This window comes from Hemitrygon akajei, chromosome 29 (genome assembly GCF_048418815.1).
Source record: "Hemitrygon akajei chromosome 29, sHemAka1.3, whole genome shotgun sequence".
In the NCBI taxonomy this organism is placed as follows: Eukaryota; Metazoa; Chordata; class Chondrichthyes; order Myliobatiformes; family Dasyatidae; genus Hemitrygon; species Hemitrygon akajei.
In genome coordinates this window covers 443,573-587,751 of record NC_133152.1, presented here as the reverse complement: position 1 = coordinate 587,751, position 144,179 = coordinate 443,573, and the positions used below count along the sequence as shown (strand labels likewise).

At 44.3% G+C, this 144,179-nt stretch overlaps 2 protein-coding genes across 3 annotated transcripts in view; both read right to left on the bottom strand.

Moving 5' to 3' along the window:
- LOC140718587 (uncharacterized) overlaps nt 1–1,272 on the bottom strand; it is a 6,225-nt gene extending 4,953 nt beyond the window's left edge. The window contains exon 1 of the mRNA XM_073032547.1: nt 1,255–1,272. Coding sequence (XP_072888648.1) covers nt 1,255–1,272 — 18 coding nt within the window. The remainder of the gene's footprint in view (nt 1–1,254) is intronic.
- A 74,232-nt stretch (nt 1,273–75,504) lies between these two features.
- LOC140718550 (centrosomal protein of 72 kDa-like) lies at nt 75,505–117,887 on the bottom strand. 2 transcript variants are annotated; one of them, XM_073032507.1, is made up of 7 exons: nt 117,753–117,887; nt 105,783–105,910; nt 103,410–103,602; nt 99,433–99,532; nt 98,980–99,080; nt 86,438–86,655; nt 75,505–76,279 (listed from the first exon to the last, which is right to left on the bottom strand). In XM_073032507.1, the coding sequence occupies exons 1-7, from the start codon at nt 117,823–117,825 to the stop codon at nt 76,223–76,225; spliced, it is 870 nt and encodes a 289-aa protein (XP_072888608.1). In that variant the 5' UTR covers nt 117,826–117,887; the 3' UTR covers nt 75,505–76,222. The 2 variants fall into 2 exon arrangements, with proteins under 2 accessions (XP_072888608.1, XP_072888609.1); XM_073032508.1 differs by lacking the exons at nt 75,505–76,279; nt 86,438–86,655 and adding an exon at nt 87,801–87,849.
- Between the last annotated feature and the right edge of the window lie 26,292 nt (nt 117,888–144,179).

The window sequence follows — 144,179 nt, the reverse complement described above, 5'->3', positions numbered from 1 at the left end:
ATACCCTCTAAGACCAGAAGCAGAAAAGGGAATAGCATCAACAGTGCAGGGGTTGCTTGAAATAGGAGTGCAAATAGTCCATGCAATACCCCGTTGCTGCCGGTCTTAAAAGCAGATAAATCTAAGTGGAGATTGGTGCATGATTTGCAAGCGGTAAATGATGTGGTAGAGGACTGGCCAGCGGTAGTCCCCAACCCACACACGCTTTTGACTAATGTTCCACCAGAAGCAAGTTACTTCTCAGTGATTGATTTGTGTTCGGCTTTCTTCAGCATTCCTCTAGCTGACCAGTGTCAGTATCTGTTTGCATTTACTTACAGAGGTGCTCAGTATACCTATACCAGAATGCCGCAAGGTTTTAAACATTCACCACACGTTTTTAATCAGGTGTTGAAGGCAGACCTAGAGTGCATGCCATTGGAAAGTACATTGTTACAGTATGTGGATGACCTGTTGATTTGCTCCCACAGTGAGGAACAGTGTGAGCAGGACACTATAACTCTGTTAGAGAAGCTGGCGCACGGAGGACATAAAGTATCCAAAAAGAAACTGCAATTTTGCACGCAACAAGTGGAATACTTAGGCAGGGTAATATCCAAGGGAGTGATGGCGATAGCACCAGATCAGATTGAGGCAATAACTAAGGCCCCAAAACCCCAGACTGTAGGGCAGATGGTGACGTTTTTGGGAATGGCAGGGTACAGCTCAGATTGGATAGGAGAATATGCTGAGATTGTGGCACCTTTGAGAAAGATAATGAAAGAAGCAGGACATACAAATTTGAAGAACGGCTTACAGTGGAATGGAGAGGCGGAGATAGCTTTCAATACTATTAAGCAGGAATTGCAGTCAGCACCAGCATTAGCTTTGCCTGACTACGAGAAGGTTTTTCATTTGTATGTATCCAACCGACAGGAGGGTTATGTCACAGCGGTTCTAACACAGGAGACAGGCACAGGAAAAGCAAAGCAGCCGATAGCATACAGTACGAGACTAGATGAGGTGGCTCAGGGGTATCCACCTTGTTATCAGGGATTGGCGGCGCTGTACTATGCATATGAAAAGGCATCATCTGTAACCCTGGGCTATCCTGTGACTCTGTACACACACCACAAAGTAGCAGAATTGCTGGAAAGAGGGAAATTTGTGCTGACGCCAGCCAGGATAGCAGCGTATCAGATGCTAGTGACATTTCCTGACATAACTATACAGAGATGCACTACCAGAAATATAGCCGATTTTGTCCCTTTGGACTATGAAGGAGAACCCCATGAATGTGTAGGGAAGACTATGGCATTTGCCAAATTGAGAGCAGATTTACGGTCAGAACCACTAGAGGATGCAGATAAAAAGGTTCTGTTCGTAGATGGCTCTTGTTATAGGGATTATGATGGAAATCATGCAGGGTTCTCAGTAGTGCAGCAGGATCAGTCGAGCTATAAGATTATTAGGATGGAGTCCTGTCCCCAACTGTGTTCCGCCCAACTAGCAGAAATCAAAGCCCTGACAGCTGCGTGTGAAATGATGGAAGGTGAGAAAGTAGACATCTATACTGATCCGGCATATGCTCATGGAGTACGCCATTTGTTCGGGGCAGTGTGGAAGCAGAGAGGTTTTAAAACAAGTAGTGGAGATCCCATACAACATTGTCAGCAAATTCTAGACTTAATAAAAGCCATAATGAAACCTAAAGCATTGGCTATAGTAAAATGCCAGGCACATAAAAAGGGAAATGATGTAATAACAAAGGGAAATCAAGCTGTGGACGAGGCAGCCAGAAAAGCATCTGGGTGTACATCAGCTGTCATTGCGCCCCAGGTAAGCCTAACTCCAGAACCTGAGGTAGAGGACCTAATTGAAATACAAGGTAAGGCAACTTTGGCAGAACAGACAATGTGGAGAAAAAGGGGGGCCAAGCAGAACCCGGAAGGCTTGTGGAGCATGGAAGACAATTTGTTGGTAGCACCCACCCCTCTACTGACGATTCTGATTTCAGAAGCGCATGGGATTGACCATTGTGCAAGGGGGGAAGTGATAAAGAAAATAAAGAAGGATGGTTTTTGGTCACCTTATTTACAGGCTTCAGTGGACTTTGTCTTGTCACAGTGCGAGGTATGCGCACAGAATAATGTTTGGAAGGGAATTACAACCCCAATAGGTCATATTCCTGTACCTGAAGGACCATTTAAACATCTAGTGATCGATTACGTAGACATGATAAAGACAGTGAGAGGGAAAAGATACATGCTGGTAGTAATTGATCGATTTAGCAGATGGGTGGAGGCGGTACCTTCAAGAGATCAAGGGGCAAAGACAGTGGTAAAATTTCTGACAAATGAAGTGATCCCAAGGTTTGGAATACCTACAGAAGTTAGCTCAGACAATGGTTCAGCTTTTATCCAGAAAGTGGTCAAACTAGTACTACAGGCGCTGAGGATAAAGCAAAGATTTGGATGTGTATACCACCCTCAGTCGCAGAGCATGGTAGAGAGAATTAATGGAACCCTGAAAGCCAAACTAAACAAAATTTGTGCAGACACTAAACTTAATTGGGTCGATGCTTTACCGTTGGCATTGATGAGTTACCGCATGCAAACTAATCGAATGACATGCCTGACACCGCATGAGATGCTCACTGGGAAGCTATCATACCTGTGATAGGGGTAAGCAAAAATGTTGAATGGATAAACTATATATACTACAATCAACAGAGATTCATCAACTACACCGAAGATACACTGGAGGCCTTAGGGCAACAGCTGGATGCAACTAGCAGGATGACGTGGCAAAACAGACAGGTACTGGATTGGCTTCTGGCAGTAAAAGGGGGTGTGTGTGTAATGTTTGGAGAACAATGCTGCACTTTCATACCGAACAATACTAGCCTAGAAGGGTCTTTCACCAGAGCAATGAATAAATTAAAGAATCTGCGGACAGGGGTCAAACAGAACGCAGGATTTGAACATCAGTTCTTTGATTGGTTGGAAAGTAGACTCGGAGGATGGGGAGCATGGCTGACTAAAATGGCAATAACTGTCAGTATTATATTGTTGAGCTGTGCGCTTGTGCTGTGCTGTTTTCCTTGTCTCAAATCTCTTGTAGTGCGTGCTGCAACCAAACAATTTCCAATGCTCGTGGCAATTACTGAAGCAAGCTTAGTGGAGAAACACCGAAAATGTATCGTTACAGCCTACAACACCTGCAGGATGAACAAGAGCAAAACGACAGTGTGGGAGTAGATTGTAAGGGCTTCTGAGTCTTTTTCCCTGTCTCAGGTACAGAGGGACAGGTTTTTGGCTCAGTGCCAATACTTTGAGGTCTTGGCGCAGAAAATTATAGTTTAACCCGAGATTTGGGAATAAGTGCTTGAGTTCATTGGGGCTTTTGTGTGCAGACTCTTAGTCTTTTCTCTGTGTGAGACCCTCTGGGTCTCAAAGGGGGGATATATTGGAGTATAAATTTTGCTATGTAACCAAAACTTTGTAGTCAGTTTTGAAACTTGCTATTTGCTATGCATGTATCCAATTCAGTGGAGAATGAAATCTTAAGAATGTAGAAGACAATGGTGTGTTAATGAGAGGTAGCTAAGAGATGTAGATTAGAATATGATTAAGTCACGAAATCTTAAGAATGTAGAAGACAATGGTGTGTTAATGAGAGGTAGCTAAAGAGATGTAGATTAGAACATGATTAAGTCAATGGGTAGAAACAATAGTGGTGGATGTATGTGTGATACGCAACTATAGACCGATTGCATATGCTAATGCAACTAAACCAGGAGATTGCTATAAAAAATACTGTGTCCAAGGATCGGTGGGCAATCAGCGACTAGCTCAATGACTGTCTCAGCTTTGATTTGCAAATTAAAGTTTAATACTTCTTGAAGAATCTTCTGCGTCTCCTGGTCATTTGTGGGGCACGAGAAACCACGACACCAGTAAGTTAGATAACTGAATGAATCTCCACAATTTGAGCAGGTAAATGGCCTCTCCCCAGTATGAATTCGCTGATGCACATTCAATTGGGATGAACGAGTGAATCCCTTCCCACAGTCTAAGCAGGTGAACAACATCTCCCCAGTGTGATCTGACTCATGTGCCAATCAGTCAGACGAGCAAGTGAATCCCATCCCACAGTCTGAGCAGGTGTATGGCCTCTCCCCAGTCTGACTGACTAGCGTATATGTCAGTGGGTTGACACAGTGAACCTTTTTCCCTACAGACTGAACACATGAACAGTGTCTCTGCCGTGAGAACTCGCAGATGTGTCAGATCAGATTACTCAGTTAATCCCCTCCCACTTGTGAAACAATTAAACAGTCTCTCTTCCTTGTCAATTCACTGGTATGTCTGCTGGTCAGTTCAGTGTGTTACTTTTTTCCCACCAACACAGGACAGTCTTTCACTGCTGTGAAATTTCTGTTGAATGATCAGCTTGGATGACAGAATGAATCGCTTCCCACAGACAGAACAGATCAGCAAATGCTGGTGTGTTCTTGGCACCCCGATTCCAGTGGACTCACTGAGATATGTCTTCCTCTCCTAGGATCAACAACAGATATATTAGTGTTATAAAGGAAATATCTGGTCACTCCTTAAATACCTGACAGACTTTAGAACTGATGTTGTGTTTGAGACTCCTGCACACAAATTCTTCATTTCTAACCTATAAAAAGATTTACAATAGACATCAATGGGTGAAGGACGGTATTTCACATGAGATAATGTCTGATATCACACAATTACAGCGAGGTTCAACCCAAGTAGGAGGAACAACTCCTGATCTTCTAACTCAGCATGGATCAGGCACCTGGACTGACCATCCAGTTGTCTATCACCAAGGTCCATTCCTGCCTGTTTTCAGTGACGTGGCTCAGTTTCTCTCTCTCCATTAGTAATATTTCAAGTTCTGGTTACAAAAAGCACATGTTACATGGCTAATGCTGCAGACTTTCAGATTACTCTAACCACTCCCCACCAGGTGACTGTTGGTGTTGAACTGATCTATTGCAATGCCAATATGAATGGAAGGGCAGTTGTCTTTCCCATTGGATTGCGGCACTTTTGTGATGTGAAAGCTACAGGTGACTTGTTACCCAAGACAGGCGTGTTTGATATCAGAGAGAATGGTACAAAACATGTTCTCATGGGTCTAGAGAAAGAAGTAAAACATGAGTTTTTTTTTTGCCACAGTAAGTCTACAATGGATGCAAGCTCATTGGATCACCATGACAATATGTCAGGATGCTGCTTATTGACTACAGCTCAGTGATTAACTCAATCACTCCTAAAGTTCTGATTGAAAAGCTCAAGACCTAGGCTTTTGTACCTCCCTATGCAACTGGCTGCTCAGCTTCCTCACTGGAATATCACAATCTGTGCGAATCAGAAATAACTTCTCCACCTCGCTGACATTTAATGCTGATGCATCTCAAGGTTGTATGCTTAGCCTCTGCTCTACTCCCTCTACACCCATGCCACAACTCAAATGCAATGTATGAATTTGTTGATGACAACTATTGTTGGCAGAAGTTTGGATGGTGAGATATATGATAGTTGAATATTGTCACAGCAACAACCTTGAACTCAATGTCAGTAAGTCACAATCCACTGATTGTGGACTTCAGAAAGGGTAAGACAAGGGAACACACACCATTTCTCAAAAAGGGATCAGATCAGATCAGAAAGAGCGAGCAATTTTAAGTTCTTGAGTGTCATCTTCTTTGAGGATCAAAACTGGGCCCCACAAAATAATGCAGCTACAAAGAAGGCATGAGAGGCTATATTTCATTAGGAATTTGAGGTACGTTGATATGTCACCAAAGACACTTGCAAATTTCTACAGATGTACTTTGTAGAGCATCCTAACTGGCTACATTAGGGGGGGTTGCTACTACACAGGATGGAAAGAAGCTGCAGAGTTGTAAACTCTATCCATCATGGGCACTAGCTTCCAAAGTATCCAGAAAGTGCTCAGGAGCAATAACTCAAAAAGGTGGTATCCATCATTAAGGACTCCCATCACTCAGGACATGCCCTCTTCTCATTGCTACCTTTCAGGTAGACAGTACAGAAAGCGCACTCAAAGATTCAGGAACACCTTCTTCCCCTCTGGCATATTTCTGAACAGACAATGAACATGGCCTATTTTTGTATGTCTGTTTTAAAATAATTTAAAATACATAAAAACACAAAATGCTGGCAAAACTCAGCATTTTGTGTTTTTATTTATTTCCAGCATCTGCAGATTCACTCGTGTTGCCGTTGTATTTAAAATACATACTTACATAATTTCATAATACATACATAATTGTTTCTATATTTATCATGTACTGCATTGTACTTGTTGCCGCAAAAACAAATTTCACGACGTATGCCAGTGATATTAAACCTGATTCTGAGCGAAACCGTCTAACCACCAAGGTCACAACGATGCGCATGCGCTACAGAAATAGCGCCACGTTCTTCCCTCACGCGCCGAAAGCTCCCCAGAACCCGGGAACGGATCGTGAGAGAGAAAGAAAGTACTGGGAATGTCCCAGTCGGCGGGACCACGGTGTGTCCAGAGCTCGCAAGAATTGTCCCTCTGTCGCGGTATGGACGCCGGTGATGTTCTAGGTCCGCCCACAACCCCGCTCCTTCCTGCTGCGGATCCTCCAGCCAGTTGTCCATTGAGCGCATGCGCGTTTATCGGATACTAGCTCTGACCCTTACGCATGCGCATCTATCGCTGGCTCGCCGACTCTGAAGCGCGGAGAGTTCTGGGTAAGCAATGTTCCTGTGTCCGGTTCTATGCCAGTTGTCTCAATTCTGCAGCTACTTTGATGCAGCAAGCTCTCACACACAATCCACTCATTGACAACAGGCAATCCGTGTGACAGCTGTCCAACTCATTTACAAATGCAGATATAAAACACAGATTCTGCAGATGCTGGTAATAAACGGTAGAGCGACACACACAAAGTGCTGCAGGAACTCAGCAGGTCAGGCACCCTTTGTCCTCTCCCGGGTCTGTAACGCCCAGTTACCCACAACCTTCACCACCCTGACTCTGGGGCATCCATCCCCTTCCGTCATCCTTTCCACATCCATCTCTGCAACAAAGCCCCTCTCCTGTGTTTGAAACACCAACCTTCCTCCTACTCAGATGGTGGCAAGTAGTGTGATAGATCAGATGGTTGAATGATGTCGCAAAAACAACCTTATACTCAGCATCAGTAACACCAAGGAGGTTATACCACAACACAGCAAGGGATCAGTAATGGAAAGAGAGAACAATTTCACATTCCTGGGTGTCAACATCTCTCAGATCAACAAAATGCAATTACAAAGAAGGCGCAACAGCGGCTATATTTCATTAAGAGTTTGAGAAGATTTGGTATGTCACCAAAGACTTGCAAATTTCTACAGATGTACCGTGGAGAGCATTCTAACAGGTTGCCACACTATCTGGCCATTGCAGAGGATCGGAAAAAGCTGCAGAAAATCGTAAACTCAGAAAGCTCCATCATTGACACTAGCCTTCCAAGTATCAAGGTCACCATTAAAATGTAATGCCTCAAGAAGGTGTCATCCATCATTGAGGACCCCCAGAACCCAGGACATGCCCTCATTGCTGCCATCAAGGAGGAGGTACACACTCAACATTTCAGGAACAGCTTCCTCCCCACTGACGTTAGATTTATAAATGGACAATTAAACTATGAACACATCTATAGTTTTATCACTGTGTATTGCAATGAGCTGCTACAAAACAAGATATTTCATGACATATGCCAGTGATATTAAACCTGATTCTGATTCAGATAGTTGATTGTTTCTGACAGTTTCAATGCTCATCCACTTCTCAAATGTTGTAAAAGGACCAGCTCCCACCACCAATCCAGGCAGTATGAGGGAAAAATCTCTTCCTTAGATCCCTCTAAACTACTGACTCCTCTGCTTAAACCTATGCCCCCGGTCGTAGAAACTTCTACCTCAGGTGCATGGCCAACATGCGCCTCAGTGAGGCCTTTGATAATGTGCAGCATGGTGGGAAATCAAATCACATGGGATCCAGGCTAGTTGGATACATAGTTGGCTTGATAGTATGAATTCAGAAGGTGATTCATTTCTCAGCCCCATGATCCGTAACCAGACCTCGGAGAGCTGTCAGCCATTTCTGAGGCACACGCATATCGCTGGGACTGTTAGGTGTGATGAGAAAACCAGATGGAGATGGGGTCCAGAGTTAACCCCCCCTGTGAACTATGCTGCTAATGAGAGAGAGAGATAAAGGGGGGGGGGGAGGCAGCCTGCTGCAGATGGGAGAGAGAGAGAGACAAGGAGTAAAGTTATGGCCATGGATGATTTAGTATTATGGCTTCTTCGCTGATTGTTGACTTTAGTGCCAAGGACATTTTGTGTTTGTGTGGATCCCTGTTGACACAGCAAGGAGGAGCCAGGTGATGGACATGGACAGTTGATGGATGGCTGGTACCCCGGCAGGGGAGATAAAAGACGAGTCTGCTGAGACACCGGCAGACACACCACTGGACACTGAAAGAGTGTTGTGCACCCACAGGAAGGTGGGGACTTGGAGGATCGATTCGGGGGAATCGGTCAGAGGCTCACAGTGTGTGAAGGCAGACCGGTGGGGGCTTGTGTGTGTGTCCACCCTCACCTGGGTGACAAGCTCATCACTGAAGAACGGTCTGGCCTGGAACGGACGGGTCATAGTCGTTCACAGCACAACAGAACAAGAAGACAACGAAAGGTTTGCCTGCTGCAGCTGCTCATCTCACACTCGCTCTCTCTTTCTCTCTCTCTCCAACGGTACCACAGCAACTACCTCGACTTAAACTAAACTGAACTCTGCATCATCTTAAGACTATTCATTTACCCCTAGACTTTGATAGAGCTTGGTTTTGATTTATATTTCCACACTTCTGTATATATCATTGCTATATATCATAACCTGTTGTATATGTATATTTGCATTTTTAATACTGTATTACTTAGTTTACTAATAAACACTTTTAGTTACAGTACCACCAGACTCCAACGTATCATTCCATTTCTGCTGATATGGTAACCCAGTCATGGGGTACGTGACAGGGACCATGACAGATAGATGGGTCTCTCATCATGGGGATTTCTGAGTAGAGAGGCAGCCATGGGTGACAATACTAGCACTTTCCCTGGCAGTTGATAGTGTGTATTTGAATGTGCAGGTATTCATCAGTACTGGAAAAAAGACCAGTGACCGTGAGGGACAGACTGGACTCGTTCAGAATCAGGTTTAATATAACACCATACAACACAAGCAGAATTAGGCAATTTGGTTAATTGAGTCTGCTCTGCCATTCAATCATGGCTGATCCTTTTTTCCCCTCCTCAGCCCCACTCACTAGTCTTCTCCCTGCCTTTTCAAATCAAGAACCTTTCAAGTTCTGCCTTGAATCAAAACTATCAAGTTTTCCCCACACACAGAGCATGTGAGTGGCCTTTCCTTACAGATGTGTAGGTTTGGCTGAGTGACAGAAGGACAATAATATCGCCCTGTTTGGCAATTCATCAAGTCATATGTCAGAGTGAATCCCTTGCCCAGTCGATGCAGTTGAGGAACTGATCTCTAGTGAACAAATGCTGGTGTGTTCTCTCCAACTGAATTCCAGTGTATTTCACTAATTAAAGAGAGAAACCCTAATTTCGGCTGGGATGAGATATTTCTTCATCCCTGAGGGTTAACAACAGATATATTGGTATTACAAAGGAAATATCTAATCACTCCTTAAATATCAGGACAGAGAAAGCAGAGAAATTGTCATTTCTAACCTGTAAAAAGGAATACTAAAGACATCAATAGGTGAAGGACAGCATTTCAGATGAGATAATTTTAGTAATATGATATCTATCATCATGCTGTTACAGCAAGGTTCAACACTTTGTAGGAACAACTCTTAACCTTATAAATGGGGACGGATCAGGCATCCAGACTGACCTTTCTGTTTCTGACTGTTTTTCCGTCTGTACCAGAATGGGCCATTTCAGCCCATCTTCAATTTGTGACGTGGCTCATTTTGTCGCTCTCTATTAGTGTTATTTCAAGGACTAAACTGAAATCAATGAAACTTGCTCAACAGCTGTGTCAGGGCTTGAATGCAATTCCTTCTTACTAAGTGATATCAATAGAGGTTGGTAACAACTGGGCATCACTTCCAGATGAGCTCAATGTCTTCTATGTTCACTCTGACTGTCAAAACATGAAGGAAATTTCACGAATTCGCCCAGCCCTTGATAATCTCTGTGGTCGATGGGAGAGCATCCTTCAGGAGAGTGAGCCCATGGAAAGCAACATGAATAGATGCCGCAATTGGCCGAGTCATGAAGACCTGTGCTAATCAACTGAATGGAGTGCTCACCAATACCTTCAGCCTTTCGCCTCGGTAGTCTGAGGTAGCCACTTGCTTCAAACAGGCCTCAATTATACTGTGGTAACCTGCCTCAATGACTATCATCCAGTAGCACTTACATCCACTGTGATGAGAGGTTGATGATGAAGCACACTAACTCCTGCCTGAGAAGCTACTTGGATCCACTCCAATTTGTCTACCAGCACAGATGACAGCATATGACATTTCATTGGCTCTTCTTTAATGCTGAGAATATCTGGAGAGCAAAGATGCATACATCAGAATGCTCTTTATCAACTACAGGTTGGCATTCAATACTATCATCCCCTCAAAACTAATCAAGGAACTTTAAGACCTTGGTCTCAATAACTCTTCATGCATTTGGATCCTCGATTTTCTCACTTTCAGACCCTAGTTAGTTTGGATTGGTCACTCCACAATCTCCATCAGTCCAGTTGCACCACACAGCTGTATGCTTAGCTCCCTGCTCTACCTACTTTACAGTAATGAGAGTGTGGCTAAGCAAGACTCCAATATCTTATTTAGGTTTGTTGATGACAACACTGTTGTTGGCTGAATCAGCATGTAGAAGACTGGATTGAAAATCTGCCTGAGTGGTGCCACAACTTACTTAATGCCAACAAGACCAATTATTGACCTCAGAATGCCAACAGGACCAATTATTGACCTCAGAATGAGAAAATGGAGGTCCATGAACCATTCCTCACTGGAGGATCAAAGGTGGAGAGTGTCAGCAACTTCAAATTCCTTGGTGTTATCATTTCAGAGAATCTGTCCTAGGACCAGCACCCAAGTACAATTACCCAGAAAACTCTGCATTGCCTCTACTTCATTAGACATCTGTGAAAATATGCCATGACATCTAATACATGTGCAAACTTATGCAGATATGTGGTGTGGTATATATACCGGCTGGCTGCATCACAGCTGTGTGGAAATACCTATCCTCTTGAACAGAAATTTCTACAACAAGTAGTGGATACAGCCCAGTACATCACTTCTAAAGCCTTCCCCTCCATTGACACATCTATACGGAGCACTAGTGCAGGAAAACAGCATCCATCATCAAGGACTTGGCAGCTTTAGGACCAACACAACCAGATTCAGGAACAGTTATTACCCCTGAACCACTGGCCCTCAAACCAGAGGTGATAACTTCATTCAGTGGTTCCATTTAACAACAGAGAATATGTACAATGTGCAACCTGAAATTTCTACTCTCTGCAGACATTCACGAAACAGATGAAAATACCAAAGAATGAATGACAGAAAAAACATTAGAACCCCAAAAACCCCACCCTCCCACACACAAGCAGTAGCAAAGGCATCAACTCTCCCCTCCCCACTTAGTTCACCAAAGACCATTAGCTAACCAGCACCCACCATGCTAGTGTAACCCTCAGGTTCTGTCTGCTGCACAAGTCTAGGTAAGACAATTTCTGGCCCCACCAAACGTATAAGATTGAGATACAAAACCTCCTGTTTGTGTGGATGCTACGTGATGTGTTACCCTGTTAGAAATCAGTACCAGGAAATAACAGACAGTACACCATATGCAATTAAACGATTTAGCTTTATAATTCTTTATTTGACTAAAGGGTTAGTAAAGTAAAACAAAGAGAAATGGGCCCATTTTAATGAAACAGTCTAATGTGCACATTGTTGGTGCTCACCGTTTCCCTTCTGTTGGTCCTCCATCTATTTCCCCGGGCTTCACTGATTCCCACCCCACTCCAAGTCCACTCCATCCTGGTGTCTATGACCTCTCCTTTCTGGCATCTTCTGCCAGACAAAAGACCCAGATCACCTTGGTCTCAGGCACACAAGAAAAAAAAACACTCTTCATTGGATGCTGCACATTCCAAAGCCCGTTATCTCTAGCCATAATCCAAACACTGCTGCTCCAGAAAAACATTACATTAGCAGTGCTTCTACAGACACACCATTACATTAGCAGTGAAACCTTTCCCAGGGTGTTATACCAAATTTCTCCACCAAATTTAGTCATGTCCTCATGACATTGAGATAGTTTGCCAACCCTTCATGCAAAGCACAAAATCCATCCCAGGTGTAAAAGGCAGTGACATAGCTCCCCAAAGCAGTAGGGGCCACACTCTGTTCCCCCAGTGCTATATAGGCCAGCCTATTTGGTGTTCTTCTGATTCTTTGTGACCTCCATACCCCCTCATCTACTTCTTCATGTTCCAACACTACTGGGAATACTTCTAGTCTCCCTGGCGAGGCCTGCCCTGGTCTATCACTCATGCCCTCTTGCAACTTGGACTCCTCTGTCCCTCAGCTGTGCCTGCTTCATCCCTTAAGACAATGTGCCCAACCTAGCTGACAGACGTCTTGCAGAACTGGAACTTGTCCAGGGTAAGTTTTAGCCCTTCAGCTTTCAGGTGGTAAAGCACCTTCAGTAGCCTCACTTCATGTTCCTCCAAGGTGGACCCAAATGCTATGAGGTCATCCAGATACACTAATACCTCAAGCAAGTTCATATCCCCCACCGTTTTCTACATGACCCGCTGGAAAGTTGCAGGGACTCCCAATATGCCCTGGGCATGCTTTTGAACTGGAAGAATCCCAGTGGACATATAAATGGTGTCTTCTCATTGTCATCCTCACTCATGTGGATCTGGTAATATCCACTCCTCAAGTCCAGCACATTGAACCACTTTGCACCACTCAGATAGGCCAGCATGTCTTCGATCCTTGGAACTGTATACTGGTTGGGGATGGTACGCCTGTTCAGAGTCCTATTGTCCATAGACTTCCTTACCTTCTCATTCCTCTTCCTGGCCACTACTATTGGGGCATAGGGGCTTCTGGACTCAGTAAGGATCCCAGCTTCCTTCAACTTACACAAGTCTTCCAACTCTACAGAAAAGAGTAACCACAACCTCTCTCTGAATGGGGTGTCCTTGGTCACCCGAATGGTGTGACGAGTGCTGTTGGAACAACCCACATCAAACTTATCAGTGGAAAAGACACCTTCCAATTTCAACATCTTCTCCATCAACTTCCTCTTCCAACCCCCAGGTACTGCGGAGTCCCTGAAGTTGAATGACTCAGTGGTCAACTTTCCCCCGTTTGCAGAGGGTCTCTACCTGGCTTGTTTCACTGGGATGCTAGACATTACCATTACTAGGAAAAGATGCACCAGGGGCATCGCCCACTTGAAGGTAACCTCCCTCTTCACAGTGTTCCTAACAATCACTGCCATCCTGTTTGCCTGTAGAACTGAGGGCTTCTGCAGTTCGGGCCTCACCAGTACCCCAGAAGGTAATCCCCACTCCTCCTTGTGGCCAACCACTAAGAGGGCCTCACCCTCAGGAATTCTGGGAAATTTGGGGGTCCCCATCACTCTCGCTTCTTCCCCGGGCTGTAACACAATTGGCTTTGACTGGGTGAATCACATAGTCCCTTGTCTAAACTCGGTATCCGGCTCACTGCAGCCATGCACTTCCTCGAAAGCAGCTCGAAACACCAGGTGCACGGACAATATTCTCAGAAAGCTCTCCCCAGCCTTCTCCTTGCAGACCCCCATGAGCCTCCTCACCAGAGGAGTGTTGGTCCCCACCAGAATTGAAACGCTGCCCCTAGCAATGGGGTCTGGACAAACCAGCATTAATGTATCAAGGACCTCAGCTTGATCAAGAGCACATCGACCTCTGAAAATTCCAGCTTCACTGACAAATAACCGTTGTTTGGATAATCACCACACTAAGACCCCAGATCTATAGTGCACTGAGTGGTGTCAATTGTAAATGTGCCAGATACTGGTTGAAAAACAAATGGTACAGCAACAGGACCTGTGACCCTGTGCCAAGTATGGCTCTAGCATTAAATACCTTCTGTCTGTAGTGATACACTGGAGCTAGGCCCCACTAAACCTTCAGGAATAGGGTCTTTCACTTTTTAGTTCCTTGGTATATTGCTGGGAATGTGTATGCCCCGAAACACCAGGCCGTTCCCTTACTGGGTCTCCTCTAAGTTTCCAGAAGTCTCTCTCTGCTTAGGTACCCGGAGGCTCACTCTGAGGGGTTTCCTGTCATTCACACTCCTGCCTGAAGTGCCCCTCTTCACCACAGTTATAACAGACAATAGCGGCCACTCCCCTTTTCGCAGAACCCTGGCCACTAGCAGCCCTCTGTGTAGTCTGTCCCCCAGCTACGGGAGACTTGACTTGTGATTCAGCCCACTCCACCACACTCTCCTCCTCCCAGAAAGTATGGACAGCCCATGCCCCCCCTCACCAGGGGCCCCAATAGTACTTGGCAGTTCCATTGCCATTAATCAGCGCTAGTCTGAACTAACACAATGTCTATGCCCAGCATTTTATCAAACCTCCGCCCCACAATCATAACTTTGATGAAAGCTTTAACAGTATTTTAACAGTGAATTTGGAGAAGGAAGTCTGAATCAGAACGGGAGTGCTGCGGGAGCCATTTTGATTTTTTCTTCTCATCGGGGTTAAGAGAGGCGGGACTGCGCAGGTGTGTGACATCAGGCAGTGAAACGTGGAAGATTTAAAAGGAACACAGCCTCATACAGCGGGCAGTGGAGTGAACCAGGAGCAGAGTGAAGGCTTAAGGGCTTTGGCTGAACGGGCTTAGGAGGAAATGGGCGAGGCAAGGTAGGTTTAGTTTTCAATTTTTCCTGTTATTTGAGGAAAGGGGGAATGTGGGAGGTCCTGGAGTCCCCTAGCCTCCCAGACATCCATATCTGTGCCAGGTGTGCCGAGCTGCAGCTCCTAAGGGACAGTGTTAAGGAACTGGAGCTGCAGCTCGATGACCTTTGTCTGGTCAGGAAGAGTGAGGAGTTGATAGAGGAGTTACAGGCAGGTGGTCACACGAGGGCCATGGGAAGCAGATAAGTAGGTCACAATTAGGAGAGGGAAGGGGAAGAGTCAGGTATTAGAGAGTACCCCAGTGGCTGTACCCCTTGACAATAAGTACTCCTGTTTGAGTACTGTTGGGGGGAACAGTCTACCTGGGGGAAGAAACAGTGGCCGTGCCTCCGGCACAGAGTCCGGCCCTGTAGCTCAGAAGGGTAGGGAAAGGAAGAGGAAGGCAGTAGTGATAGGGGACTCGATAGTTAGGGGGTCAGACAGGCAATATCTGCAGACGCAGTGAAGAGACCCGGATGGTAGTTTGCCTCCCTGGTGCCAGGGTCTGGGATGTTTCTGATCGCATCCAAGATATCCTGAAGTGGGAGGGTGATGAGCCAGAGGCCGTGGTACATATAGGTACCAATGACATAGGTAGGAAAAGGGAAGAGGTCCTGAAAGGAGAATATAGGGAGTTAAGAAGGAAGTTGAGAAGAAGGACTGCAAAGGTAGTAATCTTGGGATTACTGTCTGTGCCACACAACAGTGAGAGTAGGAATGGAATGAGGGGAAGGATAAATGTGTGGCTGAAGGATTGGAGCAAGAGGCAGGGATTCAAGTTTCTGGATCATTGGGGCCTCTTTTGGGGCAGGTGTGAGCTGTACAAAAAGGACGGGTTGCACTTGAATCCTAGGGGGACCAATATCCTGGCGGGGAGATTTGCTAAGGCTACTGGGGAGACTTTAAACTAGAATGGTTAGACAGTGGGAATCAAATGGAGGAGACTAGGAGAGAGGAGGTTAGTTCACAAATAGAGAAAGCTTGTAAACAGTGTGTGAGGGAGGATAGGCAGGTGATAGAGAAGGAGAGCGCTCAGACCAAAGATGTAGGGGAGAAGGAAGAGAAAGAAGATAGTAAAGTTGTTTGCACCGTTAGGCATAAACAGAGAGTAGGTGGAGAATTTCTTAAGTGCATTTATTTTAATGCTAGGAGCATTGTAAGAAAGGTGGATGAACTTAGAGCATGGATTGATACCTGGAAATATGATGTTGCAGCTATTAGTGAAACATGGTTGCAGGAGGGGTGTGATTGGCAACTAAATATTCCTGGATTTCGTTGCTTCAAGTGTGATAGAATCAGAGGGGCAAGGGGGGGAGGTGTTGCATTGCTTGTCAGAGAAAATATTACAGCAGTGCTTTGGCAGGATACATTAGAGGGCTCGTCTAGGGAGACTATTTGGGTGGAATTGAGGAATGGGAAATGTCCAGTAACACTTATAGGGGTGTATTATAGACCCCTATATTATATTAGGTGATGGGGAGCGAGAATTGGAGGAGCAAATTTGTAAGGAAATAGCAGATATTTGTAGTAAGCACAAGGTTGTGATTGTGGGAGATTTTAATTTTCCACACATAGACTGGGAAGCCCATACTGTAAAAGGGCTGGATGGTTTGGAGTTTGTAAAATGTGTGCAGGATAGTTTTTTTTGCAGCAATACATAGAGGTACCAACTAGAGAAGGGGCAGTGTTGGACCTCCTGTTAGGAAATGAGATAGGTCAGGTGACGGAGGTAGGTGTTGGAGAGCACTTTGGGTCCAGTGATCACAATGCCATTAGTTTCAATATAATTATGGAGAAGGATAGGCCTGGACCCAGGGTTGAGATTTTTGATTGGAGAAAGGCTAACTTTGAGGAGATGTGAAAGGATTTAGAAGGAGTGGATTGGGACAATTTGTTTTATGGGAAGGATGTAATAGAGAAATGGAGGACATGTAAAGGTGAAATTTTGAGGGTACAGAATATTTATGTTCCTGTTAGGTTGAAAGGTGAGGTTAAAAGTTTGAGAGCCATGGTTTTCAAGGGATATTGGAAATTTGGTTCAGAAAAAGAGAGAGATCTACAATAAATATAGGCAGCATGGAGTAAATGAGGTACTTGAGGAATATAAAGAATGTGAAAAGAATCTTAAGAAATTAGAGAAGCTAAAAGATATGAGGTTGCTTTGGCAAGTAAGGTGAAAATAAATCCAAAGGGTTTCTACAGTTATATTAATAGCAAAAGGATAGTGAGGAGTAAAATTGGTCCCTTAGAGAATCAGAGTGAACAGCTATGTGTGGAGCCAAAAGAGATGGGGGAAATTTTGAACAATTTCTTTTCTTCAGTATTCACTAAAGAGAATATTGAATTGTGTAAGGTAAGGGGAACAAGTAGGGTAGTTATGGAAACTATAATGATTAAAGAAGAGGAAGTACTGGCGCTTTTCAAGAATATAAAAGTGGATAAGTCTCCGGATCCTGGCAGGATATTCCTAGGACCTTGAGGGAAGTTAGTGTAGAAATAGCAGGGGCTCTGACAGAAATATTTCAAATGTCATTAGAAACGGGGATGGTGCCAGAGGATTGGTGTATTGCTCATGTGGTTCCATTGTTTAAAAAGGGTTCTAAGAGTAAACCTAGCAATTATCGGCCTGTAAGTTTGACGTCAGTGGTGGGTAAATTAATGGAAAGTATTCTTAGAGATGGTTTATATAATTATCTGGATAGACAGGATCAGATTAGGAATAGTCAATATGGATTTGTGCGTGGAAGGTCATGTTTGACAAATCTTATTTAATTTTTTGAAGAGGTTACTAGGAAAGTTGACAAGGGTAAAGTAGTGGATGTTGTCTATATGGACTTCAGTAAGGCCTTTGACAAAGTTCCACACGGAAGGTTAGTTAGGAAGGTTCAATTGTTAGGTATTAATATTGAAGTAGTAAAATGGATTCAACAGTGGCTGGATGGGAGATGCCAGAGAGTAGTGGTGGATAACTGTTTGTCAGGTTGGAGGCCGGTGACTAGTGGTGCGCCTCAGGGATCTGTACTGGGTTCAATGTTGTTTGTCATATACATTAATGATCTGGATGATGGGGTGGTAAATTGGATTAGTAAATATGCAGATGATAGGTGACGTTGTGGATAATGAAGTAGGTTTTCAAAGCTTGCAGAGATATTCAGGCCAGTTAGAAGAGTGGGCTGAAAGATAGCAGATGGAGTTTAATGCTGGTAAGTGTGAGGTGCTACATTTTGGTAGGACTAATCCAAATAGGACATACATGGTAAATGGTAGGGCATTGAGGAATGCAGTAGAAGGGAGTGATCTAGGAATAATGGTGCATAGTTCCTTGAAGGTGGAATCTCTTGTGGATAGGGTGGTGAAGAAAGCTTTTGGTATGCTGGCCTTTATAAATCAGAGCATTGAGCATAGGAGTTTGGATGTAATGTTAAAATTGTACAAGGCATTGGTGAGGCCAAATTTGGAGTATTGTGTACAGTTCTGGTCACCGAATTATAGGAAAGATGTCAACAAAATAGAGAGAGTACAGAGGAGATTTACTAGAATGTTACCTGGGTTTCAGCACCTAAGTTATAGAGAAATGTTGAACAAGTTAGGTCTTCATTACATCAAATTAGTTCGGCATGGTTTAAACTAATTTGCAAGGGGGATGGGACCCGAAGCGACATTGACAGTATTTCGTCCTTTAGATGTTGCCTGGCCTGCTGCGTTCCACCAGCATTTTGTGTGTGTTGCTTGAATTTCCAGCATCTGCAGATTTCCTGATGTTTACTTAGTCAACAATGTTCTAATTTGCAATGGGGATGGGACCTGGAGCGATAGAACAGTGAAAGAAGTGCGTGGAGTAAAGCCAGATCTAATATATAGAGAGGCTTTGAGGAAAGAGAAGCAGAATAAAGGGTGTAAAGGTAGTAAGGTAGAAGGGCTAAAGTGTGTGTACTTCAATGCAAGAAGCATCAGGAACAAAGGTGATGAACTGGGAGCTTGGATACATACATGGAATTATGATGTAGCGGCCATTACAGAGACTTGGCTGTCACCAGGGCAGGAATGGATTCTCAATATTCCTGGATTTCAGTGCTTTAAAAGGGTTAGAGAGGGGGGAAAAGGTGAGGAGGGGTGGCATTACTGGTCAGGGATACTATTACAGCTACAGAAAGGTTGGGTAATGCAGCAGGATCCTCTTTTGAGTCAGTATGGGTGGAAGTCAGGAACAGGCAGGGAGCAGTTACTCTACTGGGGGTATTTTATAGGTCCCCTGATAGCAGCAGAGATACCGAGGATCAGATTGGGAGGCAGATTTTGGAAAGGTGCGAAAATAACAGGGTTGTTATCATGGGTGACTTTAACTTCCCTAATATTGATTGGCACCTGATTAGGTCCAAGGGTTTAGATGGAGCAGAGTTTGTTAAGTGTGTCCAGGATGGATTCCTGTCACAGTAAGTTGACAGGCCGACCAGGGGGAATGCCATACTAGATCTAGTATTAGGTAACGAACTGGGTCAGGTCACAGATCTGTCAGTGGGTGAGCATCTGGGGGACAGTGATCACCGCTCCCTGGCCTTTAGCATTATCATGGGAAAGGATAGAATCAGAGAGGACAGGGACATTTTTAATTGGGGAATGGAAAATTATGAGGCTATAAAGCTAGAACTTGCAGGTGTGAATTGGGATGATGTTTTTGCAGGAAAATGTACTATGGACATGTGGTCGATGTTTAAGGATCTCTTGCAGGATGTTAGGGATAAATTTGTCCCGGTGAGGAAGAAAAAGAATGGTAGGGAGAAGGAACCATGGGTGACAAGTGAGGTGGAAAATTTAGTCAGGTGGAAGAAAGCAGCATACATGAGGTTTAGGAAGCAAGGATCAGATGGGTCTATTGAGGAATATAGGGTAGCAAGAAAGGAGCTTAAGAAGGGGCTGAGAAGAGCAAGAAGGGGGCATGAGAAGGCCTTGGCGAGTAGGGTAAAGGAAAACCCCAAGGCATTCTTCAATTATGTGAAGAACAAAAGGGTGTCAGGAGTGAAGGTAGCACCGATTAGAGATAAAGGTGGGAAGATGTGCCTGGAGGATGTGGAAGTGAGCGAGGTCCTCAATAAATACTTCTCTTCGGTATTCAGCAATGAGAGGGAACTTGATGACGGTGAGGACAATATGAGTGAGGTTGAAGTTCTGGAGCATGTTGATATTAAGGGAGAGGAGGTGTTGGAGTTGTTAAAATACATTAGGATGGATAAGTCCCCAGGGCCTGAAGGAATATTCCCCAGGCTGCTCCACGATGCGAGGGAAGTGATTGCTGAGCCTCTGGCTAGGATCTTTATGTCCTCATCCATGGGAATGGTACCAGAGGATTGGAGGGAGGTGAATGTTGTCCCCATGTTCAAAAAAAGGTAGCAGGGATAGTCCGGGTAATTATAGACCAGTGAGCCTTACGTCTGTGGTGGGAAAGCTGTTGGAAAAGATCCTTAGAGATAGGATCTATGGGCATTTATGGGCATGGTCTGATCAGGGACAGTCAGCATGGCTTTGTGAAGGGCAGATCATGTCTAACAAGCCTGATAGAGTTCTTTGAGGAGGTGACCAGGCATATAGATGAGGATAGTGCAGTGGATGTGATCTACATGGATTTTAGTAAGGCATTTGACAAGGTTCCACATGGTAGGCTTATTCAGAAAGGCAGAAGGCATGGGATCCAGGGAAGTTTGGCCAGGTAGATTCAGAATTGCCTTGTCTGCAGAAGGCAGAGGGTTGTGGTGGAGGGAGTACATTCAGATTGGAGGGTTGTGACTAGTAGTGTCCCACAAGGATCTGTTTTGGTACCTCTACTTTTTGTGATTTTTATTAACAACCTGGATGTGGGGGTAGAAGGGTGGGTTGGCAAGTTTGCAGATGACACAAAGGTTGGTGGTGCTGTAGATAGTGTAGAGGATTGTCAAAGATTGCAGAGAGACATTGATAGGATGCAGAAGTGAGCTGAGAAATGGCAGATGGAGTTCAACCCGGAGAAGTGTGAGGTGGTGCAATTTGGAAGGTCAAACTCCAAGGCAGAGTTCAAAATAAATGGCAGGATACTTGGTCGTGTGGAGGAGCAGAGGGATCTGGGGGTACATGTCCACAGATCCCTGGAAGTTGCTTCACAGGTAGATAGGGTAGTTAAGAAAGGTTATGCGGTGTTACCTTTCACAAGTCGAGGGATAGAGTTTAAGAGATGCGATGTAATGATGCAGCTCTCTCAAACTCTGGTTAGGCCACACTTGGAGTACTGTGTCCAGTTCTGTTTGCCTCAGTATAGGAAGGATGTGGAAGCATTGGAAAGGATACAGAGGAGATTTACCAGGATGCTGCCTGGTTTAGAGAGTATGGATTATGATCAGAGATTAAGGGAGCTAAGGCTTTACTCTCTGGAGAGGAGGAGAATGAGAGGAGACATGATAGAGGTGTACAAGATATTAAGAGGAATAGATAGAGTGGATAGCCAGCGCCTCTTCCCCAGGGCACTAGTGCTCAGAACAAGAGGACATGGGTTTAAGGTAAGGGGAGGGAAGTTCAAGGGGGATATTAGAGGAAGGTTTTTCACTCAGAGAGTGGTTGGTGCGTGGAATGCACTGCCTGAGTCAGTGGTGGAGGCAGATACACTAGTCAAGTTTAAGAGACTTCTAGACAGGTATATGGAGGAATTTAAGGTGGGGGTTTATATAGGAGGCAGGGTTTGAGGGTCAGCACAACATTGTGGGCTGAAGGGTCTGTAATGTGCTGTACTATTCTATGTTGTATATTCTATGTTTTTATTCTTTGGAGAGTAGAAGGTTATATAGTACTTAAAAGTTGAATTAACAAGTCATGCAGAGTATCTCCCCCACTCAACATGCACGCATTCGTTTCCGGTAACCCCCTGGATGCACACCACCACTCAACCCTGGCAGCATCCATACCAGCACAGACTTAAACACACAACCCACTGGTTCAATGCTCAGGGCCATCACACAGCATCCAACAAAATCAATCCGAAAGAAAAGAGAAGCAGGTACCGGGTTCACCTGACTACTTTTCTGGAGGAGGCAGATGGGGCTCTTGGATAGGAGGAGTGAGCATGAGCACAGAGGGCAGGACAGAAGATGTAGTCGCAGAATGTTGATGGGTGCTCTGGGAGAGCTGGAGTGACAGTCTGGGCCACAAGATCAGCTACATTGGCAGAAAGTGAATCCACTGCCCTGGACATAGAGTTCAGCTGGTTCTGGTGTCTCCCTGGCATCACTCCCTGTTGTTCCATAGAAACATAGAACATTACAGCACAGTGTTACGTATTCAGGCAACAATAAATATATGTGAGTTAGGCAAGGGTTTTAATAACAAATAACACGTTTATTAAACACTGAAAACAAACCCCCCCAAAAGTAAACAAACACTAACGTAACCGGAAGACAGCTGCTGTGCGGCAGCTTAACAGCTCTTAAAGTGATGCAGCTCTAACAGTTCTTAAAGCGATGTTGCAAAAACAGTTTTTTAAAGCGATATTGCCAAAAGTTCAAAATGCTCAGTCCATTTAAAAGGAGAGACTTTTTAAGGCGATTTAAATTCTCTTTCATGTCGTTTTCCTTCGATCCCCGGCGTCGAACTCTTCCCACGAAGAATTTTATGAAACGTAACGGTTTAAAGGCACTGACCTTTCCTTCCACACTATTCTCAAATCCTTTCTGGTCATCCCAGGGATTAACACAAGAATAGTCAACGAAATCCTTCCGAATGAGGATCACACAAGGTCGAAACCATTCCACCATCGAAATTCGATTCTCCTCGATCTTTAACTCCCGAACGTTTATCTTCACTCTCCACAGTAAAGAAACTGCTGGCAATGACCTTTTAAACTTTAGGCATTAGATAAAACTTCATTTTTCAACTAAACTGCGTCATCACATTAAATCACGCAGTGGCATGAAGTCAGCTTGGCAAATCCAGCCACGAACTGCCCCTCCCCACAGGGTGGGGTCCTCCTCTTATACCCTGTAAAAAAAACCCATCACATGACCTCTACTGGCGGGAAAATGACGTCACTCCACCACCACCTGGGCCATATCCCTCCAAACCCCTCCCATCCATATACCTGTCCAAGTTTTTCTTAAAAGTCAAAAATGAGCCCGCATTCACCACTTCATCTGGCAGCTCATTACACACTCCCACCACTCTCTGCGTGAAGAAGCACCCCCCTAATGTTCCCTTTAAACTTTTCACCCTTAACCCATGACCCATGACCACTGTTTTTTTTCTCCCCTGGCCCCAGTGGAAAAAGCCTGCTTGCATTCACTCTGCTTGCATCTGTACCCATCATAATTTTATACACCTCTATCAAATCACCTCTCATTCTCCTACGCTCCAGGGAATAAAGTCCTAACCTATTCAACCTTTCTCTGTAACTCAGTTTCTCAAGTCCTGGCAACATCCTTGTAAACCTTCTCTGCACTCTTTCAACCTTATTCTATCCTTCCTGTAATTAGGTGACCAAAACTGTTCACAATACTCCAAATTCGGTCTCAACAATGTCTTATACAACCTCACCATAACATTCCAACTTCTATACTCAATACTTTGATTTATAAAGGCCAATGTACCAAAAGCTTTCTTTACAACCCTATCTACTGGTGAAGCCACTTTTAGGGAATTATGTACCTGTATTCCCAGATCCCTCTGTTCTACTGCACTCCTCAGTGTCCTACCATTTACCTTGTATGTTCTACCTTGGTTTGTCCTTCCGAAGTGCAATACCTCACACTTGTCCGCATTAAACTCCATCTGCCCATTCCTCTAACTGGTCCAAATCCCTCTGCAAGCTTTGAAAATCTTCCTCACTGTCCACTACACCTCCACTCTTTGTATCATCAGCAAATTTGCTGATCCAATTTGCCATACTATCATCCAGATCATTGATATAAATGGCAAATAACAATGAACCCAACACTGATCACTGTGGCACACCACTAGTCACAGGCCCCACTCAGAGTAGCAATCCTCCACTACCGCTCTCTGGCTTCTTCCATTGAGCCAATGTCTAATCCAATTTACAACCTCTCCATGTATACCTAGTGACTGAATCTTCCTAACTAACCTCCCATGCGGGACCTTGTCAAAGGCCTTACTGAAGTCCATGTATACAACATCCACTGCCTTCCCTTCATCCACTTTCTTGGTAACTTTCTCGAAAAACTCTAATAGATTGGTTAAACGGGATCTGCCACGCACAAAGCCATGCTGACTTTTTCTAATAAGTCCCTGTCTATCCAAATACTTGTAGATCCTATCTCTTAGTATTCCTTCCAATAATTTACCTACTACCAATGTCAAACTTACCAGCCTATAATTTCCCAGCTTACTTTTTGAGCCTTTTTTAAACAACAGAACTACATGAGCTATCCTTCAATCCTCCGGCACCTGACCCATGGATATTGACATTAAGTATTTCTGCCAGAGCCCCTACAATTTCAACACTGGTCTCCTTCAAGGTCCGAGGGAATACCCTGTCAGGTTCCAGAGCAGCTCTCAGGCAACCGGGGTCTGCTGGATCCATTCTGGCCAGATTGTACTGTCAGGACGCTAGAGCAGGGATCCAATCATAGATCCAGTACTGTGCACACAGTGATATTAATTGAGTAACAAATCCTGAGGTGCAAACAAAGTCAGCTTCAAAATTCAGGCAGAGATCAAAACATCCAGAGCAATCCAAAAACCAGAATCGGAAACAGGCAGAGCCAATATTCAGACAGACATAGCACAGATAGGAATGCTTAAAAAGGCTCAGGAAAATACACTAGCACCATCTGGTAACAAGCAGGTGAAAATACAGGACTGAAATAACACTGAGCAATAAACAGAGAGGCAGATGATAGGTGGAGCACAATGAGAAACAGGTGGCAGTAATACAGGTAAAATGTAATACAGGGGCTGGAGTCGAGCAGGAGCAGGGACAGGAGCACATGGCAATACAAATCTACAGACTGATAGCTAAGGGGAACACTCAAAAAGACAAAGTTTAACTGGAGGTACTGTAGCGATGGGCTACACACAGCGCTGAAATAACGACATGCAGTCAGTAAGTCGTTTCGAGACTAGTTTATTCAAACTTCGCAGCACTGGCATTTAATCCCTAGCGCCCACCCTCTCCGGGCGGAAATGACATTTTAGAGGTGCATTACCAAAGTCTCCCCCCGCACGCTGGCTATTTGTGAGCCGGTTCACCTGCGCAGAAAGTGGGTCGCCACATAACCCCCCCCCCCCCAGAAACAGCGATACACCCCCGAATGTCCACAATCTGGATCAGCCTCTGTTTGGGAGGTCTGCCTCTGCGCCGCGGTGCCTGAACCTCGACCGGCTGCACCAAGTCCACATGGGCTGGTTTGAGTCGGTCCACCGTGAAAACCTCCTCTTTCCCCCCAATGTCCAGTACGTACGTGGACCCGTTGTTGTTGATCACCTTGAACGGCCCCTCGTACGGCCGCTGTAGCTGTGCCCGGTGTCCGCCCCTTCGTACAAACACAAACTTACAGTTCTGCAGGTCTTTGGGTACATGGGTCGGGGTCCGTCTGTGCTGTGAAGTTGGTACGGGGGCCAGGTTGCCGAGCCTTTCGCGTAGCCTGTCCAGGACTGCTGCGGGTTCTTCCTCTTGCCCCCTTGGGACTGGTATGAACTCTCCTGGGATGGCCAGGGGTGTGCCGTACACCAACTTCGCCGACAAGGCATGCAGATCCTCTTTGGGCGCTGTGCGAATTCCAAGCAGGACCCAAGGAAGCTCGTCCACCCAGTTAGGTCCTCTCAGGCGGGCCATGAGAACCGACTTCAAGTGACGGTGGAAGTGTTCCACTAGTCCGTTCGACTGTGGGTGGTAGGCAGTAGTGTGGTGTAGCTGCGTTCCCAACAGGCTGGCCACAGCCGACCACAGGCTGGAGGTGAACTGGGTGCCTCTGGCGGAGGTAATGTGGGCCGGTACCCCAAAGCGTGCTACCCAGGTTGCGATCAGTGCTCGGGCGCAGGAATCGGCAGTTGTGTCGGTGAGCGGGACCGCCTCTGGCCACCTCTTGAACCGGTCTACCATAGTTAGGAGGTACCGCGCTCCTCAGGACACTGGTAGGGGGCCCACGATATCCACATGAATGTAGCCGAACCTCCGGTGGGTGGGTTCGAACTGCTGCGGCGGGGCTTTACTGTGCCGCTGCACCTTGGCTGTTTGGCACTGCGCGCACGTTCTGGCCCATTCACTGACCTGCTTGCGAAGTCCGTGCCACGCGAACTTGCTGGAGACCAGCTGGACGGTTGTCCTGATAGATGGGTGCGCCAAACCGTGTATGGAGTGCAAAACTCGCCGCCTCCAGGCTGCCGGGACAATGGGGCGAGGTTGGCCGGTAGCCACGTCGCACAGGAGGTCCTATCACCTGGGCCTACGAGAAAGTCTTGCAGCTGCAAACCCGAGACTGCGGTCCTGTAGCTGGGCATCTCGTCGTCTGCCTGCTGCGCCTCCGCCAGTGCTGCATAGTCCAGCCCCCAGGGACAGGGCTGGTCTGGAGAGTGCGTCCGCCACGACATTGTCCTTCCCTGAGACATGCTGGATGTCCGTCGTGTACTCGGAAATGTAGGACAGATGTCGCTGCTAGTGAGCCGACCAGGGATCGGACACCTTTGTGAAGGTGAAGGTCAATGGTTTGTGGTCCGTGAACGCGGTGAACTTCTAAGAAGTACCTGAAATGCCGGATTGCCAGATACAGTGCCAACAGCCCCCGGTCAAAAGCACTGTACTTGAGTTCAGGTGGCCGTAGGTGCTTGCTGAAGAATGCCAGAGGTTGCCAGCACCCCTCGATGAGCTGCTCCAGCACCCCACCGACTGCTGTGTCGGATGCGTCCACCGTGAGGGCGGTCGGAACATCCGTTCTGGGGTGCACCAGCATTGCGGCATCTGCCAAGGCTTCCTTGGCTTTAACGAAAGCGGCCACGGCCTCCTCGTCCCAAGTAATGTCCTTGCCTTTACCCGACATCAGGGTGTACAAAGGGCGCATGATACGGGCTGCTGAGGGGAGGAAACGGTGGTAGAAGTTCACCATACCAACGAACTCCTGCAGGCCTTTGACCGTGTTGGGCCGGGCAAAGTGGCGGATCGCGTCTACCTTGGTGGGCAGAGGTGTTGCCCCGTCTTTGGTAATCCTGTGGCCCAGGAAGTCGATGGTATCGAGTCCGAACTGGCATTTGGCTGGGTTGATCGTGAGGCCGAAATCACTCAGGCAGGAGTAGAGCTGGCGGAGGTGGGACAGATGCTCCTGACGACAACTGCTGGCTATAAGGATGTTGTCCAAATAGATGAACGCAAAGTCCAGGTCGCGTCCCACCGCATCCATTAGCTGCTGGAACCTGTGTGGCATTCTTCAGGCCGAACGGCATTCGGAGGAACGGGATGATGAGTGCTGTTTTGGGGATGTCTTCAGGGTGCACTGGGATTTGATGGTATCCCCGGACGAGGTCTACTTTGGAAAATATTCTTGCCCCGTGCAGGTTTGCTGCAAAGTCCTGTATGTGCGGCATGGGGTAGTGGTCTGGAGTTGTAGCCTCGTTCAGTCTGCGGTAGTCGCCGCATGGTCTCCAGCCCCCGGCTGCTTTGGGCACCATGTGCGGGGAGAGGCCCATGGCCTGTCGGACCTCCGTACGATCCCCAATTCCTCCATCCTCTTGAACTCCTCCTTCGCCAGGCGGAGCTTTTCTGGGGGGAGCCTTTGTGTGCGGTCGTGGAGGGGTGGTCCCTGGGTCGGGATGTGGTGCTGTACCCCGTGTCTGGGCATGGCTGCTGCGAACTGCGGTGCCAGAATCGATGGAAAGTCCACCAGGATTCTGGTGCATTCGTTGTCCGACAGCGTGGTGGAGTCCAGGTGTGGGGCCGGCAACTTGGCTTCACCCAGGGAGAACGTCTGGAGAGTCTTGGCATGTACCAGTCTTTTCCCTTGCAAGTCGACCAGCAGGCTGTGAGCTTGCAAGAAGTCCGCCCCCAGGAGTGGTTGGGCCACGGCGGCCAGTGTGAAGTCCCATGTGAACCGGCTGGCGCCGAACTGCAGCTGCACTGTGCGGGTACCGTAGGTCCATATCGTGCTGCCATTTGCGGCCCTCAGGGTGAATCCTGACTGCCTGTTGCAGGTGTCATACCCTGTCGGGGGCAAGACGCTGATCTTTAACACCATCCAGCCCAAGATCTTAAGGCACAAACTAACGGAGATGGGAGTAGACTCTCACATGGTGGATTGGATAGTGGACTACTTGACAGATAGACCTCAGTATGTGCGGTTGGGAGACTGTAGGTCTGACACGGTGGTCAGCAGCACAGGGGCGCCGCAGGGAACCGTACTCTCTCCGAACCTGTTCACCCTGTACACATCAGACTTCCAATATAACTCGGAGTCCTGCCATGTGCAGAAGTTCGCTGATGACACGGCCATAGTGGGGTGTGTCAGAAATGGACAGGAGGAGGAGTATAGGAAACCGATACAGGACTTTGTGATATGGTGCAACTCAAACTACCTGCGTCTCAATATCACCAAGACCAAGGAGATGGTGGTGGACTTTAGGAGATCTAGGCCTCATATGGAGCCAGTGATCATTAATGGAGAATGTGTGGAGCAGGTTAAGACCTACAAGTATCTGGGAGTACAGTTAGACGAGAAGCTAGACTGGACTGCCAACACAGATGCCTTGTGCAGGAAGGCACAGAGTCGACTGTACTTCCTAAGAAGGTTGGCGTCATTCAATGTCTGTAGTGAGATGCTGAAGATGTTCTATAGGTCGGTTGTGGAGAGCGCCCTCTTCTTTGTGGTGGCGTGTTGGGGAGGAAGCATTAAGAAGAGGGACGCCTCACGTCTTAATAAGCTGGTAAGGAAGGCGGGCTCTGTCGTGGGCAAAGTACTGGAGAGTTTAACATCGGTAGCTGAGAGAAGGGCGCTGAGTAGGCTACGGTCAATTATGGATAACTCTGAACATCCTCTACATAGCACCATTCAGAGACAGAGAAGCAGTTTCAGCGACAGGTTACTATCGATGCAATGCTCCTCAGACAGGATGAAGAGGTCAATACTCCCCAATGCCATTAGGCTTTACAATTCTACCACCAGGACTTAAGAACTTTTTAAAAGCTATTATTAATGCTTTTTGAGATAGTGATTTAGATGCATATCATATTTTTTTTTACTGAGTTAAGTATTGTATGTAATTAGTTTTGCTACAACAAGTGTATGGGACATTGGAAAAAAGTTGAATTTCCCCATGGGGATGAATAAAGTATCTATCTATCTATCTATCTATCTCTGCTCCGGTGTCGACCAAAAAGCAGCGTCTCGTCTGTTTGTTCCAGACGTAGAAGAGGCTGTCCTGGTGGCCAGCCACCATAGTCATTAGCGGCAGCTGGCCCTTGCAGGGCAGGCGACAACGGCGGGCTTTTGTGTCCCACCGCTGGTGGTAGAAACACCACTGTTCGCTGGCCTCCTCACTCCTGCCTCTGTGTTGTGTGCGCACCCCTGCCGGGCCTGGTCTGGTCCGCTGTTGGGCGCACGGCCTGGTAACCTGACGTGGCTCTCCCTCTTGGCTTTCCACAGCACGTCTGCCCGAACCGCCACCTTCCGGGGGTCGCTGAAATCTGCGTCGGCCAGCAGCAGATGTATGTCCTCAGACAGTTGCTCTAGGAACGCTTGCTCGAACATGAGGCAGGGCATTGTGTCCGTCAGCCAGGGACAGCATCTGGTTCATCAATGCTGATGGCAGTCTGTCTCCCAAACCGTCCAGGTGAAGCAGGTGGGCACCTCGCTCACGCCGTGAGAGGGCAAAGGTCCCAATGAGCAGCGCTTTGAATGCTTCATATTTGCCTTCTTCCGGGGGCAACTGTATGAAATCCGCAACCTGGGCGGCCGTCTGCTGGTCAAGGGCGCTCACCATGTGATAGTAACGCATGGAATCAGAAGATATCTGCCGAATATGGAACTGGGCTTCTGCTTGGCTAAACCACACGCGCGGTCGCAGCATCCAGAAAGTCGGCAGTTTTAGTGAAACTGCGTGAACAGATGAAGAGTCGGTCATCTTTGGTCCAAATCCCGTTTGGACCGTCGGGGTCACCAATGTAGCGATGTGCTACACACAGCGCTGAAATAACGACACACAGTCGGTAAGTCGTTTCGAGACTAGTTTATTCAAACTTCACGGCACTGGCATTTAATCCCTAGCGCCCGCCCTCTCCGGGCTGAAATGACGTCAGAGGTGCATTACCAAAGTCTCTCCCCGCGCGCTGGCTATTTGTGAGCCGGTTCGCCTGCGCAGAAAGTGGGTCACCACAGTACTTATATTTCGACAGGTTTCAATGAGAACTCCCTCCCCCTCCATTGTTCTGAATTTAGGTGAGTACAGGCCCAGAGCCTTTAAACCCTCCTCATATGATAATGCTTTCAATTCCAGAATCATTTTCGTGAATCACCTTTGAACTCTCTCCAATGCCAGCACATCCTTTCATAGATAAAGGACCCATAACTGCTCACAATCCAAGAGAGGCCTTGCTAGTGCCTCGTCCCTGTGCCGAAGACGCCGCGCCCCAGTGGCTCCAATGACTACAGACCGGTGGCATTGACCTCCCACATCATGAAGACCCTGGAGAGACTTGTTCTGGAGCAGCTCCGGCCTATGGTTAGGCCACACTTAGACCCCCTCCAGTTGGCCTACCAGCCCTGACTGGGAGTTGAGGATGCCATCGTCTACCTGCTGAACCGTGTCTACGCCCACCTGGACAAGCCGGGTCACTGTGAGGGTCATGTTTTTTGACTTCTCCTGTGCGTTCAACACAATCCGCCCTGCTCTGCTGGGTGAGAAGCTGACAGTGATGCAGGTGGATGCTTCCCTGGTGTCATGGATTATTGATTACCTGACTGGCAGAACACAGTACGTGCGCTTGCAACACTGTGTGTCAGACAGAGTGGTCGGCAGCACTGGGGCTCCACAGGGGACTGTCCTGTCTCCCTTTCTCTTCACCATCTACACCTCGGACTTCAACTATTGCACAGAGTCTTGCCATCTTCAGAAGTTTTCTGATGACTCTGCCATAGTTGGATGCATCAGCAAGGGAGATGAGGCTGAGTACAGGGCTACGGTGGGAAACTTTGTCACATGGTGTGAGCAGAATCATCTGCAGCTTGATGTGAAAAAGACTAAGGAGCTGGTGGTGGACCTGAGGAGGGCTAAGGCACCGGTCACCCCTGTTTCCATCCAAGGGGTCAGTGTGGACATGGTGGAGGATTACAAATACCTGGGGATACGAATTGACAATAAACTGGACTGGTCAAAGAACACTGAGGCTGTCTACAAGAAGGGTCAGAGCCGTCTGTATTTCCTGAGGAGACTGAGGTCCTTTAACATCTGCCGGACGATGCTGAGGATGTTCTATGAGGCTGTGTGACCAGTGCTATCATGTTTGCTGTTATGTACTGAGGCAGCAGGCTGAGGGTAGCAGACACCAACAGAATCAACAAACTCATTCGTGAGGCCAGTGATGTTGTGGGGAGAAACTGGACTCTCTGACGGTGGTGTCTGAAAAGAGGATGCTGTCCAAGTTGCATGCCATCTTGGACAATGACTCCCATCCACTCCATTATGTACTGGTTAGGCACAGGAGAACATTTAGCCAGAGACTCATTCCACTGAGATGCAACACTGAGCGTCATTCCTACCTGTAGCCATCAAACTTTATAACTCCTCCCTTGGAGTGTCAGACACTCTGTGCCAATAGGCTGGTCTTGGACTTATTTCCACTTGGCATAATTTACTTATTATCATTTAATTAATTCTGGTTTTATTTTGTTATATTTCTACTCTATTCGTGGTTGGTACAACTGTAACAAAACCCAATTTCCCGCGGGATCAATGAAGTATGTCTGTCTGTCTGTCTGTATTGCCTTATAAAGACTCAACATTACACCCTTGCTGTTATGTTGTATTCCTCTCGAACTGAATGCTAACATTGTATTTGCCTTCTTTGCTACTGCCTTAACCTACAAATTAACCTTTAGGGAATTCTGCATGTTTTCTCCAAAGTAGTTTTGCATCTCAAAGTTTTGTATTTTCTCTGCATTTAAAAAGAAGTCTATGCTTTTAATCCTTATATGAAAGTGCAAGATTGTAGATCTCTCAACACTAAATTCTGCCTGCCATTCTTTGCCCATTCTCCTAATCTGTCTGAGCCATTCTGTAACTTCTCTGCTTTTGTCGTGGTTTCTCGTGCCCCACAAATGACCAGGAGACGCAGAAGATTCTTCAAGAAGGGTTAAACTTTAATTTGCAAATCAAAGCTGAGACAGTCATTGAGCTAGTCGCTGATTGCCCATCGATCCTTGTACATAGCATTTTTTATAGCAATCTCCTGGTTTAGTTGTATTAGCATATCCAATCGGTCTACAGTTGCGTATCACAAGTACATCCGCCACTATTGTTTCTACCCATTGACTTAATCATGTTCTAATCTACATCTCTTAGCTACCTCTCATTAACACACCATTGTCTTCTACATTCTTAAGATTTCATTTTCCTACTAAATTGGATACATGCATAACAAATAGCAAGTTTCAAAGCTGACTACATAGTTTTGGTTACACAGCAAACAATGCAACTTTTATACTCCAATACTTTCTCAAATCTACCTGCCCCTCCAACTATTGTATATACTCCACAAACCTGGCTATAAAGCCATCAATTCTGTCATCCAAATAATTGATTTGTAACGTAAAGAGAAGCATTCCCAAACAGACCCTATAGAACACCGCTAGTCACCATTAGCCACTGGAAAAGGCTTGCTTTATTTCACTCTTTGCATCATTTCAATCAGCCAATGCTCCATCTATGTTAGTATCTTTCCGCTAATACCGTAGACGCTTAACTTGTTTAGCAGCTTGATGTGTGGCACCTTGTCAAAAACTTCTGAAAAACCAAGTACACAACTTTCAATGATTTTTCTTTGTCTATCCTGCTCGTTCTTATTTCAAAAAATTATAACAGATTTCTCAAGCAAGATTTTCCCTTAAAGAAACCATAGTGACTATAGCCTATTTTATCATGTGCCTTCACATCCTTAGCAATTGACTGCAACATCTTCCCAACTACTGAGGTCAGACAAATTGACAATTAATTTCCTTTCTTCTGCCACTCTCCTTTCTTGAAGACTGAGGTGACATTTGCAATTTTCCAGTCCTTGGTAAGCATGTCAGGAACCATTTTTTTCTTGAAAGATCATTACCAATGCCTCGAGAAGCTCTTCAGCCACCTCTTGCAGAACCATTGCGTGTAGCTCATCTGGTCCAGGTGATTGTATGTGGCCTATCAGTGGCATCAACAGAGTTCTACAAACTAAATAAAAGTACAGAAGGGATAAGCAGATCAGCCATTGTTGGGACTAGGCGAGTGACAAGAGTAGAAGCGATAGGCTTCGCCTCTAATGAGGCTTTGGCTCAGGAGAGGCACCAGCTCTGTGTAAAGCGTCTGTGAAGGTTTCCTTTCTCGCTTTTTCTTTTCTCCTCTTGTACCATTTAAATAGCTGTGTTGTGTTCCTCGTGCCAGGTGTTGGAGTCTTGGGAGACCCAGAGTCTCTTGAGGAACTACATCTGTGTGTAGTGCGCCAGTTGCAGCTCCTTGAAGACCATGATAGAGATTTGGAGCAGCAACTGGATGACCTTTGGCTCACATGGGAGAGCGAGGATATAATTGATCAAAGTTACAGGGAAGTAGACACCCCAAAGTTGCAGGAAGTGAGTAGCTGGGTGACTGTCAGGAACAATGGAAATAGGCAGTTAGAGTAGAGCACCCCTGTGGCTATTCCCCTCAAAAACAAGTATACTGTTTTGGATACTTTTGCGGGGGATGACCTTCTGGGAGAATGCCATGGTGACCGGTTTACAGGCACTGAGCATGGGGCCGTGGTGCAGAAGGGAAAGAGAGAGAAGAAGGGAGTGGTAGTGATAGAGGATTTGATAGTGAGTGTAACAGACAGGAGATTCTTTGGATGTGAATGGGACGCCCGGATGGTATGTTGCCTTCCAGGTGCCAGCGTCAGAGATGTCTCAGATCATGTCCACAACATTTGAGAGGGAGGTGGAGTAGCCAGATGTCTTGGTACATATTGACGTAGGAAGGAAAAGCAATGAGGTCCTGAAAAGAGAATTCAAAGAGCTAGGTAAAAAGTTGAGAAACAGAACCTACTGGGTAGTAATTTCTGGATTGCTGCCTGTGCCATGCACCAGTGAGAGTAGAAACAGGATGATTTGGCAGATGTGGCTGAGAAGCTGTTGCAGGGGGAAGAGCTTCAGGTTCTTGGATAATTGGGATCTTTTCTGGAGGAGGTATCACCTGTTCAAAAGTGACGGGTTGCACCTGAACCCGAGGGGGACGAATATAGGGGAGGGTTTAAACTAACTTGGCGGGGGGGGGGGGGCAGTGGAAACCGGAGTGAAGGGACTCAGGATAGGGTGGATGGTTAAAAATGTAAAGATAATGTGCAGTCAGCTTGTCAGGAAAGGCAGGCAGGTGATGGGACTTAGTTGTAGGCTACAGGCTGAGTATTAAAACATTAGGGATGCAGAATCAGAAAGGACAGCAAATACGGTACTCAAGGTGTTGTATCTAAATGTGCATAGTATAAGAAATAAGGTGGATGATCTTGTTGCAATATTACAGATTGCCAGGTATGATGTTGTGGCCATCACTGAATCATGGCTGAAGGATGGTTGTAGCTGGGAGCTGAATGTCCAAGGGTACACATTATATCAGAGGGATAGGAAGGTAGGCAGAGGGGATGGTGTATCTCTACTGGTAAAGAATGGCATCAAATCAGTAGAAAGATGTGACATAGGATTGAAGATGTTGAATCCTTGTGGGTTGAGTTAAGAAACTGCAAGGGTAAAAGGATGTTGATGGCAGTTACATACAGGCCTCCCAACAGTGGCTGGGAGGTGGACCACAGGGTACAACAGGAAATAGAAAAGGCGACTCAAAAGGGCAACGTTATGGTAGTCATGGGAGATTTTAACATGCAGATCGATTGGGAAAATTAGGTTAGTAATGCATTTCAAGAGAATGAGTATGTTGAATGTCTAAGAGATAGCTTTTTAGAGCAGTTTGTTGTTGAGCCTATAGGGGATCAGCTATACTGGATTGGGTGTTATGTAATGAACCAGAGGTGATAGGGAACTTAAGGTAAAAGAACCCTTAGGAACCAGTGATGAAAATATGATTGAGTTCTACTTGAATTTTGATAGGGAGAAAGTAAAGTCTGGTGTAGCAGTATTTCAGTGGAGTAAGGGAAATTATAGTGGTATGAACGAGCAGATGGCCAAAGTAAATTGGAAGGTGCTGCTGGCAGGGATGACAGCAGAGCAGCAATGGTGTGCATTTCTGGGGAAAATTAGGAAGGTTCAGGACGTGTGTATTCCAAAAATGAAGAAATAGTATAACCATGGCTGACAACAAAAGTCAAATCTACTGTAAAAGCAAAGCAAAAATTAGTAGAAGATAGAGGATTGGGAAGTTTTTAAAAACCTACAGAGGGCAACTAAGAAAATCATTAGAAAGCAAAAGATAAAATATCAAAGTGGACAGTAAAAGTTTTTTCAAGTATGTTAAAAATAAAAGAGAGATGAGAGTGGATATAGGACCGCAAGACAATGAGGCAGGAGAAATAATAACAGGGGACAATAAGATGGCTGATGAAATAAATGAGTATTTTGTGTCAGTCTTCACTGTGGAGGACAGTAGTCTGATGTTGTAGTGTGTGAAGGAAGAGAACTGGATGCAGTTCCTGTTACAAGATAGAAGGTGCTCAAAAACTGAAAGACCTAAAGGTACATAAGTTATCCAGACCAGATGAACTGCACCCTAGGGTTCTGAAAGAGATGGTGTTAGAGATTGTGGTGGCATTGGAAATGATTTTTCAAGAAAGCATTGGATTCCTGGCATGGTGCCAGAGGATTGGAAAATTGCAAATGTTCTTTCACTCTTTAAGAAAGGAGGAAGGCAGCAAAAAGGAAATTATAGTTAGCCTGACCAGAGTGGTTGGGAAGATGTTAGAGTCAATTGTTAAGGATGAGGTAACAGAGTACCTGGTGACACAGGACAAGATAGTACAAAGTCAGGGAAAATCATGCCTGATCAACCTGTTGAAATTCTTTGAGGAGGTTACAAGTAGGATAGATAAAGGGAATGCAATGAATGTTGTATATTTGGACTTTCAGAAGGCCTTTGACAAGGTGCCACACATGAGGCTGCTTACCAAGTTAAGAGCCCATGGTATTACAGAAAGTTACTAACATGGTTAGAGCATTGGCTAATTGGTAGGAGGCAGCAAGTGGGAATAAAAGGATCCTTTTCTGGTTGGCTGCTAGTGACTAGTGGTGTTCCACAGGGGTCAGTGTTAGGATCACTTTTTATGCTGTATATAAATGGTTTAGATGATGGAATAGGTGGTTTTGTTGCCAAGTTTGCAGAAGATACAAAGATTGGTGAAGAGGTAGGTAGTGTTTAAACAGGTAAGATGCAGAAGGATTTAGACAGATTAGGAGAATAGGCAAGAAAGTGGCAAATGAAATACCATGTTGGAAAATGCATGGTCATGTACTTTGATATTAGGAGTAAATGCTCAGACTATTTTCTAAATGAGGAGAAAATACAGGATTTTGAGATGCATAGAGACTTGGGAGTCCATGTGCAGAACAGCCTGAAGGTTAACTTGCAGGTGGAGTTGGTGGTGAGGAAGGCAAATGCTATGTTAGCATTTATTTCAACAAGTCCAGAATACAAGAGCAGGGATGTGATGCTGAGGCTTTATAAGGCACTGGTGAAGCTTCACCTCGAGTATCGTGAACAGTCTTGGGCCCCACATCTTATAAAAGATGTGCTGGCATTGGAGGGGGTCCAGAGAAGGTTCGCAAGAATGATTCCAGGAATGGAAGTGTTAACATTTGAGGAACGTTTGTTGGCTCTGGGTCTGTACTCACTGGAATTCAGAAGGATGAGGGGTGATCTCATTGAAACCTTTCGAATGTTGAAAGGCCTACACAGAGTAGATGTGGAAAGGATGATTCCCATGGTGGAAGAGTCTAGGACAAGAGGGCACATCCTCAAGATAGAGAGGGTGCCCTTTCAAAACAGAGATGCAGAGAAATTTCTTTAGCCAAAGGGTAGTGAATATGTGGAATTTGTTGCCACATACAGCTGTGGAGGCCAGGTCGATGGGTACATTTAAAGTAGAGATTGATAGGATTTTGATTGCACATGGCATCAAAGGTTAAAGGGAAATGGCAGGAACTAGGGTTGAGGAGGAGATAAGAACAGAGAGATAGAAAGATATAGAGATAGAGTGAGTGATAGAGAAATAGAGATATAGAGAGATAGAGAGATAAACAGATAGAGGTTTAGAGATCTGAGAGATAGAGGGCTAGAGAGAAACAGAGAGAGGAAGTGAGAGTTTGAGAGAGGGATAGAGAGAGAAAGATAGAAAGAGCAATAGAGAGACAGATAGAGTAGAGAGATAAAGAGATAGAGATACAGAGAGAGAGAGATTGGGAGACAGATAGAGATAGATAGGGAGATAGCGAGATTGATTGATAGATAGAAAGATAGGTTGAGAGATAGAGACAGATAGGGATAGAGGGACTCAGAGAGCATGATTCAGAGAGATAGAGATAGTGAGAGAGATAGAGACAGATAGAGAGAGTAGAGAGAGAGAGAGATAGAGATATAAAGAGATCGAAAGGGAGCTAGAGAAAAATAGAGAGAGGGTTAGAGAAATATAGAGAGGTAGAGAGAAAGAGAGAGATAGACTGAGAGATAGTGAGAGAGATAGAAATAGAGAGAGGGATAGATAGCGAGACAGAGATAGAGAGAAAGAGAGTGATAGTGAGAGATAGAGGGAGATAGAGAGATGGAGCGAGAGATTGAGAGAGGGATAGAGAGAGAATTACAGAGGGATAGAGAGAGATAAAGAGACAAATTCAGAGAGATAGAGAGAGATAGAGAAAGTGATAGCGATAGAGAGATTGAGAGATATTGAGAGATTTATAGAGAGATAGTGAGATCACAAGGCATAGAGAGATAGAGGGATAGAGAGACAGAGAGTACAGAGATACAGAGAAAGATTGAGAGAGATAGAGAGAGACATAGATAGGGAGAGAGAGATAGCTAGAGAGATAGAGGGAGTGAGAGACAGAGAGATATCGAGGAGAGAGATAGTGAGAGAGATCAAGAGAGGGATAGAAAGAGAGATAGCTAGATGGATAGAGAGAGATGGGTTTAGGGAGATATAGAGAGAAATAGAGAGAGAGAGCGATACAGAGAGATAAGAGTGAAATGGAGTGTGATAGAGAGAGGGAGAGATTGAGAGCGATATCGAGAGTTAGAGAGAGAGAGATAGAGATATAGAGGGAGATAGAGACAGAAAGAGAGATAGAGAGAAAGATATATAGAGATAGAGAGATAGAGAAGTAGATAGAGAGATAGATGGAGAGAATGATAGATAGAGATAGAGAAATAGGGATAGAGAGATTGAGAGAGCTATTGAGAGAGAGTAGAGAAATATATATATAGAGAGAGAGAGGTAGAGACATAGGGAGATACAGAGAGAAAGAGAGGTGGATAGAAAGAGAGATACAGAGATAGAGGGATAGAGTGAGAGATAGAGAATTAGAGATATAGAGAGAGATAGGTAGATAGAGAAATAGTGATAGATTGAGGGATATCAAGAGATATAGGGAGACATAGATATAGAGATAGGGAGAGAGAGCTTGAGAGAGTTAGAGATAGAAAGAGTTAGAGAGATGTATAGAGAGGTAGAGAGATAGATAGAACAATAGAGATAGAGAGGTAGAGGGAGAAAGGGATAGAGAGACAGAAAGAGATAGAGAGATGGAGCGTGAGATTGAGTGAGGTAGAGAGAGAGACAGAGGGATAGAAAAGATAGAGAGATAGGGAGACACAGATAGAGAGATAGATAGAGAGTTAGAAAGGAAGCTAGCGAGAGGGAGATAAAGAAAAATAGGGTGGTAGAGAGAGAGGTAAACGAGAGGGAGAGAGTAATAGAATGGTAGAGATATAGGGAGACAGAGGGAAATAGAAAGATGGAAAGATTGAGAGATAGATAGATAGAGAGAGACAGGATAGGGTTATAGACACTGAAGAAGTTTGTCTAAGTATAGGGTATAGACAGTGAACACGGTTATCCAAGGCTAAGGTTATGGACACTGAACACGGTTGTCTAAGGATAGGGTTAGACACACATAACACGATTCTCCAAGGACAGGGTTATAGAAACTGAACAAGGTTGACTAAGGATAGGGTTATAGATGCTGAACAAGGTTGTTAAAGGATAGGGTTATCGACACTGAACTCGGTTGTCTAAGCATAGGATTAAAGATGCTGAACATGGTTGTTTAAGGATATGGTTATAGACACTGAACACATTTGTCTAACAGTAGGGTTATAGACGCTGAACATGGTTCTCAAAGGATATGGTTATAGATGCTGAACATGGTTGTCTAAGGATAGGGTTATAGGCACTGAGAACAGTTGTCTAATGATAGGGTTTTGGACACTGAACATGGCTGTCAACAATAGGGTTATTGACTCTGAAGACGTATGTCCCCGGATAGGGTTAGGGGCACTGCACACGATTATCTGTAGATAGGGTTATAGATGCTGAACATAGAACATAGAACAGTACAGCACATTACAGGCCCTTCGGCCCACAATGTTGTGCCGACCCTCAAGCCCTGCCTCCCATATAACCCCCCACCTTAAATTCCTCCCTATACCTGTCTAGTAGTCTCTTAAACTTCACTAGTGTATCTGCCTCCACCACTGACTCAGGCAGTGCATTCCACACACCAACCACTCTCTGAGTAAAAAACCTTCCTCTAATATCCTCCTTGAACTTCCCTCCCCTTACCTTAAACCCATGTCCTCTTGTTCTGAGCACTAGTGCCCTGGGGAAGAGGCGCTGGCTATCCACTCTATCTATTCCTCTTAATATCTTGTATACCTCTATCATGTCTCCTCTCATCCCCCTTCTCTCCAAAGAGTAAAGCCCTAGCTCCCTTAATCTCTGATCATAATCCATACTCTCTAAACCAGGCAGCATCCTGGTAAATCTCCTCTGTACCCTTTCTAATGCTTCCATATCCTTCCTATAGTGAGGTGACCAGAACTGGACACAGTACTCCAAGTGTGGCCTAACCAGAGTTTTATTGAGCTGCATCATTACCTTGCGACTCTTAAAACTCTATCCCTTGAATTATGAAAGCTAACACCCCATAAGCTTTCTTAATTACCCTATCTACCTGTGAGGCAACTATCAGGGATCTGTGGACATGTACCCCAAGATCCCTCTGCTCCTCCACACTACGAAGTATTATGCCATTTACTTTGCACTCTACCTTGGAGTTTGACCTTCCAAAGTGCACCACGTCACACTTCTCCGGGTTGAACTCCATCTACCACTTCTCAGCCCGCTTCTGCATCCTATCAACGTCTCTCTGCAATCATTGACAATCCTCTACACTATCTGCAACACCACCAACCTTTGTGTCGTCTGCAAACTTGCCAACCTACCCTTCTACCCCCACATCCAGGTCGTTAATAAAAATCACAAAAAGTAGAGGTCCCAGAACAGATCCTTGTGGGACACCACTAGTCACAATCCTCCAATCTGAATGTACTCCCTCCACCACGACCCTCTGCATTCTGCAGGCAAGCCAATTCTGAATCCACTTGGCCAAACTTCCCTGGATCCCATGCCTTCTGACTTTCTGAATAAGCCTACCATGTGGAACCATGTCAATTGCCTTACTAAAATCCATGTAGATCACATCCACTGCACTACCCTCATCTATATGCCCAGTCACCTCCTCAAAGAACTCTATCAGGCTTGTTAGACACGATCTGCCCTTCACAAAGCCATGCTGACTGTCCCTGATCAGACTATGATGCTCTAAATGCCCATAGATCCTATCTCTAAGAATCTTTTCCAACAGCTTTCCCACCACAGACGTAAGGCTTACTGGCCTATAATTACCTGGACTAACCCTACTACCTTCTTTGAACAAGGGGACAACATTCACCTCCCTCCAATCCTCCGGTACCATTCGCATGGACAACGAGGACATAAAGATCCTAGCCAGAGGCTCAGCAATCTCTTCCCTCGCCTCATGGAGTAGCCTGGGGAATATTCCGTCAGGCCCCGGGGACTTAACCGTCCTAATGTATTTTAACAACTCCAACACCTCCTCTCCCTTAATATGCTCCAGAACATTAACCTCACTCACATTGTCCTCCCCCGTCATCAAGTTCCCTCTCATTGATGAATACCAAAGAGAAGTATTCATTGAGGACCTTGCTCACTTCCACAGCCTCCCATGATGTTAAAGTCACCCATGATAACAACCCTGTTATCTTTGCACCTTTCCAAAATCTGCCTCCCAATCTGATCCTCGGTATCTCTGCTGCTACCAGGGGGCCAATAGAATACCCCCAATAGAGTAACTGCCCCCTTCCTGTTCTTGACTTCCACCCATACTGACTCAAAAGAAGATCCTGTTACATAACCCACCCTTTCTGTAGCTGTAATAGTATCCCTGACCAGTAATGCCACCCCTCCTCCCCTTTTCCCCCCTCTCTATCTCTTTTAAAGCACTGAAATCCAGGAATATTGAAAATCCATTCCTGCCCTGGTGCCAGCCAAGTCTCTGTAATGGCCACTACATCATAGTTCCATGTATATATACAAGCTCTAAGTTCATCACCTTTGTTCCTGATGCTTCTTGCATTGAAGTACACACACTTTAGCCCTTCTACCTTATTACCTTTACACCCTTTATTCTGCTTCTCTTTCCTCAAAGCCTCTCTATATGTTAGATCTGGGTTTACTCCATGCACTTCTTTCACTGTTCTATCGCTCCAGGTCCCATCCCCCTTGCAAATTAGAACACTGTTGACTAAGTAAACACGTGGAAATCTGCAGATGCTGGAAATTCAAGCAATACACACAAAATGCTGGTGGAACGCAACATGGTTCTCTAAGGATAGGGTTATAGACACTGAACATTTTTGTTCAAGGATGGGATTATAGACTTGGAACAGGGTTGTCTAAGGATATGGTTATAGACACTGAACATGGATGTCTAGTGGTAAGGTTAAAGATGCTGAAGATGGTTGTCCAAGGATTGGGTTGTACACACTGTTTTCCCAGGATATGGTTATAGATGCCCAACACGGTTGTCCAAGGATAGTGTTATAGAAACAGAACACAGTTGTCCAAGGGTAGGGTTATAGATGCTGAAAATGGTTGTCAAAGTATGGATTTATAAAGACTGAATATGGATGTCCCAGGAGAGGGTAAAAGGAGCTCAACACTGTTGCCAAGGATAGGTTTCTAGACTCTAAACATGGTTGTCTAAGTATAGCGTTCTAGATTCTAAACATGGTTGTCTAAGGATAGGGTTATAGACTCTGAACACGGTTGTCTAAGGATAGGATTATAGACACTGAACATTTTTGTCTAAAGATAGGGTTAAGACGCTGAACACTGTTGTTTAAAGATAGGGTTACGCAGTCTAAACAAGGTTGTCTAAGGATAGGGGTATAGGCACTGAGAACAGTTGTCTAACGATAGGGTTATGAACACTGAACATGCTGGCAACGATAGGGTTGACTCTGAACATGAATGTCCCCGGATAAGGTTAGGGACACTGCACACGGTTGTCTATGGATAGGGTAATAGACACTGAACACAGTTGATCAGTATAGGGTTATGGACTCTGAACATGCTAATCTAAGTATAGCGATAATGACACTGAACACTTTTGTCTAAGGATGGGGTTATAGACTTGGAATAGGATTGTCTAAGGATATAGTTCTAGACGCTGAGCACGGACGTGTAAGGATAGGATTATAGACATTGAACATGTTTGTCTAAGGATAGGGTTAAGACACTGAACACTATTGTTTAAAGATAGGGTTATGGAGACTGAACATGGTTGTTTAAGGATTGGGTTCAGACGCTAAACACTGTTGTTTAAAGATAGCGTTATGGAGACTAAACATTGTTGTCTAACGATAGGGTTATGGACACTGAATACGGTTGTTCAAGTATAGGGTTATGGACTCTGAACACGGTTATCTAAGTATGGGGTTAATGACGCTGAACACGGTTGTCCAAGGATAGGGTTATAGACACTGAACAGGGTCTTCTAAGGATAGGGTTATGGACGCTTAACACGGTTGCCCAAGGGTAGGGTTGTAAACAAGTGGTTGTCTAACAGTGTTAGACAGTGTTAGATGCTGAACATGGTTGTGTAAGGATAGGGTTATAAATGCTGAACACAGTTGCCTAAGGAATGTTCATAGATGCTCAACACGTTTGTCCAAGTATGGACGATAAACAGTGTTGTTTAAGGATAGTGTTATAGACGCTGAACACAGTGGTCAAGGATAGGTTTATAAACGATGAACATGGCTGTCTAAGGATAAGTTTATAGACACTGAACATGGTTGTCTAAGGATAGGGATATAGACACGATCTAGTTGTCTCAGGATAGGGTTATAGATGCTGAATATGGCTGTGTACGGGTAGGGTTATAGACGCTGAACGTGGTTGTCTAAGGACACGGTGATGACACTCAACATTTTTGTCTAAGGATAGGGTTATGGACGTTCAACACTTTTGTCCAAGAACAGGGTGATAGACTGGGAATAGGGTTGTCTGAGGATAGGGTTATAGACGCTGAACATGGATATTATAAGGATAGGGTAATAGACGCTCAACAGGGCTGTCTGAGGATAGGGTTATAGATGCTGAATATGGATGTCAACAGATAGGGTTATAGACGCTGAACGCAGTAGTCTACAGATAAGGTTATGGACACTCAACACGGTTCTCTAAGGATAGGGTTATAGACGCTGAACATTTTTGTCTAAGGATAGGGTTATAGGGCTTCCGGTTATGGCGCCGTGCTGAGCGGACGTGTGTCGGAGCCCCTACGAAAAGATTTGAAATTACGCAACTAAACAACTTTGAAATACCTGAATAGTTCCAGTTTGATCTGATTGGAAATCGAAGGAAAGCCAAAATGCCACCGAAGGCAACAAAGCAGACGCAAAAGTCTCCGAAATTGGGCTCCTCTTGTAGCTATGCGGTGCAGACCACCGACAATACCGGCGAGGAGGAGGCTTTAACAGGTCAAAGCCAAATCCTAAACGCCATTCAAGTAATGAAGGATGACTTTGTGTCGAGATTTGAAGGGCTACTGAGCGCAATACAAGGAATATAAGCGGATTTGAAAGCTGTTACAGCGCTCATTTCAGAAGCCGAAGAGAGAATTAACACCAATCAGGACGATATCGCCTCTTTACGTACTCAATACCACTTTGAAAGCAGCTTAGTGCTTAAATTGGACGATTTGGAAAACCGTAGCAGCGTTCGAACCTTCGCTTGGTGGGACTTCCAGAGAGAGCGGAAGGGTCGGATGTGGTCTATTTTTTGGAAAAATGGATTCCCGAGGTTCTGGGTGCTGAAGACTTCCCTGGGCCCTTGCTAATTGAGAGAGCACACAGAATAGGCAGGGCAAACGAAACTGAAACAAAGTCGGTCAAGCGACCCAGGGTAGTGATAATGAAGTTTTTAAACTACGCCGATAAAATACGGGTTATGAAGGCGGCCAGACTGAAAGAATCTGTACTTTTCGATAATCAAAGAATCAGGTTTTTCCCCGACGTCTAGAGTTGGCCTCGTTCTCGATCTCGGACTTACGATATGGTCTGATTTATCGTGCTACACTGCTGGTAACTCATAAAAGAAAACGCTACACCTTTGACAATGCACTGGCAGCGGAGAAATTTGTGCAGGAGTTGAACTATAACTTGGAGGCTGCGGACAAATAAGACAATACAGCAGGTTTCTCTTTAACGTTTTGCTTAAATAGGCATGTTCATAGTGCCTAAGGGACATAAATGAAAGCTAACGAACGTTAGCGGTGTGTTTATCAATGCATTATTTAGGCTAATGAATTTGCATCGGTTCTCACCTTCTGCAGTGGCAATGTAACTACGATTAGGTTAAATCTGATAAAGTCTCCTGGTATAATATAGTTGTAAGATTTTCTACTACTGATAACGTGGGGGCTCTGACCTGGTTGCTGGCTATGCTGTTCCTCAACATGATAACATGGGAGGACCAGTTAAGGTCCATAATTAGGCCCTCCCTCGGGGCCGTCAGGAAGCTTTCATTTTGGGGTGGGTGGGTGTATTTCAGTTTGGGAAATACACTCAGTTATGTTCACATTTTTAAATTTACTTTTCACGGTTTTTTTAAATCTATTTTTCTCTTTTGTCACGTTGTTATCCCAGTTAGCAGTCATTCTAAATCAATTCAGCTCAATATGCTTGGAATTATAACTAATAGTCTATGTCCTGAGGACTTCAGTTTACCTCTTGGAATGTAAGAGGATTAAATAAACTTGTCAAGTTAAAGCAAGTAATGAGTAGGAAAAGACAGTTAAAAGCCAAAATAGTTTTTCTGCAGGAGACCCATTTAACCCCTGAAGATATAGGTAGAGTAAGGAAGAGATGGCTGGGACAGGTTTTTTCAGTGTCGTTTAACTCACACTCAAGGGGGGTAATTACCTTTATACATAAGTTGGTGCCTTTTCACCTTGTTAATGTCATTGAAGATCAATTTGGCAGATACCTTATTATTCAATGCGAAATTTTCTCAACCAGGCTTAATTTGGTCAATGTGTATGGGACAAATTATGACAATCCAGCTTTTTTCAGACATCTGTTTTTATCATTAGCTGCTCTGCCGGGCTACCTTATTATAGGTGGTGATTTTAATTGTGCACTTCAGCCTGAACTAGACAGATCTAAGGGGAAAGATACCTCTCACAATCAAACAAGAAAAGAGTTATTGCAATGTGTTAAAGACTTTAATTTAGTTGATGTGTGGAGAAGGAAGTACCCAGATAAACTACCGTAGGTTTTTCTTGCTTTCTAGCACTTGCCAGACCTTTTCCAGAAATGATTATTACTTAGTTTCAGCTACCTTAATATCTACAATTTCAAGCTGCTGGTATGACAGCATATTAATTTTGGATCATGCTCCAGTTTCATTTACTTGGAACCGGCCTAACGCTTCACATTACTCCCCAAGGTGGCGGCTTCAAAATATTTGGCTCAGGGATCCAGAATTTATAAAGTTTATTGGAGAACAGATAGACTATTATTTTGGAATTAATACAGACCAGACATCTGCAGCTATAAGATGGAAAGCCTTTAAAGCTTTTCTAAGAGGTAAGATGATTAGCTTCACCAGCTTTAAGCAGAAATCTTTTAGATTTGAAATAGAACAGCTCAAGAAAAGAATAAAAGAGACTGAATCTGAAATTTTTCAAAATCCCTTTCAGCAGCTATTTGCAGAACTTCACAAACTGAGAGCTAGATATAATGTATTGTCCATTGATAAGGCAACAAAAAGTTTGATGAGATTGAAGCAGGGTGAAAAAGCTAGTAAACTTTTGGCCTGGCGTATCAAACAGGTATAAACAGAAAGGACAATAAACTCCCTACAATCAGATAAGGGGGTGACAACTGCTGAGCCAAAAGAAATAAATAAATAATATCTTTTTGCGATTTTACCAAAATTTGTATACATCAGAATATTCGGATTCAACTCCACAAATACAAAAGGAATTTCTGGATTTGCTAGAATTTACACCCCTGGATGAAACGTCCTTGACCTCGCTGGAGTATAACTTAGAGAATAAAGAATTGTATGAAGTCATAACTAATATGAAGGGAGGGAAAAGACCTAGGCCATATGATGGTATTCCGATTGAAATATATAAAATCTTTAAAACTAAATTAATACCACCTCTGCTTGATATGTATCAGGAGTCATTTGATACTGGATCCCTTCCCCCCTCTCTTAATATGGCAGTAATTACACTACTACTAAAACCTGGAAAATCACCGTCCCTATGTGGATCTTATAGACCAATTTCACTTCTAAATAATGATCTCAAAATTCTTTGTAAGGTATTAGCTAGGAGGCTGGAGCCACTCTTGCCAAAATGGTTTTGTTAAGGGAAGACAGGGCTTCCACACCATCCAAAGAGTGCTTAATATACTCTATGAAAAGTCTGGAAGCTCTGATAGTGCTATTCTGTCACTGGATGCCGAGAAAGCTTTTGACAGAGTGGAATGGCAATATTTGTTTAAAGTTTTAGAAAGATTCGGTATGGGGGGAAATTTTTACAATGGATACAGCTTCTTTATTCTAACCCACAGGCTGAAATTTTAACTAATGGGCTTTTTTCGGCACCTTTCAAACTCCAAAGGGGAACAAGACAGGGCTGTCCCCATCTCCCCTCCTGTTTATCTTGGCCATTGAGCCGCATGCTATGGCAATTTGAAAAGGGGCTACAATAGGAGGAATAACTATAGGAGATGTAGAACATTGCATAGCCCTGTACGCGGATGACATAATTTTGTTTTGTTCTAACTTGAAACAAACATTACCTGCCTTAACTGACTTGATAAGTACTTTTGGTACTTTTGCAGGCTACAAAATAAACAACAATATATCTGTAATATTATTCATGGATAAAGATGAGAGACTCAATCCCTCATTTCAAATTCCATTCATGGTGTCAGTACAGGGTTTTACTTATTTGGGTGTTAAAATCACTCCTACTATTGATGAAATTATCCCAACTAATTATAATCCTCTCACAGACTCAGTTATTCAACTTATAGACAGACAGACAGACAGACAGACATACTTTATTGATCCCGAGGGAAATTGGGTTTCGTTACAGCCACACCACCAAGGATAATGAAGAAATATAGCAATATAGAACCATAGATAATTAAATAATAATAAGTTAATCATGACAAGTGGAAAAAATAAGTCCAGGACCTGCCTATTGGCTCAGGGTGTCTGACACTCCGAGGGAGGAGTTGACACGAGGAAATCTGCAGATGCTGGAAATTAAAACAACAACACACATGAAATGCTGGTGGAACACAGCAGGCCAGGCAGCATCTATAAGGAGAAGCACTGTCGATGTTTCGGGCCGAGACCCTTCGTCGAGGGAGGAGTTGTAAAGTTTGATGGCCACAGGTAGGAATGACTTCCTATGACGCTCAGTGTTACATCTCAGTGGAATGAGTCTCTGGCTGAATGTACTCCTGTGCCTAACCAGTACATTATGGAGTGGATGGGAGTCGTTGTTCAAGATGGCATGCAACTTGGACAGCATCCTCTTTTCAGACACCACCGTCAGAGAGTCCAGTTCCAACCCCACAACATCACTGGCCTTACGAATGAGTATGTTGATTCTGTTGGTGTCTGCTACCCTCTGCCTGCTGCCCCAGCACACAACAGCAAACATGATAGCACTGGCCACCACAGACTCGTAGAACATCCTCAGCATCGTCCGGCAGATGTTAAAGGACCTCAGTCTCCTCTGGAAATAGAGACGGCTCTGACCCTTCTTGTAGACAGCCTCAGTGTTCTTTGACCAGTCCAATTTATTGTCCATTCGTATCCCAAGGTACTTGTAATCCTCCACCATGTCCACACTGACCCCTTGGATGGAAACAGGGGTGACCGGTACCTTAGCCCTCCTCAGGTCCACCACCAGCTCCTTAGTCTTTTTCACATTAAGTTGCAGATGATTCTGCTCACACCATGTGACAAAGTTTCCCACCGTAGCCCTGTACTCAGCCTCATCTCCCTTGCTGATGCATTCAACTATGGCAGAGTCATCAGAAAACTTCTGAAGATGGCAAGATTCTGTGTTGTAGTTGAAGTCCGAGGTGTAGATGGTGAAGAGAAAGGGAGACAGGACAGTCCCCTGTGGAGCCCCAGTGCTGCACGTACTGTGGTCTGCCAGTCAGGTAATCAATAATCCATGACACCAGGGAAGCATCCACCTGCATCACTGTCAGCTTCTCACCCAGCAGAGCAGGGTGGATGGTGTTGAACGCACTGGAGAAGTCAAAAAACATGACCCTCACAGTGCTCGCCAGCTTGTCCAGGTGGGCGTAGACACGGTTCAGCAGGTAGACGATGGCATCCTCAACTCCTAGTCAGGGCTGGTAGGCGAACTGGAGGGGTCTAAGTGTGGCCTAACCATAGGCCGGAGCTGATCTGGAACAAGTCTCTCCAGGGTCTTCATGATGTGGGAGGTCAATGCCACCGGTCTGTAGTCATTGGAGCCACTGGGGCACGGCGTCTTCGGTACAGGAACGAGGCAGGACGTCTTCCACAGCACAGGAACCCTTTGTAGACTCAGGCTCAGGTTGAAGACATGGTGAAGTAATCCACATAGCTGGAGGGCACAGGCTTTGAGCACCCTGGGGCTGACACCATCTGGGCCTGCAGCCTTGCTTGGGTGGGACGTTTCAGCTGTCTTCTCACCTGTTCAACTGTGAGGCCCACCGTGGTGGTTTCAGGTGTGGGAGGGGTGTAGTCACGAGAGCAGGGTGGGGGGCTGTGAGGAGGGGTAGGAGGGGAGAGTGGATTATGTATAAACAGATGGTCGAAATTGCCTATATCTCTGATTGGACGCATAAACATTCTAAAAATGTCAATTTTTCAGATTCAGATTATTGTCATTTAGAAACCACAAATGCAATGCAGTTAAAAATATGAGACAACGTTCCCCCAGAATGATATCACGAAAGCATATGACAAAACAGACTACACCAGAAAATCCACGTAACGTTTGGCAATCCCCAGTCCAGAGTCCGGAGAGGCTGCTGCTCGTGCTACCGTCTAGCACGTTCCCCGGAAGGAGCTCCAAATCAACCAGACAAAAACAAGACCAAAAACTAAAGCTACGAGACCTGCACAAACCCACATAATTACAACATATAGTTACAACAGTGCAAACAATAGCATAATTGATTAAAAAAAAGACTATGGGCACAGTAAAAATAGTCCAAGATGTTAAAGGACTGTAAGTTCAAAAGAAATCACCACAGTTTCCACAAGTCCCCAGGGTCCCGACAGACTCGCCATCCCACGCCGGCGGCAGAAGGGAGTACCCCTGCTATGGACTTCCAAGGCGTCGCCCGACTCAGCCTCGCAGACGCAGCACACACCGAAAGGACTCCGAGCTGATGACCATCCCCCCCGGCACAGCTTCTCCGAGCACCATCCTCTGCCGAGCGTATTAAGACTGCCATCTGCAACGCAACCCCGAGGACTGGGGGCCTGTTCTTCCCAGCAGAGTCCTGGACCTCACAGCAACAGCAACGAAGAAGGTCTTCCTGGAATTTCCCGATGTTTCTCCGTGCTTCCACGTCCGTTTTCAATCGATTATGATTGCACACGGCACCCACTTCACAAATAACAGATAATCAGTTCTGGAGTGGCCGCTGCAAGCTGCGTCGCACCGCCATCTTGAATTTTACTGAAGTTCCTGTACCTTTTTAAATCTATCCCACTTTCTCCTCCATCATCTTTCTTTTATTTATTAAAGAAAGTTTTTTCTAACTTAATCTGGAATAATAGACGTCCAAGACTCAGGCTTTTCCTATTATATTTGCTGTATGATAGAGGTGGCCTACAGCTACCAAATCTTATATGGTATTTTTGGGCAGCCCAAATTAGAGCAGGAATGTTCTACTTTGTTAAGGATCACTCCCCTACTTGGGTCTCAATGGAATCCCAGTCGATCAATATCCCTCTAGATCTTTATTTGTATTCAGCAGATAAGATAAAACTGATTAAACAAACTAAAATCCTTTTTTAAAAAATACAGTGATGATTTGGCATGATGCTGTTGCATATTTGGGAGAGACATCACAATTATCCCAGTTTACCCCCATCTTTGGTAATGATGGCTTTAGGCCCGGCAGAGCAGACCCTGGTTTTAAAACTTGGTCGACCTGAGGCATAGTAAAGGTGTCTGATCTTTATAAGGGCAATACATTTATGTCATTCGAAGAACTCAAGGCCACATATGGAATTCCAACAAAACACTTTTTTAAATACCTTCAGTTGCGAAGTTTTATTATGTCCAGGCAAGGCAACAGTTTGAAACTCCCTCCTTTATCTACCCTAGAAGACATCACTCTGAACTTATCTGAAGCTAGGGGACATGTTTCTGTACTATACAATTTATTTGCAAGCAAATGCAAAGAGTCATCGAACAACATACTTCAAGCAAGGAGAATTGATTTGAATGAGAATCTATCTCTGAAAGAATGGTCAGAAGCTTGTTCCTTAGCTCAAACCCAATCAGTGAACACTCAGTCTAAATTATTACAATATAAATGGATAACCACACATCTGACTCCAGTCAGATTGCATCATTTTAACCCCAATATTCCAGACACTTGCATTAAATGTAACCATCAAAAGGGGTCTTTGTTTCATTGTATGTGGGAGTGCCCCCGGATAATCTGTTTCTGGAAGAAGGTGCTGGATTTGATTAGTCAGATTATTGGGAGAAAGTTGCCCCTCAATCCTAAATTATGTATTCTGAATATTTATCCAAATGACTTTGTAATCTCCAAAAATGTAAGGTCTCTGCTTCACATTTGTTTTTTGGAAGTTAAACGCTGTATAGCCTATTCATGGAAGAAACCATCAACCAGTGGACTCTCACAATGGTTGAAAGGAATGACTTCTTATCTTGCTCTGGAAAAGATAAGGTACATTACAAAAAACAAACTTGACAAATTACGAGAAATGTGGAACATTTTCTGCAAGTTCCTGGAGAATAATGTTCAAGATGATGAAAGTAATGAACTGAATTGACTGCTTTTTTTTTCATGGTGGGATGGTTGCGTTTTTTAAAATATATTTTTATTTCTCTTTTGTTTTCCAATTTTTTTTTCTTCAACTTTGTTATATTTTCAACTTATGGATGATATATATTGTTTTTTTTTCTTTTTATTCCGTAAAAACAATAGAAACATAGAAAATAGGTGCAGGAGAAGGCCATTCGGCCCTTCGAGCCTGCACCGCCATTTAGTATGATCATGGCTGATCATCCAACTCAGAACCCTGTACCTGCTTTCTCTCCATACCCCCCCCCCATCCCTTTAGGCACAAGGGCCATATCTAACTTCCTCTTAAATATAGCCAATGAACCGGCCTCAACTGTTTCCTGTGGCAGAGAATTCCACAGAGCTTCCGGCTGGGGGAGCAGCCTTCGGTCCCGCCAAATTGGGTAATCAATTTGTGTGGATTCTGTGTGATGTCCCCACCCCGCCAAATAACAGACAGTACACCATATGCGATTAAATATAGATATTACTAGAACTAAGTGATTAATAACGATACAGTATATATTAAGGAAAAGAAAATAAAGAAAGGGCGCCAAAACTTATTCAAGTCCAAACTACTTCGTGCACAACCGTTGTAGCTCAATTAGTGAAGTGTTCTTGCCACCATTCGATCTTCTCTGACCTCCACGACCCGCAGACCTGGGACCACCCGCAGTTATCGACCAGTTGTTGGGGTCCGGTCCGGAGCCCACCTTCCGGGTCTTGCTCTGGTCCGCGGACTCCGGGCCTTGCAGCTAGCCCTCCTGTCACTCGGAGCCATTGGATCATCTTGGCTTAAGGAGGTACACCTGTTGCCTATTAGGGGGCAGGTGTTTATAAGGGGCTCGGGGACTGAGCCTAGTTGTGGGGTCGTCCTGCTCCGAAGCCGGTTTAACCCGCTCTGTACCTGGACCGCTGGCTCGGAATCCTGTTCTGCCCTGGATGCCGGCCTGTTCTGTATATGCTCTATCCGGTTGGTCTTGTTCCCCTGCTTCTCTCCTGTGCGCTGTTCCGCCTTGCTCGCGCTGCCACGTTGTTGGTTGCCTTTCCCAATTTACCGGTGTATCACAGTAGTCCTGCTGTTCACCCTGGACCCAGCTTCCTTCTGATCCCTTGCCTCCGTCGGGCAGATCCGGCCGGACTGCCGCTGGCCGGCGAGGGTTTCTGCCCTTTCCACCTATTGCTCCCTAAGGGTTGTGACCCGCGCCTGCCCAGGTGTCCGGGACTGGCCCAGGCCTCCGTGTTTTCCGCCTGGGAGGTGGCCCTGCGCCCGCGATCCATGCAGCCCGCCATGAGGAGGCCCAGCCTGCCACGAACTCTGGGATCCTCCTGCCTCGCCTGACCTCCGGGATCCAGCCCCGCCTCCTTTACCCCTTGCATGCCATGGCATCCCCATCCTGTCCTACCCCTAGTACTTCAGTGTCTGCGTCCTGCATTTGGGTCCAATCCTGCCCCCGTTCATGACACCAGTAGCGCCTCCAGCACCCGTCTGCCTTCGTCTCCTCTCCCCGCCGACAACCCTGGCCTCGGACCCCCACCCCCACCCCCACCCCCGGGGTCTGTTCCGTCACCCATCTTACAGCATCGAGTCCTCTCTTTCTCACCCCCTCGCACCGACTGCCCAAAAGCCCACCAACACTAGTTTACAGACCCAGAAGAGAGAAATAACATTAATCCCAATTGGATAACAAATAAATACAATCCCGTTATCAGTAAATTTTAACGCAAACAAGCTTCCAGCACTCTCTCATAACAAAGAAGCATTCCTACTTTTAAGAAAACAAAGAAGCCATTTGATTAACATACGCAGTAACAAAGAAAAAGAAGGAACCCCCCTTACACCAATAAGAAACCCCCTTTACATAGAGAATTGTTATTTTGTCTTGTGGGTCTGGGAGGGGGTTGTTTCACAGTCTTTTCGGGAGTCGGAAAGAAGACGCCGAAGAAGGTGGTGCTTGGTCGACCACCCAGGTGGTCCCAGGTGCAAGAACGTGGAGGTCGGAGGAAAGTGACGAGGGGTCGAATGGTTCGATGGTTGAGCTCCAACGATGTGCACTAAACTGACTGAACTTTGAGAAGTTGGCGCCTTTTACTCTATTTTCTTTTCCTTCATATATACTGTATTGTTAGTACTCATTTAGTTCTAGTAAAATCTTTAAAGTATATCCTATAACGGTATCTCGTGAGTTTGATATTGTGTGTGTGCGCCGCGGCATAAACTTGATTCCCACAGCACCTGTGTGTGCGGGAGGTGGGGTTGGTGAGTGGCTGGATTTCCTTTTCCCCTACACATATACCAGCCTGTTGGGTAAGTGTTACATTTGTGGGGTACTCGTCCCGGATTTGGATTGTCAGGGGCTGTGGAATCGCGGAGATGGACAGAGATAAGATTGTTAAATGGTGCGAGTTGGAAGATGTACCGGTGCAGCATGCCTGTGTAGTGAGCGGAGTGGATTTTCGAGTTTCGGGAGATGCGTTAGTGCGGGGGTTGAGCTTGGTAAAACGTACGGGGCAGGTAGGATTTGTAACTAGACGGAGTGGTAAAGAGGTGGAGTCTAGCTGGGTGTTGGTTCGTACGAGTGCTGACGTCATTACGTTGGAACTGCCAGCGACGGTCAGTGTTCCGGGGGAGGTGGGGCCGTGGGGACTCCGAGGATGAGGATGACGAGACACCGGAGGAGGAGCTAGAGCTAGAGGTGGCCCCTCCCCTCAGAGAGGTGCCCGTCACTAGTAAAGGGCGAGTTTGGAGGAGGGAGGCGTGGCTAGGCCCCGCCCCCTAGGGACGGTGGAGGCCTCGGAGCTGACAGCCGCACTTAACTCCCTGGTGGGAGTGGCCGAGAGGCCACGGCTGAAGCTGCGGGTGTTCTCGGGAGCTAAGCCTACTACGGACGGGGAGGTGGACTATGAACCTAGATCAAGCACAGGTCTCTGATGTTAGAGGAGTGGCCAGGCTCGGAGCAGGAGAAGAGGCAGCGATTGGTGGGAAGTCTGAGGGGTTGGGCCGCCAAGACACTGAACACGGCTGTCTAAGGATAGGGGTATAGCCACTGAACTTGGTTGTGTAAGGATAGGGAAATGGTTGTCAAATGACAGGATTACAGACATTGAACATGGTTGTCTAAGGATAGGGTTATAGACACTGAACTTGGTTGTGTAAGGATAGGGAAATGGTTGTCAAATGACAGGATTACAGACATTGTTGACTAAGGATAAGGTTATAGACGCTGAACATTGTTTTCTAAGGATTGTTTTATAGACGATCAACATGGCTGTCTTAGGGATATAGACACTGTATCTGGTTGTCTCAGGATAGGGTTATAGACGCTGAATATGACTGTGTATGGATAGGGTTATAGACGATGAATGTGGATACAGTGATGGACAGTGAACATTATAGTCTAAGGATAGGGTTATGGACACTCAACACGGTTCTGTAAAGATAGGGTTATAGACGCTGAACACTTTTTTGTCCAAGAATGGGGTTATGGACTTGGAATAGGGTTGTCTAAGGATAGAGTTACAGATGCTGAACACGGATGTATAAGGATAGGGTTCCAGAGGCTCAACACGGCAGTCTAAGGATACAGATATGGACACTGTATATGGTTGTCTAATGATATGATTCTGGACACTGAATATGGATGTCAACTGATAGGGTTATAGACTCTGAACACTGTTGTCTAAGGACAGGCTTATGGACACTCAACACGGCTCTCTATGGATAGGGTTATAGACGCTGAACTTTTTTGTCCAGGGATGGGGTTATTGACTCAGAATAGGATTGTCTACAATGTAGGGTTAATGACGCTGTAGACGGATGTCTAATGATGGGGTAATGGACTCTGAAAACGGTTGTATTTGTAATCCTCCACCATGTCCACACTGACCCCTTGGATGGAAACGGGTCACCGGTGCCTTAGCCCTCATCAGGTCCACCACCAGCTCCTTAGTCTTAGGATATGGTTATTGACACTGAAGACAGTAGTCTAAGGATATGGTTATAGACACTGAAGATGTTTGTCTAAATATAGGGAGATAAACACTGGAAATGGTTGTCAAATGACAGGGTTACAGACACTGAACATGGTTGTCTAAGGATATCGTTACAGACATAGACGCTGAACACTGTAGTTTAAAGATAGTGTTATGGAGACTAAGTGTTGTTGTGCAACGATAGGGTGATAGACACTGAACGGTGTTTTCTAACGATAGGGTTATGGACACTTAACACGGTTGTCTAAGGATAGGGTTATACACTCCGAACACGGTTGTCTAAGGATAGGGTTAAGACGCAGAACACTGTTGTTTAAAGATAGCGTTGTTTAAAGACACTTGAAATGGTTGTCAAATGACATGGTTACAGACGCTGAACATGGTTGTGTAAGGATAGGGTCATAAATGCTGAACACAATTGCCTAAGGAATGTTGATAGATGCTGAACACGTTTGTCCAAGAATGGGTTTATGGACGCTGAAGATTGTTGTCTACGGATAGGGTCATAGACGCTAAACAGTGTTGTCAAGGATAGGTTATAGACGATGAACAGGGTTGTCCAAGGGTAGTGTTATAGAAGGTGAAAATGGTTGTCCAAGCATGGGTTTATAAACACTGAACACGGATATCCCAGGATGGGGTAAAAGATGCTCAACATATTTGTCCAAATATACGGTTACAGACACTGAACAGGGCTGTCCAAGGATAGAGTTATAGACATTGAACACTGTTGTCTAAGGATAGCGTTATAGACACTTGAAATGGTTGTCAAATGACATGGTTACAGACACTGAACATGGTTGTCTAAGGATAGGGTTATGGAGACTAAACATTGTTGTCCAAGAATAGAGTTATAGACACTGAACCGGGTTTTCTGAGGATTGGGTTATGGATGCTTACAGTGGTTGTTGAAGGATTAGGTTAGACACACATAATACGGTTCTGCAAGGATTGGGTTATAGATATTGAACAAGGTTGTCTCAGGATAAGGTTATAGACACTGAACACGGTTGTTTAAGGATAAGGTTATACACGCTGAACATGGTTGTCTGAGACAGACAGACAGACATACTTTATTGATCCCTAGGGAAATTGGGTTTCATTATAGCCGCACCACCAAGAATAGTGAAGAAATATTGCAATATAAAACCATAAATAATTAAGTAATAATAAGTTAATCATGCTAAGTGGAAAAAATAAGTCCAGGATCCGCCGATTGGCTCAGGGTGTCTGACACTCTGAGGGAGGAGTTGTAAAGTTTGATGGCCACAGGTAGGAATGACTTCCTATGACGTTCAGTGTTACATCTCGGTGGAATGAGTCTCTGGCTGAATGTACTCCTCTGCCTAACCAGTACATTATGGAGTGGATGGGAGTCGTTGACCAAGATGGCATGCAACTTGGACAGCATCATCTTTTCAGACACCACCATCAGAGAGTCCAGTTCCACCCCCACAACATCACTGACCTTACGAATGAGTTTGTTGATTCGGTTGGTATCTGCTACTCTCAGCCTGCTGCCCCAGCACACAACAGCAAACATGATAGCACTGGCCACCACAGACTCGTTGAACATCCTCAGCATCGTCCGGCAGATGTTAAAGGACCTCAGTCTCCTCAGGAAATAGAGACGGCTCTGACCCTTCTTGTAGACAGCCTCAGTGTTCTTTGACCAGTCCAGTTTATTGTCCACTCGTATCCCCAGGTATTTGTAATCCTCCGCCATGTCCACACTGACCCCTTGGATGGAAAAAGGTGTCACCAGTGCCTTAATCCTCCTCAGGTCCACCACCAGCTCTTTAGTCTTTTTCACATTAAGCTGCAGATGATTCTGCTCGCACCATATGACTAAGTTTCCCACCGTAGCCCTGTACTCAGCCTCATCCTCCTTGCTGATGCATCCAACTATGGCAGAGTCATCAGAAAACTTCTGAAGATGGCAAGACTCTGTGCAGTAGTTGAAGTCCGAGGTGTAGCTGTTGAAGAGAAAAGGAGACAGAACAGAACCCTATGGAGCCCCAGTGCTGCTGACCACTCTGTCTGACACACAGTGCTGCAAGTGCATGTACTGTGGTCTGCCAGTCAGGTAATCAATAATCCATGACACCAGGGATTGTGTTATAGACGCTCCACATGCCTGTCTAAGGTTAGGGATATATAAACTGTGTCTGGTTGTCTCTGGATATGGTTATATGCGCTGAATATGTCTGTGTATGGATAGGGTTATAGACGATGAACATGGTTGTCTCTGGATTCGGCGATGGAGTTATAGATGCTGAACACGGATGTATAGGGATAGTGTTATAGAGGAGCAACACGGCTGTGTAATGATAGGGATATAGACACACTGTATATGGTTGTCTAAGGATAGGGTTATGAACACTGAATATGGATGTCAACGGATAGGGTTATAGACTCTGAACATGGTTGTCTAAGGACAGGATAATGGACACTCCACACGGTTCTCTTAGGGTAGGGTAATAAACGCTGAACATTTTTGTCCAAGAATGGGGTTATAGACTCGGAATAGGGTTGTATAGGGTTAATGACGCTCAACACGGATGTCTAATGATGGGATAATAGACGCTTAAAGCAGTTATCTAAGGATAAGGTTATAGATATTGAACATTATGGACACTGAAGATGGTTGTTTAAGGAAATGGTTATTGACACAGAAGACAGTAGTTTAAGGATATGGTTATAGACACTGAAGATGTTTGTCTAGGGATGCTTGTAAGTATAGGGATATAGACACTGGAAATGGTTGTCAAATGACAGGATTACAGCCACTGAACATGGTTGTCTAAGGATATGGTTATAGACACTGAACGTGGTTGTGTAAGGATAGGGTTATAGACGCTGCACAAGTTTGTCTAACGTGGTTGTCTAAGGATACGGTTATATACACTGAACATGGTTCTCAAAAGATAGGGTTATAGATGCTGAACTCAGTTGTCCCAGGGTAGGTTTATAAACACTAAACACTGTTGTCCAAGTATAGCGTTCTAGATGCTAAACACGGTTGCCTAAGGATAGGTTTAAGATGCTGAACACTCTTGTTTAAAGATAGGGTTATGGAGACTAAAAATGGTTGTTTACAGATAGGGTTCTGGAGACTAAACAAGGTTGTCGAAGGATAGGGTTATAGGCACTGAGAACAGTTGTCTAAACATAGGGTTATGGACACTGAACACCGCTGTCAATGATAGGGTTATCGACTGTGAACAGGTATGTCTCTGGATAGGATAAGGGACACTGTACACAGTTGTCTATAGGTAGTGTTATAGATGCTGAATACCGTTGACTAAGTATAGGGTTATGGACACTGAACACGATTGTCCAAGGATAGTGTTATAGACGCTGAAAATGGTTGTCCAAGCATGTGTTTATAAACACTGAACACAGATGTCCCAGGATGGGGTAAATAATACTTAACATGTTTGTCCGAATATAGGGATACAGACGCTGAACACGGCTGTCCAAGGGTAGGGTTATAGACATTGAACACTGTTGTCTAAGGATAGCATTATAGACACTGAAGACAGTTGTTTAAGGATACGGTTGTTGACACTGAACAGAGTGGTCGAAGGACATGGTTACAGACACTGAAGAAGTTTGTCTAAATATAGGGATATAGGCTCTGGAAATGGTTGTCAAATGACAGGGTTACAGACACTGAACATGGTTGTGTAAGGATAGGGTCAAGAAGCTGATAGACATTGTTTAAAGATGGAGACTAAACATTGTTGTCCAAGGATAGGGTGATAGACATTGAACAGTGTTTTCTAATGATAGGGTTATGGACGCTTAACACGGTTGTCTGAGGATAAGGTTTTACACACTGAACCTGGTTGTCTGAGCATTGTGTTATAGATGCTCAACATGGCTGTCTAGGGATAGGGATATAGATACTGTATCTGGTTGTCTCAGAATAGGGTTATAGATGCTGAATATGGCTGTATATGGATATGGTTGTAGATGTTGAACGTGGTTGTCTAAGAATAGGGTTATGGATACTCAACACGGTTCTCTGAGGATAGGGTTATGGATGCTGAACACTTATGTCCAAGTAGCGGGTTAGAGACTCAGAATAGGGTCGTCTAGGGATAGAGTTATAGATACTGTACAGGGATGCCTAAGGATAGGGTTGTAGATGCTATACACGTTTGTCTAATGGTAGAGTTAAAGATGCTGAGCATGGTTGTCTAAGGATATGGTTATGGACGCTGAATATGGATGTCAACGGATAGGGCTATAGACTCTGAAAACTGTTGTCTAAGGACAGGGTTATGGACACTCAACACGGTTCTCTACAGATAGGGTTATAGACGCTGAACGCTTTTGTCCGGGGATGGGTTATAGACTCGGAATAGGGTTGTCTTCGTTTCGGGTTAATGACGCTAAACAGGGATGTCTAATGATGGGGTAATAGACGCTTAAAACGGTTGTCCAAGGATAAGTTTATAGACATTGAACACTGTTGTCTAAGGATAACTTTATGGACTCTGAAGACGGTTGTTTAAGGATACGGTTATTGACACAGAAGACAGTAGTCTAAGGATATGGTTATAGACACTGAAGATGTTTGTCTAGGGATGTTTGAAAGTATAGGGATATAGACACTGGAAATGGTTGTCAAATGACAGGTTTACAGACTCTGAACATGGTTGTCTAAGGATAGGGTTATAGACGCTGAACATGGTTGTCCAAGGATAGGGTTAGACACACATAACACGGTTCTCCAAAGATGGGGTTATAAAATAGCGTTATACAAGTTTGTCTCAGGATATGGTTATGGACGCTGAATATGGATGTCAACGGATAGGGTTATAGACTCTGAACACTGTTGTCTAAGGACAGGGTTATGACACTAAACACAGTTCTCTACGGATAGGGTTATCGACTCTGAACATTTTTGTCCAGGGATGGGGTTATAGACTCGGAATATGATTGTCTACATATAGGGTTAATGACGCTGAAGACGGATGTCCAAGTTTAAGCTCATAGACATTGAACACTATTGTCTAAGGATAACGTTATGGACACTGAAGACGGACAGACAGACAGACATACTTCTCTAATGGACAGAAAGACATACTTTAATGATTCCGAGTGAAATTGGGTTTCATTACAGCCACACCAAGAATAGTGAAGAAATATTGCAATATAAAACCATAAATAATTAAGTAATAATAAGTTAATCATGTCAAGTGGAAATAAGTCCACGACCAGCCTATTGGCTCAGAGTGTCTGACACTCCGAGGGAGGAGTTGTAAAGTTTGATGGCCACAGGTAGGAATGACTTCCTATGCTGCTGAGTGTTGCATCTCGGTGGAATGAGTCTCTGGCTGAATGTACTCCTGTGCCTAACCAGTACATAATGGAGTGGATGGGAGTCATTGTCCAAGATGGCACGCAACTTGGACAGCATCCTCTTTTCAGACACCACCGTCAGAGAGTCCAGTTCCACCCCCATAACATCACTGGCCTTACGAATGAGTTTTTTGATTCTGTTGGTGTCTGCTACCCTCAGCCTGCTGCCCCAGCACACAACAGCAAACATGATAGCACTGGCCACCACAGACTCGTAGAACATCCTCAGCATCGTCCGACAGATGTTAAAGGACCTCAGTCTCCTCAAGAAATAGAAATGGCTCTGCCTCTTGTAGACAGCGTCAGTGTTCTTTGACCAGTCCAGTTTATTGTCAATTCGTATCCCCAGGTAATTGTAATCCTCCGCCATGTCCACACTGACCCCTTGGATGGAAACAGGTGTCACCGGTGCCTTAATCCTCCTCAGGTCCACCACCAGCTCCTTAGTCTTAGAATACGGTTATTGACACTGAAGATGTTTGTTTAGGTATAGGGATATAGACACTGGAAATGGTTATCAAATGACAGGGTCAAATGACACTGAACATGGTTGTCTAAGGATATCGTTATAGACACTGAACACGGCTGTCTAAGGATAGGGTTATAGATGCTGAACAGTGCTTTTTAATGATAGGGTTATGGACGTTTAACACGGTTGTCTAAGGATAAGGTTATAGACGCTGAACCTGGTTGTCTAAGGATTGTGTTATAGACGCTCAACATGGCTGTCTAGGGATGGGGTTATAGACACTGTATCTGGTTGTCTCGGGATAGGGTTATAGATGCTGAATATGGCTGTGTACGGGTAGGTTTATAGACATTGAACGTGGTTGCCTAAGGATATGCTGATGACACTGAACATTTTTGTCTAAGGATAGGGTTATTGACACTCAGCACAGTTCTCCAAGGATAGGGTCATAGACGCTGAACACTTATGTCCAAGGAGGGGGTTAGATACTCGGAATAGAGTTGTCCAGGGATAGGGTTAGTGACACTGTACAAGGATGTCTAAGGATAGGGTTTTAGATGCTTCACACGTTTGTCTAACGTAAGAGATAAAGATGCTGAACACGGTTGTGGAATGGCAGGTTTATAGACACTGAACATTAACCCTTGTATTAATGTTGTCCATGTATAGCATCCTAGACTCTAAACACGGTTGTCTAAGGATAGGGTTATACACTCCGAACACGGTTGTCTAAGGATAGGGTTATAGATGCTGAACAAAGTTGTCCAAGGGCAGGATTATAGACACTGAACACGTTTTTCTAAGGATAGGGTTATGGACGCTTAACACGGTTGTCGAAGGATAGGGTTAGACACACATAACATGGTTTTCCAAAGATAGTGTTATAGGTACTAAACATGGTTGTCTACGGATAGGGTTATAGATGCTCAACCTGGCTGTCTAAGGAGAGGGATATAGACACTGTATCTGGTTGTCTCTGAATAGGGTTATAGATGCTGAATATGGCTGGGTATGGATAGGGTTATAATTGCTGAACATGGTTGCCTAAGGAATGTTCATAGATGCTGAACACATCTGTCCAAGAACGGGTTTATGGACCCTGAACAGTGGTTTTTAAGGATAGGGCTATAGACGCTGAACACGGTGGTCAAGGATAGGGTTATAGACAATGAACATGGATGTCCAAGGGTAGTGTTATAGAAGCTGACAATGGTTGTCCAAGCATGGGTCCTGAACACGGATGTCCCAGGATAGGTTAAAAGATGCTCAACACGTTTGTTCAATTATAGCGTTTTGATGCTGAACACGGTTGTCCAAGGATATGGTTATAGACACTGAAGAAGTTTGTCTAAGTATAGGGATATAGACAATGGAAACGGTTGTCAAATGACAGCGTTACAGACACTGAACATGGTTGCCTAAGGATAGAGGATAGAGTTATCGATGCTGAACGTGGTTGTCTAAGGATACGGTGATGGACAATAAACATTATTGTCTAAGGATAGGGTTATAGACTCTGAACATGGTTGTCTAAGTACGGGGTTATGGACACTCAACACGGTTCTCCAAGGATAAGGTTATAGACGCTGAACTCTTTTGTCCAAGGATGGGGTTAGAGACTCGGAATAGGGTTGTCTAAGGAGAGAGTTATAGACGCTGAACACAGATATATAAGGATAGGGTTATAGAGTTCAACACGGCTGTCCAAGGATAGGGTTATAGACATTGAACACTGTTGTCTAAGGATAAGGTAATAAACACTGAAGACAGTTGTTTAAGTATACCGTTATTGACACTGAACACAGTAGTCTAAGGATATGGTTATAGACATTGAAAAATTTTTTCTAAGTGTAGGGATATAGACACTGGAAATAGTTGTCAAATGACAGGGTTACCGACACTGAAAACGGTTGTCCAAGGATAGGGTTATAGACACTGAACAGGGTTTTCTAACGATAGGGTTATAGATACTGAACAAGATTGTCTAAGGATAGCGGTATAGATGCTAAAAATGGTTGTTAATGGAAAGGGTTGTAGACACTGAACACGTTTGTCTAAGTGTAGCCCCCTGGCACACCATAGGTTCGCTCAGCTCGCTTCCGGCTGGGGGAGCAGCCTTCGGCCCCGCCAAATTGGATAATCAACTTGTGTGGATTCTGTGTGATGTCCCCACCCCGCCAAATAACAGACAGTACACCATATGCGATTAAATATAGATATTACTAGAACTAAGTGATTAATAACGATACAGTATATATGAAGGAAAAGAAAATAAAGAAAGGGCGCCAAAACTTATCCAAGTCCAAACTACTTCGTGCACAACCGTTGTAGCTCAATTAGTGAAGTGTTCTTGCCACCATTCGATCTTCTCTGACCTCCACAACCCGCAGGCCTGGGACCACCCGCAGTTATCGACCAGTTGTTGGGGTCCGGTCCGGAGCCCACCTTCCGGGTCTTGCTCCGGTCCGCGGACTCCGGGCCTTGCAGCTAGCCCTCCTGTCACTCGGAGCCATTGGATCATCTTGGCTTAAGGAGGTACACCTGTTGCCTATTAGGGGGCAGGTGTTTATAAGGGGCTCGGGGACTGAGCCTAGTTGTGGGGTCGTCCTGCTCCGAAGCCGGTTTAACCCGCTCTGTACCTGGACCGCTGGCTCGGAATCCTGTTCTGCCCTGGATGCCGGCCTGTTCTGTATATGCTCTATCCGGTTGGTCTTGTTCCCCTGCTTCTCTCCTGTGCGCTGTTCCACCTTGCTCGCACTGCCACGCTGTTGGTTGCCTTTCCCAATTTACCGGTGTATCACAGTAGTCCTGCTGTTCACCCTGGACCCAGCTTCCTTCTGATCCCTTGCCTCCGTCGGGCAGATCCGGCCGGACTGCCGCTGGCCGGCGAGGGTTTCTGCCCTTTCCACCTATTGCTCCCTAAGGGTTGTGACCCGCGCCTGCCCAGGTGTCCGGGACTGGCCCAGGCCTCCGTGTTTTCCGCCTGGGAGGTGGCCCTGCGCCCGCGATCCATGCAGCCCGCCATGAGGAGGCCCAGCCTGCCACGAATTCTGGGATCCTCCTGCCTCGCCTGACCTCCGGGATCCAGCCCCGCCTCCTTTACCCCTTGCATGCCATGGCATCCCCATCCTGTCCTACCCCTAGTACTTCAGTGTCTGCGTCCTGCATTTGGGTCCAATCCTGCCCCCGTTCATGACACCAGTAGCGCCTCCAGCACCCGTCTGCCTTCGTCTCCTCTCCCCGCCGACAACCCTGGCCTCGGACCCCCACCCCCACCCCCACCCCCGGGGTCTGTTCCATCACCCATCTTACAGCATCGAGTCCTCTCTCTCTCACCCCCTCGCACCGACTGCCCAAAAGCCCACCAACACTAGTTTACAGACCCAGAAGAGAGAAATAACATTAATCCCAATTGGATAACAAATAAATACAATCCCGTTATCAGTAAATTTTAACGCAAACAAGCTTCCAGCACTCTCTCATAACAAAGAAGCATTCCTACTTTTAAGAAAACAAAGAAGCCATTTGATTAACATACGCAGTAACAAAGAAAAAGAAGGAACCCCCCTTACACCAATAAGAAACCCCCTTTACATAGAGAATTGTTATTTTGTCTTGTGGGTCTGGGAGGGGGTTGTTTCACAGTCTTTTCGGGAGTCGGAAAGAAGACGCCGAAGAAGGTGGACAGGCGCTGCACTGCTTGGTCGACCACCCAGGTGGTCCCAGGTGCAAGAACGTGGAGGTCGGAGGAAAGTGACGAGGGGTCGAATGGTTCGATGGTTGAGCTCCAACGATGTGCACTAAACTGACTGAACTTTGAGAAGTTGGCGCCTTTTACTCTATTTTCTTTTCCTTCATATATACTGTATTGTTAGTACTCATTTAGTTCTAGTAAAATCTTTAAAGTATATCCTATAACGGTATCTCGTGAGTTTGATATTGTGTGTGTGCGCCGCGGCATAAACTTGATTCCCACAGCACCTGTGTGTGCGGGAGGTGGGGTTGGTGAGTGGCTGGATTTCCTTTTCCCCTACACATATACCAGCCTGTTGGGTAAGTGTTACATTTGTGGGGTACTCGTCCCGGATTTGGATTGTCAGGGGCTGTGGAATCGCGGAGATGGACAGAGATAAGATTGTTAAATGGTGCGAGTTGGAAGATGTACCGGTGCAGCATGCCTGTGTAGTGAGCGGAGTGGATTTTCGAGTTTCGGGAGATGCGTTAGTGCGGGGGTTGAGCTTGGTAAAACGTACGGGGCAGGTAGGATTTGTAACTAGACGGAGTGGTAAAGAGGTGGAGTCTAGCTGGGTGTTGGTTCGTACGAGTGCTGACGTCATTACGTTGGAACTGCCAGCGACGGTCAGTGTTCCGGGGGAGGTGGGGCCGTGGGGACTCCGAGGATGAGGATGACGAGACACCGGAGGAGGAGCTAGAGCTAGAGGTGGCCCCTCCCCTCAGAGAGGTGCCCGTCACTAGTAAAGGGCGAGTTTGGAGGAGGGAGGCGTGGCTAGGCCCCGCCCCCTAGGGACGGTGGAGGCCTCGGAGCTGGCAGCCGCACTTAACTCCCTGGTGGGAGTGGCCGAGAGGCCACGGCTGAAGCTGCGGGTGTTCTCGGGAGCTAAGCCTACTACGGACGGGGAGGTGGACTATGAACCTAGATCAAGCACAGGTCTCTGATGTTAGAGGAGTGGCCAGGCTCGGAGCAGGAGAAGAGGCAGCGATTGGTGGGAAGTCTGAGGGGTTGGGCCGCCAAGACACTGAACACGGCTGTCTAAGGATAGGGGTATAGCCACTGAACTTGGTTGTGTAAGGATAGGGAAATGGTTGTCAAATGACAGGATTACAGACATTGAACATGGTTGTCTAAGGATAGGGTTATAGACACTGAACTTGGTTGTGTAAGGATAGGGAAATGGTTGTCAAATGACAGGATTACAGACATTGAACATGGTTGTCTAAGGATAAGGTTATAGACGCTGAACATTGTTTTCTAAGGATTGTTTTATAGACGATCAACATGGCTGTCTTAGGGATATAGACACTGTATCTGGTTGTCTCAGGATAGGGTTATAGACGCTGAATATGACTGTGTATGGATAGGGTTATAGACGATGAATGTGGATACAGTGATGGACAGTGAACATTATAGTCTAAGGATAGGGTTATGGACACTCAACACGGTTCTGTAAAGATAGGGTTATAGACGCTGAACACTTTTTTGTCCAAGAATGGGGTTATGGACTTGGAATAGGGTTGTCTAAGGATAGAGTTACAGATGCTGAACACGGATGTATAAGGATAGGGTTCCAGAGGCTCAACACGGCAGTCTAAGGATACAGATATGGACACTGTATATGGTTGTCTAATGATATGATTCTGGACACTGAATATGGATGTCAACTGATAGGGTTATAGACTCTGAACACTGTTGTCTAAGGACAGGCTTATGGACACTCAACACGGCTCTCTATGGATAGGGTTATAGACGCTGAACTTTTTTGTCCAGGGATGGGGTTATTGACTCAGAATAGGATTGTCTACAATGTAGGGTTAATGACGCTGTAGACGGATGTCTAATGATGGGGTAATGGACTCTGAAAACGGTTGTATTTGTAATCCTCCACCATGTCCACACTGACCCCTTGGATGGAAACGGGTCACCGGTGCCTTAGCCCTCATCAGGTCCACCACCAGCTCCTTAGTCTTAGGATATGGTTATTGACACTGAAGACAGTAGTCTAAGGATATGGTTATAGACACTGAAGATGTTTGTCTAAATATAGGGAGATAAACACTGGAAATGGTTGTCAAATGACAGGGTTACAGACACTGAACATGGTTGTCTAAGGATATCGTTACAGACATAGACGCTGAACACTGTAGTTTAAAGATAGTGTTATGGAGACTAAGTGTTGTTGTGCAACGATAGGGTGATAGACACTGAACGGTGTTTTCTAACGATAGGGTTATGGACACTTAACACGGTTGTCTAAGGATAGGGTTATACACTCCGAACACGGTTGTCTAAGGATAGGGTTAAGACGCAGAACACTGTTGTTTAAAGATAGCGTTGTTTAAAGACACTTGAAATGGTTGTCAAATGACATGGTTACAGACGCTGAACATGGTTGTGTAAGGATAGGGTCATAAATGCTGAACACAATTGCCTAAGGAATGTTGATAGATGCTGAACACGTTTGTCCAAGAATGGGTTTATGGACGCTGAAGATTGTTGTCTACGGATAGGGTCATAGACGCTAAACAGTGTTGTCAAGGATAGGTTATAGACGATGAACAGGGTTGTCCAAGGGTAGTGTTATAGAAGGTGAAAATGGTTGTCCAAGCATGGGTTTATAAACACTGAACACGGATATCCCAGGATGGGGTAAAAGATGCTCAACATATTTGTCCAAATATACGGTTACAGACACTGAACAGGGCTGTCCAAGGATAGAGTTATAGACATTGAACACTGTTGTCTAAGGATAGCGTTATAGACACTTGAAATGGTTGTCAAATGACATGGTTACAGACACTGAACATGGTTGTCTAAGGATAGGGTTATGGAGACTAAACATTGTTGTCCAAGGATAGAGTTATAGACACTGAACCGGGTTTTCTGAGGATTGGGTTATGGATGCTTACAGTGGTTGTTGAAGGATTAGGTTAGACACACATAATACGGTTCTGCAAGGATTGGGTTATAGATATTGAACAAGGTTGTCTCAGGATAAGGTTATAGACACTGAACACGGTTGTTTAAGGATAAGGTTATACACGCTGAACATGGTTGTCTGAGACAGACAGACAGACATACTTTATTGATCCCTAGGGAAATTGGGTTTCATTATAGCCGCACCACCAAGAATAGTGAAGAAATATTGCAATATAAAACCATAAATAATTAAGTAATAATAAGTTAATCATGCTAAGTGGAAAAAATAAGTCCAGGATCCGCCGATTGGCTCAGGGTGTCTGACACTCTGAGGGAGGAGTTGTAAAGTTTGATGGCCACAGGTAGGAATGACTTCCTATGACGTTCAGTGTTACATCTCGGTGGAATGAGTCTCTGGCTGAATGTACTCCTCTGCCTAACCAGTACATTATGGAGTGGATGGGAGTCGTTGACCAAGATGGCATGCAACTTGGACAGCATCATCTTTTCAGACACCACCATCAGAGAGTCCAGTTCCACCCCCACAACATCACTGACCTTACAAATGAGTTTGTTGATTCGGTTGGTATCTGCTACTCTCAGCCTGCTGCCCCAGCACACAACAGCAAACATGATAGCACTGGCCACCACAGACTCGTTGAACATCCTCAGCATCGTCCGGCAGATGTTAAAGGACCTCAGTCTCCTCAGGAAATAGAGACGGCTCTGACCCTTCTTGTAGACAGCCTCAGTGTTCTTTGACCAGTCCAGTTTATTGTCCACTCGTATCCCCAGGTATTTGTAATCCTCCGCCATGTCCACACTGACCCCTTGGATGGAAAAAGGTGTCACCAGTGCCTTAATCCTCCTCAGGTCCACCACCAGCTCTTTAGTCTTTTTCACATTAAGCTGCAGATGATTCTGCTCGCACCATATGACTAAGTTTCCCACCGTAGCCCTGTACTCAGCCTCATCCTCCTTGCTGATGCATCCAACTATGGCAGAGTCATCAGAAAACTTCTGAAGATGGCAAGACTCTGTGCAGTAGTTGAAGTCCGAGGTGTAGCTGTTGAAGAGAAAAGGAGACAGAACAGAACCCTATGGAGCCCCAGTGCTGCTGACCACTCTGTCTGACACACAGTGCTGCAAGTGCATGTACTGTGGTCTGCCAGTCAGGTAATCAATAATCCATGACACCAGGGATTGTGTTATAGACGCTCCACATGCCTGTCTAAGGTTAGGGATATATAAACTGTGTCTGGTTGTCTCTGGATATGGTTATATGCGCTGAATATGTCTGTGTATGGATAGGGTTATAGACGATGAACATGGTTGTCTCTGGATTCGGCGATGGAGTTATAGATGCTGAACACGGATGTATAGGGATAGTGTTATAGAGGAGCAACACGGCTGTGTAATGATAGGGATATAGACACACTGTATATGGTTGTCTAAGGATAGGGTTATGAACACTGAATATGGATGTCAACGGATAGGGTTATAGACTCTGAACATGGTTGTCTAAGGACAGGATAATGGACACTCCACACGGTTCTCTTAGGGTAGGGTAATAAACGCTGAACATTTTTGTCCAAGAATGGGGTTATAGACTCGGAATAGGGTTGTATAGGGTTAATGACGCTCAACACGGATGTCTAATGATGGGATAATAGACGCTTAAAGCAGTTGTCTAAGGATAAGGTTATAGATATTGAACATTATGGACACTGAAGATGGTTGTTTAAGGAAATGGTTATTGACACAGAAGACAGTAGTTTAAGGATATGGTTATAGACGCTGCACAAGTTAGTCTAACGTGGTTGTCTAAGGATACGGTTATATACACTGAACATGGTTCTCAAAAGATAGGGTTATAGACGCTGAACTCAGTTGTCCCAGGGCAGGTTTATAAACACTAAACACTGTTGTCCAAGTATAGCGTTCTAGATGCTAAACACGGTTGTCTAAGGATAGGGTTATAGAATCTGAACACTGTTGCCTAAGGATAGGTTTAAGATGCTGAACACTCTTGTTTAAAGATAGGGTTATGGAGACTAAAAATGGTTGTTTACAGATAGGGTTCTGGAGACTAAACAAGGTTGTCGAAGGATAGGGTTATAGGCACTGAGTACAGTTGTCTAAACATAGGGTTATGGACACTGAACACCGCTGTCAATGATAGGGTTATCGACTGTGAACAGGTATGTCTCTGGATAGGATTAGGGACACTGTACACAGTTGTCTATAGGTAGTGTTATAGATGCTGAATACCGTTGACTAAGTATAGGGTTATGGACACTGAACACGATTGTCCAAGGATAGTGTTATAGACGCTGAAAACGGTTGTCCAAGGATAGGATTATAGACACTGATCAGGTTTTTCTAAGGATAGGGTTATGGACACTTAACACAGTTGCCCAAGGATAGGGTTGTAGACATGTGGTTGTCTAAGGATATTGTGTTAGACGCTGAACATGGTTGTGTAAGGATAGGGTTATAAATGCCGAACACGGTTGCCTACGGAATGTTGATAGATGCTGAACACGTTTGTCCAAGAATGGGATTATGGATACTGAACAGTGTTGTCTACGGATAGGGTCATATACGCTGAACACTGTGGTCAAGGATAGGGTTATAGACGTTGAACAGAGTTGTCCAAGGGTAGTGGTATAGAAGGTGAAAATGGTTGTCCAAGCATGTGTTTATAAACACTGAACACAGATGTCCCAGGATGGGGTAAATAATACTTAACATGTTTGTCCGAATATAGGGTTACAGACGCTGAACACGGCTGTCCAAGGGTAGGGTTATAGACATTGAACACTGTTGTCTAAGGATAGCATTATAGACACTGAAGACAGTTGTTTAAGGATACGGTTGTTGACACTGAACAGAGTGGTCGAAGGACATGGTTACAGACACTGAAGAAGTTTGTCTAAATATAGGGATATAGGCACTGGAAATGGTTGTCAAATGACAGGGTTACAGACACTGAACATGGTTGTGTAAGGATAGGGTCAAGAAGCTGATAGACATTGTTTAAAGATAGAGGTATGGAGACTAAACATTGTTGTCCAAGGATAGGGTGATAGACACTGAACGGTGTTTTCTAACGATAGGGTTATGGACGCTTAACACGGTTGTCTAAGGATAAGGTTTTACACGCTGAACCTGGTTGTCTGAGCATTGTGTTATAGACGCTCAACATGGCTGTCTAGGGATGGGGTTATAGACACTGTATCTGGTTGTCTCAGGATAGGGTTATAGATGCTGAATATGGCTGTGTACGGGTAGGTTTATAGACATTGAACGTGGTTGCCTAAGGATATGCTGATGACACTGAACATTTTTGTCTAAGGATAGGGTTATTGACACTCAGCACAGTTCTCTAAGGATAGGGTCATAGACGCTGAACACTTATGTCCAAGGAGGGGGTTAGATACTTGGAATAGAGTTGTCTAGGGATAGGGTTAGTGACACTGTACAAGGATGTCTAAGGATAGGGTTTTAGATGCTTCACACCTTTGTCTAACGTAAGAGATAAAGATGCTGAACATTGCTGTCTAAGGATATGGTTATAGACACTGAATATGGTTCTCAACGGATGGGGTTATAGACGCTGAACACGGTTGTGGAATGGCAGGTTTATAGACACTGAACATTAACCCTTGCATTAATGTTGTCCATGTATAGCATCCTAGACTCTAAACATGGTTGTCTAAGGATAGGGTTATACACTCCGAACACGGTTGTCTAAGGATAGGGTTATACACTCCGAACACGGTTGTCTAAGGATAGGGTTATAGATGCTGAACAATTTCTCTAAGGATAGGGATATAGATGCTGAACAATTTGTCTAAGGATAGGGTTAAGACGCTGAACACTGTTGTTTAAAGATAGCGTTATAGACACTTGAAATGGTTGTCAAATGACATGGTTACAGACACTGAACATGGTTGCCTAAGGATAGGGTTGTAGACATGTGGTTGTCTAAGGATATTGTGTTAGACGCTGAACATGGTTGTGTAAGGATAGGGTTATAAATGCCGAACACGGTTGTCTAAGGATAGGGTTATACACTCCGAACACGGTTGTCTAAGGATAGGGTTATACACTCCGAACACGGTTGTCTAAGGATAGGGTTATGGACACTTAACACAGTTGCCCAAGGATAGGGTTGTAGACATGTTGTTGTCTAAGGATATTGTGTTAGACGCTGAACATGGTTGTGTAAGGATAGGGTTATAAATGCCGAACACGGTTGTCTAAGGATAGGGTTATACACTCCGAACACGGTTGTCTAAGGATAGGGTTATACACTCCGAACACGGTTGTCTAAGGATAGGGTTATGGACACTTAACACAGTTGCCCAAGGATAGGGTTGTAGACATGTTGTTGTCTAAGGATATTGTGTTAGACGCTGAACATGGTTGTGTAAGGATAGGGTTATAAATGCCGAACACGGTTGCTTACGGAATGTTGATAGATGCTGAACACGTTTGTCCAAGAATGGGATTATGGATACTGAACAGTGTTGTCTATGGATAGGGTCATATACGCTGAACACTGTGGTCAAGGATAGGGTTATAGACGTTGAACAGAGTTGTCCAAGGGTAGCGGTATAGAAGGTGAAAATGGTTGTCCAAGCATGTGTTTATAAACACTGAACACAGATGTCCCAGGATGGGGTAAATAATACTTAACATGTTTGTCCGAATATAGGGTTACAGACGCTGAACACGGCTGTCCAAGGGTAGGGTTATAGACATTGAACACTGTTGTCTAAGGATAGCATTATAGACACTGAAGACAGTTGTTTAAGGATACGGTTGTTGACACTGAACAGAGTGGTCGAAGGACATGGTTACAGACACTGAAGAAGTTTGTCTAAATTTAGGGATATAGGCTCTGGAAATGGTTGTCAAATGACAGGGTTACAGACACTGAACATGGTTGTGTAAGGATAGGGTCAAGAAGCTGATAGACATTGTTTAAAGATAGAGGTATGGAGACTAAACATTGTTGTCCAAGGATAGGGTGATAGACATTGAACAGTGTTTTCTAATGATAGGGTTATGGACGCTTAACACGGTTGTCTGAGGATAAGGTTTTACACACTGAACCTGGTTGTCTGAGCATTGTGTTATAGATGCTCAACATGGCTGTCTAGGGATAGGGATATAGATACTGTATCTGGTTGTCTCAGAATAGGGTTATAGATGCTGAATATGGCTGTATATGGATATGGTTGTAGATGTTGAACGTGGTTATCTAAGAATAGGGTTATGGATACTCAACACGGTTCTCTGAGGATAGGGTTATGGATGCTGAACACTTATGTCCAAGTAGCGGGTTAGAGACTCAGAATAGGGTCGTCTAGGGATAGAGTTATAGATACTGTACAGGGATGCCTAAGGATAGGGTTGTAGATGCTATACACGTTTGTCTAATGGTAGAGTTAAAGATGCTGAGCATGGTTGTCTAAGGATATGGTTATGGACGCTGAATATGGATGTCAACGGATAGGGCTATAGACTCTGAAAACTGTTGTCTAAGGACAGGGTTATGGACACTCAACACGGTTCTCTACAGATAGGGTTATAGACGCTGAACGTTTTTGTCCGGGATGGGGTTATAGACTCGGAACAGGGTTGTCTTCATTTTGGGTTAATGACGCTAAACAGGGATGTCTAATGATGGGGTAATAGACGCTTAAAACGGTTGTCCAAGGATAAGTTTATAGACATTGAACACTGTTGTCTAAGGATAACTTTATGGACTCTGAAGACGGTTGTTTAAGGATACGGTTATTGACACAGAAGACAGTAGTCTAAGGATATGGTTATAGACACTGAAGATGTTTGTCTAGGGATGTTTGTAAGTATAGGGATATAGACACTGGAAATGGTTGTCAAATGACAGGTTTACAGACACTGAACATGGTTGTCTAAGGATAGGGTTAGACACTGAACTTGGTTGTGTAAGGATAGGGTTAAGACGCTGAACACTGTCGTTTAAAGATAGGGGTACCGAGACTAAACATTGTTGTCCAAGGATAGGGTGATAGACACTGAACAGTATTTTCTAACGATAGGGCTATGGACGCTTAACACGGTTGTCTAAGGATATCGTTATAGACATAGACGCTGAACACTGTAGTTTAAAGATAGTGTTATGGAGACTAAGTGTTGTTGTGCAAGGATAGGGTGATAGACACTGAACGGTGTTTTCTAACGATAGGGTTATGGACGCTTAACACGGTTGTCTAAGGGTAAGGTTTTATACGCTGAACCTGGTTGTCTGAGCATTGTGTTATAGACGCTCAACATGGCTGTCTAGGGATGGGGTTATAGACACTGTATCTGGTTGTTTCGGGATAGGGTTATAGATGCTGAATATGGCTGTGTACGGGTAGGTTTATAGACATTGAACGTGGTTGCCTAAGGATATGCTGATGACACTGAACATTTTTGTCTAAGGATAGGGCTATTGACACTCAGCACAGTTCTCCAAGGATAGGGTTATAGACGCTGAACACTTATGTCCAAGGAGGGTGTTAGATACTCGGAATAGAGTTGTCTAGGGATAGGGTTGGTGACACTGTACAAGGATGTCTAAGGATAGGGTTTTAGATGCTTCACACGTTTGTCTAACGTAAGAGATAAAGATGCTGAACATGGTTGTCTAAGGATAGGGTTATGGAGACTAAACATTGTTGTCCAAGGATAGAGTTATAGACACTGAACAGGGTTTTCTGAGGATTGGGTTATGGATGCTTACAGTGGTTGTTGAAGGCTTAGGTTAGACACACATAATACGGTTCTGCAAGGATTGGGTTATAGATATTGAACAAGGTTGTCTCAGGATAAGGTTATAGACACTGAACACGGTTGTTTAAGGATAAGGTTATACACGCTGAACATGGTTGTCTGAGACAGACAGACAGACATACTTTATTGATCCCTAGGGAAATTGGGTTTCATTATAGCCGCACCACCAAGAATAGTGAAGAAATATTGCAATATAAAACCATAAATAATTAAGTAATAATAAGTTAATCATGCTAAGTGGAAAAAATAAGTCCAGGATCCGCCTATTGGCTCAGGGTGTCTGACACTCTGAGGGAGGAGTTGTAAAGTTTGATGGCCACGGGTAGGAATGACTTCCTATGACGTTCAGTGTTACATCTCGGTGGAATGAGTCTCTGGCTGAATGTACTCCTCTGCCTAACCAGTACATTATGGAGTGGATGGGAGTCGTTGATCAAGATGGCATGCAACTTGGACAGCATCATCTTTTCAGACACCACCATCAGAGAGTCCAGTTCCATCCCCACAACATCACTGACCTTACGAATGAGTTTGTTCATTCGGTTGGTATCTGCTACTCTCAGCCTGCTGCCCCAGCACACAACAGCAAACATGATAGCACTGGCCACCACAGACTGGTTGAACATCCTCAGTATCGTCCGGCAGATGTTAAAGGACCTCAGTCTCCTCAGGAAATAGAGACGGCTCTGACCCTTCTTGTAGACAGCCTCAGTGTTCTTTGACCAGTCCAGTTTATTGTCCACTCGTATCCCCAGGTATTTGTAATCCTCCGCCATGTCCACACTGACCCCTTGGATGGAAATAGGTGTCACCTTAATCCTCCTCAGGTCCACCACCAGCTCCTTAGTCTTTTTCACATTAAGCTGCAGATGATTCTGCTCACACCATGTGACAAAGTTTCTCACCATAGCCCTGTACTCAGCCTCATCGTCCTTGCTGATGCATCCAACTATGGCAGAGTCATCAGAAAACTTCTGAAGATGGCAAGACTCTGTGCAGTAGTTGAAGTCCGAGGTGTAGCTGTTGAAGAGAAAAGGAGACAGAACAGAACCCTGTGGAGCCCCAGTGCTGCTGACCACTCTGTCTGACACACAGTGCTGCAAGTGCATGTACTGAGGTCTGCCAGTCAGATAATCAATAATCCATGACACCAGGGATTGTGTTATAGACGCTCCACATGCCTGTCTAAGGTTAGGGATATAGACACATTGTATATGGTTGTCTAAGAATAGGGTTATATACGCTGAATATGTCTGTGTATGGATAGGGTTATAGACGCTGAACTCAGTTGTCCCAGGGTAGGTTTATAAACACTAAACACTGTTGTCCAAGTATAGCGTTCTAGATGCTAAACACGGTTGTCTAAGGATAGGGTTATAGAATCTGAACACGTTTATCTAAGGACAGGGTTATGGATACTCAACACGGTTCTCTAAGGATAGGGTAATAAACTCTGAACATTTTTGTCCAAGGATGGGGTTATAGACTCGGAATAGGGTTGTCTACGTATAGGGTTAATGACGGTGAAGACGGATATCTAAGGATGGGGTTATAGACGCTGAAAACGGTTGTGCAAGGATAGAGTTATAGACATTGAACACTGTTGTCTAAGGATAACGTTATAGACACTTAAGACGGTTGTTTAAGAATATGGTTATTGACACTGAACAGAGTGGTCTAAGGATATGGTTATAGACACTGAAGAAGTCTGTCTAAGTTTCGGGATATAAACACTGGAAATGGTTGTCAAATGATGGGTTCTGACACTGAACATGGTTGTCTAAGGATAGTGTTATAGACACTGAAACTCTTTGTGTAAGGATAGGGTTATAGGCACTGAGAACAGTTGTCTAACGATAGGGTTATGGACACTGAACACCGCTGTCAACGATAGGGTTATTGACTCTGAACACTTATGTCTCTGGATAGGGTTAGGGACACTGAACACGGCTGTCTAAGGATAGGGTAATGGAGACTAAACATTGTTGTCCAAGGATAGGGTTTCAGACACTGAACAGGGTTTTCTAAGGATAAGGTTATGGAGGCTTAAACAATTGTCGAGGGATAGGGTTAGAGACACATAGCACGGTTCTCCAAGGATAGGGTTATAGATACTGAACAAGGTTGTCTAAGCATTGTGTTATTGACGCTCCTCATTCCTGTCTAAGGATAGGGTTATGGACGCTGAATATGGCTGTGTACAAATAGGGTTATAGACGATGAACGTGGTTGTCTAAGGATACAGTGATGGACAGTGAACATTATTGTTTTAAGGACTGGGTTATGGACACTCAACACAGTTCTCTAAGAATAGGGTTATAGACGCTGAACTCTTTTGTCCAAGAATAAGGTTATAGTATCGGAATACAGTTGTCTAAGGATAGAGTTGTAGACGCTGAATTTTGATGTATAGGGATAGGGTTATAGACGCTCAACACGGCTGTCTAAGGATAAGGATATAGACACTGTATATGGTTATCTAAGGATAGGGTTATGGACGCTGAATATGGATGTCAATGGATAGGGTTATAAACTCTGGACATGGTTTTCTAAGGACAGGGTTGTGGACACTCAACATGGTTCTCTAAGGATAGAGTTATAGACGCTCAACATGACTGTCTAAGGATAGGGATATAGACACTGTATCTGGTTGTCTCAGGATAGGGTTATAGACGCTGAATATGGCTGATTATGGATAGGGTGATAGACGCTGAGTGTGGTTGTCTAAGGATACGGTGATGGACAGTGAACATTATTGTTTAAGGATAGGGTTATGGACACTCAACATGATTCTCTAAGGATAGGGTTATAGACTCTGAACACTGTTGACTAACGACAGGGTTATGGGCACTCAACACGGTTCTCAAGTATTGAGTTATAGACGCTGAGCACGGATGTATAGGGATAGGGTTAACACAGCTGTCTAAGGATACAGATATAGACACTGTATATGGTTGCCTAAGGATAGGGTTATGGATGCTGAATATGGATGTCAGTGGATAGGGTTATAGACTCTGAACACATTTATCGAAGGACAGGGTTATGGATACTCAACATGGTTCTCTAAGGATAGGGTAATAAACTCTGAACATTTTTGTCCAAGGATGGGGTTATAGACTCGGAATAGGGTTGTCTAAGTATAGGGTTAATGACGGTGAAGACGGATATCTAAGGATGGGGTTATAGACGCTGAAAACGGTTGTGCAAGGATAGAGTTATAGACATTGAACACTGTTGTCTAAGGATAACGTTATAGACACTTAAGACGGTTGTTTAAGAATATGGTTATTGACACTGAACAGAGTTGTCTAAGGATATGGTTATAGACACTGAAGAAGTTTGTCTAAGTTTCGGGATATAAACACTGGAAATGGTTGTCAAATGACGGGTTCTGACACTGAACATGGTTGTCTAAGGATAGTGTTATAGACACTGAAACTCTTTGTGTAAGGATAGGGTTATAGGCACTGAGAACAGTTGTCTAAAGATAGGGTTATGGACACTGAACACCGCTGTCAACGATAGGGTTATTGACTCTGAACACGTATGTCTCTGGATAGGGTTAGGGACACTGAACACGGTTGTTGAAGGGTAGGTTTATAAACACTGAACAGGGTTTTCTAAGGATCGGGTTATGGACGCTTAATACAGTTGCCCAAGGAGAGTGTTGTAGACACATGGTTGTCTCAGGATATTGTGTTAGACTTTGAACATGGTTGTGTAAGGATAGGGTTATAAATGCTGAACATGGTTGCCTAAGGAATGTTGATAGATGCTGAACACGTTTGTCCAAGAATGGGATTATGGACGCTGTACAGTGTTGTCTACGGATAGGGACATAGACGCTGAACTCTGTGGTCAAGGATAAGGTTATAGACGATGAACAGGGTTGTCCAAGCATGGGTTTATAAACACTGAACACGGATGTCCGAGGATGGGGTAAAAGATACTCAACATGTTTGTCCAAATATAGGGTTACAGACACTGAACACGTCTGTCCAAGGATAGGGTTATAGACATTGAACACTGTTGTCCAAGGATAGCTTTATAGACACTAAAGAAGGTTGTTTAAGGATACGGTTATTGACACTGAACTCAGTAGTCTAAGGATATGGTTATAGACACTGAACATGTTTGTCTCGGGATGTTTGTAAGTATAGGGATATAGACACTGAACACGGCTGTCTAAGGATAGGGTAATGGAGATAAACATTGTTGTCCAAGGATAGGGTTTCAGACACTGAACAGGGTTTTCTAAGGATAGGGTTATGCAGGCTTAAACAATTGTCGAGGGATAGGGTTAGAGACACATAGCACAGTTCTCCAAGGATAGGGTTATAGATACTGAACAAGGTTGTCTAAGGATTGTGTTATTGACGCTCCACATTCCTGTCTAAGGATAGGGTTATGGATGCTGAATATGGCTGTGTACAGATAGGGTTATAGACGATGAACGTGGTTGTCTAAGGATACAGTGATGGACAGTGAACATTATTGTTTTAAGGACTGGGTTATGGACACTCAACATAGTTCTCTAAGAATAGGGTTATAGACGCTGAACACTTTTGTCCAAGAATAAGGTTATAGTATCGGAATACGGTTGTCTAAGGATAGAGTTGTAGACGCTGAATTTTGACGTATAGGGATAGGGTTATAGACGCTCAACACGGCTGTCTAAGGATAGGGATATAGACACTGTATCTGGTTGTCTCAGGATAGGGTTACAGACGCTGAATATGGCCGATTATGGATAGGGTGATAGACGCTGAGTGTGGTTGTCTAAGGATACGGTGATGGACAGTGAACATTATTGTTTAAGGATAGGGTTATGGACACTCAACATGATTCTCTAAGGATAGGGTTATGGACACTCAACATGATTCTCTAAGGATAGGGTTATAGACTCTGAACACTGTTGACTAACGACAGGGTTATGGACACTCAACATGGTTCTCTACGAATAGGGTTATAGACGCTAAAAATTTTTGTCCAGGGATGAGGTTATAGACTCGGAGTAGGTTTGTCTAAGTATAGGGATAATGACGCTGAACACTGTTGTCTAAGGATAACGTTATAGACACTGAAGACACAGTTGTCTATAGATAGGGTTTTCGAATCTGAACACCGTTGACTAAGTATAGGGTTTTCGATGTCAAACCCTATATAGGGAACATGGATGTCCAAGGATAGGCTTATGGACGCTTAACACGGTTGCTCAAGGTTAGGGTTGTAGACACGTGGTTGTCTAATGATATTGTGTTAGATGCTGAACATGGTTGTATAAGGATAAGGTTATAAATGTTGATCACGGTTGCCTAAGGAACGTTGATAGATGCTGTACACGTTTGTCCAAGAATGGGTTTATGGACGCTGAACAGTGTTGTCTACGGATAGGGTCATAGATGCAGAACACGGTGGTCAAGGATAGGCTGATAGACGATGACCAGGGTTGCACAAGGACAGGGTTATAGACATTGAACACTGTTGTCTAAGGATAGCATTATAGACACTAAAGGCGGTTGTTTAAGGATATGGTTATTGACACTGAGCACAGTAAGCTAAGGATATGGTTTGTTATGAGTGATGAACAGAGCTGATGGTCAATGGGGTGCAGAGTTAACCATTCCCAATCCCCCCTCCTGAGAACTACGAACTATTGCTGCTGTTATGGAGATGGAGATGGGGAGAGGGAGAGAGGGAGAGAGGGAGAGAGGGGGAGAGGGAGAGAGGGAGAGAGGGAGAGAGGGGGGGAGGGAGGGGGAGGGAGGGGGAGGGAGGGGGAGGGAGGGGGAGGGAGGGGGAGGGAGGGGGAGGGAGGGGGAGGGAGGGGGAGGGAGGGGGAGAGAGAGAGGGAGGGAGGGGGGGAGAGAGGGGGGGAGAGAGGGGGGGAGAGAGGGGGGGGAGAGAGGGGGGGAGAGAGGGGGGGAGAGAGGGGGGGAGAGAGGGGGGGAGAGAGGGGGGGAGAGAGGGGGGGAGAGAGGGGGGGAGAGAGAGGGGGGAGAGAGGGGGAGGAGGGGGGGAGAGGGGGGGAGAGAGGGGGGGAGAGAGGGGGGGAGAGAGGGAGAGAGAGAGAGAGACACACACACCAGACAAGAACATTTGCTACAGAGAAGAGGGGGAGCGAGACCGTTGATATACTATATTATGTCGCTTCCTGGATTATTTACCAAAGGACTGTACTTTGCTCGTTAACATTCCTCAGGAGATAGCAGGAGTGGCCTGATTTGATGGACACAATCATTCAGAGTTGATGGATAGCTGAGACCCCGTGAGTGGGGATAAAAGACAGGTCTGGAGAGACACCCTTCAGACACACCAGTGGACACTGACCGAGTGTTGGGAACCCACAGAAAGGTGGGGGCTTCGGAGACCGAACCAGGAGATCGGTCAGTAAAGCTCACAGTGTTACAGCAGGGCCGGTGGGGACTTGTGTGTGTGTGTCCACTCATGCCAGAGTGACGAGTCCACCACAGAAGAACGGTCTAGCTGAATACCAGAGGGGTCATAACTGAATGACCACAACAAAGCGACGGATTAAGAAAGCCAAAAAAAGGTTTGCCTGCCGCAACTGTTGCTGTTACATCTCGCCCTCTCTCTCTCTCCAACGATTTGAACAGAACAACCATAACTACTTCAGCATTTATGAACTCAACTCTATACTTTCCTATGTCAATTCATTTACCCCTAGACATCGATAGAGCTTGTTTATTATTGATTATTATTATTCCTACACTTTTAGGTTTATTACTACTAACTTGTTTTATATGTATATTTGCATTTTTGATATTGTATTGTGTAGTTTACTAATAAACGCCTTTAGTTTGCTACCACCAGACTCCAACGGATTCTTCTTTCTCTGCTGGTCAGACACCCAGTTACGGGGTACGTAACAAATGGGGGCCACGTCTCCGGGATTTCATTACCAAATTGGGGGGCCAGTGAATCGGGATAAAAGTCCCTTATCTAATCTGGTTGTGTGGATAACCAGATGGGAAACCAGCAGAGATGGAAATTGTCAAATTTTTAAAAGACCCGACTTCGGGGGCATTAGAGGAGGCCAGGAAGGCGGAATTGGTGAGCGTTGCCAAACGATTAAATCTCTCGGCGGTGAAATCATCGATGACCAAGGTGGATATACAGAGAGCAATAGCTGTGCATTACGTATCCGAGGGTGTGTTGACGTCGGATGTATTGGACCTGTTCCCTGAGAAAAAACCAGTCGAGGGTGAGCTTCAGATACAGAAAGATTAAGGTTGGCTGCGGAGAAGGAGGAAAGAAAGCATGAGCTCCAGATACTCTGGATAAAGGAGATACAAGCTGCAAGGCAGAGGGAAGAAGCTGATAGGCAGAGGGAGGACAGAGAGAAAGAGAGGCAGTTTGCGCTGGAAATGGAGAGGTTAAAGGCATCGCAGGGAAGGGACCCAAATGAGGGGTTCAAGATTGGTCAGGAGATCCAGTTAGTACCTCCATTCGAGGAGATGGATGTCGATAAGTTCTTCCTTCATTTTGAGAAAGTGGCTATGAATCAGAACTGGCCTAAGGGGAAATGGGCTGTTCTGTTACAGAGCGTACTTAGGGGGAAGGCTCAACAAGCGTATTCGGCATTGTCTATAGATGAGTCTAAGGATTACAAGGAAGTAAAAAGGGCTGTATTGAAACGAGTTGGTGCCAGAGGCATACCGGCAAAAGTTCCGGAACTTGAGAAAGCCGTTGAATCACATGTATTTGGAGTTTGCCCGTGAGATGCAAATGTGTTGTGAGCGTTGGTGCGCCTCAAAAGGGGTCGTTGGAGATTATGATAAACTGTTACAGTTAATACTGATGGAGCAATTTAAAAGTTGTATCCCTGAGAGTATGAAGACGTACTTGGATGAGAAGGAGACAGTGACTCTCTCTGCGACTGCCAAGTTAGCAGACGAGTATGCCTTAACCCACAAAACAAAGTTTTCCCTAAATAAGAGCTACCAGAAAGGCAGTAGGGATGGCAGAGAAAGCCCACCGGCTAAGGCAGAGAATAAACCGGGTGCTAATGGAAGAGGTAAGGAGGAGTAAAAACAGGCTGGCAGGAAGGTTCCCAACTTTACGTGTTATAATTGTGGGAAAGCTGGTCATATAACCATATAACAATCACAGCACAGAAACAGTCCATTCTGGCCCTCCTAGTCCGTGCCGAACTCTTAATCTCACCTAGTCCCACCTACCCGCACTCAGCCCATAACCCTCCACTCCTTTCCTGTCCATATACCTATCCAATTTTACCTTAAATGACACAACTGAACTGGCCTCTACTACTTCTACAGGAAGCTCATTCCACACAGCTATCACTCTCTGAGTAAAGAAATACCCCCTCTTGTTTCCCTTAAACTTTTGCCCCCTAACTCTCAAAACATGTCCTCTCATTTGAATCTCCCCTGCTCTCAATGGAAACAGCCTATTCACGTCAACTCTATCTATCCCTCTCAAAATTTTAAATACCTCGATCAAATCCCCCCTCAACCTTCTACACTCCAATGAATAGAGACCTAACTTGTTCAACCTTTCTCTGTAACTTAAGTACTGAAACCCAGGTAACATCCTAGTAAATCGTCTCTGCACTCTCTCTAATTTATTGATAACTTTCCTATAATTCGGTGACCAGAACTGTACACAATATTCCAAATTTGGCCTTACCAATGCCTTGTACAATTTTAACATTACATCTCAACTTCTGTACTCAATGCTCTGATTTATAAAGGCCAGCATTCCAAAAGCCTTCTTCACCACCCTATCTACATGAGACTCCACCTTCAGGGAACTATGCACTGTTATTCCTAGATCTCTCTGTTCCACTGCATTCCTCAATGCCCTACCATTTACCCTCTATGTTCTATTTGGATTATTCCTGCCAAAATGTAGAACCTCACACTTCTCAGCATTAAATTCCATCTGCCAGCGTTCAGCCCATTCTTCTAACCGGCAATCGGCATACTTACTAATCCAATTTACCACCCCATCATCCAGATCATTTATGTATATTACAAACAACATTGGGCCCAAAACAGATCCCTGAGGCACCCCGCTAGTCACCGGCCTCCATCCCGATAAACAATTATCCACCACTACTCTCTGGCGTCTCCCATCTAGCCACTGTTGAATCCATTTTATTACTCCAGCATTAATACCTAACGACTGAACCTTCTTAACTAACCTTCCATGTGGAACTTTGTCAAAGGCCTTGCTGAAGTCCATATAGACTACATCCACTGCCTTACCCTCGTCAACATTCCTCATAACTTCTTCAAAAAATTCAATAAGGTTTGTCAAACATGACCTTCCACGCACAAATCCATGCTGGCTACTCCTAATTAGATCCTGTCTATCCAGATAATTATAAATACTATCTCTAAGAATACGTTCCATTAATTTACCCACCACTGATATCAAACTGACAGGTCTATAATTGCCAGGCTTACTTCTCTTTTTAAACAATGGAACCACATGAGCAATACGCCAATCCTCCGGCATCTAAGTGCTTTGCTCCGAAGGAGGAGACAGGAAATGGGAAAACGGCAGTCCCGACTGGTTGCATTGAGTCGGTCAACAGATCGATGAGGAAGGCAAAGGTAGATAGAGCACAAGAGGGGCGTGAGAAGTTTATCTTGGAAGGGACAGTGTCTGTGAAGGAAGGAGAAACCCCAGTTCCAGTGCGGATCTGGAGAGATACTGGGACTGGACAGTCATTGATTTTAAGGAAGATGTTAGACTTCAGTCCTGAGACTGAGACTGGGGAGGTTGTGTTAAGAGGTATCGGGCGTGGACGTCCTACTTGGTAATTATCTGGCAGGTGGTGACGTGTATTCAGCAGTGAAATTAACAAGTAAGCCTGTAAGTGCTGAGGACCCGCCCATAGATGCCAAGATTTATCCCGCATGCGCAATGACTCGCAGCATGTTTAGAAAGGCGGCTGAGAAAGGAGACAGTTTAAATGAGGCCAGTGTTGATTTAGCAGAGACGTTTTTACCGATCTTGTACCAGGAGAGGTTAGAGGATGGTAAAACGGAGAATAGTGGAGCTAAGGAAAGTAAGGGAGATGAAGCAGATTTAGTGTTGTCAAGGAACGAAATTTCGAACCTGGCTCACAAGATACCCTAGGTGGATGCTTAGGAGTGAGGAAGGAGGCTATGGAGGCACAGAGTAAACAGATGAGGCAGTTAGAAGGTCTTAGAAATGACTAAGAGAGGTTTCATTTTACAGTCTCCTTTGGCATTGGAACACATAAGCAAAGTATATCTATCCAGGACTTGACATAGGACGCTTAGGAGTCATAGTTACATATTTCAAGCACAAAATCACTGCAGTATAGGTAAAAACAACCAAAGTTTAAGAGCGCAAGATTGCACATCCACACGTTACCAAAACCAATGCTAAACTGGCGGGAGTGAGACTGTGGGGCGTGCGCACGTGACGTATTGGCGGGAAAGCAGTGCTCCTCACATAACTGTGAGTTCTGGATGCATATATGGAGAAGTTGGTAGAAATAGGTTCCTCACATAACTGTGAATCCGCATTGTCTGAAGATGCATGTAATGAGCATAGGTGTACTAAAACACCCCTTTCCCTAGTTCTAACACCAAACATAATTTTGACTCTGCTTACATGCTCACAAAATATAAATTTTACCCAACAGCAAACATTTTAAGTACAATATATATATAAAGTAACAAACTGATACATAAAATTCATGGCTGAAAACTGATCAAGCTTAGTTATGGGTTTTGAAGAACTGAAAACAAAATGATAACATGTACTCTTTTAAGCCTGTTCTGTGAAATTCCACTATTTCCTGTTTTCACAAAAGGGAATTAAAGGAAATTGTCATGATGTCAAAATGTGCCAATGAAAATCAGCCAATCAATTTTTTGCCTAAGCTCACCTTTGGAGTTTTGCTGGAAACATAAATCAGTAAAATCAGTTTTACCTGGGGTGCCGGTTATCTTCCAGAGGTAACACCTCCAAATTGTTGTGAATTCATGGTGCGACATGTAGGTTCGATCAAGGGGGTGGGGTATGATTAAGAATACAATCAACTAATATTTGCAAAATATTTCCCATATTCACAATACCACATCAGTCTCCCAATACTAGAGACAACTGAACACTGGAAAAAATTAACTTAGTTAAATGAACCGTGTTTGTTACCTTTCTATCAGTAAAGCTTCTCTTTAAACAAGTTGTACGAAGGGATATTAAAGAGTTGCTGGGTGATAATAACTGTTGTCGATCAACAAGGCGGTGAACAGTTGATGTTCCATTATGCGATATTTGGCTAGTAGAAAGCATTCCTGATCTGTGAATGCTGGTACTGTCATCCTCATCGATACTTCTACAGCTCCTGTATTTGGTAGTTGTTTTCACATCTGGACAGTTAAAGAAAATGAAAAATGGGAAATGATCAGTATTTTGGCATAAACAGGTAATTTTATCATTCCACATTTACAATAGAGTATTCAGTTTATGTTCATAAACACTGTAGCTCTCAGTTACCCCATTCTTAAATTTGGTGAGATTATTTGCTTTTATTTGCTGGATATTCAAATTTTCTCTGCCATAACAAAACCCTGTGAGAATCCACTTATTTCTTTTTTTTCCATCTGGAAATGTTACTCTCAATACCACAATGGAATAATTGCAAACATACTTCCCAACAGAATGAAGAGGACCAGACTGCTGATTAAAACGATCGCAACACAGACCCCTGTGGAACACCACGAGTCGCCAGCAGCCAACCAGAAAGGACTCCCTTTATTCCCACTTTGCCTCTTGCCAATTCGCCACTGTTTTATCCATGCTAGTGTCACTTACGAAACAGAAAGCAGTCTGCAATCAATAATGGTTTTGCTTCTAAATGTTCCTGCCTTACTTTCACAATAACAGCAAAACTAATTTTAATGGTTTGGTTGGAGCAGTTAAACTTTGAAACAAACTGTCTGCAATTAAGCCCAATACACTTCATAAAATTGACACTGTTTTCTCATTGGCCATTTCATTTGCTTTAAAGTACTATTGAATTAGCTTGGTATACAAAATCCAGTTATCTGTTTTGTAATCAAACCTGTCTAGGTTTCCAATGTAGCCATTTTGTGTTTTTATTTATGGTCATTATCACCCAGTACTCATTGTGTTTGAACCTGTTTATTCTTTTATTTGCTGCCTTTTTTTGAACTTGACTGTCTATGCGCATGCTGGGCCACATTATTTACTCATTAGTAAACACAAAGTATACTGCAGATGCTGTGGTCAAATCAACACGCACAACACACTGGAGGAACTCAGCAGGTCGGGCAGTAACTGTGGAAACGAACAGTCAACTTTTCCACGGATGCTGCCCCAACTGCTGAGTTCCTCCAGCGTGTTGTGTGTGTTTATTTACTCATTGTTTCTCACCTCGTTTTGTTTTTAGCTTGTCCATCTCGCTGTGCTTCAACTGATCAGTAGCACTTTGCCTGTTGCCTGTCAGCCACTGCTTCACTTACACCAGGTATTTTTCCTGTAATACCACGAGCTCTGAACTTGTTAAGCAGCCTCATATGTGGCACCTTGTCAAAGGCCTTCTGAAAGTCCAAGTATACAACATTATCTGATTCTCATGTCTATCCTGCTTGTTATTTCTTCAAAGAATTCCAACAGATTTGTCAGGCAAGATGTACCCTTGAGGGAATCATGCTGAATATGGCAGACTTGATCAAAAACACATCCTTAACAATCAACTCAAACATCTTCCCAAGCACTCAGGTCAGATGAACTGCCCCATAATTTCCTTTCTTCTTCCTCTCTCCACTATTTTCCAGTCTTCCAGAACCATTCCATCATCACTCATGCCTCCACAGACTCTTCAGCCACCTCTTTCAAAAGACTGGGATGTAGACCATCAGATCCAGGTGTCGTACAATACCTACCTTCAGGCCTTCCAGTTTCCCAACACCTTCACCCTAGTAATGGCAACATCACATACTTCTGACCACTGACACACTCCAACTTCCACCATACTACAAGTGCCTTCTAGAATGAAGAATGATTCAAAATATTTATTTAGTTTGTCTGCCAATTCCTTGCTCCTCATTACTACCTCTCCCGCATTTATTTCCAGCCATCCGATATCCACTCACCTCACTGTTTACAACTTCTGGTATCCTCTTCCATATTATCGGATAGCTTACTTTCGTATTTCAGCTTTAACTTCTTAATGACTTTTTAGTTGGCTTCTGTTAGTTTTTAAAAGCTTCTCAATCATCTAACTTCCCACTAATTTTTGATATAGGATGTGCCCCGTCTTTGGCTTTTATGTTGGCTTTGACTTCTCTTGTTAGCCATGGTTGTATCATGTTGCCTTTCAAATATATCTTCCTCTCTGGGATGTGCATATCCTGTTTCCTAATTGCTAACAGAAATTACAGCCTTTGCTGCTCTACCATTATCCCTGTCAGTGTTCTTTCTCATCAATTTTGATCAGCTCCTTTCTCATGCCTCTGTAATTTACCTTTCTCCACCGTAATACTGATATATCTGATTTTTGCTTCTCCTTCTCACATTTCATGGCAAACCTGATCACAATATCATCACTTTCCCTCAGGGTTTCTTTACCTTCAGCTCTCTAATCAATTCTGGTTCATTGCACAACACCCAATCCAGATCAGGAGATCTCTAATGGGCTTGAACCCGAGCTGCTCTGGAAAGCCATATAACTATATAACAATTACAGCACGGAAACTGGCCATCTTGGCCCTTCTAGTCCATGCCGAACAAAAAGACAACATCCACTGCTTTACCCTCATCAACTTTCCTAGTAGCCTCTTCAAAAAATTCAATGTTTTGTCAAACATGACCTTCCACTGTTACAGATTCAGGCAACAATAAATATGAGTTAGGCAGGGGTTTTTATAACAAATAACACGTTTATTAAACACTGAAAACAAACCCCCCAAAAGTAAACAAAACACTAACGTAACCGGAAATCAGCTGCTGTGCGGCAGCTTAAACAGTTCTTAAAGTAATGAAGCTTAAACAGTTCTTAAAGCGATGTTGCAAAAACAGTTCTTCAAAGTAGTATTGCCAAAAGTTCAAAATGCTCACGGTCCATTTAAGGGAGAGACTTTTTAAGACGATTTAAATTCTCTTTCACGTCGTGTTGTTTCGGTTCCCAAGATAGAACTTTTTCCCATGAAGAATTTACGAAACGAAATGGCTTAAAGGCACTGACCTTTCCTTTATAACACCGTTCTCAATCCTTTCTGATATTTCACAGGGATTAACACGAGAACAGTCAACGAATTCCTTCCGAATAAGGATCGAACAAGGTCGAACCTGTTTCACCGTCGAAATCGATTCTCCTCGATCTTTAACTCCCGAACTCCGATCTTCACTCTCCACTGATTCTCAACTAGCAGTATTGTAAAGAAACTGCTGGCAATGACCTTTTAAACTTTAGGCATTAGATAAAACTTCATCTTTCAACTAAACTGCGTCATAACATTAAATCACGCAGCGGCATGAAGACAACATGGCAAATCCAGCCACGAACTGCCCCTCCTCACAGGGAGGGGTCCTCCTTTTATACCCTGTAAAAAAAACCTGTCACATGACCTCTACTGGTGGGAAAATGATGTCACTCCACCATCACAAGACCATTACCTCAAGTCCAGTATAGCTTCAACCCCAGTCACGCGTCACGTGTCACGGGTACGTAACACCACGCACAAATCCATGTTGACTGTTCCTAATCAGACCCTGTCTATCCCGATAATTATGCATGCCATCTCCAAGAATACTTTCCATTAATTTACCCACCACTGATGTCAAACTTACAGGCTGATAATTGCTAGGTTTACTCTTAGAACCCTTTTTAAACAATGAAACCACATGAGCAATATACCAATCCTCCAGCACCATCCCTGTTTCTAATGACATTTGAAATATTTCTGTCAGATCCCCTGCTATTTCTACACTAACTTCCCTCAAGGTCCTAGGGATATCCTGTCAGGACCTGGAGACCTATCCACTTTTATATTCTTTAAAAGCACCAGTACTTCCTCTTCTTTAATCATCATAGTTTCCATAACTTCCCTACTTGTTTCCCTTACCTTACACAATTCAATATCCTTCTCCTTAGTGAATACCAAAGAAAAGAAATTGTTCAAGATCTCCCCCACCTCTTTTGGCTCCACACATAGCTGTCCACTCTGATTCTCTAAGGGACCATTTTTAACCCTCACTATCCTTTTGCTATTAATAAACTGTAGAAACCATTTGGATTTATTTTCACCTTACTTGCCAAAGCATCCTCATATCTTCTTTTAGCTTTTCTAATTTCTTTCTCACGATTCTTTTTACATTCTTTATTGCCCCTTCTCTAGTCAGTACCTCTATGTATTGCTACAAAAAAACTATCCTGCACACATTTTACAAACTCTAAACCATCCAGCCCTTTTACAGTATGGGCTTCCCAGTCTATGTGTGGAAAATTAAAATCTCCCACAATCACAACCTGGTGCTCACTACAAATATCTGCTATCTCCTTACAAATTTGATCCTCCAATCTCGCTCCCATTAGGTGGTCTATAGTACACCCCTGTAAGTGTTACTTCACCTTTTCCATTCCTCAATTCCATGCAAATAGCCTCCCTAGACGAATACTCTAATCTATCCTGCCAGAGCACTGCTGTAATATTTTCTTTGAATAGCAATGCAACACCTTCCCCTCTTGTCCCTCCAATTCTATCACACCTAAAGCAACAAAATCCAGGAATATTTAGTTGCCAATCACAACCCTCCTGCAACCATGTTTCACTAATAGCTACAACATCATATTTCCAGGTATCAATCTATGCTCTAAGCTCATCCACCTTTCTTACAATGCTCCTAGCATTAAAATAAATGCATTTAAGAAATTCTCCACCTCTTCCTCTCTGTTTATTTCTAACGTTGCAAACAACATTACTATCTTCTTTTTCTTCCTTCTCCCATACATCTGTTCCTACACTCTGGTTCCCCTCCCCCACTGTATCTAGTTTAAATACACTGGAGCCTCTCTAGCAAACCTATCTGCAAGAATATTTGTCCCCCTCCAGTTCAGATGTAAACCATCCCGCCGGAACATGTCCCACCTTCCCTGGAAAAACTGCCCAATTATCTATAAATCTGAAGCCCTCCCTCCTTCATGTCATCTTCAGCCATGTGTTGATCTGTGCTATCTTACTACTTCTAAACCTGCCTGCACGTGGCACTGGTAGTAATCCTGAGATTGCTATCCTGGAGGTCCTGTCCTTTAACTTGGCGCCTAACTCCCTAAACTTACCTTTCAGGACCTCCTCACTCTTCCTACACATATCATTGGTTGCAGGAGAGGTATGAATGGCAACTAAATATTCCTGGATTTCATTGCTTCAGGTGTGATAGAATCAGAGGGGCAAGAGGTTGAGGTGTTGCATTGCTTGTCAGAGTAAACATTACAGCAGTGCTTTGGCAGGATAGATTAGAGGGTTTGTCCAGGGAGGCAATTTGGGTGGAATTGAGGAATGGGAAAGGTGTATTAACACCTACAGGGGTGTATTATAGACCACCTAATAGAGAGCGAGAATTGGAGGATCAAATTTGTAAGGAGATAGCAGATATTTGTAGTAAGCAGAGGGTTGTGATTGTGGGAGATTTTAATTTTCCACACATAGACTGGGAAGCCCATACTGTAAAAGGGATGGATGGTTTGGAGTTTGTAAAATGTGTGCAGGATAGTTTTTTGCAGCAATACATAGAGGTACCAACTACAGAAGAGGCAGTGTTGGATCTTATGTTAGGGAATGAAATAGGTCAGGTGACATAGGCACGTGTAGAGGAGCACTTTGGATCCAGTGACCACAATGCCATTAGTTTCAATACAATTATGGAGAAGGACAGGTTAGGACCCAGGGTTGAGATTTTTGATTGGAGAAAGGCTAACTTTGAGGAGATGCAAAAGGATTTAGAAGGAGTGGATTGGGACAATTTGTTTTATGGGAAGGATGTAATAGAGAAATGGAGGTCATTTAAAGGTGAAATTTTGAAGGTATAGAATTTTTATGTTCCTATTAGGTTGAATGGAAAGCTTAAAAGTTTGAGAGAGCCATAGTTTTCAAGAAATATTGGAAACTTGGTTCGGAAAAAGAGAGAGATCTACAATAAATATGAACAGCATGGAGTAAGTCAGGTGCTCGAGGAATATACAGAATGTAAAAAGGATCTTAAGAAAGACATTAGAAAAGCTAAAAGAAGATATGAGGTTGCTTTGGCAAGTAAGGTGAAAATATATCCAAGGGCTTTCTACAGTTATATTAATAGCAAAAAGATAGTGAGGGATAAAATTGGTCCCTTAGAGAATCAGAGTGGACAGCTATGTATGGAGCCAAAAGAGATGGGGGAGATTTTGAACGATTTCTTTTCTTCGGTATTCACTAAGGAGAAGGATATTGAATTGTGTAAGGTAAGGAAAACAAGTAGGGTAGTTATGGAATGATGATTAAAGAAGAGGAAGTACTGGCACGTTTAAAGAATATAAAAGTGGATAAGTCTCCAGGTCCTGACAGGATATTCCCTAGGACCTTAAGGGAAGTTAGTGTAGAAATACCAGGGGCTCTGACAGAAATATTTCAAATGTCATTAGAAACGGGGATGGTGCCGGAGTATTGGTGTATTGCTCATGTGGTTCCATTGTTTAAAAAGGGTTCTAAGAGTAAACCGAGCAATTAATTAATTAATTAATAGCAATTAGCAATTAAGTTTGACATCAGTGCTGGGTAAATTAATGGAAAGTATTCTTAGAGATGGTATATATAATTTTCTGGATAGACAGGGTCTGATTAGGAACAGTGAACATGGATTTGTGCGTGGAACATCACGTTTGACAAATTTTATTGAATTTTTTGAAGAGGTTACTAGGAAAGTTGATGAGGGTAAATCAATGGATGTTGTCTATATGGACTTCAGAATGGCCTTTGACAAGGTTCTGCATGGAAGGTTAGTTATGATGGTTCAATCGTTAGGTATTAATATTGAAGTAGTAAAATGGATTCAACAGTGGCTGGATTGGAGATGCCAGAGAGTAGTGGCGGATAACCATTTGTCAGGTGGGAGGCCAGGGACTAGTGGTGTGCCTCAGGGATCTGTACTGGGTCCAATGTTGTTTGTCATATACATTAATGATCTGGATGATGGGGTGGTAAATTGGATTAGTAAGTATGCAGATGATACTAAGATAGGTGGTGTTGTGGATAATTAAGTAGGTTTTCAAAGCTTGTGGAGATACTTAGGCCAGTTAGAAGAGTGGGCTGAAAGATGGCAGATGGAGTTTAATGATGATAAGTGTGAGGTGCTACATTTTGGTAGGACTAATCAAAACAGGACATACATGGTAAATGGTAGGGCATTGAAGAATGCAGTAGAACAGCGTGATCTAGAAATAATGGTGCATAGTTCCCTGAAGGTGGAATTTCATGTGGATAGTGTGGTGAAGAATGCTTTTGGTATGCTGGCCTTTATAAATCTGAGCATTGAGTATAGGAGTTGGGATGTAATGTTAAAATTGTACAAGGCATTGGTAGGGCCGAATTTGCAGTATTGTGTACAGTTCTGGTCACCGAATTATAGGAAAGATGTCAACAAAATAGAGAGAGTGCAGAGAAGATTTACTAGAATGTCACCTGGGTTTCAGCACCTAAGTTACAGAGAAAGGTTGAACCAGTGAGGTCTTTATTCTTTGGAGCGTAGAAGGTCGAGGGGGGACTTGATAGAGGTATTTAAAATTATGAGGGGGATAGATAGAGTTGATGTGGATAGGCTTTTTCCATTGAGAGTAGGGGAGATTCCCACAAGAGGACAAGAGGCAGAAGTTTAGGGGTAACATGGGGAGAACTTCCTTACTCAGAGAGTGGTAGCTGTGGGGAACGAGCTTCCAGTAGAAGTGTAGAGGCAGGTTCGATATTGTCATTTAAAAAAAATTGGATAGATTAATGGACAGGAAAGGAATGGAGGGTTATGGGCTGAGTGCAGGTCAGTGGGACAGGTGAGAGTCAGCATTTGGCACGGTCTAGAAGGGCCGAGATGGCCTGTTTCCATGCTTTAATTGTTACATGGTTATATGTTAAGCTCCAGCTATAATCTTCTTTCAGCCAGAACTCAGTGATGTCATACATGCCAATCTGGAACAATGCTACAAGTTCATCCACCTTATTCCGCATACAGCATGCAGTCAAATATAACACCTTCAGTCCTGTATTCATCACTCTTTCCAATTCTGGCTGCCTTTTACATTGCATCTTATCCTGTTAACAGCAATTTTGCCTTGTCGTTAGCTCCATCTAGCAAGGAGTCTCACTACACACTGCCTCTGTTTGTAAATCAACTATCTCTTTCTCAGCACTACCATTCCAGTTACCATCCCTGTGCCAAATTAATTTAAACCCTCCCGAACAATTCTAGCAAACCTACCCACAGGATATTGGTCCCTCTTGGGTTCAGGTGTAACCCGTGCCTATTGTACATGTCGAAATTTTGCCAGAAGTGATCCCAATGATGCAAAAATCTGAAGCCTCGCCCCCAGCAGCAATTCCTCAGCCTCGCATTTACCTGCTCAATCATTGTATTCTTCTGCTCACTGGCGTATGGGACAGGCAGCGATCCAGAGATTACTACCCTGGAGGTCCTCTTTTTAGATTTCTACCTCAATCCCCATAATCTCTCTTCATGAACTCCTCACCTTGTCAACGCATGTCATTGGTGCCAATATGTACCAAGACTTATGTAACCTATGTAACATACAGATTATAATAATTACATTGTAGTGATGTGCTGAAATAACGACTCGTAAGTCGTTTCGAGACTAGTTTATTCGAACTTCGTGGCGCTGGCATTTAATCCCTAGCGCCTGCCCTCTCCGGGCGGAAATGATATCAGAGGTGCATTACCAAAGTCTCCCCCCGCGCGCTGGCAGTGGGTCGCCACACAACCACCCCCCAGAACCAGCGATACACCCCCCCAATGTCCACAGTCTGGATCAGCCTCTGTTTGGGAGGTCTGCCTCTGCACCGCTGTGTCTGAACCTCGACCGGCTGCGCCAAGTCCACATGGGCTGGTTTGAGTCGGTCCACCGTGAAAACCTCCTCTTTCCCCCCAATGTCCAGTACGTACGTGGACCCGTTGTTGTTGATCACCTTGAACGGCCCCTCGTACGGCCACTGTAGCGTTGCCAGTGTCCGCCCCTTCGTACAAACACAAACTTACAGTTCTGCAGGCCTTTGGGTACATTGGTCGGGGTCCGTCTGTGCTGTGAAGTCGGTACGGGGTTCAGGTTGCCGAGCCTCTCGCGTAGTCTGTCCAGGACTGCTGCGGGTTCTTCCTCTTGCCCCCTTGGGGCTGGTATGAACTCTCCTGGGATGGCCAGGGGTGCGTCATACACCAACTCGGCCGACGAGGCATGCAGATCCTCTTTGGGCGCTGTGCGGGTGCCGTAGGTCCGTATCGTGCTGCCGTTTGCGGCCCTCAGGGTGGGTCCTGGCTTCCTGTTGCGGGTGTCGTACCCCGTCGGGGGCAAGACGCTGATTTCCGCTCCGGTGTCAACCAAGATAGATAGATAGATAGATAGATAGATAGATACTTTATTCATCCCCATGGGGAAATTCAACTTTTTTCCAATGTCCCATACACTTGTTGTAGCAAAACTAATTAAATACAATACTTAACTCAGTAAAAAAAAATATGATATGCATCTAAATCACTATCTCAAAAAGCATTAATAATAGCTTTTAAAAAGTTCTTAAGTCCTGGCGGTAGAATTGTAAAGCCTAATGGCATTGGGGAGTATTGACCTCTTCATCCTGTCTGAGGAGCATTGCATCGATAGTAACCTGTCGCTGAAACTGCTTCTCTGTCTCTGGATGGTGCTATGTAGAGGATGTTCAGAGTTTTCCATAATTGACCGTAGCCTACTCAGCACCCTTCGCTCAGCTACCGATGTTAAACTCTCCAGTACTTTGCCCACGACAGAGCCCGCCTTCCTTACCAGCTTATTAAGACGTGAGGCGTCCCTCTTCTTAATGCTTCCTCCCCAACACGCCACCACAAAGAAGAGGGCGCTCTCCACAACTGACCTATAGAACATCTTCAGCATCTCACTACAGACATTGAATGACGCCAACCTTCTTAGGAAGTACAGTCGACTCTGTGCCTTCCTGCACAAGGCATCTGTGTTGGCAGTCCAGTCTAGCTTCTCGTCTAACTGTACTCCCAGATACTTGTAGGTCTTAACCTGCTCCACACATTCTCCATTAATGATCACTGGCTCCATATGAGGCCTAGATCTCCTAAAGCGGCGTCCCGACTGTTTGTCCCAGACGTACAAGAAGCTGTCCTGGTGGCCAGCCGCCATAGTCATTAGTGGCAGCTGGCCCTGGCCCTGGCCCTTGCAGGGCAGGCGACAACGGCAGGCCACCACTGCCCACCGCTGGTGGTAGAAACACCACTGTTCACTGGCCTCCTCACTCCTGCCTCTGTGTTGTGTGCGCCCCCCTGCCGGGCCTGGTCTGGTCCGCTGTTGGGTGCGTGGCCACAGCACGTCTGCCCGGGCTGCCACCTTCCGGGGGTTGCTGAAATCTGCGTCGGCCAGCAGCAGATGTATGTCCTCGGGCAATTGCTCTAGGATCGCTTGCTCGAACATGAGGCAGGGCTTGTGTCCGTCAGCCAGGGCCAGCATCTTGTTCATCAATGCTGACGGCAGTCTGTCTCCCAAACCGTCCAGGTGAAGCAGGCGGGCACCCCGCTCACGCCATGAGAGGCCAAAGGTCCCAATGAGCAGTGCTTTGAATGCTTCATATTTGCCTTCTTCCGGGGGCAACTGTATGAAATCCACAACCTGGGCGGCCGTCTGCTGGTCAAGGGCGCTCACCACGTGATAGTAACGCGTGGAATCAGAAGATATCTGCCGAATCTGGAACTGGGCTTCTGCTTGGCTAAATCACACGCGTGGTCGCAGCATCCAGAAAGTCGGCAGTTTTAGCGAAACTGCGTGAACAGATGAAGAGTCGGTCATCTTTGGTCCAAATCCCGTTTGGACCGTCGGGGTCACCAATGTAGCGATGTGCTACACACAGCGCTGAAATAACGACACGTCGTTTCAAGACTAGTTTATTCAAACTTCATGGTGCTGGCATTTAATTCCTAGCACCCGCCCTCTCCGGGCGGAAATGACGTCAGAGGTCCATTACCAAAATCTGGCTATTTGTGAGCCGGTTCGCCTGCGCAGAAAGTGGGTCGCCACAACATTATAATATGAGTGCTATATTCAATTTACAGTGAATAGCTCAGAATCTAACAAATATGACTTGTTGCCTGCAATTTTGTTAAGTTACAATCTGTCATCGATATGGATAAATTGCTGTGTTGAGAGTCCACATGGTATTCAGCAAGGACTTGCAAGGCACCATGCCAACATCATCTAGTCACAAGGACTACAGAACAAAAAGTCTGCCTAAGAAACACCTTAGAAAACCTTTGACTGTCAAAGTTGTGAATGGAAATTTTAAGAAATGGGAGCTGGAATCAGTCATTTGGTACTTCAAGCCTCCTCTTCGACCTAGTAACTATTTTCCTGCTTTTATTCCCATTTCCTCGATATCTAGAAATCTATCAATTTTGAATGAACCAAGGCGTGAGACTCCAGGGTTCTCTCAGACAGACAATTCCAACAATTCATCCTTCTTCATGTGAAGAATTCTTTTCTCATCTGGTCTGAAATGCCCTATCCTTGATTCTGAGATTCTAACCCCTGATTCTAGACTCCTCAGCAAGATGGGATCGCTCGCATCTCTGCATCCAGCCGTCCACAGAAGACAATTGCTTTATTATTGTACCCAGAAAAATTTGTTTTTCAAGCTATCCTGACAGATAATTTCATCACATCAGAAGATTGAAAATAAATGAAGGAATTAAACAATAATGGAATACAGAATAAAGTATTACAGCTACAGAGACAGTGCAGTGTGGCAATAAGGTACAAGGCCAAAATTAAGTAGATTGTGAGGTCGAGAGCCTGTCATATTGTACTAGGGGCCATTCAACATGGGATAGAAGCTATCCTTGAGCCTAGTGACTATATACTATCCAGTTTCTGCACATTCTGTCCTATCAGAGGAAGTAGAAGAGAAAATGTCCATGGTGGGTGGGCATCAAATCAAATCAGTTTTGGTTGTTTGGCCCTGAGAGGCTGCTGCTTTCCAAACATGCCACCATCTTATGTTATCTACTTTATCCAGGCATCTTTACTGAATACAGTTGACTCAAAATTAACATATTTAAATAAATAAATTGATTTCCTCAAATCAAATTAGTAATACAATGAACAATTCAAACTGTGCTTTCCGTTCTTCTTGGCAGCCATAAAAACTTCCATATGATACCCTGTGCTTGTCTAACACTGGCATACATCTCCCAAATGAGTGTCCAGAATTTCAAGCACGTTCCTGTTCCAGTTTCCAGTGGAAATTAGTCACCCTGCTTTAGACTTCCACATTTGTCAGCTGGCATTTATGCTGGGAAGAAGCAGTAAGTAGCAGCCCATATTTCTAAAAAAATATCGCCCAAGTAATTCACAAAAAGTGAATTCATTATCCAGCAAGATCTGAGGCAGTCAGGTTTGATGGCCAAATGTGAATCACATCACTTACCACTTTGATTATAAGATGCTCCACCCCACTTGTACATTTGTGCTTGATTCACATAATTCTGCTGATCTGTATCATAACTGAAGACCGTCTTCATCTGCTGACTGAAATTAATAGTGAGACAGGAAGATAAATAGGCTTCATTATAATATCAAATGTAATAAACTTTCATACAAAAGCAAAATACAAGGGATGAAATAAAAAATAGAAAACTCCGCAACAGCACAGTTTAGATGGCATTGGCGGAGGATTCCTTGCTTCACACTTCTCTACAATTAATCCTTCACCAATGTTATTATCAAACAACTATCAGTGGATTGAAATACAACTTCTCTGATTCATAAAGGTTAAAATATTAAATAAAAACAGAGAACATTAATAAAAATACCTTATCCAGCTAAATCAAGCTACAATCTTTGATTATTGTATATTACACAAACAGAACTATTTCCTGACCTCTCCTCCCTTTTATCTACTTCAGATGTCTCATATTGTTCCTGTGAAACGAAGTCAAGTTTGGTAGCATTTCTCTCAGTTGCATGGACAGGTCTGAGATCTGTTGATGACAAACAATTATTGAGATATTGCAATTAACATAAATGCAACACAACAGCACTTGAAAGGACCGACTGTCAATTATTGTATCAAATAAAATATTCTGAGGAATTGTTAGCAATACAACATATCGACCTACTAGACTAACAATTCGTACATCAGCAAATTATCAGCTGTGTATGATTTGGCAATGTGCAAGAGCTGCACAGGTTAATTCAGCATGATGTTGGGCAGTTATTTAACTTTGACCTTAAAGAATGAACGAGATCACTTATCGACATATGATTTACAGGCTAACCTGTGGAAGAATGAGTTAAATATACTGCAGAAAGTTTAGTAAAGTTTCTCCCACTCCTCATTCAGCATATCAAGCAGATACCATATAAAACATGAGAGTAAAATGACTCAAGATAATTTTACACAGGCATGCTTCTTTTGGAATATAAAGAAACAATATTAAGGGTGACTCCGATTTGAAAAAGACGATGCAGAACTGAAATTGCTCAAGCTGATCGAACAATATATCGAACAGATTTCCAGAGGTTTAAAGGACTTCTTACCCATTCCCACCCCATTCTCTAATGCAACCTTATCTATTGCATATCCACATAAAAAACAGACAATGCACTTAAATGTCATTTGGAGGGAGATTTAGAAAATAAATCCAAAGAAACAAACATTGTGCAGACTGTGCATCAGTTGTTTTAAGCATTCTGCATATCCAAAAGGATACAAACAATTATGGCTGCATCAATACATGGATGAAGACCTGGCACACTGGTAAATACTGTATTCTCTGGACAGATGGAATCTCAGTAGCTACACACTCTACCCATAGATTCTTCCAGAGGTCACAGTCAGGGTTACTCCACTGTTCCCATATTAACAAACTCAAAAAGAAAGCACTTCCAGTAAAACTCCAGTTGTCCACCACACTCGGCCCTTTTCTCAAGTGCGACCACCATGCAGATCATGCCCTCTTCTTGCTGCTGGAAATACAGAAACCAGAAATCCCACATCCCAAGGTTCAGGAATAGCTACTTTCCTACAACCATTAGCTGCTTGAACTGTCCTGCAATACTCTAATCCTACCTCAGCAATTGAACAATTGACATTCTCTTGCACACCCATTGATGTGTGTCTGATTGTGTGAAACAGGACACGTAAAATAAATCACAATCATTTTCTTCACTATCTGTCACCACTCAGTGACCACTGAATGTCTGTTTATGGTCATTTGCTACTGTAACACATCCACTGCAAGGTTCAATTTTTTGTGCATTCAGAGATGCTCTTCTGCATACCACTATTGTAACGTGTTGATACTTGATCTTCTGTTGCACTCCTGTGAGGTTGAACTAGTTGGGCAATCCTCCTCAGTCCCATCTCATTTACAAGACGATTTTGCGCACTGACCTCTTGCTCACTGGATATTTTTTGATTTTCCACACAATTCTCTGTTCTCTCAACATCTCTCCCCCTCTTCACCTTAATAGTGATGTAATTTCTCTTGTCCTCACATACCACACTATGATCCTCCGTATCCAACACGTCACACTCCACAACTAACGCCTCTCCAGAAGCGGGCTACCACGAGAAGTATTTTACCCACTTTCCACCTCCAATTTTTCACAGGGATCACGTACTCCGCGATTTCCTTGTTCATTCATCCCTCCCCAATGATCTCCAAATTTCTACACCTCCCCTGTTCACGTACTCCTCATCTCCTCCTTCAGGGTCCCAAACAGTCTTTCCGGATGAGGTAATATTTAACCAGTGAATATGCTGGAGTCCTCTATTGTGCCTAGTATTCCTGATGCAGCCTCCTCTATATTGGTGAGACTCATCGGAAACGGGGGACAGCTTCGTCACGCACCTGTGCTCCATCTGCTGAGAGTGGTATTTCACAGTGGCAAAGCATTTTAATTCTGATTCATATCCCATTCCAACGTTTTGCTCCATGACTTCCTCTTGTGCCAAGATGAGGCCACACTCAGGGTAATTTTACAAAGGCATGCTTCTTTTGGAATATAAAGAAACTATTTATAAGGGTGAATCTGATTTGAAAAAGACAATGCAGAACTGAATTTGCTTAAGCTGATCGAATATATTGTATAGATTTCCATAGCTTTAAATGACTTCTTACCCATTCACACCCCATTCTCTAATGCAACTTTATCTATTGTATATCCACATAAAAACAGACAATGCATTTAAATGTCATTTGGAGGGAGATTTAGAAAATAAATCTAAAAAAAAACAAACATTGTGCAGACTGTGCATCAGTTGTTTTAAGCATTCTGCATATCCAAAAGGATACAAACAATTATGGCTGCATCAATACATGGATGAAGACCTGGCACATTGGTAAATACTGTATTCTCTGGACAGATGGAATCTCAGTAGCTACACACTCTACCCATAGATTCTTCCAGAGGTCACAGTCATGGTTACTCCATTGTTCCCATATTAACAAACTCAAAAAGAAAGCACTTCCAGTAAAACTTCAGTTGTCCACCACACTTGGCCCTTTGGTGGTGCCAGACTAACTGAATCTTTTCAGTTAGAAAGTGTGACCACCATGCAGATCATGCCCTCTTCTTGCCACTGAAAATGCAGAAACCTGAAATCCCAAGGTTCGGTAATAGCGACTCCCCAACAACCATTGGCTGCTTGAAGTGTCCAGCAATACCCTAATCCTACCTCAGCATTTGAACAATTGGCAATCTCTTGCACTGCTATTGTGTGTGAAACAGGACATGTGAAATAAATCACAGTCCTTTTCTTCACTATCTGTATAAATTACACTCAGTTACAACTGAATGTCTGTCTATGGCCTTTTGCTGCTGTAGCACATCCAGTTCCAGTTTCAACCTATTGTGCATTCAGAGATGCTCTTCTGCATACCACTATTGTAACGTGTTGTTACTTGAGTTTCTGTTGCATTTCTGTCATCGTGAACTTATTGGGCAATCCTGGTCAGACCTCTCATTGGCAAGACGTTTCTGTGCACTGACCTCTTGCTCACTGGATATTTTTTGTTTTTCCACACAATTCTCTTTAAACTCGACAATTCTACCCTTCTCCACCTTAACAGGAACAGAGTTCCTCTTGTCCCCACCTCACCACCCGATGATCCTCCGGATCCAACACGTCACTCTCCACAACTACCATCTCTCCAAAAGCATGCTTCCACTAAAGGTATTTTACTAACCTCCCACCCACGATTTTTCACAAGGATCATGTACTCTGTGATTTCCTTGTTCATTCATGCCTCCCCACTGATCTCCTAAGTGCTACACCTCTCTGTTCACGTACCCCCTTCCCCTACATTCAGGGTCCCCAACAGTCCTTCCAGGTGAGGCAATATTTAACCAGTGAATATACTGGAGTCATCTATAGTGCCTGGTACTCCCAATGTGGCCTCCTCTGTATTTGTGAGTCCAATCGGAAACTGGGGGGCTGCTTTGTCATGGAAAGTGGTATTTCACAGTGGCAAAGCATTTTAATTCTGATTCCTGTTCCATTCCAACATGTTACTCCATGGCTTCCTCTTGTGCGAAGATGAGGCCATCCTCAGGGTGGCGGACTAACACTTCTGTCTGGTTAGCCTCCAATATGATACCATAGATATTGATTTCTCCTTCCAGTAATAAAAAATTTCCAGCAAACGTGACCTAGTGAGCCAGATGTCAAATCATCAGGTCTCTTCACTCTTCAGATTATTGGAGTTTTAATGTAATTAAACCCAGGTATGCTGGTTTCACACCAAACAATGCCAGCACAATTTCAAACAGTAATTACTGAAGAACATGCACAATATGTTACAAATTCACATCTTTTATCAGGCAATTTGATGTTAAATAACTCATGCTTACCCAAATTCAGCAAATTTGGTAAGAGGCGAATTACATACTGTCTGTAATTCTCCACAGTGCTTGTAACTGGATTTAGCCGTAAATCTAGCTCAGTTAAATGGATCAGATGGCGCAAGCTAGAAATTTCTTCCAATGTCTGAATGTTATTAAAATACAGGCTTAATTTTTCCAGTTCCTGTAAACACTCCAAACCCTACACACGGAAAGACGTAGTTATTTATGAAACAACTGACACTTTTGAATTTAATACTGCACATTCTAACTTTTCCCCAAAAAACATTTTAAAACCAACTGTGATAACAAATTATGTTACTAATCAGTCAGCGTCAATGGACTGAAACTGGGGATGCAATCAGCTTTAATTGTAAGAACTGTTACAATAAGTTCTGTCTGAGAAAGCAAAATGTGCACAACAGCTGTCTATCAGGCACAGAAACTGAACCAAATTATCCAATTTTCATATATTTCAGGATTTTGAAAACAGATGAATATTTGTGATATCGCAAAGATTTCAAAACACTATGAACATTCATTGAGGGATTAATATATTTCAAACTCTCAATATCTTCATAAGCTATCATGAAAGGGACCAGGATTGTAATGCTTGGTTGTTGGCAGGTAGGGTTAATACCCGACTTTCAAGAGCACTTGTGAGTTATGTTCCGGCTGGACTTAGTCCGTAAACTGCTGAAGAACAGTGCGGAAGGATCAGGAGCTGTTTTCTCCCGGTAGGGATCAATTTTTAATTCCAAGTGCTCCTGTCATGTTTTGTCATCCTGTAACCTTATCCTTCAATCTCTCTGAATTATGGAGGATAGCATGTGTATATAAATATTTCTCTCCAGGAGACTTCATCATGATCATCATCACTCCTGTATTTCTACTATTTTTTAATGTTTCTTAATTGTGCATATGATTTTTTATGTTCTATCGCTGAGCAGCAGTGAACCATCTGATTGGCCTATCAAAGTTCTCTTTGGGAACTAGTTGACCTGATCAGCATTTCTGATCTGGATATTGTTCACAATTGCACTTAATAAAAGGTTTCAAATTATGAAAGAAAATGAAATAAAATAGTGGAAATGCTTAAAATTATATTAGGGTATTTAAGTGCACTCAGGAAGGTCTTCTTACAGCCTTTCATTTCCATTTAAATGAATGGAGTCACTGATTGCAATTTATTCCATGGTACCTACCTGATCATTGCATCCACCAATGTCAGCTTGGGAAAATCCAAGGAAAAATGTGCCTTCAAGTACAGTAACTTTCATGAGAAAGACATATGTACTGAGAAATAGTGAATCAGAATCAGGTTTAATATCAGTGGCAAATGTTGTGAAATTTGTTAACAGCAGTAGCAGTGGAAAGCAATACGAGATAAATATAGAAAAACAAATAAATCGATTACAGTTAGTACATAACTATCTTAAATAGGTAAATTAAAAATGGTGCAAAAGAAAATAAATAAAGTGAGGTAGCGTTCATGGGTTCAATATCCATTCAGAACTCGGGTAGCGGCAGAAGCAGCTCTTGAATCGCTGAGTGTGTGCATTTAGGCTTCTGTACCTCCTTCCTGATGGTAATAATCAGAAGAGGGCATGTCCTGGCTGATGGGAGGTCATTAATATTGGACAGTGTCTTTCAGAGACACCATCTTTTGAAAACATCTTGGATAGTAGAGAGGCTAATACCCTTGAGGCAAAAATACCCAATGCAAATATTTCTCACCTAGTGTCTAGATCTTTGAAGCTACACTTCCATTTTTAATCTCAACTCAAAATAACACCCTAAACCCTCTTTCTTAAAAGAAAAATGATGCTGCTAGATTGTAGGAGTTTCTCTCCAAACACAAATTGGAAAATATAGAACACAACAAAACACAGCAAGAAATACCAATAAAGATTTATCACCTGCTCACTTAATGATGACTGACAACCTTATTTAGGTAAATGGAAACAGTGTCTACACCAGTGTGGCTCATGTAAAACTGATCCATATGCTACAAAGAGTGACTGACTTCTCAGCACAGTACATATCATCCCTGGACTCAATGCCTGGAAGCCTGCAACTTGCCAAAGTGCAGTTCTCTTATGGAACTGCTGGTTAGCTATCAACATGATACAGCCCATCAAAGGTTCAGAGATTTCACTGAAAATAACTTCCGTAAATTATTTTCTGAATGTTTTGGTCATTAATATGATGTTATTAAGCAGAAATGATTGCAAATCCATATAAAACTGCACTTCACCCACCTCACCCATCTTTCTGTCTGAACTCCATAAATCATTTAAATTAAGACAATAAAGACTGAAGAACCCATGTTCAGATGCAAAGTTGGAAGACATTACTTACCAAGGAGAAGAGGACACTTACCTCCAGACTGACAATTGCATTTCTTGACAAGTCTAATGACTTCAGTCTTTTGAAATTCAACAATGAATCACCAAGAGTGACAATTTTCTCATGGTAGGATCCATGCAGTGACAGGGTCTCCACCTCATCTAAGGAGAAGGCAAATAATTTAAATGCATCGCTCCTTCACTCCTTTACCAATGACATATTTCTGAAATGCAATCTGTATTTGTTTCTTCCATGCTGTATAAACATCACAATTGCAATTTATTTTCTTACAACATTGAAGAAGATCATGAAATGTATTTCCAAAGATTGCCTAGAGAAAATATAACATGCAGAATTATTTTTTTTTTTAGGAAAAATAAAAGACAGCCATGACAAAATCCACGTTGTTAATTTGCAAATTAGCTACCAATCAACTGTCATGGAAAAAATATCTCTTGTACAGAAAATGATGGCTGGTCATGCAATGATTGGAGACACTCCACTAGCAGAATTATAAAATATGAGCTATGCCCTTAATTTCCCTGTGAGTTTCCACGTTGCACTTTTAGCTTTCCACATAATTGTCTCCTTACTCTTGTGGACATTGAAGAAGAGGCTATTTGCCAGACACCAGGCCTCAGCTTCTTCCACCTCCCCTTTCTTGGCCATATTATCATTGTTGGTAAAGAGCCTCACCACGGTTATGACATCGGCAAACTTGACAATGTAATTACTCGTATGTTTTCACGTGTAGAATATACAGTGTGGCCACAACACAGCCCTGGGGGGCACTCATGTTGAGGATGATGGAGGGGAGGAGCATTTATTCATGATATCCATCCAAAGGCTTTTTTTTTTAAAGTCCAACTCCTAGTGAATAAATCATGAACACAGAGACACACTGGGATCTTGTAGTTAAAGCAATTAATGTACTTTTAAATTTAGTACATTTAGTAAATTTACATTTACTACAATGTTACCTGGGTTTCAGCACCTAAGTTACAGAGAAAGGCAGCGCGCTCGGCCTCTCTGGAGAATGATATCTGTTATCTGTTAAGTAGGGATCCGTGCACAATTCTGATTTGATGGAGACAGACGTGAGAGCGTGGAGGAACATCTGGAGAAACTTCTGAAATGCCCGTTTCACTGCCACTGCTACTGTGCAGTACGGAATCTCCGGAGAAGGCCTCCGAGACCTCGGCTTTGCTTGTTTCGGCGGCCGGGACGAGGTCGAAGGCGCTCGGCAGAGGATGGCGCTCGGGAGGCTGTATCGGAGGGGCTGGTTGGAGGCTCGAAGTTTTAGGACGGACTCAGAGTCTGCTGTGGTCGGGTGCTTCCAAGGCATCAGTTGTCAGTGCCTGGAAGTTTACGGCAGGGAGAGTTTCTCCCTTTCTGGTGCCTGATATCGGGGACTATTGGAGTCGATCGGGACTTGAGACTTTTTTTTAAAAAATCGTGCCCATGGTCTGCTTTTATCAAATTATGGTATTGCTTTGCACTGCTGTAACTATGTTATAATTATGTGCTTTTGTCAGTGTGAGTCTTTGGTTTGTCCTTTTTTTGTGATTTCACTCTGGAGGAACATTGTATCATTTCTTAATGCATGCATGCATTTCTAAATGACAATAAACAAGGACTGAGTGTCCTCATAATCTAACCGAATCTATCTAAGGTTGAACAAGTTAGGTCTTTATTCTTTGGAGCGTAGAAGGTTGAGGGGGGACTTGATAGAGGCATTTAAAATTATGAGGGGGATAGATAGAGTAGGCTTTTTCTATTGAGAGTAGGGGAGATTCAAACAAGAGGACATGAGTTGAGAGTTAGGGGGCAAAAGTTTAAGGGTAACACGAGGGGGAATTTCTTTACTCAGAGTGGTAGCTGTGTGGAATGAGCTTCCAGTAGAAGTGGTAGAAGCAGGTTCGGTACTGTTATTTAAAGTAAAATTGGGTAGGTATATGGACAGGAAAGGAATGGAGGGTTATCGGCTGAGTGCAAGTCGGTGGGACTAGGTGAGAGTAAGCGTTCTGCATGGACTAGAAGGGCCGAGATGGCCTGTTTCCGTGCTGTAATTGTTATATGGCTACACCAATTTATATATGGACAACATAAATATCACTATGGCATTGCCCATCTTCAAGTTTTGACCAACAAGTTGGAATATTCCTTTAAATAAATTGCATTCTTTTAAAGACTAATTTATCCTGGTAAAGAAACAGATTTTCCTCTCTTTCTTTATCCAAGTTTACCTTCACTCTGTTACAGGACAGTTATCTACTGTTCCGTTGTAAACATGCAGGTGGCTAGCTTGTCAATTCAGAAACGTCCCTGTGCAACAATATACTGTATTGTATACCCTGTGGCGGCGCGCACACGCGGGACTCAAACCGCCATCGGGAGCCGCGGGCAGACACACGGTAGCGCATTTGGAACTACCCGCTCGGGGCGGACCTTCTGGGGACAGTCTGACACCCATGGCAGGGGAGATTTAAATGCGCGATTTTGAATCAGTAAAGGCATTCTGAGTTCAGCTCTCTCTGCCTCCGTGTGTTTCTTTAGTAGCGCATTGCGCGCGACTACATTGGTGACCCTGACGTTCCAGACAGCATCTGGAGCCGGCGACTCAGCGACCAGCCATGTGTTCCAGCAACTCGCACAGCGCGGTCTCTCTGAAGCTCCTGACTTTCCGGGCCACTCAGACCCACGTTTGGTTCGAGCAGGCTGAGGCCCAGTTCAAAATCAGAGTCATTACAGCCGACACCATGCAGTACTACGACGTGGTCAGCATGCTCGACCAGGAGACGGCAGGCTGGATCATCGACTTCCAATGCCAGCCACCAACGGAGGACAGGTACACTAAGCTTAAGGTGCTCCTGATCCCTACTTTTGGACTCCCCTGCCACTAACGGGCCACGCGGTTCCTACCCCTGGGCGACCGCATGCCATCCAAGCTCATGAATGATATGCTGACGCTCATGGACGGCCATAAGCTGTGCCTTTTATTTGAACAGTTGTTCCTCAAGCAAATGCCACAGGACATTCGCCTCCTCCTCGCGAGTGAGGATTTCCACGACCCACGCAGGGTCGCGGCTAAAGCAGACGTCCTTTGGCAGAGCAAGCAATGTGGAGCAGCCTCCATTGGCCTAGCCACGATCGCGTGCCCCAAAGCCCAGGCCCCGCAACTGAAGCTGTCAAGACCCACGGGGGAAAAAGACGAAAGTTAGGAACAATGGTGTTTCTATCACCAAAGATGGGGCTCAGGCGCACGCCACTGCCGTCCACCATGTGCTTTTCCGGGAAACACTGGGGCCAGCCATTGCTGATGGCTATGACGGCTGGCCACCGAGACAGCCTCCTGTACCTCTGGGACCAACACTCCCGGCGGCGCTTCCTGGTAGACACCGGGGCCGACGTCAGCGTACTACCCCCCTCGAACATGGACACTTGTAAAGCGGTCCCAGGCTCTGAACTCACCGCTGCAAATGGCACCAGTATTTTGACGTACTATCTCACTGCATTTCGGGTCCAGCCGTTTCACTTGGACTTTCACGTTGGCAGTGGTGTCACAGCCACTACTAGGGGCAGATTTCCTATGAGCCAACTGCCTCCTGGTCGACCTAAAAGGCCAGCGTTTGATCCATGCCGAGACGTTCCAGACTTTCCAGCTCGGAGAAGCCAAGCTACCGGCCCTCCACCTGGATTCCGTGACCCTCTCGGGCAACGAATTCGCCAGAGTGTTGGCGGAATTCCCCTCCATAGTCACCCTGCGCTTCTCCACAGCCGACACCAAGCACGGCGAGCAGCACCACATCCCCACTCAAGGACCGCCGCTGCATGACTGAGCTCGCAGGCTCCCACCCGACAAGCTCCACCTCGCCAAGGAGGAGTTCCATCAGATGGAAGAGATGGGAATCGTACGCTGCTCAGACAGCCCACGGGTATCTCCGCTGCACATGGCGCCCAACTCCGCAGGAGGATGGAGGCCCTGCGGAGACTACAGAAGGCTCAACAATGCCACAACCGCCAACAGATACCCGGTACCCCACATCTCAAGAGGGAGGGTGAGCAGCCAGATGTCGTGGTCCATGTAGGGACCAATGACGTGGGTAGGAAGAGTGAGGAGGTCCTGAAAGGTGAGTTTAGGGAGCTAGGTGCCAAGTTAAAGGACAGGACCTCCAGGATAGCAATCTCAGGATTGCTACCAGTGCCACGTGCAGGTGGGTTTAGAAATAGTAAGATAGTGCAGATCAACACGTGGCTGAAGACATGGTGCAGGAGAGAGGGCTTCAGATTTATAGATAATTGGGCAGTTTTTCACGGAAGGTGAGACCTGTTCCGGCGGGATGATTTATATCTAAACAGGAGGGGGACAAATATTCTTGTGGGTAGGTTTGCTAGAGAGGCTCCAGTGGATTTAAACTAGATATGAGGGGGGAGGGGAACCAGAGTGTACGAACAGAAGTATGGGAGAAGGAAGAAAAAGAAGACAGTAAAGTTCTTTATACTGTTACAGATAAACAGAGAGGAAGAGGTGGAGAATTTCTTAAATGCATTTATTTTAATGCTGGAGCACTGTAAGAAAGGTGGATGAGCTTAGAGCATGAATTGATACCTGGAAATATGATGTAGCTATTAGTGAAACATGGTTGCAGGAGGGGTGTGATTGGCAACTAAATATTACTGGATTTCGTTGCTTCAGGTGTGATAGAATCGGAGGGACAAGAGGGGGAGGTGTTGCGTTGCTTGTCAGAGAAAATAGTACAGCAGTGCTCTGGCAGGATAGATTAGAGGGCTCGTCTAGGGAGGCTATTTGGATGGAATTGAGGAATGGGAAAGGTGTAGTTACACTTATAGGGGTGTATTATAGACCATCTAATGGGTAGCGAGAACTGGAGGAGCAAATTTGTAAAGAGATAGCAGATATTTGTAGTAAGCAGAGGGTTGTGATTGTGGGAGATTTTAATTTTCCACACATAGACTGGGAAGCCCATACTGTAAAAGGGATGGATGGTTTGGAGTTTGTAAAATGTGTGCAGGATAGTTTTTTGCAGCAATACATAGAGGTACCAACTACAGAAGAGGCAGTGTTGGATCTTATGTTAGGGAATGAACTAGGTCAGGTGATGAAGGTACGTGTTGGGGAGCACTTCGGGTCCAATGATCACAATGCCATTAGTTTCAATATAATTATGGAGAAGGATAGGACTGGACCCAGGGTTGAGATTTTTGATTGGAGAAAAGCTAACTTTGAGGAGATGCAAAATGATTTAGAGGGAGTGGATTGGGACAATTTGTTTTATGGGAAGGATGTAATAGAGAAATGGAGGTCATTTAAAGGTGAAATTTTGAGGGTACAGAATCTTTATGCTCCTGTTAGGTTGAAAGGAAAGGTTAAAAGTTTGAGAGCGTCATGGTTTTCAAGGGATATTGGAAACTTGGTTAGGAAAAAGGGAGATACCTGCAATAAATATAGGCAGCATGGAGTAAATGAGGTTCTCAAGGAATATAAAGAATGTAAGAAGAATCTTAAGAAAGAAATTAGAAAAGCTAAAAGAAGATATGAGGTTGCTTTGGCAAGTAAGGTGAAAATAAATCCAAGGTGTTTCTACAGTTATATTAATAGCAAAAAGATAGTGAGGGATAAAATTGTCCCTTAGAATCAGAGTGGACAGCTATGTATGGAGCCAAAAGAGATGGGGGAGATTTTGAACAATTTCTTTTCTTTGGTATTCACTAAGGAGAAGGATATTGAATTGTGTAATGCAAGGGAAACAAGTAGGGAAGTTATGGAAGCTATGACGATTAAAGAGGAGGAAGTACTGACGCTTATAAGGAATATTAAAGTGGATAAATCTCCGGATCCTGACAGGATATTCCCTAGGACCTTGAGGGAAGCTAGTGTAGAAATAGCAGGGGCTCTGACAGAAATATTTCAAATGTCATTAGAAACAGGGATGGTGCCGGAGAATTGGAGTATTGCTCATGTGGTTCCATTGTTAAAAAGGGTTCTAAGAGTAAACCTAGCAATTATAGGCCTGTCAGTTTGACGTCAGTGCTGGGTAAATTAATGTAAAGTATTCTTAGAGATAGTATATATAATTATCTGGATAAGCAGGGTCTGATTAGGAACAGTCAGCATGGATTTGTGCGTGGAACATCACGTTTGACAAATTTTATTGAATTTTTTGAAGAGGTTACTAGGAAAGTTGATGAGGGTAAATCAATGGATGTTGTCTATATGGACTTCAGTAAGGCCTTTGACAAGGTTCCGCATGGAAGGTTAGTTATGATGGTTTAATCGTTAGGTATTAATATTGAAGTAGTAAAATGGATTCAACAGTGACTGCATGGGAAATGCCAGAGAGTAGTGGCGGATAACAGTTTGTCAGGTGGGAGGCCAGTGACTAGTGGTGTGCCTCAGGGATCTGTACTGGGTCCAATGATGTTTGTCATATACATTAATGATCTGGATGATGGGGTGGTAAATTGGATTAGTAAGTATGCAGATGATACTAAGATAGGTGGTGTTGTGGATAATTAAGTAGGTTTTCAAAGCTTATAACCATATAACCATATAACAATCACAGCACGGAAACAGGCCATTCCGGCCCTCCTAGTCCGTGCCGATACTTGTGGAGATACTTAGGCCAGTTAGAAGAGTGGGCTGAAAGATGGCAGATGGAGTTTAATGATGATAAGTGTGAGGTGCTACATTTTGGTAGGACTAATCAAAATAGGACATACATGGTAAATGGTAGGGCATCGAAGAATGCAGTAGAACAGAGTGATCTAGAAATAATGGTGCATAGTTCCCTGAAGGTGGAATTTCATGTGGATAGTGTGGTGAAGAATGCTTTTGGTATGCTGGCCTTTATAAATCAGAGCATTGAGTATAGGAGTTGGGATGTAATGTTAAAATTGTACAAGGCATTGGTAAGGCCGAATTTGCAGTATTGTGTACAGTTCTGGTCACCGAATTATAGGAAAGATGTCAACAAAATAGAGAGAGTGCAGAGAAGATTTACTAGAATGTCACCTGGGTTTCAGCACCTAAGTTACAGAGAAAGGTTGAACAAGTTAGGTCTTTATTCTTTGGAGCGTAGAAGGTCGAGGGGGGACTTGATAGAGGTATTTAAAATTATTAGGGGGATAGATGGAGTTGACGTGGATAGGCTTTTTCCACTGAGAGTAGGGGAGATTCAAACAAGAGGACATGAGTTGAGAGTTAGGCGGCACAAGTTTAAGGGTACCACGAGGGGGAATTTCTTTACTCAGAGAGTGGTAGCTGTGTGGAACCCAGAAGAAGTGGTAGAGGCAGGTTCGGTATTGTCATTTAAAGTAAAATTGGATAGGTATATGGACAGGAAAGGAATGGAGGGTAATGGGCTGAGTGCAGGCAAGTTCACGTCTGGTGAGAGTAAGCATTCGGCATGGACTAGAAGGGCTGAGATGGCCTGTTTTCGTGCTGTAGTTGTTATATGGTTATATCTAGAACTTCACGGCGAACCTGCACGGAGAAACCATCTTCTCGAAAATCGACCTGGTCAGGGGATACCATCAGATCTCAGTGCACAGCAACAATGTGCCCAAGACAGCCCTCATCACCTCATTCAGCTGGTTCGAATTCTTGAGGATGCCTTTCGGTCTCAAGAATGCAGCCCAAACTTTCCAAAGGCCCATGGACTCGGTGGGACGCAGCCTGGATTTCACATTCATTTACTTGGACGATATCCTGGTGGCCAGCAATTTGCACCAAGAGCACGTGGCACATTTGTGCCAGCTCTGCCAATGCCTGAGCGACCACGGACTGGCAATCAATCTGGCGAACTGCCTGTTCGGGCTGACAGAGATCAACTTCTTGGGCCACAGAGTCAACTGACATGGCGCAGTTCCCCTAGCAGACAAGGTCCAGGCCATCCACCAGTTCCCCAAGCCCAGCATGGTCAAGGGCCTGCAGGGGTTCGTAGGGATGGTCAACTTTTATCATCAGTTCGTTCCGGCGGTGGCATAAATCATGAGACCCTTGTTCAGCCTGATGGCCTGCAAGGCCAAAGAAGCAGCATGGGATGCGGAGTCCACGGTGGTGTTCAAGCAGGCCAAGCAGGCGCTGGCAAAGGTGGCCCTCCTAGTGCACTTGAGAGTCGATGTACCCATGCATTCACAGTCGACGCTTCCGACACAGTAGTCGGTGGAGTCCTGGAGCAGCTCATCGAGGACCAGTGGCGACCACTCGCTTTCTTCAGCCGCCTCCTACGGCCACCAGAGGTGAAGTACAGCGCTTTCGACAGAGAGTTGCTCGCGCTCTACCTGGCTGTCCGGCATTTCCTCGAGGGAAGGGAGTTCACCGTGTATACGGAACACAAGCCCCTCACCTTCGCACTGGCCAAGGTATCGGACCCATGGTTGGCTCGGCAGCAGAGGCACCTACCTGTCCTTTATTTCAGAATTCACTACAGACGTCCGCCACATCGCAGGGAAGAACAACATCATCGCTGACACACTGTCTCGCCCATGCCACCACTCAGTAGGCCTATTGTCCTCAGGAATAGACTTCGCAGCACTGGCAGAAGCACCACCATTTCAGGGCTCCAGTTGGAGGATGTCTCCATCTGCCCAGCAGCGGATCGACTCCTGTGCGACGTGTCGACTGGCAAACCCCGACCGGTGGTACCAGCAGCATGGAGGCACCGGGTGTTTGACACGCTGCACAACCTGGCCCACCCGTCCATCCTGGCGTCCATCAAGCTGGTAGCCGACAGATTCGTCTGGCACAGTTTGCGCAAACAGGTCGGACACTGGGCCAGGACCTGTGTGCACTGCCAGACCGCCAAAGTCCAGCGACACGTGAAGGCTCCCCTCCAGCAGTTCCAGCCAACGCACAGGAGGTTCCAACACATCCACGTGGACATCGACGGCCCCCTGCCAGTCTCCCGGGGCACCAGGTATATCTTTACCATGGTAGACAGGTTCACCAGATGAGCAGAAGCCATACCGCTGGCAGACACGTCCACTGAGTCCTGCGCCAGGACGCTCATTGCAAACTGGATCATCAGGTTCGGCCTCCCAACGGACATCATCTCCGACAGAGGGGCGCAGTTCACGTCTGGTTTGTGGACAACACTGGCACAGCTCCTGGGCACTCAGCTGCATCACACCACAGCGTACCATCCCCAGTCCAACGGTTTGGTAGAGAGATTCCACCGGCATCTCAAGTCGGCCCTGATGGCGCGCCTCAGGGGCCCCAACTAGACAGATGAACTTCCCTGGGTCCTTCTGGGAATCCGCACAGCCCCCGAGGAGGACCTGGACACCTCCTCAGCGGAATTGGTCTACGGCACCCCCCTGACGGTTCCAAGCAAGTTCATACCAGAGGCCCGAGGTTCAGAAGAAACTCCAGCAGCGGTGCTAACGAGGCTGCGGGACAAGGTAGGGACCCTGGCACCGGACCCGACCTCCAGGCATGGTCCCATGTCATCCTTCACCCCTAAAGACCTCCGAGACTGTGAGTATGTTTTTATTCGCAGGGGCATGCAGACGTATGAGGGACCCTTCAAGGTGATCTGGCACAACGGAACCACGTACGGCATGGAGGTGGGTGGCTGGGAAGAGACTTTTACAGTGGACCACCTCAAACCGGCGCACTTGGACATTGAGCAACCAGTGAGAGTACCCGCACCGTGCCGGCAAGGCCGGTCACCCAAGTAAGCCACACAGACTGGGGGCTCCACTCCCCCCCGGTGGACATTTCTGGGGGGTGGTGGTGTGGCAGCCCGCACACGCGGGACTCAAACAGTCTTCGGGAGCCACAGGCAGACACGCGGTAGCGCATTTGGAACTAGCCGCTCGGGGCGGACCTTCCAGGGACAGTCTGACATCACGTCCGCCCCGTGGGTTGCAGGGGCCCATGGGAGGGGAGATTTAAGTGGGCAATTTTGAATCAGCAAAGGCATTCTGAGTTCATCTCTCTCTCTGCCTCCGTGTGTTTCTTTAGTAGCGCAATGCGCAGGACTACAAACCCCAAATAACTAAGTGCTGCCTGGCCTGCTGAGTTCCTCCAACATTTTGAGTGTTAAGTGTATAAAAGTTCAGTAGAGTGGATTATATCGGCTTATTTCCATTTCAGAGGCATATAGTGCAGAGTATGCACATACAATATACTCCCAAGGACTAGCTTGGTACCTGGTATGATTCTGATACATTAACTGTAATATTATGCACTGTACAGAAATATCATCTTCAATAAAGATGTTCTGTTTAAGTTCTCTCTCAACCTAATTACCTATGTTTGCACCAACACAACTGACATTGAAAGTCAGTAATCATTTGTCATGTTAAGTGACTTCTTCATACATAAACATTCGTAAAGTCATATTTTATCAGCAAAATAAAAGCATTTTTGTGAAGCGAAAAGTGTGTGGACTCCAAAGGTAGAAATGCGAGAGGCTCAAAACTCATTTTCTTTTAGGCACTGGAGATAAAACACTGCAGCAAATATCAGGTGTACAGGTAGAAGATGTAAAAATTTAAAACATTAAGTTACATTATTGTCATATACACCAAAGTGCAATGAAATTCCGGGTTCAATTGAACCTCACAACTCAACAATAGATAAAAGCTCGTGATGCAAATTCTCAAACACTGCATATGCTTGTCTGAACTAAAATCATAAAATACCCTAAGGGCTGAAAAGATCAGGCTAGGCAGCATCAATGGAAGCAAAAACTGTTTACACTTGAAATGCACAATCCGACATCAGGTCACCGAACTAAAACATCAGCTGAGTCTCCTCCCACAGAACTTCTGGTAATTACCCCCTTCACCATTCCCATTCCTGTTTCTTTCTCTCACCTCACCTCCTTCCCTGCCTATCACTCTTAAATTTCTTCCATGGTCTTCTACCCTCTCCTGTCAGATTCCTCCTTCTCCTTTATCTTTTTCACCTCATATCTTCCCAGCTCCTTATTTCACCCCTCCTCCTCTGTCCTGGTTTCATCTATCACCTTGTTCTCCATCCTCCCATTCCCCCAACTTCTAGCTTTAATGTCTCATCTTTTTTTCCCAGTCCTTATGAAGGGTCTCGGCCGAAATGTCGACTGTTTACACTTTACCAGAGATGCTGCCTGGCCTGCTGAGTTTCTCCAACATTTTGTGAGAGTCCAGAGGAGCATATCAGAAATCGCACGCCAGCTCAAGGGAACAGTGCTCCTGATTTGGAGTCAAGTCAAACATCCTACCAGGGACCAGCCATCTCTACTTTATAAAATGTCACCTGCCCTTCAAGATGCTACGGGACATCAGTTGGAAGGCCCATTGTGGGACACGGCCACAGCAGGGATGTGATGTACATGGTTTTGACCCAAAGAAAGAAATGGTTGGAGTGTTTACTCAGTGAGGAAATGTGACAACAGCTCCATACTTGGTCCAGTGTTAACTCCTGGTTCTCTCTCACACTCCCTGTCCAGCTGCTACCGACAGTGATCCACCATGTTCCTCTGGGCACCAGCACATCCCATCTCTAATTCCCCACAGTTACCTTAAGACAACACAATTCAGAATATGATACACCCCACCATGTACTTACAAGCATATTACAAAATCAACATAAGTATCTTCATTATAAACAATACAGATACAACATATACACGTTTACACATCCCAATTACTAAAGAAATGGAACATTCTCCAGTGTATGTCGGGAAGTCACCAAAAAACCAACTGATTAGAAGAATATACTGGGGGTGGGGAGTTACTGAAGTGCCCACAGTCATCACAATGAAAGCAACATGTCAAAGGAGGGAGGGAGGGGGCGAGGGAGAGAGAGAGAAAGAGATACAGACAGTGAGAGAGAGTGTGTGTGTGTGTCCCCGATTACTGAGCGCTCTCCACCACAAGGATAACACTAACTGTTCATGAAGATGTGATAGCTGCTGTCTTATCTAGGCCACTAGCCACCCCAGCATTGGAGTCCAGGCTGAGACCCGCACCCACAGCCCCCCAGCCTCTCACCTGATCTGACGTTACTCAGCTGTGCCTTGTCCCTGAGCCATTCTTCAGTTGCTACCACCTGCTCTGCCGTCATTCTCCTGTCTCTGAACGCCCTTCCTCTTTCACTGATCCTCCTCCTTCCTCCTGGTCTCCAAACACTTTGCCTCTCTCACCGGGACAACAAAGTTGCGCATGCACTCGCTGACGATGGCGGAGAACAGAACCACGTGACCACCGTGTGAATGCCCGCGCAAATTGGGGCAAGGAAATCCGCGACCTCTTTCCTCGGGAAAGGACGACGCCCTCAGTGGCCAGGCTTTTGCAGGAACTGAAAATCATTCTGATACACTTTACTACTGTCAGCCAGTTCTTGCTTTCTTTTGATGAAAAACTATTTGGGAGTGAATCACCCAAAACAATAAGATAGTGTGGTTGATTTGCTCTGATGGTGGGAATGTGGAGACTGGATTCCAGTCTGAGATGGAGTCTCCAATCCACCGGATACAAGGGGCTGTAGAGGCTTTTACACTCGGCCAATTCCATCATGGCGGCAGTCTCCTCACCAGCGAGGAGCTCTTCCAGGGGCGGTGTGGTGTCTTTCAATTTCAATAATATATCAGATATCTTGTAAGTATGCCGTTGATTAAGCATTTTTGTTCTGTTAAATAATTAACTAGGAGTAAAGTATTTAAAAACCGTTAACTTGACGTAATCGCGCTACCACGTGACCAGCGACTCGTTAAAATTCAAAGGCGAAGTTCGCTCCGGATTTTGTTTGAAATAATTTACTGTTTTGAATTTGCAAAACATAACATTGGCGACGAGGTGTTTTAAAATTAAGCGGAGACGGCTGCCGACCTGTAAAAGTGAAGCGAGAAGTTGGAAGTTAATAAAACAGCTTAGCGCAGCCCAACAGGTGCAGAGACGGTCGTTGGAAGGGAAGAGACGAACGTGTTTTTTAAACGCACAAAACGGGAGAATGCAGGTTTCAGAAAGCGTGAGTACCGGCTGATAGTAATCGTTAAACAATCGGAAATGTCTGTCTACATCGGAACTATTGAACGAGTTTGATGATCCCACGGGGAATTGCCTCATGTATACTGAGCTATTGGAACAGGATTGTGAAGCAAATGAAATGGCCAACGAGAAGCGAGAGCCAATTTTGCAGAGTTCTTCAGGTTTAAATGTATACAGTTGGCTTTGATGTTTGACTGCTCCATTGAATGGTGCAGAAATGAGCTTTTGCAGATATTGTAAAATTGATGCAGGAACACTTAGAAGCGAAGCCATTGTTGATTGCAGAGGGCTTTGGGTTTTATCAGCGGAAGCCTTGTCCCTGTTCTTCTTCAGGGGTGTGTGAGACAGGGCTGGTTTCAGTCATACTCAAACACTACCCAGTCCATCTTGGACTTGACCTTGCCTTTCTCAATGTATTTGTCGAAGTAGACAGTGATGGATATCCATGAAAATTCCTTCACTCAATTTTGAAAGTGCCAAAGGTACTAAAGTTCTAGATGCTTGATGAGATCACATTTACTTCATCGGTTGCTGTCTTACTTTGTTGAAACCATTCTATAAGAACTACTGGTAAATGCTGAAAAGGCAGGTTTCATTAATGAATGACCATACTGTAGTGTCGGAGAACATCTTGCTCAACTCATCATTTGTTCTCCTTCATATCCTGACAAAAACAAGGAGCAGATATTGGTAGACGAGTACAAACAGATTCTGGATAGTCATTCATCAACTGACAGTCACGAGATGCAAACCACTCCTTCAAATTTGAGGGTATTAAAAGAAAATTACAAAATGATAGAATAATAGAACCATAGAACATTACAGCACAGAAACAGGCCTTTTGGCCCTTCTTGGCTGTGCCAAACCATTTTTCTGCCTGGTCCTACTGACCTGCACCTGGCCCATATCCCTCCATACACCTCTCATCAATGTACCTGTCCAAGTTTTTCTTAAATGTTAAAAGTGAGCCTGCATTTACAACTCCATCTGGCAGCTCATTCCACACTCCCATCCACTCTGTGTGAAGCCCCACCCCCATGTTCCCTTTAACCTTTTCCCCCTTCACCCTTAACCCATGTCCTCTGGTTTTTTTTTTCTCCCCTGGCCTCAGTGGAAAAAGCCTGCTTGAATTCATTCTGTCTATACCCATCATAAATTTATATACCTCTATCAAGTCTCCCCTCATTCTTCTACGCTCCAGGGAATAAAGTCCTAACCTATTCAACCTTTCTCTGTAACTCAGTTTCTCAAGTCCCGGCAACATCCTTCTCTGCTCTTTCAAACTTATTAATATCCTTCCTGTAATTTGGTGACAAAAGTTGCACACAATACTCCAAATTTGGCCTCACCAATGCCTTATACAACCTCACTCTTATATTCAATACTTTGATTTATAAAGGCCAATGTACAAAAAGCTCACGTTACTATCACATCAAGCTTATCAAATTATTTAAACTTGCCATGTCAACGGCTCAAGGGACCTGAAGAGAAGTAGTCTCAGTAACCCTGTTCGAGTTGGAGGAGCATTCAAAGGAATTACACAAACACTGTCTCAGAAAAGGTGATTTAAACACATACTTGGATAATGCAAAAAGTGATCTGGTAAGGACTGAGAAAAGTCACATGTTCTATTAACTTAGTATCAATGCTCATGCATAAAACATGAAGTGGCATGATTTATCAATTAAATCAGTGATTAGAGACAAGAAACATCACAAAACATGGGATCAGAAATACAGCATTCAGCCCACTGAGTCTGTTCTATCATTACATCATGGCGGATTTATTATCCTCCTCAACTCTTTTCTCCTTTTATGCCCTGACAAATAAAGAACCTATCAGCCTCTGCCTTACTTGGTCTCCGCAGCCATCTTTGGCAATGAATTCCATAGATACACTACCTTCTGGCTAAAGAAATTCCTCGTCGTCTCTGTTCTGAATGGCCCAATATCCTGAGGCTGTGCCCTCTGGTCCTAGACTCACCCACTATAGGAAACATCCACTGTCTACTGCAGGCCTTTTAATATTCAACAGGTTTCAATGAGATCTCCCCTCATCCTTCTAAACTTGAGTGAGTACAGTCCAGAGCCACCAAACTCTCCTCATACATTAACTCTTTCCTTCCTGGGATCATTCCAGTGAACCTCCTCCAAACCCTCTCCAAAGTCAGTGGTATGACCAATACCTTATAAAGCTTCCCATTAAAACCTTATTCTAATATTCTCCTCAAAATGAATGCTAACATTGCAATTCCCTGCATTCATTATCAATTAAACCTGTAAGTTAACCTGTAGAAAATCCTGCACAAGAACTTGAGACTCCCTTTGCAAGTCTAAATTTTCAATTTTCTCCTCACTAAGAAAATAGGCTGCACCTTTTGCCCTTTGACTAAAGTGTATGACCATACACTTCCCGACATTGTATTCTATCTCCCCTTCTTTGCCCATTCTCTAAATCTGTCTAAATCCTTCAGTTGACTCCATGCTTCCTCAACACGAACTGTACCTCCACCTATCCTCACATCATCACCAAACTTGGACATAAAGCCAGCAATTTCTACATCCAAATCATTGGGATATAACATGAGAAGAAGCAGTCCCAATACCAAGCCTTGTGGATCACCACTAGTCAGGGGCAGATAACCAAACTTCTCTCCTTTTTACCAACTCTTTGCCACCTGCCAGTCAGCGGATCCTCTATCCATGCTCATACACTTCTTGACATATCATGGGCTCTGAATTTGTTATGCAGCCTCTTGTGTGACACCTTGTCAAAGGCTTTTTGAAAATCCAAGTAAAGAAAATTCACTCCTTTCTCAATCCTGCTTGTTATTTCCTCAAACAATTCCAAAAAAAAATTGTCAAGCAAAATTTCCACTTGAGGATACCATGTTAAGTTTGGTCTATTTTGTCAATCGCCTTTAAGTACACGGAAATTTCATCCATGATAATGGACTCCAACACCTATCTAATCACTGAATTCAGTCTAACTGGTCCATAATTTCCCTTTTTCTGCCTCTGACCTTTCTTGGAGAGTGCAGCGATATTTGCAATTTTCTAGTCCTCCAGAATCATGTAATTCTTGAAAGATCATTATTAACAAATCCACAATCTGTTTAACTGCATCTTTCAGAACCCTGAGGTATCTTCAGATCTTTCAGCACCCCAAGCACCTTATCCTTAATAAGTGCATCTACAGTCACTTCTGCTCCCTGACAGTGAAGCAGAAAAGTACCACACCAGCATTTCTTTTCCAGTTGTCCAATAAGCAGTATTAAATCTTTTTCACTCTTCATGCATCTGGGGGAAAAAAACTTCTGGTATTCTCTTTCAGATTATTGACTAGTTTACCTTCATACTTCGGGCAGGTGGGGCTCGTCAGCCTTGGATGGCAGCCCGCCTGGGAGAAGGAAACTCGTGATTTTAAACATCCGCTGCCTTGCAGCCATACCCACCCTAGGGAAAGGCTTCGGGAGTGACCCCCAAGGAAGAGATCTGGTGCCGGTTCCCTAAAGCAGTTCAATGTTGTTTATAACTTCACTCTGGCAACCTCTGTATCGGCACTTGCCCTTCCCTTGGACTATTTCAGTGACGTGGAGATGGGAAACCTGCTGCATGGGCAACAGCCGGTTCTTTAAATCTTCCCGCCCAGAGGACAAAGTGCACCAGAGGCCTAAACCCATAATACCCTGGGATCCTACTACTACCTTCCTACTTCATCAATTTTCACCTTTATGGCTTGTTTAATTGTCATTTGGCTTTAAAAAGCTTCCCAATCCTCTTACTTCCCACAGATTTTTGCTATAATAATTCCCCTCACTTTTCAAGTATCCCACGTTTTTAAGAAAATGAGGGATTATGTGCATCATTTTTGGAAGTAATGTGGCAGTTTTTAAAATAAATTACGAAATAATGAACAAGTGAGAATTGGATAACATATTGCCATAAAATCATCACAATGATGTGTATTTTGTTGTTGTTGTACAGTGGTTCATTTGTGATCACTGAAATAGTGTTGATTGAAGATTAGAATAAATAACGTAATAAGCTGTCCAATGCCAAATTACAGTTTATGCTTAAAAATTGCTGCATCACAATAAATGCTGCTGAATTAAACTTGAATAAACAACTTGCCACACAGATTATAATGACAATTACATTATACTTTCAGAACTATTTTTCTTTTACAGTCACAAGTATGATTTGTTGCCCACTTTCTTGATTTGGCCAAAAGGAAATGGATTCTGAGGTCACTGGTCCATCTTATTATGCAGAGAACCATTCCACAGTGGGATAGAAGTTTCCCTTGAGCCTGGTGACTGTGTGTTTTCAGGCTTTTGTATCTTCTCCCCAATGGGAGGGGATAGAAGAGAGAATGTCTTGGGTGACTGGGCCTTAGATTATGTTGTTTGTTTTATCCAGGCCATTTTACCGAATACAGTCAATACAATTACTCCACATACAGAAAAAAAACATCATTCCTGCAAGCAGTCTAGTGAATCACCTCATCCCTCAAGGGCAAGTATATTTATTTTTCAGTAAGGAGACTAAAGCTGTACATTATATCCTAACAATGTCGTATATAACTACAGCAAGTTATAATTACTCCTGTTCTGAAATCCTTTCACAATAAATATTAACATCTTTTGTCTCAGTTGCTTGCTGTTTCTGCACATGGGATTTCATTGCCTTTTGTACATGGGCTCCAGATTTCTCATACCATCAACATTACACAATTTCTCACCATTATGGGTAACTTCACATTTTTGATGCTTTTCCATTTGTTCTTGCTCACTCAGTCAGCTTGTCTATGTCATCTGAAGCTTCTTTACGTCCTCCTGCCAACTCATTGTCCCACCTAATTTTGTACCATCAGCAAATTTGGAAATATGACATCTGGTCCATTCAAACAAATCATTGATTTAGATTGTGATGAGCTAAGACTAAAGAACTTTTCTGTGCAGTATCTTATCAATCATATTTCCACCCTGAGAAAGTTTGGTTTAATTTTGTTCTTGTCTTCTACCAGGTTAGCAATTTTCAGTTCCTGTCAAGATATGATACTTAATCCTACATGCTGAAACCTGATACACCAACATCCTCTGTGGAAATAGAAATTCTTCTGTTAGAGAAGACTTGTAGAATCCCTTCTGAATATTCTTAAACACTGCACTTGCTGGTTCTCCCTTATTAATTCTACTACCCAGATACTCCAGCCAAACATGATGTTCCTTTCATAATTCCATATTCCACAAATTCCACCACTTTTCTTATAACTGACCCTGATGTTTTGAAACGCTCAAACTGCAATTTGTCCCATAAAAGATTATAACTGTTAAAAAAACCTATTTATTAAGTTCTCAGAAAAATGAACACATTTACATAATTATCAAAAAATTCCACAAATTCAGATCATTAACAAATATACAATTCACCTTGAGCTTCCCTTTTATATTTGCAGCCAAAGACTTTCCATTTGATACCCTATGCTCGTTTAACACTCTGCAGGTAGGTTGCCCAGAATTTCTAGCAATTCCTGTACCACTGTCTTCTGGAAATTAGTCAAGTCAAGTCACTTTTATTGTCATTTTGACCATAACTGCTGGTACAGTACATAGTAAAAATGAGACAATGTTTTTCAGGACCATGGTGTTACATGACACAGCACAAAAACTAGACTGAACTACATAAGAAAACAGAGAAAGCTACACTAGACTACAGACCTACACAGGACTGCATGAAGTGCACAAAAACAGTGCACGCATTACAATAAATAATAAACTGGACAATAGGGCAAGGAATCAGTCCAGGCTTCGGGTATTGAGGAGTCTGATAGCTTGGGGGAAGAAACTGTCACATAGTCTGGTCGTGAGAGCCCGAATGCTTCGGAGCCTTTTCCCAGACGGCAGGAGGAAGAAGAGATTGTATGAGGGGTGCATGTGGTCCTTTATAATGCTGTTTCCTTTGCGGATGCAGCGTGTAGTGTAAATGTCCGTGATGGCGGGAAGAGAGACCCCGAATGATCTTCTCAGCTGATCTCACTATCCGCTGCAGGGTCTTGAGATATGAGATGGTGTAATTTCCGAACCAGGCAGTGATGCAGCTGCTCAGGATGCTCTCAATACAACCCCTGTAGAATGTGATGAGGATGGGGTGGTGGGAGATTGACTTTCCTCAGCCTTCGCAGAAAGTAGAGACGCTGCTGGGCTTTCTTTGCTATGGAGCTGGTGTTGAGGGACCAGGTGAGATTCTCTGTCAGGTGAATTTGGTCAAGAAATTTGGTGCTCTTTACGATCTCTACCGAGGAGCCGTCGATGTTCAGCGGGGAGTGGTCCTCCTGAAGTCAACAACCATCTCTTTTGTTTTGTTCATATTAAGAGACAGGTTGTTGGCTCTGCACCAGTCCGTTAGCCGCTGCACCTCCTCTCTGTAAGCTGACTCGTCATTCTTGCTGATGAGACCCACCACGGTCGTGTCATCGGTGAACTTGATGATATGGTTCGAGCTGTGTGTTGCAGCACAGTCATGGGTCAGCAGAGTGAACAGCAGTGGACTGAGCACGCAACCCTGGGGAGCCCCTGTGCTCAGTGTGATGATGTTGGAGATGCTGCTCCCGATCCGGACTGACTGAGGTCTAGGATCCAGTTGCAGAGGGAGGTGTTCAGGCCCAGTAGGCTCAGCTTTTCAATCAGTTTCTGAGGGATGATTGTGTTGAATGCTGAACTGAAGTCTATGAACAGCATCTGAACGTATGTGTCTTTTTTTGTCCAGGTGGGTTAGGGCTGTAGCATTAATGTGACTCGGACACCGCAGTATTAAACACACACGATTATTCACCAGACTTCCATTTTACAAAACCCACGTTCTGACCTACGAATACTCACATAATACGTTACATCCCCCTTCTCAAATTTTTTTTTACAATACTGTGAATTACCAAAACAATGCCTCTAGGTATGACTTTCTAACATTACAAAAGCCATGACATAAACTAATAAAGATCTTAACTTCTTATACTGTATTCTACATTGTATCTTACAATACTAACAGCAGTATATTTTCTTTTACTAACATAGACTAATAAACCTTTTATTTCACACCTTGGAACTTATAACATGTGTGATTTTGTCTCAAACTGTGCGAGACTGTAGGTAGATCTAGTCTCTGTATCTAGCTGGAATTTTGACTTGTCTCCCAGACCTTGTGTGATAGAACTGTGACTGTGCTTGTCCTTCAGAGTCAGTCTCTCGAGTAACCTCTGTGTCTGCATTTCCACCTCGGTCTGTCTGTGCTGAACTTTCACCGTCATTGCGTCGTGGGGTTTTGTCACGCCCCTCACTCTTGGTGTCGTTTGTTTCCATGTCTGTATCTGTGGAAATGTCCAGTAAAGCAGCATCCAACATCAAGGATCCCACCAGCCAGGCCATGCTGTCTTCTCACTGCTGCCATCAGAAGGGGCATAGGAGCCTCAGGACACACACTACTAGGTACAGAAACAGTTTTACCCCCACCCAACCATCCGGCTCTTGAACCAGTGGGGATAACTTCACGCACCCCATGTATCCAGAGATACCGGCCACGTGACAGATGCACTGCCACCTGGCTGGTCGGAGGACACACCACATGCCAATCAACATTTGGTGCACTGCCACCTGGCTGGTCGAAGGACACACCACATGCCAATCAACATTTGGTCCCTCCCAACTAATCAATGCACACCTAAATTATTGGTCACCTTAATTGGATTATCTCACCCAGCCCCATGCTATAAAAGGTGAGACTTGTCCCTGGATCAGCCTCTCTTACAGACCACCTCATTGAAGGTAAGTGCATTGATTTATGTTCGGGAAGGTCTATCGTTTGTCCTGGTAAGGGAGCCGCAGCTATCCAAGGTCAAGGGGGATAGCTGTTGCAGTGCTTTTCCCTTGTTCTTTGTTTGTGTAACCGTACCTTGTCCCCACACCCCTTGTAAATAAATTCCTTATTATTAAAACTGTGCGTGTCCAGGCCTGTATTGTTGAGACTCAAAGAACCAGTTATTTTCCATCACAACACCCCATCACTGAACTGTTCCCACAACCTACGGACTCACATTCAAGGACTCTTTATCTCACGTTATCGATATTTGTTCCTTTTTATTTACCTATTTTCTCTCACTTGTATTTGCAGTTTGTTGTCTTTTGCACATTGCACGTTGATTTTATTGTTTTGGCCCTTGGACAATCGTCCCTTCTCCCAAACCATTGGATCTGCTCATGTTGGAGGCACAATTTTCTGTAGTAAAAAGGATAATACCCTTTCAGTAGCACTTACAGCATGCTACTCAGCACAATTTTTCTACTTTCTAAAGCAGAAAGCCTTACGGCATTTGTGTACTGCCTTGGTGGACCATAGGTGAATTCCAAAATAGAGATTTATGGTCTTTGAGATCATCAGGAAGGCCTCGAAGCCCTCTGCTTCTTTCCTGATAAAAGAACCAACTAATACCCTTCCACCAACATATTTCTCCATCTGGCAGAACTGGTCCTCATCCTGAACAATTTTTCTTTCAGCTCCTTCCACTTTCTCCAAACCAGAGGGGTAGCCATGGGCACTCGCATGGGCCCAAGCTAAGCCTGCCTGTTTGTCAGTTATGTGGAACAGTCTATGTTTGAAGCCTTCCCCAATTATACTCCCTCACTCTTCCTCTGCTACATTGATTACTGCATTGGTACCATTTCATGCACCCATGCTGAGTTTGTCAATTTTATCAATTTTGCCTCTAATTTCTACCCTGCCCTTAAATTCAGTTAGTTCATCTCTGACAAATTCCTCCCCTTTCTTGAACACTGTCTCTATTCACACATTCTTACAACAATGTCTATAACATTGGAAACCCTTCAAACATCGAATAACAACCACAGACAGAATAATTGGGAAGTCACAGGAGACAGACACAACTGGTGCCTTGCCGATCTGGCTCGATGTGTGTTCCACTGACACATATAGAATCAGCAGAAGAGGAAATTTAATTTTCCATACCATGCAAACTCTATAGTAACATCCATTTGCCCTATTCTCATTCCATTGCCCCTCAATCTTTTTCCTTTCAATATATTTGGTGCCTATGTTCCCGGGTGTCCACTCGGGTGAGAGGTTGGACTTTAAGGGGTGCACGCACCAGGTAGTTGCATGGGTACGTTGTTTGCAAAGTTGCACATGCAGTGACATGTGCAAGTGTTCCAGTGGTGCGCATAAGGCAAGAGGCCTGCCTGTGTTTCAAGGGTAGGTGTGCAGAGTGGAAGGCCAAGGCTGCACAGGAGTATTTTGTTCAAAATGTTTGGTGGGATCACAGGAGAGAGATCAAATGGATACAGGATGTGAATTGATTCAGGGTGTGATGCAGAAGGAACTAGAGACTGCGGTAAATGCAGCATAGCAAGGTGTGACTTAAACATGATACAAAAGTGTTTTTATTTTGTTTTAGGCACTGCTGACAAAGGTCTTGTCTGTTAGTGAATGATTCTACAAAACCACTTCTGTCCATTCCAACCTGGAGCTTACCACTGATAAGGTAAAAAAGAGACAAATCTGGGTAGTTGGTTACCAGATACAGTGAAAAATGTCTTATAATATCATTACAACAGTGCCGTAAAGTAGTACAAGGTAAAACAATAATAGAATGCTGAATAAAATGCAACAGATACAGAGAAAATGCAGTCCAGGTGAACAATGAGGTACAAAATCGTAACGAGGTACAAACGTTCGTAGTTTGTGAAGTTAAGAATCCATCTTGTAGTACGTACAAACAATTCAATAGTTTTATAACAGTCGGGTAGAAGTCATCTCACAGTCTTTCACAATCCTTCTTACTGTTTCACACACTTCTAAACGTGGTGTTCTCTGCAAATTTGAAAATGTATGTAACTTCCATGTCAATATCAATATATATCAGAATATAACAATGATTAGATGTGGTTCATCATACTCCAGCATAAAAAATATTCACTTACCACTCATTCATGCCTTTCAGCCTATTTCTTATCTGTGATGTCAGTGACCCTTGGATTTCAATTTTTCTAACCGGCCCTTTGTGTTGGGTTTTGCCTAACATCTTCTGAAAATCCATGCAAGCAACATCTTAAACACGAGATTTTGTAAATGTTCGAAATCCAGAGCAACAGACACAAAATGCCAGAGGAACTATACAGGTCTGGCAGCATCTACGGAGAGAAGTAAGGAATTGTTTTGCGCCAAGACCCATCATCTCTCCTGAAGGTGTTTTTGTGTTACTATGAAAAAATAAAGAAGCTGAAATGGATTCCTTACAGGGATGAGAATATGTCCTGTTTCTTTGACATGGACCACCTCATTCTCAGGAGTTGGAGCACAAATTATTTATCCTGTTTATCAAAGCAGAATTGGAAAGGAGTCAGCAGACAATCTCTACTGAAGTATTGAGATGCCCCACATTTGAAAGTAATGGTTCAAAAAAATGGCATGATTTTACAAGATGTGCCAAGCTAAGTGCTATAACACTTCGAACTGTGTCATATTTATATTGGCTTCAAACACAATATGGCTACTTCATTCCATGGAAGTTCCAAGACAGATGGACAGAGGGATGAAGGTTTACTTTCACCCATCAGAATATTAAGTACAGGAGTTGGGACATCATGTTACAACTGTACAATATATTGGTAAGGCCACATTTGGAATACTATCTGTAGTTGTGGTCAGCCTGTTATAGGAAGAATGTTATTAAACTGGAAAGGGTGACAACAGGATGTTTCTGGGACTGGAGGGCTCGAGTTTATAAGACGAGGCTGGATAGGCTTGGGCCATTTCCTCTGGAATGTAGGAGGCTGTGGAGTGACTAAACAGAGGTTCATAAAATCATAACGGGTGTTGATAAGTTTGAATAGTCTTTTCCCTGGGGAAGAGAGGGTATCCATAGATGTAAATTCAGAGGGGTAAGATTTTGTCAGCAATATTTTTATTGTTTTTAAATCAAGAAAGCATAGTACAAAGGAGGTTTGTGCAGTACATAACAAATTTACAATTCTCACGTGTGAAAGAGATGCGCCCATAGTACAATCATGCTTTGGTTGCCTCCCTGCCCCGACCTACCCTTCCCAATTCCCAACTCCAGCAAATAGGGATAAACAGAACCTTTATCCCCACAGAGCTGCATTGGTATAGTGAAGGTGTATTTTCCTAACACATAAAGTGTTGTATATTTACACGCCTGAGTTCGTAGAATTTTACTGGAGAATGCTGAAAGTCAGAGAGTTATGTGCTGAGGAAAGGAAGAAGGGATAAACCTTTAGTTTGGCTGGGAATTCTGAAAATATTCAAGAAAGTGTCCCCACACCTTTTGGAACTTTATGTCCGATTTGAGAGTTGACTAATGGAACTTATCGAGATGTAGACTGGACATGATGTCCCTAAGCCACTGAGCATGGGTGGGCGGGGCAGCATCCCTCCACCTTAGCAAGACCAAAACAAAGGCAAAAGACAGTATGTGACATTTGGTCGGACTTAGGTGCGTGTCCCCCTCTCCAGAGGCACTGCAAAGGGCAATCATAGAACATTACAGCACAGAAACAGGCCTTTTGGCCCTTCTTGGCTGTACCAAACCATTTTTCTGCCTCGTCCCACTGACCTGCACCTGGACTATATCCCTCCATACACCTCTCATCAATGTACCTGTCCAAGTTTTTCTTAAATGTTAAAAGCATTTACTACTACATCTGGCAGCTCCCACCGCTCTGTGTGAAGAAGTCACCCTAATGTTCCCTTTAAACTCTTCCCCCTTCACCCTCAACCAATGTCCTCTTTTTTTTTTCTCTCCCCTAGCCTCAGTGAAAAAAGGCTATTTGCATTCACTCTATCTATACCCAGCATAACTATATATACCTCTATCAAGTCTCCCCTCATTCTTCTACACTCCAGGGAATAAAGTCCTAACCTATTCGACCTTTCACTGTAACTCAGTTTCTCAAGTCCCGGCAACATCCTTGTAAACTTTCTCTGCACTCTTTCAACCTTATTAACATCCTTCCTGTAATTTGGTGACCAAAACTGCACACAATACTCCAAATTCAGTCTCACCAATGCCTTATACAACCTCACCATAACATTCCAACTCTTGTACTCAATACTTTGATTTATAAAGGCCAATGTACCAAAAGCTCTTTTTATTACCCTATCTACCTGTGGCGCCACTTTTAGGGAATTTTATATCTGTATTCCCAGATCCCTCTGTTCTACTGCACTCCTCAGTGCCCTACCATTTACCTTGTATGTTCTACCTTGGTTTGTCCTTCCAAAGTGCAATACCTCACACTTGTCTGTATTAAACTCCATCTGCCATTTTTCACCCCATTTTTCCAGCTGGTCCAAATCCCTCTGCAAGCTTTGAAAACTTTCCTCACTGTCCACTACACCTCCAATCTTTGTATCATCAGCAAATTTGCTGATCCAATTTACCACATTATCATCCAAGTCATTGATATCGATGACAAATAACAATGGTCCCAGCACCGATCCCTGTGGCACACCACTAGTCGCAGGCCTCCACTCAGAGAAGCAATCCTCCACTACCACTCTCTGACTTCTCCCATTGAGCCAATGTCTAATCCAGTTTACTACCTCACCATGTATTACCTAGTAAATGAAATTTCCTAACCTCCCATGCAGGACCTTGTCAAAGGCCTTACTGAAGTCCATGTAGACAACATCCACTGCCTTCCCTTCATCCATTTTCCTGGTAACCTCCTTGAAAAACTCTAATAGATTTGTTAAACATGACCTACCATGCACAAAGCCATGTTGACTCTCCCTAATAAGTCCCTGTCTATCCAAATACTTTTAGATCCTATCTCTTAGTACTCCTTCCAATAATTTACCTACTACCGACGTCAAACTTACCGACCTATAATTTCCTGGCTTACCTTGAGAGCCATTTTCAAACAGCAGAACAACATGAGCTATCCTCCAATCCTCTGGCACTTCACCCGTAGATACCAACGTTTTAAATATATCTGCCAGGGCCCCTGCAATTTCAACACTAGTCTCCTTCAAGGTCTGAGGGAATACCCTGTCAGGTCCTGGGGATTTATCTACTCTGATTTGCCTTCAGGTAGCAAGCACCTCCTCCTCTTCAATATGCTTAGGTTCCGTGACCTCACTACTTGTTTGCCTTAATTCCATTGACTCCATGCCAGTTTCCTTAGTAAATACAGACACAAAAATCCCATTTAAGATCTCCCCCATTTCTTTTGGTTCTATACATAGCCGACCACTCTGATCTTCAAGAGGACCAAGTTTATCCCTTACTATCCTTAACATACCTGTAGAAGCTCTTAGGAATATTCTTCACCTTGACTACCAAAGCAACCTCATGTCTTCTTTTAGCCCTCCTGATTTCTTTCTTAAGTTTTTTTTGCACTTTTTATACTCCTCAAGCACCTTATTTGCTCCCTGTTTCCTATACGTGTCATACGTCTCTTTCTTCTTCTTTATCAGAGTTCAATATCCCTTGAGAACCGAGGTTCCTTATTCTTATTCACTTTGCCTTCAACCCTGACAGGAACATATAAACTCTGCACTCTCAAAATTTCTCCTTTGAAGGCCTCCCACTTACCAATCACATCCTTGCCAGAGAACAACCTGTCCCAATCCATGTTTTTTTAGATCCTTTCTCATTTCTACAAATTTGGCCTTTTTCCAGTTTAGAACCTCAACCTTAGGACCAGATCTATCTTTATCCATGATCAAGTTGAAACTGATGGTGTTATGATCACTGGAACCAAAGTGTCCCCCTACACACACTTCTGTCACCTGTCCTAACTCATTTCCTAACAGGGGATCTAAAATTGCATGCTCTGTAGTCGGTACCTCTATATATTGATTTAGAAAATGTTCCTGAACACATTTTACAAACTCTAACCCGTCTAGACCTTTAACAGTATGGGTGTCCCAATCAATATGTGGAAAATTAAAATCCCCTACTATCACAACTTCATGTTTCCTGCAGTTGTCTGCTATCTCTGTGCAGATTTGCTCCTCCATTTCTCACTGACTATTGGGTGGTCTATGATACAACCCCATTAATGTGGTCATAACTTTCCTGTTTCTCAGCTCCACCCATATGGCCTCAGTAGACAAGCTCTTTAATTCTGTCTTACCTGAGCACTGCTGTAACATTTTCCCTGACTGGCAATGCCACCCCTCCACCCTTAACCCCTCTGCCTCTATCACGTCTGAAACATAGGAACTCTGGAACATTAAGCTGCCAGTCCTGCCCCTCCTTTAGCCAAGTTTCACTAATGGCTACAATGTCATAATTCCACATGTCAATCCACACCCTCAGCTCGTCAGCCTTCCTCACAGTACTCCTCGCATTGAAATAGACACACCTCAGAAGATTAATACCACCACATACAACCCTTCTATTTGTGACTTTGCATGAACCTTTAACATCATCATTTATTTTCAACCCGGTCTGGAACTCTGGTTCCCATCCCCCTGCAAATCTAGTTTAAACCCTCCCCAGTAGCACTAACAAACCTCCCTGCAGGGATATTTGTTCCCCTATAGTTCAGGTGTAACCCGTCTCTCTTGTACAGGTCCCACCTGCCCCAGAAGAGATCCCAATGATTCTGAAATCTGAAACCCTGCCCCCTACACCAGTTCCTCAGTCATGTGTTCATCCTCCAGAGAGCATCCTATTCTTATGCTCACTGGCACTTGGCACAGGTAGCAGGCCTGAGATTACTACCCTCGAGGTCCTGCTTTTTAACTTCCTACCAAGCTCTCTATACTCACTCTCCAGGACCTCCTCACTCTTTCTTCCTACGTCATTGGTACCGATGTGTACCATGACATCTGGCTGCTCACCCTCCCACTTCAGAATTCTGTGCATGTGATCAGAGACATCCCTGACCCTGGCACCTGGGAGGCAACAAACCATCTGGGAGTCTCTGTCGCAACCACAGAACCAACTGTCTGTACCCCTGACTATAGAGTCCCCTATCACTACCGCTCTCTTCTTCTTCCACCCTCCCTCCTGCACTGCAGAACCAGACTCCGTGCCAGAGATCCGGCTGCCACAGCTCGTCCAAGGTAAGTCATCTCCCCCAACAGTATCCAAATCGGTATACTTGTTGAGGGGAATGGCCACAGAGGAACCCTGCTCTGCCTGCCCTTTCCCTTTCCTTCGCCTGACGGTAACCCAATTACCTGTGCCCAGCTCCTTTGGCGTAGTAATTTCAGGGAGGTAGCAATCTATAAGCTCCTCATTCTCCCAAATTATCCAGAGGTCATCCAGCTCCTGCTCCAGTTCCCTAACATGGTTTGTTAGGAGCTGCAGCTGGATGCACCTCTTGCAGGTGTCGTTGTCAGGGACACCAGAGGTCTCCCTGACTTCCCACATCCTGCAAGAGGAGCATTCCAACATCCTACCTGGCATTCTCTCTACTCTAAACGAACAAAACAAAACTTACCGTAACCTACCCTCTCCTCTGCCTGTTCACACCAAAGCCGTCCCACTATGCTCCCTGTCACTCCGCCGCCCACTGGCGGTCTTTTTTTTTAAAACCTTTGGCGCACTATGTCATGCGCCTGCACAGTCTAGCCTCTTTTCCCCGAGCATTAAAAAAAGACTTCTGTCCGAGATACTTTTACCCCTTCACTCTCAGCCTCTTGCTTCAATTTAAAAAAACCATTGAAAAATTCCTCTCCTTTTAAAACTTTTGGCGCTCTACGTCAGTGGTCCCTAACCACCAGCAAAGCATGTGCTACTGGGCCACGAGGAAACAAAATGAGTCAGCTGCACCTTTCCTCATTCCCTGTCACGGCCACTGTTGAACTTGAACACACGCGAGGTCATCAGTCGCCCAAAACGCAGTGATACCCTCGCACCAGAGATTGCTGGTTGGCCTCGGGTAACCGGCCGCCTCGAAGTGCCGTTGGTACTGGCTTGGAGCGCGGACAGATGGGCGCTGCCTCTAAACCTGTTTAGCACACCGAATGTTCGTGGGGAACCCAGCGCTAAAATATTCGCAGACGACCTAATTCGGGCTCAGTGTTTCATAAGTAGCAGAGCAGCTACCTCACTGTGATCTACTGAAAGTCATCCCTCGAGCCAAACTTTTGTCGGCCGCTCTCGGGACTGCGACCACCGCAGCCCCGGTATGGGGACCTTCGGCCCTTACCTTGTCCTCTCACTGGTGTGTTGCAATGATTTTATATGTTCATTTGAGGAAAATATGTGCCGTGTGTTTAATATCCAAACGTTACTTAAAATGTTATGATGTTATTGACTTATAAATGAGTTATAATTGACTTATCACTATGTTCACGTAAGGAAAATATGCACTGTGTTTAATATTAAATTTGTTAGATAAACCCTTTTAGAAACAAAATTGAGTGTATTAGCCACTTGTATGTGACTTATAGTGGACTTATCACCTATATTCCGGTAGTGATTAACACCCCCTCCCCCCGGTCGGCCAGTCCGCAAGAATATTGTCAATATTAAACTGGTCCGCGGTGCAAAAAAGGTTGGTGACACCTGCTCTACGTCATGCGCCTGTGCAGTCTAGCCTCTTTTCCCTGAATAGTAAAAAAATGACTTCTCTCCGAGATGCCTTTACTCTTTCACTCTCAGCCTCTTGCTTTGATTTAAAAAGGCTTAGATTCCAGATTGTAATTAAGTATTTGGCATAGAGTTTGGAAAACATCTTTCTAGTATTTTTCCAAGCTAGGACATGTCCAGTACATGTGACTAAGGGAAGCCTCGCCCCTTTTGCGTTTGTCGCAGTAGGGATTAACATCTGGGTAAATGTGAGATAATTTAATTTTAGACATAAAACCTTGAACTGTGTACAACCTTGAACTGTAACAGGAAGTGGCCCGCACATAAAGAGGTTGAGTTAACTAACTTGAGAACTGAAGGAGGGGTAAGATTTTAAAGGAGCCTGCGGAGTAACTTCTTCCTGTACGGAGAGTGTTGAGTGGAATGATCTGCCAGAGGACATGATAAAGACGGGTACAATCACAACATTTAAATGATAGTTAGGATGATACATAGATAGGAAAGGCTTAAGAGGGATAAAGGTCAAAGGCAGGCAAATGGGACTAGTTGCAGGGAAATTAGGTAACTTGCCTGCACAGAAAAGTTGTGCCTGTTTCTCTGCATCTAACTCTGACAAACAGTGGCAAATTCAAATTTTGCACATGCTGTCATATTTCTTCTCTGGCAGTCAATACCTCCCTCACCTGCCTGTTGATGCTTCTCATGTCCCCTTATCCCAGCAACTTGCAGATGGACTGACATCACACACATGCACCCCTTCCATGAGCCACTTTCAACTTATTCAGTGTCTCTAGTTCTTGACTCCTCCGTCAATGGAAGTGGAAGTCTCTGTCAAATGAGCAATGTTTCACGTGTGTGTGTGTGTGTGCACGTGTGCGCGTGCGTGCTATTTACTGAATATCAATTATTCTGTAAAACAGGTGATGTAGATATTGTCCAACATTTGTAAGCTCAAGGTTTCAGCCATCATTGGTGTTATCGCAGCAATTCCCAAGCAGAAATATTTTTCAGGGTTGCAAATTAGCACATTCTTGTTCCTGACATGTTGCAATGCTTCCTGCATTTTTTAATATTTTGCATGTATCTGAATGTTGGTGTTTCGCAAAGTATATTTTTCCACTTTTCTCGGCAGTAGTGATAGGGGTCTCTATAGTTAGGGGGTCAGACAGGTGATTCTGTGGACACAGGAAAGAAACTTGGATGGTAGTTTGCCTCCCAGGTGCCAGGGTCCAGGATGATTTGGATCGTGTCCAAGATATTCTGCAGTGGGAGGGAGAACAGCCAGAGGTGGTGGTACCCATGAAAAGGAAAGAGGTCCTGAAAAGAGACTGCAGGGAGTTAGGAAGGAAGTTGAGAATCAGGACCACTGAGGTAGTAACCTTGGGATTACTGCCTGTGCCATGTGTCAGTGAGAATAGGAATAGGATGAGGTAGAGGATAAATGCGTGGCTGAGGGATTGGAACAAAAGGTAGGGATTCAGATTTCTGGATCATTGGGACCTCTTTTGGGACAGATGTCACCTGTACAAAAAGGATTTGTTGCACTTGAATCCCAGGGGGACCAATATCCTGGTGGGGAGGTTTGCTAAGACTACTGGGGAGAGTTTAAGCTAGAATTGTTGGGGGGGGGGTGGGAACCAAACTGAAGAGACTGGGGAAGGGGAACAAATAGAGAAAGCTTGTAGACAGTGCGAGAGGGAGGATAGGCAGGTGATAGAGAAGTGGCGCGCTCAGACCGAAGGTTTGAGATGTGTCTAATTTAACGCAAGGAGTGTTGTGAACAAAGCTTAGAGTGTGGATCAGTACTTGGAGATATGATGTGGTGGCCATTGCAGAGACTTGGATGGCTCGAGAACAGGAATGGTTACTTCAAATGCTGGGTTTTAGGTGTTTCAGAAAGGACAGGGAGGGAGGCAAAAGAGGTGGAGATAGTGTCATGGCTGCAGAGAAGGTGGACACCATGGAGGGATTGTCTATGGAGTCTCTATGGGTGGAGGTTAGGAACAGGAAAGGGTCAATAACTTTACAGGGTGTTTTTTATAGGCCACCCCATAGTAACAGGGATATCAAGGAGCAGATAGGGAAACAAATCCTGGAAAGGTGTAATAATAACAGAGTTGTCGTGATGACAGATTTTAATTTCCCTAATATGGATTGGCATCTCCCTAGAACAAGGGGTTTAGATGGGGTGGAGTTTGTTAGGTGTGTTCAGGAAGGTTACTTGACACAATATGTAGATAAGCCTACAAGAGGAGAGGCTGTACTTGATTTGGTATTGGGAAATGAACCTGGTCAGGTGTCAGATCTCTTAGTGGGAGAGCATTTTGGAGATAGTGATCATAATTCTGTCTCCTTTACAATAGCATTGGAGAGAGATAGGAACAGACAAGTTAGAAAAGCATTTAATTGGAGTAAGGGGAATTGTGAGGCTATTAGCAGGAAATTGGACGCTTAAGTTGGAAACAGGTGTTCTCAGGGAAAAGTGCAGAAGAAATATGGCAAATATTCAGGGGATATTTCGGTGGAGTTCTGTATAGGTACATTCCAGTGAGACAGGGAAGTTACGGTAGGGTCCAGAAACCGTGGTGTACAAAGGCTGTAATAAATCTAGTCAAGAAGAAGATGAATACTTTGCTTCAGTATTCACTATGGAAGACGATCTTGGTGATTGTAGTGATGACTTTCGGCAGACTGAAAAGCTTGAGCATGTAGATATTAAGAAAGAGGATGTGCTGGAGCTTTAGAAAAGCATCAAGTTGGATAAGTTACCAGGACCGGATGAGATGTGGGAGGTGAGGGAGGAGATTGCTGAGCCTCTGGCGATGATCTTTGCATCATCAATGGGGACAGGAGAGATTCCGGAGGATTGGAGGGTTGCGAATGTTGTTCCTTTATTCGAGAATCGGAGTAGAGATAGCTCAGGAAATTATAGGCCAGTGAGTCTTTCTTCAATGGTTGGTAAATTGATGGAAAAGATTCTGAGAGGCAGGATTTATGAACAATTAGAGAGGCATAATATGATTAGGAGTAGTCAGCAGGGTGAGTGCTTGGAATGGGCTGCCGGCACGGTGGTGGAGGCAGATACGATAGGGTCTTTTAAGAGACTTGAAATGGAGCTTAGTAAAATAGAGGGTTATAGGTAAGCCTAGTAATTTTTAAGGTAGGGACATGTTCAGCACAACTTTGTGGGCCAAAGGGCCTGTATTGTGCTGTAGGTTTTCTATGCTTCTATTAGGAGTGTATTTTTTTGGTGATGCATTTTGAAAAGCAGTAATGCAGCAAATACAATGGAAATTAGGTCTGTAGAGGTTGCTTTACTGTTGGTTAGATGAAAGACCTTGCATGAAAATGTCAGTAAATTTGTGTGATAATACAAGTTGCAAGTAGCTCAGCTATAATGGAAGACATTTATTCGAAAGATGCCTTGTGTTATATATGGTCAGCTTATTGGCTGAAGAAAGAACAGATTTTAAATGGTTTTCACAATTGTTGTAGCACTATAGCCTATTCAGTCCCACGTCATGCAAATAGTGTTCCCGAATTCATCAATCACCTTAGAACCAATTTGCTTTATTGAAATTGACATTAGCAGAACTCCATATATGTCTGGCAGTTGAGAGTCAAGCTTTTTTCCAACTCACTGTGGAGGACCTCTTTCAACTTTCTACCTATTCAGTTGGTGTCCATATGACATAAGATCACCGGAACTAAATGATTAGCCTTGTCCTTGTCTGCGTTGAGCCTGACCCATCCAGGAAAAGAGAAACAAGCCAACTTTCGGAACAGCATATTCCAGCATTCTTTAAAGGCAAAGTAAAATCAAGTGACACTGCAACTAGTATAAAACAATTTAATTAATTTAACAAAGCCATTATAAGAAATCAAAGTAGGATTGCATTATATAGGATTATACAATAAGAAATTCTGCATTCAGCAATAAATGCTGAACACTGTACTCAGTCTCTGTACTCTGAAAATCAGAGTGATTTCAAAATTTAATATTTAACTTTTTGGCAGCTTCATATCCGACTCTGATAAAAGGCAACTCTGGTTCTGTCGTAAGTCGGTGCTGAATCAGGACCCAACTGCAGGACACAGACATTGGAGTCCCGGAAATGGGACTAGACGGAACCCAAGGATGGGACGGGATGCAGTCGAGGCAAGGAAAGCAGGACCAGGACGAGGGACTGGGAACAAGGAGCCTGGGGTGGACTCGGAGCCCGAGACCGGACAAGGACCCAGAACCTGGGTCTTGCCTCGGGCTCGGACCCCCAAACCCAGGCAAGGATGTGACGAGGCTTGGCTAGGGACTTGGGATCTTGCGGCTTGGGTCGAGGCGTGAGGCTTGGGGTCCTGGAGCTTGGGAAACTGAGGCTGGAGCTAGGGGCAGACTAGGAACTTTACATCAATATGGAGCCGGGACTTATCCTCCGACAAGCCAGGACTCATCTATAACTCCACACCAAGGTGGGGCAGGACCATCTGTCGGGTAACGGCAGAACGGCCTGACCTACCGACAAAGGCCAAGACAGATTCCCCCCGCAGGGCAACGGCAGAACAGCCTGATTTACCCCACGGAGGCAAGGACAGGAAGAGACAAATACCAAAGAACGACAGACAGTTCCACCTCTGCACTGGGGTAGCTCCGAGTAGCCTTGGCTGGCTGTGGAAACAACCGGATCCCCACCTAGCTCGGAGTGGCTGATGGCCACCCAGCTGGCCCGGGAAACAGCTGAATCCCTACCGCAATGACCGCTCCAACTACTACCAGCAAGGCTCCCAGAAGCCATGGTTCTCCAACACAGCCCCAAGGATGGCAATAGCCTGTTCTAGCCTTCCACCAGCCATCTGTGCCATAAGTCTCTTGACAAGACAACCCCCCAACCACACTCAATGCCAGGGCCATTTATATTCCTAGTTCCAATATTAGCCTCAGGTGTTTCTGGTTAAGTCCAACCGCAGCAAGGGACCGCTGGAAAACCCGGAGTCCAGATTCCACGGACCGGATCACGGACTTCAGACTGAACCACCACAGGTTCAGGAGACAATTCAGCCTGGTCATCCATCAGTCTGTCTACCTCCTCTGTCTGCACAGGTCACCAAACCTGAATGGAGTCCTTTGGAAGTAGCTAAGGCTTTTGTCCCCCAAATATCTCTATTTATAATACAAAAGAATCCTATCACTGGCAGACAATTGATGCAGACCGCTCTCCTGTGATTGTCTCTTCAGTACTAAATTCATTGCCTTTGAGAATGTACCTCATTTCACTCAATTAGTCCTTTGTTTCCAATTTTTCTGAAGGAAGTTACTTCCTTTGGAAAGAGCTCCATAATTATCAGTATCTGGAGAAGCTTTAAGTCTCCAGGCCACCAGGTCACACTGCAGAGCCTTTTAGGAGATAATGTATCAGAGAAATTATGTCATTGGCAAATCTTGTTTGAAAAAGAAACTACTTTTCTCAGTTTCTCAGTTTCCTCACTTTACAGTCTGTATTTCAGACCTTCTGGAACTGAATTTATAGTTGATTTTCAGTTGATGTTGGTTCACCAGTAGTTCAAATATATTCCTTGCAGTAGGTTTCTAGCTACACAAAAAAGGGTTGTGATTACTTGGTTAAAGAGGACAATATGTTATGGGAAGCTGAGAGGGTAGTTGAAAAGAAAATCTCTCTGTCAAAGTAGAGGAGTCCAAAGGTGAGGATCTCTAAAAATAGAACCAGGTCTTGCTGTGGAATAGTTAGAAAACACTTGCACAAACAAAAATACAGTAGAAGTTTGCCACAAGTGTCGAGTTCAACCTCAGATTCCTAAGTATTAAAGGATATGAGGTCCTGGTGGGTAAGTCATAGATTAACAATGATCTCAATGAATCATCAAAGAGGTCCCTGCTCTTTTTTAAAAAAAAAAATATATATATATATTTTATATATACACACACACATATATACACATACATACATATACACACACACATATATACACACACACACACACACACACACACACACACACACACACACACACACACACACACACACACACACACACACACACACACACACACACACACACACACACACGTGTTTGGGAACTCTGCTCAGAGGCAGACGGTACCGTCATGAAAGGTTGTGGAAAGGATGTGTGTGTCGCATTAGAGATAACTATAACAGAGACTTAGCAAATATGCAAAAGACCCAGCCGCTGTGTGTGCCATCCTTGGCCAAGGAAAGACCTCACAGGGCTTATTCTTCACGATTTGCCCAGGGAGTTCACATGGTGGTCTCGTGCTTCACTTCTCAGCCGTTGTCAGTGAATGGCTTCGTCAAGGAGGACAAAAATGATAAGTGAGAGAAGAAGGTGTTTTGAGACAAGGAGGACGAAAGACAAACAGTGAGGTTGGAGGGGTATTCGGAAATGATATGGAAGAAGGGCCATAAAGGAGAGAGGAAGAGTGTTCAGAGAGGAGAATAAAGGCAGTGGTGTTGGTATCAATTGAAGAATGAACTGGAGCGAAGATTGAGGCTGGGAGGAGGAAATGTAGACCTTCTGTCCCCGCAATCATCAAGGGAGACTTGGATAAGCTGGATGAGCTTGGTGCACAGATTGAGACCCAGACGGAATGCCGGGAGTGCAGTGTTTTTATGTTTAACTGGGACCTGGATACACGGACAATTCCCTGACAGTCATGCTTCCATGACCAGTTCAAGACCGTCCGAGCTGTCAGAGAGGTATCTTATTATTCAGTACTTTATTATTAGTTAAGTCTGCACACTTAAGTGTGTTGTCATTACTTCTGATACTCCTGATAGTTCCTGCAGTGTATTATATCAATGTCGAATAGAAAGTTACTTTTGAGCTTCTCAAAATACTACCTTTGGGTTCCACACACTTTTCACTTCTAATTACGTTTATTTTGCTGATGAAATACAAGGGGTGATTGGTAAGTTCATGGCCTAAGGTAGAATGAGTCAATTTTAGAAAACTTAGCACATTTATTTTTCACCATAGTCTCCTCCTACGTGTACACACTTAGTCCAGCGGTCATGGCGCATACAGATCCCTTCTTTGTAGAACTGGTCAACAGCAGGGTGATTGATAAGTTCGTGACCTAAGGTAAAAGGAGATGAGTTATACAGCTCTTATTATATACTCGTGCAGTTCAACTCCTTGAGTGAAAATGTAGAAAGTTTGAAGTTAATAACTCATCTCCTTCTCCCTTAGGCCACAAACTTATTAATAACCCCATCCTGTAGATGACTTCTGGAGGTAATTACTTCTACAACGAAGGGATCCGTATGCTCCACGACCGCTGGACTAAGTGCGTAAATGTAGGAAAAATAAATGTGCTAGGTTTTCTAAAATTGACCCCTTCTACCTTAGGCTATGAACTTATCAATCACCCCATGTTACTTCACTCCTGATGAAGGGTTTCGGCCCGAAACGTCGTTATTACCTCCTCCCATAGATGCTGTCTGGCCTGCTGAGTTCTGCCAGCATTTCGTGTTTTTTTAAATTATTTCTTATTTATTTCCAGCATCTGCAGATTCACTCGTGTCCCCTCGTATACCAGTGACTTTACTCATGTTTATGTATGAAGAAGTCAGATAACTTGCCCTTTGATTTCTTTCATGACTTTGTATTTAAAAATGTTGACAGTGATGGAAAGTAGCACATCACTGCATGACCATAGAACCATAGAACACTACTGCACAGTACAGGCCCTTCAGCCCTCAATGTTGTGCCGACCCATATAATCCTTAAAAAAATACTAAACCCACACTACCCCATAACCCTCTATTTTTCTTTCATTCATGTGCCTGTCCAGGAGGCTCTTAAATGCCCCTTGATCAAACTTGGCTTGTGTATTTCCCATGGACCAGATAATGAGAGGCATGTAATTCTGAGGGTAATGCTATTTTTAAATATCATTATCTGGCATCTGTATGCCTGGGATTAGTGTTAGGGTTAGGATGTACCGTCTGGTTTAGTTGTGGTATGTGGTCCTTTGGACCTTTAAGGTTAGGTTTGGGGGGGGTAGGGTTGGGGGGGGGGTTTCACTGAGTGGCGGAGGTTATAGCTGGTGGTGTGGGGTGGGTTTAGCCCCCTGGCGAGAAGAGCATCCGTGTTTATGGGCTGTGAAGATGTTAGTTTCAGGGCAGCCTAGCTTTTTAGGCCTCGTTTAGGCTGTACGGGGAATAAGTCTGCAGTGTTTCAATCCATCTCCTCTCTGCTCTTTTTCTTTGGGCGTTTGACCAGTTTATGTTAGTTTCCAGGCCTAATATTTTTAAGGAGTACGTCCCATGCTCCTGGAAGTGCCTGCTAACTGGTCTGTTTTGGTTTCCCCCTCTGATGTTACTGAGGTGTCCCGTGAGTCTGGTTCTCAAGCTGTTGCCCGTCTCCCCTATGTATATAATATGGCATTCTGTGCACAGGATTGCATATACTACATTCTTTTGTTCACAAGTTATCCTCTGCTCTATCTCGGCCCACTTTCCTGTGGCTCTGTTGTGTATGCTTTTTGAAATTCTCAGGTATATGCATGCCCTGCAGTTTCCCACCTCACAGTTTGGCGCTGCTCGTACTTTGGTACTGACTAGTATGTCTTTCAGATTCCTACCCCTTTTGAAGGCTGAGACAATGGTGTATTGTCCCAGTGTCCCAGCTTCCGTTTTCAGTTCTTCAAAGCGTGTTTTGACCGTCCTGTGAATATTCACTGCCATCCCACTGTATCCTGTTATCAAGGGTAGTTTCCGTGTTGTGATGTTCTGTGGTCGGGGATTTGTGATACTTTTCAGAAAGTCAGATTTAATGTGCCTAAGTCTCCTTCTGCTGTAGCCCCTGTGTCTAAGT

Excerpts from the sequence above, each read along its gene's own strand:
- LOC140718550 (XM_073032507.1), bottom strand. The coding sequence starts at position 117,825 with ATGACGGCAGAGCAGGTGGTAGCAACTGAAGAATGGCTCAGGGACAAG. Across the intron at positions 99,533-103,409 it reads ACCAAATTTGCTGAATTTGG|ATCTCAGACCTGTCCATGCA; the intron begins GTAAGCATGAGT and ends TGTCATCAACAG. Across the intron at positions 86,656-98,979 it reads AGCATCTTATAATCAAAGTG|ATGTGAAAACAACTACCAAA; the intron begins GTAAGTGATGTG and ends TTAACTGTCCAG.